This window comes from Falco rusticolus, chromosome 4 (genome assembly GCF_015220075.1).
Source record: "Falco rusticolus isolate bFalRus1 chromosome 4, bFalRus1.pri, whole genome shotgun sequence".
NCBI classification, from domain to species: Eukaryota; Metazoa; Chordata; class Aves; order Falconiformes; family Falconidae; genus Falco; species Falco rusticolus.
Genome location: NC_051190.1, coordinates 3,578,713 through 3,722,153, shown reverse-complemented (window position 1 = coordinate 3,722,153; position 143,441 = coordinate 3,578,713). Strand labels below are relative to the sequence as shown.

Here is a 143,441-nt window from a genome sequence, read left to right as displayed (position 1 = left end):
TTTGCCTAGCTGTTCTCTTGATGTGCTTTCCCACTCTACATTTCAATTTAATAAGCAATGGGAATAGCTCTGCCAAAGGGAACTCGGGATCACTTTGAATTCAGTGTCACTCTCCCCTCCTCTCAGGGCTGAAACCTACAATGAGTCACCACTGGGTGACCGGGCAGATACTGGTTCTGTGTAATGGAAGCCCAGTGTTTTCAGAAATCTGAGCAGATTGCAGCCAGACTGACTCCGTGCACATTTAACAAGCATAAAGTCTCTCTTTCCTGACCATGCCTCTCCAAAATGTGCTACAAAAGGTCTTGCCAAAACACTATCTTTCCAGCCTCCTTGGGGTCCCTGCCAGTTATCTTCCCCACATGGATCCATTAATTCTTCTCTGGGCATTTTTTTGAGGGTGTTGCCAGAAGCCACCTACACTGTTCACACGGGGTGCCTGTGTCCTGGGGACACTCACAGGCCTGTCTGGCCTCAACCAGCCTAGTTCCTCCACCCACAGCTCCTGCACATGGGCCCAGGAGCTCCACTGTAGCACAGTCCTGGCCCTCCAGCCCTGCCCCAAGCTGGGTTGCAGGAGTGCTGCTCCACCACAGGTGCGCCTGGCCACCGGCCCCACGGACCCTGACCTCCGGGCTGACCTCCCAGCCTGACCTTGGGTCTGTCTCTTCACTATGGACCTGCCCAGCAATCACTGGACTGTACCCTTAGGAGACCTGACCCTGGCCCTGACTTGTGGATTGACCTGTTGGCCCTGTCTCTTGTCACTGTCAATGCGTGGGATGATCTGGACTCATGGCGGAACTTAGCTGCTACCTTTGGGTCTGGCTTTGGGTCTGGTAGGTCGCCATGGGACTGGACCCTGGCTGTGCTACCGCGCTGGGCATCGGGCTCCCTGCCCCGAGGGAGCAGCTGGCACTCGCTGCTCCCTGGCAATGGCGCAGCCTTGTCAGACTTGAAGTCCTTCTCAGATCCCCCAAAGTCCAAAAAATCCAAAATTTGGTGACAACAGAACTGAAAATAGATGTGGAAGAAATCTTCAGTAATGATTTGAGAACTCTGATTATTCCAGCAACCGCGCTGCAAACCAGAAACACTGTCCTGTGTTTATTTTGCATTAACCCATGCAATGCCCAGCTTGATGGGTGCCGTGAATGCTGCTGCCTGCTGGGCTGCTGGGACTGCTCTGCTCCTGACCTGTGCTGCACGCTGCTCAGCCTGAGCTGGTGATGGTTCTAAACAGCAACGCTGACCTTGGAAGTCCTTAATACTGCATTTTGAGAGCCAAGCAACTGAGGAAAATCTAGGCTACTCTTTCACTGAGTGTTCACTTCTCATTTACATCAGATTTTAGCAGCATAGGAAATAAACTACAGCTAAATGCGTGCCGCTGGTGTATAGAAGTGGCGAATTTCATACATTAGTCTCATCCTCTCCTTAAGAACTTCTTCCTGTGCCACCACCTTTGTCTTTTCCCAAAATACCTTTTTGTGGATGACCTGAGGTGCTAACCCCAGACTTGGGGTACAAGAGGACTTCCTCCCCGCTGCACAAATGTTATGTGGTGTTTCTCCTCTTCTCTTCCCATGTCTTGAACCTCCCTGCCTCTAGATAAACTTTATAACATTCCTCAGTCCTGGTGCTTTCACAGAAGAGGTGGCTCCTAACCAGATAAGATTGTTGCATCTCTAATGAGAAGAAATTGAGGGATGCCAGCTTTCAGCTTGCACCTTGAAATGTGTACAACATGCAACAGGCAAATGCTGTGCCTGAATGTAAGAGACAGCTTTACCCTGCCAGGGTGAAGCAAGAGAATAGAGGACTCATCTGGCACCAAGCCTTTTTAGGCAAAATTTCAGATGAGAAAACCTTGTAATAGTGTCAGTAAAGTAATCACAACAATTACATTAATCCGGTTGTGCAGGACTGAGAAACTTACGGCAACTTCAAGCCTCCCTGCAGCACGTTGAAGATCACCATATGGTTGCTCAGTTAGGTCAGGTAATCACAGAATCATCAGATGGTTTGGGTTGGAAGGGGTTGTAAAGATCACCTAGTTCCAACCCCTGCTGTGGGCAGGGACACCTTCTGCTAGACCAGGTTGCTCAAAGCCCCATCCAGCCTGGCCTTGAGCACTGCCAGAGATGAAGCATCAGTCAGGCAAGGACGAAATAAAGGCAGGAATCGATTTTATGAAATTTAGCTATGCTTCTATTGAAGCCCTAGGCAGCTATTTCTTATTTGTGAGCGGCACAGCTTACCTCACACACCAGTCACACTGGTTTATATTTCTGTCTTCAGTGTCTGAGCAGGTAGAGCAGGTTAGGAAGGCCAGCCTGGCCCACCATGACGAGCAAATGCCACACCACTGTGGTGGGGCAAAGACGCAGGTGCTCGTATCTCCTTTGCATCCAGATTTTCAGCCACTTGTCTACCACCAGAGGATGCAAAGGGACACTCAGTTTAGAAATGTAGTTTCCAGACCATCTCTCAAATCTGCAAGCGTTATTCCTCTGGAGTTTCTCTCATTGTCCCTACCTTGAAGAAGCCACCCGCAACTCCTGGTTATCCATCCTTGCCGACTTCCCTTTTCTAATACCCTCCCAGAACACAAGCTATACTACATTAGCAGTATACTAAATAGTAACATGCTATATTAGGATACTATACTAGTAGTATAGTACATTACTACTAGTATAGTATTTTTAACAGAAATGTTTACTGATCATTTAGTAGTTACTTTATTCCAAAAAAATGGTAAATTCTGCTTTTCCAATCAGAAACGTCAAGTATTTTGTTATTCTCTTTTTATAAAGCTGTGGTTCTGGATCTTTGGCTACGGCGGTCACCGCCAGTTCAATGTCCCTGTGGCCAGGCCGGGGCAGAGGGTGGCCTGATGCATTTTAGGGCTTTAACGTGCGCTCCCCAACACGGCGGATCTCCATGTCAGCCACAAGAGGGAGGACGTGACATGCAGAACGCTGAAGGTTCCAGTTCACCAAAGAAATTTCCAGTTTACAGGACAGTTAACGCTAGTTTACCTTAAGAGTCTATTTTAAAGCAGTTTAGTCAAAATCGGTGCAAGAAGTTGGCTGACATTTGTAGCCAAGTATAAGAATAACTTATTTTGGGTTGCCATAAACATATCCCAAATTGACATAATCTAAACTAAGAGTCTTTGCAGAAGTGTTTATACCAGTTTAACTGAGTTGGTTGAAACCTCTGTGGAAGATTAACTAGTGGGACTTCTGTGTTTGGATAAACACTAAGCCTGAAATACACTAATTTAGCTTAGAATAGGAATGAAAAAGTCTGGTTTATCTTCAAAAGTAAACTGTGTACTATATTCATCATCAGCTTCACAGAAAGTCCTGCCTGAAGAAGAGACGACTCATCTGTATTTGTTTCTATTTTGCATTAGTTTTTGTTCTTGATTCTGCCTCATACAAACTATCTCTCGACGCTGGGGCATTCTGTGAGTGCAGCAACACAACTGAAAACAAGGGAGAAAACATGTTCTAGCACTTGGCCATTTGAGAACTTTGCATTTAAAGCACAATTTGTAGCACCTTTCTGGTAGCTCTCCAGAAAAAAATGACTCAATTTGTTTTAATGACGGTGCTGAGATGTTGCTGGTTCGTTTGTTTGCTAGGATAGAGGGGGAAATCAAGTCTGGCATGATTCAGTTTTGAAAGGTCTAGATCTGTAGAGTATCTTCTGAATTTTTTTTCCCATCACATGCTTCTCTCAGTTAAGATTGCCTTGTTCCTCCCTTTCATACACTTCCTCCTAGGCTTTGTAATCTACATCGCCTCAAGGAAATGCAGCTGTCATGATGGTTCACAGATCAAAATTCAGCCTTTAATGTAGCTAAGGCTTGGTCCATTAACTACCTTGAAGATTATGACCAAAGCCTTAAACTGGCATCTGAAATACGAAACTTCAGCATGAGTTAATGAGGCCCAGGGAAGCTGCACAGGAGGCAGCTATTGTGTCCAATACGATGTGACTATAAAGAGACAAAAGCAACTAGGGCTGCAGTGGGAGTAAGTAGCAGGGCAAAGTAAAGCCTGAGACAGTCTGAAGCAAGATTAAAGAGTAATTTCACGGGAAGTTCTGGCTATGATATGAAAGAGACATAGAAGCTAGCAAAGTCTGAAGACAAGAGTGACGTGACCTTGCTCAGATTCACAAGAAGTCAGGCAGCAGCATTCATCGTGTTTAGGAGTTACTCTGAGCCACGCAAAGGACAGAGGGAGGTTGCCCTGGAAGCGAAAGGATGGATAGTGGTATTCCCAGAAAGCAGAGGAGCCACTTGACAGTGGGAGACTCTAGTGACATAGGTGGCAAAAATCCGATTTATCTATGGGTCACATCAGCTAACAGTAAATGGAGGAAAATAATCTAGACTGAGAAAGGATGGAGCAGTGAAGCCATGTGTTCATATCTGTAAGTTTGAGTGAAAAAAGAATTTCAGTACTTGAACTTATTGTTAAAAAAGTTGTACCTAAGTGTCTGCCAGCACTAGAGTGGATGGACCTACAGTTTTACCAGGTCTGAGCTGCAAGAGAAAATGAGCAAGAAGGAATCAGAGTATCAATTAAGCAGGATACATTCCAACATCAGCATAAAGAGAGAGATGCTAAAATTAAGGATTGATCAGAAATAGCCCAATAAGTTTCCACTGAATCAACATTTTCTGATGGAAAACTGTCCTGGCTGGAACACTTTCAGCAAGCTTGAATTGTTACATTGAAAGTACTAGTTATCACTTCTCCGTGCTAAAAATACCAAGTGCTCACGATTGCTGGCTTTTCAAGTTTATTATAATTCTAAATATGATTATGCTGTGTGACTCATTGGAACAGATCAAATGACAGAAAATGTAAATTGACAAAACTTAGAGATTTAGGTATTAGGACTATTCCATACAGCATATGCTTCATGGAGGCTCCCATGACAAAAATATGTTAAAATTTAATTTTCAAATATTTAGCACTACCTGTGCGATTGAAAGTAAAGTCAGTACAACTTAGCTGGACTCTGCATATTCACTGTCTTCTATTTTACACATCACCAGCTGAATGAACATATATCCATCTGACTATCACAGAGGACAATTGCTGCAATAAAAGCAAAAAAATGAATTAATCAAATTTTGTATTTTCTGCTGGGCGATATTCATAAACAAAAAAATCTTTTATCAGCTGAGACAGTGAAAATGGTGATAGCTTTGTTCATGCAGGTCGTCCTACGTTATCCTTCAGCCTTCCCCACTGAGTCAGACAGGATTCAAAAAAGAATGGGTTTGAGATGGCAGGCCATCACTCCATTGATAATGAGCTATTTTTTTGTGATAGGAAGAGGACGGGACCTGAAGTCCAAGGAATTTCTTTCTAATTCTATGCCCTAATTTGAACAAGACTATAGATTAACTCAGTTACTGTGAGTGAAGTAATCCCAGCAGAGTTGGTGCACGGCAGGTTGTTAGTGCCAGAACAATTACATCATATACAGGCACACTGTAACCTTCTGTTGAGGGGACAGTTCACCGATGACTTCCAAGAAGTGAAGCTCTAATTTAGAAGCAGATGTTAACCACTTACTGGTAGTGCTTTTGTTTTGACCAGGTATTTATTTTGCTTAGTTGTTTGGTAGCCAGCTGCCCTGTCAGGCTTGACTCCCTGCAGCTGAGAAGCAAAATATGAAATGCAGCTCAATTTTTCATTGTGACTTTTTTTTTTTTTTTTAACTTCTTTACACTGATTGAAGTATAGGTATAAAGTTGTAAATCTTTGTGCTTGTTTCCTAGGCCTCATCTCACAGTTCATTACAAATACATGTATGGATTCTACAGCTCGATAAGCACAACTATGACAATGTCTTCGCACAGCATCTGTGCCCCTCAGAACAGCTCAGCCGGTTGTGCCATGGCAATGGTACAGTTACGCAGGCTCCAAAAACATCTTAAAATATAGAGCCCTCTATCTGCATGCTCAGTAATGAATTGTAGGGCTTCTCATCTACGCAAGCCCGGATACAGTTTGTGGTTTATGGATCGCAAGCACTTGGCTGCAGAAGCTTCCACATGTTCGTTATATCCTTGTAGTTGGAATTTTTGAGTCTAGAGCCATGACATGCCAGCTCCAGCACTCCCATACTACCAGTGAACACAGCACCGAGCCTCTAGTATAGCTTGGGGTTTTGTTTTAAATGTTTTGAGGAAGACTTAAGCGTTAACAAACCTTTGTGATCCAGGATTTGACTAAAGTAATCCGAAAGAGTGGTTTCAGATGTTCAGTGCCTTAACCCTTCTCGTCCACCCGCCCCTGCTGCAGCCATAATTTACTTGACATACAGCCGTCAGAAGAGATATTTGTCACTGCTTGTCTGCTAGCTGCAGAAGAGGTTTTCAGATGCTCCCATGCTGCTACACCTCGGTAGGTATTTGTTTCTAGCCACCTGCAGATATTTTGCAGGAGACATTGCTGTAGGGCAGCAGGGAAATTATTGTTAACCCTTTCCAGGCCAGTGTGCAATCAAAAAGTGAGCCAGAAATCTTGCATTAATGGAAGAATAACAGTGTTTCATTTAGGAGCTCCTGACATCTGAAATGCCACCATTGGCATATAGCATCAAACAAGGCTCTTGGCATTCTGAACGTTCAAAGTCAGAATACATGGGAAGTTGCCACTTGCCTTGACTCACAAGGGGAAAGAGCAGGAATTACCCCTGCTTGTCCTCTTGTTGAGCTCAAGTATGAAACTATGTCACTGGAGAAAATGTAAGTCCATGCAGAATGCATGTTTTAAGTCAGACAATTAATGCAATCTCCAAAATTATACAGCATATGCTCAGGATAGCATGTAGCCTCCATTCATTTGATCATCAGCCTCTTCCACGTCCCAGATCCAGACCCGATGCGCTGGGACCGGGTTTGTCAGATCACACCATCACTACAGCAGACTGCCTCAAGGGACCAAAGTCGGGTTGAACTCTTATGACTCTGGCTGTGCAATGCTGCTTTCCCCACACAGGCTGTGGACACTCTTAACTAACATTTTCAAATTGCTACTGGTGTGCGTAGGAAAGGAAATATGGCAATAATAAGAATATGATGCAAGATCCCAGCCTGACTTGTTCTGTCTTTGACAGAATTGAAGCCTTGTTCAGACTTCCCAGGGGAGAAAAACTTTAAGAGTCCATTAACCAGGGCGTCAGAGAAACAGCTATAAAAATTTTCTTGGAAGAAATTTGAGTGTACTGGGTGGTACTGACATATCAGTACAGCATCTTATATCTTTCATTGGACAAGAAAATAAGAACATTTGTATTTTAATTTTATTATAGCTTTGCAATTAGTAAAAGGCAATCTATTATTAGCGGTACAGCCTCATTAAAGTCATCTGTGCTTACACAGATGTATGTTTCTCTGTCTCAGCAATGACTCTCTAAAAAAAATCTCATTTATTCATATTGGATCCTTGTGATTGGAAGGTATTTTCAGTTACTATTTCTGATTTCTAATGCTTATTCTGAGAATTAGAAGTACCCATTCACCGCCAAGTACTTTACCATATATAGGCTTAAAACCTTTCTTAAACAACAAAGAACAATACAAAGCTGTTACCCCCAATTCCATGTAAATGCAAGTAGGCCAGTGTCCCCAAATGCATAATTCATCTGTTAAAGACATCTGATTGTTTTATGACAGCTAACATGCAAAGTAAGAATGAAGCTGAAGAGTGTGGGTGGCTACCCATTTTACGGTCATTGAGTACATGCCCCACAGCCGATTTCAGAGAGGCACCTTCCCTTTTCTTGGGATATCCCACGAGTCACATCTGCCTGTGCAGTGCTCTCATGCCCCTTAACACTGTATTTGTAGGCTCACGTCATTCATCTTGTTTCGTCAGGGAAAGTACCTTCAACAGCACTGCCACCATGTGCCCCGAGTCGCTCAGCGGTGTTAGGAAATGCGCCGACAATTGCCCAGCGGTGGGAGATTTGCAAGGGGGGAACTGGGGGGAAGCATGACGGGCTCAGCGGGCTTGTTTCGTTAATGGTCTGGCCTCGCCACAAGCAATCATCTCCTCCATAATCTTTCTTGCAAAACTTTGGAAAAGGAGTGTTTTCAATGGTTTTCATTATGATGCTTTGTCACAGTGATGCATACATAGAATGATTCTTTGACTTCAAACCTAAAAAGTTGGATATTTCAGGCTCTGAGCATGTTCAGACTTCACAGTCAGGGAACTGGAAGCTCTTTCAAGGCCAGATGTAAAGTCCTTAGCCAAAAAATATTTCCACTGAAATTCTAATGCTAAACTAGTACAGCTTTAAAAGTCAGAAAAGTTATTTTTTTTCATTCTGTGCAGCACTTTCCAACATTTGGTGACTGTTTATGACTTTCTACATAACCATTAGGAATAAGGGGGACAGCAGACTTGATTTGGAGAATGGAGACTACAGCTTCAGGGAATCTGTTATTTCAGGGAGTCTGTTACTGATATTTTCTGGCACTCTGTACGTTCAGACAGCATGTGTGAAGGGCATAAATCCCATTAGACCAGCCAATCAGTAAAAAATGGATTAATACCAAGACATTAGTTTCACATGGGAGTGTAAAACTGAACAACATGAAACCTCTCTGAACCTCATTCCTGCTGCGTACAGCACTGTGTATCGTGCTGCTCCGCATCCTTGGCAGGAAGATGGGAATGGCTGTGATGGTAGCACAGAAACTCCAACACATTTTGCCAGGCTGCTCCCAGCTGGTGGAGACGCTGCCTTTATGTACCATACCAGGAAAAGGATCCAAGTTCCTTCACCAGCTGGTGCAGGCTGGCTCAAGTCTGCACTGCATAGCTCGGGGCCCCGTGTGGTTGTCCCGAGATTTCTGTGATTGTTGTTTCATTTCTTGCCTCAGCTGGAAATGCATGAAATAATAGTTGGATTAGTTGTAGCCTACCACAGTTGTGTCTTTATAGGATGATGCCAAAGGTATAGATCTCCTGCCTTCAGGCATCTGAAGACATAAGGACTACTAGAGAAGTATTAGAACAAATTTGGTACAGTTCGTGTCCATCTCTCCTGGTTGAAAATGTCCCCTGGTTTCCTTTCGGTTCTAGAAGGAAACCCAGCAGTAAATTAACCTGACTGGGGGCCTAAGATGAAGCAGTGGCTGAGCCCCACTGAATCTGTACCTTCACATCATTGAATCTTCAGTGGAGTTTAATGATGTAGGAATGATGATCCGCGTATTTGTATCTCCAACTGTTCCCTTGGAGCTTTTATCTCCCTCTGTACAGGAACCCCTGTCTTTTTGGAAAGAGTTCAAAGGCAACTAACACCACGCAGGGCCTGGAGGTATCCTCAGTCCGAGTCCTTGGCTGCCGATGGCCTAGGATGCTTATTAGCCAGCTACAGAACTCCCACTGGCAAGGGGAGGAAGGGGGCTCAAAAGGTGTTAGTAAATGAAAATGGTAGAATAACTGACTCTTGATTTTGGGAAGAACTGCACAGAAGAAATAGCTCCAATAAATACAGTATTTTATACTTTATCGGTAAGTTGAAGTTTTATACACGACCTTGGCAAACTCAGGCAGTAGCCCTTAAAAATGCAGTGCTGGTAGGCAGTTTAACACCCTTGCTTCTATTGTTTCTAGCTTTAATAAATACATTCCTCTTGGGTCAAAGCTCTCCATGCTTAGTTCTAGATCAAAGGCCAACTTTCGTGTTTGAAAAGACAAGTGAAATGTGTTTTCAGCTGTGAATTATTCAAAAGGGGGAGTAGGAAGGAAAGAGACTTTAATGCTGCGATGAAAAATGTTGCCCTCTGGTTACTAAAAATTTCTAATCACTTCAGCCATCTTTTCCAAAGTCTGTTTGGACTGAGGAGGATCAGCTCTCGGTGACTCTCGATTCGCCCTGACTAGTGAAGGTTGCTTTGGGAGACATTCTCTTCAGAGATTCTCATAGCTTTATTGGGGTCGGTGCACATGTGCTACAAAGAACTGGGGATCCGATTTCACGCAGTCAGCACTCCTGCGCTAAGCTTATCTGCTCAAAAGAAGATCGGGATATATAAACCAAATAGCTCCTTCCTCAAGATGGTGCAAAAGCTCTCCCATCCGAGTATCTCTACAGTTATGTGAGGAAGGTATGGCAGAAATATGAATGGCCCCTAAACCAAACCAAACAGACTGAGCATGCAAAAACTGGTGAACTTCTAAAGGTCACGCTGCTCTCATGCTAACTCGGCTCTGGCTATGCATTTCCCGTTGCAAGGTAAACCTCGACTGTTACTGTTATTTGCTCTTTGCATATATGTAATGAAACACGGAGGATTCAGAGATGCAGGAACACCCCTAAGTTAAAGAGTTTTCCGATTTAATACTGAGCTAAAGTTAAAATTTCACTCCTGGCTTGGCAGTTGCCCTCAGTCCTTTGCGGTGCCTCCTTCACCAATGACTTGCCCTGTGTCTGTTCTGGATGCTTGGCTGAAGACACAGAACTGCACGTTGTAAGAGATGCTGAGCCTGAGTCAGCAGCGTGCCTTTGGCCTTGTTAGACACACTGGCTGAAGAGCAGAAAAATATGCAAAGCAGATCAGCTTGTTTCACCATATATGCGAGAGCCCAGTTACCTTTATATAAAAAAGCCTTAGGGGTAGGTGTCATTTGGAATTTAGACCCAGTCTGAAATAGCCAAAACCATTTCGGCAATATAATGAGTCATGGATAATGACTTAGAAGAAGACCTCACGTAACCACATGTGAAGGGCAGGCTCAATCTTCAGTGCTGCAGGTACCTGTGCCTTTAAAGGAGCTGACATTCACTTCACCTCCCTGGTATGCAGTGTCAGATAACCAGTGCTCTGCTGAACAATAGATAGAAAGCTGACAGACTTTCAGAGGAGCAAGCTAGGTTTACATTAGGCATTTTCCATAAGGTCTCTTGAAAAGGTACACCCAGCTCTGGAAAAGAGAGCAAGCAATAATTGCACTTAGTAGTGTGTGCGGTAAACAGACTTGAGAGCAGGTGACAGGCTCAGCTAAATAGAAATTCTAATCTTAAAAGTGACTCTAAAAGTGACATTGCGGAGGACTGCTTCAATCTGTCTGTCTTTTGTTCATTTTATAAACACATTTTTCCTTGAACTGCCAAGTCTGCCTGTTCCCCAGAGAGGCTGAAGTCAAGCAGGGTTCCTCCTGACTCATGCTTCATAGACAGCAATTGAAGATGTGTAAGTGAAACTCATTTAACCCTACCCATGACGGAAACTATTAGCATAGTGGTACTTTTCTTACTAGAAAGTAACTAGCACAGCTGAACACATGTGCAGCTTTCTCCTAGGCATCCTTCATCTATCTGACGAACTTCAGGAATGGTTTGGGGTGGCTTAACTGAAATCCTCAGAGAGATTCAAAGCATCACAGTTAGACCAGAAGACATGCTTTACAGTTACAGTTACAGACAGAAATATCAAGCATGAAATAATTTAAACATTAAAAATGATCAGAGGCTTCTAATATCACAAGTTGGTTTTCTGCTCTGTTCTTCTTTGAGCTTAGTGAAAGCTCACTCTAATTAGTATTTCTTCCACTATTTGCCAGGGTCTTCTATGTTTTGTATGGTAAATAGCGAGGAATGACCAAAAAAAGTTCATGCTGTTGCTTGTCTGAACTCAAAGGCTGAAGAAGATTCCTTTTCTCACCTGTACACTACTCTTGCAGTGGCTGTACGACCTACCCATGCCACAATTTCTCATCACTGAAAGGCTTCACTTCCCACCTTCTCATGTCTTTAAGGAAACTACTGGGCGAGACATAGGACCTTGTTAAAGTCACGCTGAAAAATAAAGTATCTCTGGCTTTGTATCAAATTCTCTGACTATGAATCTGTGCAAGAACTGTGCCGAGATGTCATGGTGGCCCTGATTGTCTCATTATGCAAATGAGGGTCTGTCTGGGTTGTACAGTTAGAATACACGACTCCAAAAAATACAACTTCTTATTGTTACTAAATAGTTAAATGATTAGGTCTGAAATTTAGCTGCTATTTTAATTTGGACTAGAGTTTCCATCATCTCACTTTTGTTCCAGAGAGAGAAACTAGATCGATTACCAGAATTAATATCTACCCAGTTTCATTTATTAATACATTTGCACAGTTCTGTTTGGTTTGTAAATACTGTAGGATGGAGATAGATAGATAGATAGATAGATAGATAGATATATGGTAAGTGTGTGTGTGTGTGTGTGTGTGTGTATATACAAAAAGAACCAAAAAGCTGTTTTCATAAACTTGATTTTTATTGTTGCTTTTTTACCCCTCTGTACAAATTAGAGAGAGCCCCATCAGGAGTCGGTCTCCACTAGGAGAGAAACTCAAGCACTTGCTCCCAGCTGATAACAGGAGAACATGGAGCCCAGGGACCCCTCCCACCCTACCACATAAAACAAGGCACTGAACATGCAGGATCCAGTTTCAACCACAAAGCAGTCTTATCAGCACCAAGGAGTGTCTTTGTTCTCATCCTGGCTCTTGACCTGTATCGTGAAGGTAAATATGCTTCACGGTTTCTTTTCCTATGTCTGTTGCATGGGTAAAGCAAGAATGAACAGCCATGCAAGTCCAGAGACCTCGTTCCAACAATTTCAGTTGAAACCCTGGCCTGATGTAAGTATGTATGCCACTCTTTATGCAACATTGACTTTAATGAAACTTCTGCTTACTTAAAAGGACCTAAAATGCTAATATTTTACATCTACCATACACACCCAGCAAGTACACTTTTTTCAAAATCCCAGTTATCTGTGTATCTTCACTGCTGCTGCATGCAGTTTGGATGGGATGTTGACCATGTTGTTAGTATAACATCCAATACTGTATTATTGGATTATCTTTTAATGGCATCATGGAAAATTCATCTGTGGTTACATGATGGTGGAGGTCTGAGACTAAAATCCAGAATTCTCTCCCAAAAGTCCTTGTTGTAACTGTTGACTCAGAGGACTCTGACATCCTTTCCCTGGTTTTCCCTCTGCTGAGATGCTGAATTGCTATTAGGGCAGTTTGTGAAGCCCAACAATTTAGTGCTTCCTGTTGAACTCATGACACGCTAGTTCACCCAGAATTACCAAAAATCCTCAGAATTATTAGAATCATCAGAATTATCGTGGTCATCAGTTTTAGGACGTAAACAAAATGAAAGAGTTCTTTTTCTCCAAAATGATATTACTTCTGCATTGTCTTAAGCTATCATTTTTTTAGACTCAGCTCTGTCCCAGATATACAAAAAAACCTAGTTTGCTATTCAGTATTATGGTGTGACTATTCTCTTCTAAGAAAGAGGGAGGCTGGTGATACTTCTAAATGATGTAATAGTCATATGGGAGTTCACTCCCCGGCTCAGATTCGGTTCCTCGTGTTCAGTGTCTCCATCTACAAAGCAATATATATTACATGGAGATTTTAAGGGCATTGAGAGCCTGTGTAAGAAAGGCAAACAAAATATTACATGTAAAATTACATCATTTTAGAATATCAAAGTGCCTGGGTACAGTAACTTCTCTAAGAAATCTGGGATTTTGTTAATGTTGTTTTAATTTTGTTGAGCATTAACCCACAAGAATGAGGGCATAAGGCATATTTCAATCAACAGGGAGAATTCAGTGAAGTCTATCAGAAGATAAGAGTTTTCAGAAGATCAGAAGATGACAGAAGGAGATCAGATAGGGTAGCCTACATTGATTCTAGGAAAAAAATCTTTAAGCACCATTATAAATGTTATCATCTAAAAATCTATTTATTTGGAATAACATATTTGCTCATTTTAGTGGTGAAGTATTTAACTGTAGCCAGGATTCTTACTTGCTACAGACATCCAGGCATCTGCTTGTCTGCCCTTCCCAAGTCTGTATATCTGCAACTTTGAAAACACTTGCCTCCTTTGGCCTTGGGCTTCTGATCTGGATGAACAACCATAAATCATACCCCAAAACAGTGAGAAAGAAACCAATTAAAAATACTGTAACAACACTCAAGAAGCAAGTCCAAGTCAATAACAGAATGGTATGGCTAGGAAACTGAGCCCCTTGAAAGTATTCTTTACATATATAATGTTTTTTCATCACCGAATCTGTTACAGCTAGTTCAGATAATTTCCCTGCACACCAACAATTAGGACAAAGGAAGTACAAAATACATGTTCTAAATGAACGTTCAGTCTATTGATAAGTCTGCTTATGATACATTAAGAAATGAGGAGTATACTTATTTCCCCATATGGAGGAAATTCTTAGGGAAGTGGATATTTAGTGTTTTTGGCGGATGGCATAAATGACAAGCACATTGTCAGCTATGATTTGGAACTGCATTTAAAAAATGTGCCCATGAAAACCATGTATTAAGCAAAACAGCACTCTAGCTCAGAGATCTGAATCTGGTTAACATTTGACAGATGCACAATTTTTCACTCCCAGCAAAACAAGAGAGGAGATCACATCCTTCCCAGTCTAAAGCAAAATCCTCACATTGAAGGAATTAAAGTAAAAAGGTTTGGCTCTGCTGATCCTGGTGCACTCTGTACTCGAAAGAGAGATACAAGACCTTCCAGAACGTAACTCAAATAGAAAATGAGAGTCCACTTTTCCCCATAGAGACCCCAAATTGAGACACTGCAAGTTAGACTGCATGGGTACTCTTAATTCCCTCTCAAAAGCATAATTAAGGTTGCTCTCTTTGAAGTTACAGGACTAAATAAAAACCTTTGGATTTGAAATTCAGTTATCTGTGCCTTCCACAATTATCTCCACATCATTGGTTTTAAAATATGCCTTCTCCACAATACAGATTGCTAGGTTAACGGTTTTTTACCGTGTCCAAACCCAGAAAGAATAAGCCAATGCAGTAAAGAGCAACGAGCCTACAAGAAACGTGTCGGGGTAGGTAGGAAGCAATTTTTCTTTAGAGATTAGTTGAAAAGAAACTGTTTATTAGTGGCAGCTACACAGCACACAGATTAGGGTTTCAATAAAATACACTTGCATTTGAGAATAAAACAGAAGAATTTATGTTTACCCTAACGCATAGGACTCACTGTCTGCTTTACAAATATTTACATGCTGAGAGCTTAAGGCTTCTTGTGTGTCCTGCTCTCACGGACCCACTCCTCTATATTTCTTGGTGACAGAAATGCAAAAAGTCGATGAATCATGACCAGTAGTGGTAACTCAGGCCTCACAGTTAAGTCATCTGAGCAGCACCCCATTTTCTTTTTATAACTGCCTTGGGCTACCACGTAGGCTTCCTAGAATGTCTGGCTGCATCTCCTGCCCAGCACAAACATTTCTGCACCATCCACCATAGATAAAGCACTGCCATGTAGATTCAAAGCTGTAAACAAACACATACCACACTTAAAATCACTTTTAGTGAGGTAACTTATTAAATATGATGTAATATATACCCCAGAATTATACTTTGGATCTTGACATTATAAGGATTTCTATTCTGGCCATCCATGCTTTCTCCTGGAGGATTCTTCCCAAGCTGGGAAAAGCCCGGCTCAGAGAGCCCACGGTGGTGTCACACATTTTCTGACCTGGTGGTCACACCTGCTTTTCAGTGCTAATTGCATCCGGGGTCGTGCTAACCTCAAGAGGCTCCTTGGTGGTAGATAGTCCATAGGTGCTTCCAGCTCCCCAGAGACCAGCCCACTCTCAGCATTCACTGGACTTTCTGCCCTGAGCACCTTCTCCAAGCCCTGTGGACTAAGCAGGGAGCAGTCTTAATACTTCTGAGCTCTCTGACAACGGCTGTGTCAGCTCACGCTCTCTGGCATAACCTGTGTACATCTTGAATGTTAGAAAACAGGAAACAAAAAAAAAGACAGATCAGAAACTTCCTTAACAAATCAACATCACTGTCTTGCCAATTTTAATTAAAAAAAAAAAAACACCCAAAAAAACCAACAAAAAAAACCCAGAAGAGTAAGTGAATGGGCAAATTGCCAACGAGCAAACTGCAAGAATCAACTCATCGTTAAGCCACGATGTGAAGCATTTTCAAGTAGGTGTATCAGGCTGCTAGCCAGCAGCAGGAAAGCAAGCTAAGGCTTTGGGTCATTTAAGGAAAAATTTTGATGAGAAGAGCAACTCTATGGAAAAGTTGCATCAATGTGGGAGACTAGCAAGTTTTCCACTTCAGCTATGCTTGACACAGTGAGACACTGAAGCACCACAGTGGCAACAGAAGTTTCTAAACTGTGATATTCAGTGTTGGGGGTAAATAATATCACTTTTCTTGTGTTTCCTTTTAAGAGTTTGCTAATTGGTACAATGAGAGTGAAGGGTTATCCATGAACAAGGAGCATCAAGGAGAATCAAAAGGAACCGTGATGCAAAAAATAACTGAAAAATTAGAGGATGAGAATACAGCAGGAGATTACACAGGGCACATTTTTGCAATTTCTTCCCAGTTCATCCCACAGCTGGCAGAACTACTTCAGACTGACTGTCCAAGTTTCAAATTAGTTGAACAAGCATGAATACTGAACACCGGCTATGCCAAGGAAACATGCTCGTGTTATGTAATTTGCCCAAACCAGCTTTAAACATGCCAGGAATAAAATTTAAAAAAATGATTGAACCTTCTTTGTGCTGTGGAGAAAACTTACAGATAATGTTAATCGCTCTGTTCGAGACCTCTGCTTTTCAGTTCTTTTACTCTGAATTTGTTACTGGTGAAGAGTCAGAGAAAGTGCCTTGTAAGAAACTCATTTTCAAGCCATTTCACTGTTACACTAATCTATATACTCAATGTATTAGCAGACTAGCGTTCTTGTTCTCTCCAAGTGGGGTTTTGCTGTTGCGGTGTGCTGTGTTCCATTGCAAGACCAATGCTTTCTGGTTTTCTTCATTTGCACTCTTTCTTGGCAACAAACAATTAAGCCTGCCAAAACTCAGATAAATAACAAGGTGAAGTGTGAGGGCAGGAGCCGAGCATTTACCACCTAGCTAAATGAACTTTATTCCCTGGAGGCTGCAGGAGGAGCAGTGGTTTAGTGAGCTGCGAATGGGATGGGCAGTCTGAACACTGTATTCTAATCTGGGCTCTGCTGCTGACTCATCATGTCACCTTTGGGAAATAACTGCCTCAACACACTTGTTTTTTCCTTCCGTGAAGTGCTCACGCTCCATTGTAGACACTAGTTACCATAGTTACAGATCCTAGAATAGTTCGGGTGAACAATTTCTCCATCAGGTAGACTGGCAATCCTTTATTTTGCTCTGTGCTGCCGAAGAAAGGATCAGGGGTGATGGAAAATTAAAAAGCCACTTCAAGCAAGGTAATTCAGCTCCTTAGTATCAGAGACCAGATTTATTCCAGTTGCGTACCGTGAAAGAGTAAGGTAAAAACCTGACACCTACTCACCAAAGGCTGGGTGGAAGACGGTGGCCCTTAACCCGAAGCAGAACTGGTAGTTGCAGTTATGTGTGTATCAAACGAGCCATCATAACTTGGAAAATCTGACCTGTGAGATTACTGTCAGCGGTGACCTGCTGCCAAGCAGCCTATTCTTATTTATTCCACCAAAGTCAACCTTGCTGACACAAGCCGTTTTTAAAGGCACTCTGCTTTGTGCATGCCTGTCCTGTTACTAGGTTACTAGAGAATGAAATATCTCTCTTTTTTTGTAAATCCCTGTTCTTGCTTTTGGAAGTCTGCTCACACAAATCTGTTGTAGAACAGACTTATTTGCATCTTTGATTTCTATTTACTTACCCCTAACTTTTCCCAGCTATTCTTTACATTTTGATGAACTCTTCTTGCCTCCTTTCCCAAGCCCTGCCATAAGATAAATAGAGGATTCAGACTATTTGGTTTTGACCAGTGCCAAGGTTTGCGCTCTCGGCAGCATGCTGATCATGGCTGCAATTCCTGGCTTGCAGGGACTTGGGATCCAGTTACATTTGCTGGCGTCAAGCAGACTCTACAGACCACTGTGCAATACTGAATCTAAAAATAAAAGGGTGAAAAAGTACAAAACCAAAGAGAGCGGGATATTAAAATTCCAGGAAAACTGTAGAAAAGTTTGGAAGAGGCACACAAGCAGCCTCAGGGGAAAATGCTAACATATTGGGGGAGTTTAAATTAAGCCTGTGGGTTTGCCTTTTTTAGCTGTGTCACCCATGTGACACTCAAGAGTTCAGCCTGTGGGTCCAGGTATTTCTGCGAACACAAAGAATGCATTCGAGCCTTTTGGAAAGGCGCATCACTCTGTCTGTCTCAGCTTCTTGCCTTTGCTCTCCGTAAGATCTGTTAACCCCAGGTGCACTCGGTTTCTGTTCGCACACATCCTCCCAGCCGGGTCCCCTGGCAGCCTTTGGATTTCTCCTTCGGATCAAAACCGCTACCGATGGTGCCAGCGGGCTAGCTGGGTGTGGGAAGGAGTTCAGGCTCTGGTGAGTCCCGGGGGGGGTGGGGGGAGTATGATTTTCACAACTTCTGCAGCACTTCTAATTGTACAGTGACATACGGAAGATTAGTGAGTCTGCAAATCCAGGCTAAAGGGGCAGGATTAAATACTTGCTGGACCTGCTTCACAAGGTTAAATTAATTAGTCTGAGATCAGATAGAAAAGCCCGAGCGCTATTTCTAAGGAGCACTTTATGAATCTCATATAAAGACTTTGGTGGGAGTTTCCTCATTTGCTGAGGAAAAATCTAATAATCTTTCTCTACTTAGCTATTAAACCAGAACAAGAATTAAATTTCACCAAGTACAAAGTTGCATTTATAAGTGCAGCACTTGTGACTGTCCTTTCCAGACCAGCACAGTTCCATTTTAGGGTTTCAGACTGCCTGCGTTTGAATTGTTTGTAAAAATTCTTTCTAGATTTAATCAAGGCCTATTTGCAGGAGACTTTATTTCTGCCCCCTTTTTGATGCTTTGAAATTAAACCCACGATGACTGTGGAACTGAGGTTTAAAAGTAGAAGTATGTTTGCATAACAATGTGTTATATATACACAATACGAGCTCCATGGCTACCCGTAATTGCAGTGATAGTGTATCTGCAGCGGTAGCTCCTTGGAAGTTTGCATATAGGTCAGAAGTTTCCAAATGATGATTGAGATTATTATGGATTGTATTTTCCAAGTATGCCACAGTTTAGTCATGGGACTCACAAGCATCTGGGAGAGCTGTGAAGTTCTGCTCCTTCACGCTAAACTGAAAGTTCAGCTCCGTGGACCGGAACCAGCCCTGGTTCATGTTGCTGAGATATTGCAATGTCTCGCCTTACCTCTTACTTCAGCTTCTTAATGCATTGCTGCAACCCAGTATTGCAGTGGATGAAGCAATAGGACTCAACACCTTACTTGCTCGGCCTTGTGTGTTATGCAATTTTAGATTTGCTGTGGTTCTTGATCTTAAATACAGTAGCTCACACTGCACTTGCTAAAGAAACCTAGAAGTGATCTCCTGCTGGTATGAAGTGGATGTTTAAAACTTCATGGGTATTTTTGTTGGGGTTCTCTCTGATACCCTAAGACAAAACCTCTGTTGTCCCAACAGTGTGACCTTGAAAGTACTTCACATGCAGCATTTTATGCAAGTTGTTTTTTAATAGTATAGCTAAAAAGAAACGTTGTAATAACATATAACAATTTAAAAGACACAATCCAAATATTTAAAAACCTGTGCTGCTAATTTACATGCCTTCATTTCCCTCATTAATTTTCTAGGAGAAATTTGGACCTATGTATTTTAATAAACAGCAGAGGAAAAGCTAATGGAACCATCAGGCAGGCATTTGAAGCTGTTTCACAATGTCTCAGGCTGTGTGTGTTCTAAACAAAAACCACCTAAAAATAAATATGCGAAATGCCTGTTACTTATGTATATGAACCCGGCAGATTCCTTCATAGTTTTACAGCACATCAGGTTTGCAACTTAACAGCTGATTAAGCGCACCTTACAGTGAGAGACTCAGAGAGTACAAAGGAACCAAACACGTTGCTCTACTACCTTACGCAACTCACCAAGTCGGTGAGTCTGATTTAGCGTAACTCAAGGCAGAGTTGTGTGAGGACTCGTGGCCGTTATGAAATAGCCAGAGGGCCAAGGCAGGGTCCAAACCCCGCTGAGCCAGGCACTGCACCCGTATAGCAGAGGTTTGTTTACCTTCTTGCTGTCCAGCCCTGCTGGCTCCTGTGTTACCTCATCTAACTATTGTTTCAGCTATAGACCAAATCCTTTGAAGCCTCTGTTTAATAAAGGTGAGTGAACAGGCTGAATTTCTCATTAGAACAGAAAAGTCAAACTCACCCCCTGAAGATTTAGGGTTTGCATTTTTTTCCTAGATAGTCTGAGGTTTAATAAATTTCAGCTATGTATTTGGAATTCATTTTAAGGAAATAACAGTCATTCATATCCTCTGATAGAAAAAAAAAAATCCCAAGCTTTTTGATGACTGTCCACACTTGGACAATATCTGGCAGCAGGTCAGAAGTTACAAGAAAAGCAATAATATCCTCCTTTATCAAAGCCTATGTCAGCCAGGACACTCAGCACACAGGAAGGTCTGGAGTTTCTGCCCGACTCTTAAATTCTTCAGCTGCCTCAGAATCGTAACTCTCTTAACTCCCTCAGTCTTGTGTGTGTCCAGGTTCTCTCCCTCTGTTTGTCCGTGTCCTTGTGAAATCCTTCTTCTCACTGCTCGGTAAAAATAAGTTATTACATGCGTTGTATGAAACCCTACCTTACCTTTTCTTATAACCAAAACACAGGTCAAGACAAAAAGTAGGGGACATGAAATACCAATTCCTCTTTTCCAAAACCAAGAACTGAGGCAGAGGCTAAGTAAGTTGCTCAAGGACATACAGTCCACTAGCAGTGAGGGAATCTAAAGAGGCTCACTGAAGCTCACAGGAAGCTATGAGTAGCACAGAGGAAGAGACAAGCAGGCTGTTGTACCAGAAAGATGCAGCGCAACAGTAGGACAGAAAGATGTCAAAATACACTGACATTTAGGAGCGGCAGAAAGATAAATTTCTGAAGGAAGGTCAAGATCAGCAAAAAAGATTTGTAGAAACCTGAAAGATGCTTAGCACAGTCCCAGATCTATTTCAGTGCAGTGAGGAAACCAAGTGATAGGAATATAATGTATCATCTTTCTTCATCTTATCTTCTTTCTGATGTACATTCTAAGTAAAGAGTGAATGTGTTAACAGCCTCATGCAAAGTCTGGGCATTGTGCTCTGCCTTTATTGCATGTCTCTGACAGCACAAACAGTGGTCATGGAGTGTGCTCTGGGGAACACACAAAAGTTTCTCGACAGGTCTGGCACAGATGTTTTAAGTTTTGGGGCTTCAACATTTAAACTCTCTCTCCACCATAAGAAAGCATAACTGGCGCAGTCTTGACCCCTTGCAGCCAATGTAGAAGCCCATGCTGTTAATTATTTCAGTTTGCTAGGGACTGTAAACGAACAAGTGATTCGGCCTGTAAATAAAACGGGTGGATATCCAGCAAGGGGAACTTCATCAGTCTACAAGATGTCAATAGACACATCCTTAACCAAAGCAACTAACTCACCAAACCTGAAGCACTTGCTTGAAAGGCTGGGCACACTGTAGGTTCAAAGAAATACTTGGAAAATGCTTAACAGAATAAAGTTTACTATTTCTCCTTCTTGACCAAGTGATGGTTGATATTTTATCCATATGGACGCACCCCTCTCCCCATATCACTTTAGGGCAGAGAGACTCAGTATGGAAATCTGCAGTCCAAATAATCTGTTGGCAAACTAATATGCAACAGAAATCAGGATTTTATGTTTGGGAATGTCAAGCGGGCATGGTGATCTGTACCACTTCGATGTATAGTATATATTATGTGTCACGTTATCAGACAGCTTTAAAATCTAGCTTACTGTCTTTACATGCTTCGTGTAACTCCATCTATTATTCTGTACTTTCTCCTTGGTTGTATGTAGCCATAAATGTTTCACGGAAGTCGGCTAACTTTTTGTTAACAGACTTGTCTAATATAACCCAGGTGTCTCCACATGCGTTTTCACTATTGTCAGTGGCAGGTGCTAGCCAGACTGGCACTGAGAACAATTCAAATGTGTGCACAGACTGCAGTGTGCGACCAAAATTCTTTGGTTATTAGATTGTCATAGAAACATTAATAATTCAAGATCTGCAGCACTGAGCAGTGTTTAATGACCTCTACACTAGCCCCCCCGCTTTTACCTGTTGCTATATTTTGGGCTTGCATAACCAGTATAGCAGAGCTAGATCTAGCCCTCCAAAGATCTGGGTCACAATTAACCAGAAGCTGCTGGTTTCTGGAGTCACTAACTAAGGTAGCAGCAGGGTCAATTTTGTATGATGTCCTTTATTTTTTGCCTTATTTTAAAGAATGATTGCTGGAGCAAGTTGAATATGTTGTGTCTTGAGTATTATTGAGGCTGGAATGCAGCCAGAACAATCAGGGAGCAAAGCTTCTAGGCAGTTTTCCATATCTACAATAAAACTCAAGTCTCTAGCAAAGTTATCTAAGGAATCCAGGCTGAGAACAACTAATGAAAAAGGAATGACACAGATAGCGCTGTGCTATAAGGAAAAAAAGTTAAGCATTTTATGATTTTGGACAAAGTTTCCTGCACAGTTATATCACTGCATTGCTTTTATTTCTCAGGAAAAACTGAATCAACATACTGCCACTTCAGCAGCTACATTCAGGTTCTCATTCTCTGGAACCCTGGGTAAATCAAAATGATCTTAGAGAGACAGATCCAAAAGTTACAACCCAGCCTTGCCCATTCATACGTGAAATAAACCATGGCCCTCTACCGAGGACCAAAATGTGTGTACTTTGATCCAGTATTTTAATTATTTGATGCCTCAGCTATGGTGCAGTTTGTTGAGTATTGTTCCATGCTTCTTTAAGAGCCAGAAGACCGTGCTTGTTGTGTTTTGAACATTAGAGTACCTTTCAAGAAAAAAACCCATTGCTGTATGAGCAGCAAAACTAAAGCAGCTTCACTACAGATTTATGTGGTCTCGTCCATAAGGCACCTTTGCTCCCCACTGTGATAAATAAGGACCATGTTTCTCATTTCAGTGTCACCCCCACAGGGGAAAACCTTCAAACGCTGTGGCTAGTTCAGCTTTAGGTAACTGCCCACTGTAGAAGGCAGTACAGTGTACCATGGTTGGTTTCTGAGTTCTTTCCTTCAGCTGGGGAATGAATATGGTTCCTCTCTCTGCCTTCAGTTGCTGACTTCCAAGAAACTTTAGAAATTTAATTTCTTTTGAGACCTTGGCTCATGTGTCAAATATGTTCGAAATTTGGAGCAAGAGATAGACTGAACCATTACATAAGCTTCCTTTCCTTAGGAAAGCAAGCTAATCAAGATTGTTTCGTAGAAAGCCCCACACCCAAATGACTGGAAGCGCATATTTATTACAAACATAGACCTATGCCAAACAACCACCATCAGAACCCCTTTGTCCAGTGTCCTTTCTCTTCCCGGTGACATATGCTTGTGTCTGACAATGAAGCACATACTTTGTCATCTGCTTCTTCAAAGCAGATGTAAATTAACTATTAACAAGTACATTAATTATTTACAAGTTATTGTCAATTAACTATTTGCAAGTTAATAGTAATGTCAAGTTATATTCCCAACTTCAGTTCAGTTGGATCCAAATCAGTAATAGATTATCATTAATCAGGCTGTAGGGGAAAGAATAACGAAGTGGAAATGTATTAACATTTTTTTTCCAGAATGTTAGGTTAGTGTATTTTTTCCTCTAAGCTCCAAAGATATACTGTATTTCATTTCATTGTCAGATATCCCAAACTTCTTAAAAATCTGAAGCAAAAAGATTGGGATGAGTATTCTGGACATTCATAGTATGTTAGATTAATATTGTTGGCTATCTACGCTGCATACCACAATTAAGTCAGCACTCCCGCATCTGCTAGCTAGTCTGGAGTCTGTTGTAGTTTATGTGGTTGCTACTGACTTCATATTTGAAGCCCAAATGCTATCTTTGGTCTGCTTTTTGTGTGTTCCTATGTACTACGGATCGTGCTGCATGCTGGGGTGCTCTGTGCTCCTTCCAGTGCCTCTCTTTAGGTGGGGGAACACGAGGATGTTGGCTGTACTTTTCCACCTAAGCACCAAGATACTGTATGGTTCCTACTGGGAAAGCCAAACGAGGGTGGTGGTGTCATGCCTATCACCAAGAGCAGTAGCTGCATGCAGAGCCAGAGGATGGACCAGCGTTTGCAAGAGAATGAACTGTGTTCCCTTTGCCATTGAACTGATCCTTGCACAAAACCCTACTGTATTTACACAGTTCTCCCACAGAAGATGTGGTTTGGTTGTATTTCATTTTTAATCATACTGCACTGCAAGTTTAATTTAATACCTGTTCATTTTGATACTCAGAATTTATATTAACTTTTACAATCAATTGAATACAAGCAGATTCAGTTTGATACTCAAATTTAATACTTGCTCATTTTGATTACAGAAGATGTACAGAAGTCCCTGCGTAAAGAACCTCATGTCTGAGGATCCTTAGCTTGTTCCCTGATTTAAATCTTGCCAGCCAGGGATCGCTCTTTTCCCTTGCCTCAGATCTGGTGAGAATCAGATTTTGTTTCCCTGGAACGTATCAGGTAGCAGTGTTGGGGGGTTAAAACAGAAACCTTCTTACTTTGGAGGCAGCAGAGAAAGATTCCAGAACCCCATTATAAGGTTTTATTCTACTCTATCTTGTACTCTTATTCATTTGGTGTACAAGAAGAAAGCATAAGTAGTTCCATAAAGAATGTGGACTTTTATTGAAATGGAAGAACACATCTCTCTGGTGCCCAAACACTCTGGTATGTGAAATGATTGTTTGGTTAGGAAAAGAAAAAAATCTCACACCAAAACCAAACACAAGCAAACAAACAAAAAAAATAAAATCAAAGTTTTGGAAAGCCCTGGTTTTGCATGCCCCAAACACCAGGTAGACACCTGCACAAATACTGTTTGCATACAAATAAAACTGTGTACACAGAAGTCTGGAGGAAAAATCTAAAAGCTGAAACACACTATAGAAGCCAAGCCTCAAATCTCCATCTTTTACAGGATGTCATTATTGAAATAGTGATTAGTTTAAGGTAATTGTATTAAAGGAAAAAGTAGAATAAATTAAATGGTAGCAGATTCACAGCCTCTGACACTGGGACTTTTACCTAGTTGACTGAATTTTATGCAGAGGTATTTTTAGCTGCACCTGTAGGTTGTTTTTGCTTTTGTGAAATGTCTACACGCATATCTACAATCTTTTAAACCACTGTATCCACATGCCGATCAAAGCAGCACCACACACGTAAAGTATCATCTCATTGAGATCCTTGCCAACAAGCTCTCTGAAAAAGATGATTCTGCTTTATAATGTCCACAAGATTTACAATGTCCTTTTCTCTTTCTAAAAACGGGGAACCTACAGGTGGACAATGCAGGATTTAAGCTGTCGCTAAGCAGCGACCCTAAACCTGTCAACTAGTGCTGAAAGCTCTTCCAAGCCTGGCATGTCATGTCAGAGACTGTTACTGAACCACAGCCTGCTTCCCACTGTTCGCACGTGGTGTATCATCTGTAATCCAAGTGTGAACTGAAATGGAGAAAAATTGCTTGAACTAACCCCATGAATTTATGCATACCAGGCCAATATTTTCTTAAGCTGAAATGAAATTAAGTCTTCCCAACCAGCAGCTTATTTTTTCTCACTTTTACTTGAGTTACTTAACTTCTTATCATATACGTGGGAATATTTTTACTATTTTTACTGGGAAACTAGCATTTAATCTGTTTGTCTACCAATTCACTGGTACCTGAAAAAGCTGGCTAAAACTGAGCATCATTCCGCAACTTCCACATCGAAAATTATTCAACCTTTTTTGTTTGAGCATCTGTAGTGGATTTGAAACAAACCTTGTAGTTGTGAGAACTAAACAACTTGAAACAGTTTTGGATTCAGAAGATTGAAACTTCAGGCAGAGAAAGAAGTGCTGCTATCTAGAGTAAAGGCTATCACAGACTTTCTATTATAAATCCTGTACTTCCTGTGCCTTCCAAAATCCAAATTTCAAGTACTTGGGATTTCTTATTTTCCTGGTGTCTAGTTCAGATTATTTTTTTTTTAAAAAAGTACTTAAAGCTATAAGTAAGAGTCCTTGATCTTTTGATGAGAATCATAGTGAGGAATGTGAATGTTCTACCAGAAATATAAAAGCCAAATTTCATTAAATGCATCTATGTGCTGAAATGGCTTTGTGCTTCAGAGATGGCAGTGATATTGCAGGCATTGTCTTAGCATGCTTTGCAACATTCATTCTGCATTGTCTAGACTGTGCTCGTATTTCTGAATCTAGTTTCTTTGTCAGAGGATTTTGCATTTGGCTTATATGCAATGTGTTATTTTTAATTTGAATCTGCATGGATATATACCTGCAATAGTAAGTGGAGACTTGCTAGTAGTACAAAAAAAGGATTGTCCAGAAGCGGAACAATGCTGTAACGTGGCATACACAGGGCCTATCTAATGACTGACTACAGGAAAAGGAAATGGTTTACTGCAGGAAGGCTCTGTATTTCTAGTGCAATATTATCATGCTCAGTAGACCAGATGGGTAACATTTTAGGGAAACATTTCATCTTCCCACAAGCGAATTTACTTGCTTTCTACACAAAACTCATGTATATTGAGTGAAAAGCCTGGTTTGTCTTTGTCCAATACTGTTCTCGGGATTCTTGTCTACTTTCCCACATGTAGAACAAGGCAGAGGCCAGAGTGAAAGAATGGGCATGATCACAATAAAAAAAAAATCTAACAGAAAGAAAGAGAGCAACGTCTTTGCCTCCCCTTTGCGCTCTTGCAGAAAGAAGTCCATGAAGCTGCTGCACTGCAGAACATAGATCTACAACAGAGGAAACAGACAAAGAAAAAATACTGTACTAGTCACAGTGGTTCCACTCTTAGAGAAGCTGTATATTTACCGTCTACATGAGAGCGCGGACTTCGGTCCACTGACAGACAAGGAGGCTGTCCAGCAACCACTATCTTAATCTGGAGAAAAGAGAGCTGGTAACGACAGTAAATCTCTTATTTGCCACTCAGGATGCCAGCAGGAAGAAGAGGCTATAGGAACAAATGCAGGGTTTCTCAAAGTGAGAAAAAGGGAAGAAGACTTGGTATTTTAGTTCAAGCCCCTTTTTATTTTTCTGCTGTAGACCATTGATAAATCAATATGATCAATATTCAAAATGATTTGAATGAATCAATCAATGAATGAATGAATCAAAATGATCAATAAATTGCTGCATTTATGCATTTGCATTTAATACTGCAGCCTCCTCCCCACTTCTACGTATGCACTGACTTTTAACAGCTAGACATATGAATAGAAGAATCTTTTCAAATTGTGGCAGAGGAAGAGACTTTATTGTAATGCATTTGCCTAAGTGCAAAGTGCCAAATGCAAAATAACAAGAATCACCCTGGTTCTGCAAAATGGGGAAGAAAAAGTGGGTCAGGCTTAAGCATACTCATTGCTGATCTGCTGAATTGCTAAGCACCTGAAGCTAGTGGGTAGCAGCAGCAACTGCAATTGCTTGTTGAAGTTGTTCTTGCCTTATTAAATCAAGTCAATACTTGCTCAATGATCAGAATCTCTCTCAGCTTCCATCTTGCACTGGAGCTCAGGGGAGGAGCCTTGCATGCAGGCTTTACTGTTCTTCTTGTAAGAACTAATAAACAGTATAAAAGTGGAAGCATGAACGATCTGTCATGCCTGGGGATATTATTGAAACCTGGTTACATGTAGATTCATTCTTATTTGGTGATGGCAACTCCCAATCTGAAGTCACCTGTAGCAGATGAGGAATTCCTTGGGTGTATCAGATACTTCATTTACCTTTGGGCAGATACCGAGAAAAATTACAGGTTAGTTAGCTAGTTCAAAAGGGAAAAAAATGCATTGCAATTAGAGAGCCCATTATAAGCAGGAGACTAATACCTGCCAAGCTGCATTCTGGGATGCTGGGATCTGTTCCCAATGCCATCAGATGACATGCAGAAAGAAGATGCAATAAGTACAAGGCTTTGATTTTGAAATTATATACATAAATATATATACACATATATATTATTATTTTTTATCTGAGGGAAGATTTTAATCAGTATTTAATCAAAGATAATGTTTTCAAGGTGCAGAAGCAGTTCTGGTCTTCTTCAGATTACATGTTGAAGTTGGCTATGTATTTATAAATCTTGTTTTGTCATGAGCAAGGGTTTCAAATTGTGGATATGGTTTTACTTTGAACAGTATATCGTATATTTCCCACTAAGTACAAAAATGTATGGTTTCTATCCTAAGAGAACTAAGCATTTAATGTATGATAAATTGGTACTATGTCAGTTGTGAAAAGCATTTAAATACCATAACCGATTTTACATGTGGGCTGGAGACAGCTCTAATTCTTTGTTTTTCCAAGGTACATAAGAGACCCTTGTGACAGTCTGGTGTCCCATTTGAATGTATTCAACTCATACATTAAATAAATACTGTTCAGAAATACTTTATAAGTATGCAGATCTTGAAGCCTACATGGCAACACTGACTTGAGCAACCAGAACTCAGGAATTTACACAGTCCCTGCAGTTAGTTTACAGACTAGTGGATGTGCAGTTTAAGTGGCTATGTTATCTTCCTCTGCTCAGATTAGCTCTTCCCCATCAAAGTTTCCACCCCTATACTGTGAATGGTAAGTGATGCTTTGGGAGTGTACAGGCATGTAGAAGAGGGGATTCTTGTAGCAGTTTTATTTTTGAGAAAATATTGTTAGATTTCATTACAGAAGTCATGATCCTACGTACTGAGAATAAAAAAAAATAATTTGATAATAATTCTCTTTTCCTAATGTAATTGAATAAACCTGTATCTGAAAGACTAGTAAAAATGCTCAAATTAATGATATGCTACTTTATTATTACTGAATTATTATTTTTAGATTTACACAAGACTCAAATCCTTAAGAGGAGTTCAAATCTGTCTAGAACCAGATTAGTGTGGTTTTGTGTATGTGAGTGAATGCAAGGGAAATCACTTCTCTATTCTATCGATAAAAATCTCAGAGCACATTCTAATACACAGATCTCCAAGATAACATTAGGATACTTAAAAGCATCCTGCTCCTATGTTGTTTTTCACATTGCTGCTACTTTCTACTGTGCAGAGGGAAACAGTAGCCAAGGGATGCAGGAGTGTAACCGAACCACATGTGACTTGAGCGTCTATTGTAGAAAGTGGCTGCAATGTAAAGGAACTGTTTCCTCTGGCTACAAAAGTGAGGGATGATAATAGCTACCTTTTTGCAGATAGGCAGCCCTCAATTTCAAAATCAAGTTTACAGTATCCTGTCTTGCTGATGAATGACATACCCATTCGCCAGAATGAAGCTGTAAGAACTAGCTTAGTGTAGCGCTGTGAAAAACAAACCAAAACCTGATTTCATTCCACCTCAGTTTCCCTGCCAGCTTCCTGGATTTAACTGTTCTCTGCCACCTTGCGAGTGGGTGCCTCGCACAAGGTGTTTGCCAGCACTATTCTGGTTTCTTTCACAGGCTTGGCATTTGGAATCCTTCACATATTGCAAAAAAAGACCCGGTGTCCTTTCCTCAGAGTCTCAAAATTCAAAATAAATGCTTTGCCTACCTTTTTCTGGTTATTTCTTTGACCCAATTCTTCTTCCAGACACCGAGCTGAAAGAATGCCATGACAGCCTGATTTCCTTCAGGAGTATGCAAGCAATTAGTATTGTTTAAGGAGCTGATAAATCTGCAAATTTCTAATTTGCATGAGCATATGCTAATTCTATTCAAAGTTTATTTGCTAACAAGGGCTTGTGGGAAATTTATTATTTCACCAAAGAATTTCTCAAATTCTTGTGTGCAGGCTAATGAAGGAGAAATATTGCATAAACCAGAGCCAAATTTTACATTTTACCTAAATGTAAACATTTAGGTCTTAATCAGACACTTGTGCAATACTGTTTATGTAACTTTCAGATTCAAATTTGGTTGTTACACCACTTAAGTCTAAATAGATGCCATGGTACAAAATAAGCACTCATATTCTGATCAGGATCACAGTAAATGAAAGAGATTACTGACTAAAGTGTTTATTTATGGACAAAGGTACTAGAGATGAGCCACGGAGTCAGTAGGACCATGATTCTTCGATACAGAGTTTGATGAAATGAATGCTTAGTGCTTGATTTACCGGTGTAGCCTTCACACTAATCCTTCTTATCCAGTGTTTGCCTCTCTTCCTATTTTCCACACCCACCACGCCTTTATGTTATTAACTGTCAATTTATATGAAAAATGTCACATGTTATTGCACCCTGCCCCTTTGGTTATGATGAACTGCACCAAGTCCCACCTTTCTGTATCCTGTATCTCTGAATGTGAGTCAATGCACACTCAAGAGACATTTTGTCTTCAAAAGACAGTTTTTTATTCTCCTGGTTTCAATTACACACTAAACTCTGAGATTAAAAAAAGATACGATGTTATTGCTTATGTGTCTCCAACTACCAGTGGATTAAAATAATTTTTTCTTATTTAACAAGCAAAATGCAGTATTTCACAGCTCTTTTCAACACTTTTTCAACACTTCAACATGTAGAAAACTTAATGCAATATTGGAGGCTTTTACTTCCAGGTTGTGCTACTTTTTTAAAAAGGCCATATGAGAAACAAAACCATCCTGGTCATGTTAACAGAGCTTTGGTGGTCCCTCTCCTATACTGCAGTAGTAAGACACAGAAAATTCAAGTCAGTCTTCCGTTAGGGGAGTGGGAAAATTATTGAGAATCTGGATATTTACAGTGATGCTTGTGTTGTTTACAGTAGCTTTTGTGCACATGGTGAGCAAAGAGTATTTAAGAAAAATGTATTTCAGAAATCCTAGTGCCAGTAACTATGCTCAGAGATTGAAATATCCAATAAATTCTGTCAGTGGTAACTTCTTGAAACGTTCCTAGATCATAAACATTGAAGCTCTTCAAAAGTTGTACTTGAGTTACCTACAGAGGGTGGACTAACACTCCCAGTGAAGGCTGTGTTAGGGGATTGGTAAGCACATCCTTCTTCTCATATTGTTATATGTCTAAAGGGCAATAAAACCAGCTGGATTCATCTTAAGCATAAATAATTATAGTAGCCCCTAGGGAAAATGTATATATTAAAGTTGCTTTCAAGGTTGACAGCCATTGTAACTTAACTGTTATTTTTACTTGTTCTACCTATACTAAAACTGGCATGAATATATTGTGATCACATCTTCTCTTGCAATATAGCATATATTGTAAGTACTTGAATGAAAAAAAGACTCATTATGTATCTGGTTTGAAGTATGCACAAAAATAATTAAAAACATTCAGATTCTTTTGTGTTCCTATAACTTAACTGCTTTGAGTCCCATAAATTATCACTTGATGGGCCTTAAGATTCTGCTTCAGTGGAATTTGTTGAGTAATATCAAAAGCAACTGAACAAGTTAAGAATGAAATATAGCTTCCAATCTAAACTGCAGTGTTCAATACTGAATTGTCTACAAAAATTGTAATTGCTTTCTAACAGGAAGCAAAAGATGTTTAATTTTTCAGAAGTAGAAATTAGTAATTCACAGATCAAAATCTATTCATATGCAGAGATTACTCATCTATAAATTGCAGCTGCTTTCAGAGGCAGTGTTAGATTACTCACTATACCCTGAAAATAACTACAAAGCAATAGAGAATGCTTATGTATCTTTCTTTCAAGCTAATTACTTATGCAAAAATGCATCTGTTGGATGACACTGATGAAGCTCATGACTTTCAAATATTTCCTTGTCCTATACAGTGATTACTCAAAATGTATCTGTTCATAAAGAGAACTCATCAAGAATCTTTCAACAAAATGCTTTTCCATTGGAAAATGAGATTCAAAGCCAAAAGCTTTGCATGGAAATTAATTTATTTTGGTGAAGCTTTTGTCAGGAAAGGTTTCCTTCTTCCAAGATAAAGTTTCTGGTTTAGATGAGACATCCCTTCATTCCAAATTATCAAATAATGTAGGCCAATTGCTTGGGACAAAATAAGTTCCACGATTTTACTCCTCTCCATGTGTATTCACACAAAGGAAACCAGTTCCATCAGGAGAGACTGAAAGAACTACTAAAACCAGCCACCAGAGCTGAGTTTGGGTATCCAACTTGGTTATGGCAGAAGCTGAAGACCTAGCGTGTAGGTAAGAGACTTTACCCCTAATGCTTGGGGGTTTTTATTGACAAGCTTCAAAAATGGTCTTGGCTTTATCCTCTAAAGCTTCTTAGGGAGCTCTTCCCAGAACACTTCCACCCCATGGTTAAGTAACTTCTAATCCAGAAAGATCTGTTTTGCAGATTCCAAGTACAGTTGCACTGTTACAGGCCTCAGCTAGGAAATAGATGTGCAGTCATTACAGCTTAAATAAGCCTGGATTCCTCCCTTCAGGGAAAAGTAGTAAAACTAACTTTCTTGAAAGCAGAGGCATCCTACTTGGAGCCTTTTGTATGCAGCATCACAGCAATCCTCATTTTTCAAGGGTAGGCTATTCAGCTAGGTTTTTCTCCCCTGGTACCGTCCTCTGTCATACTAAGTAGAATCTGGAAGACCAGATTCCTCCCTCTCTAGTATGCTTTGTGACGGGAAAACAAATGGATCATAACTCATTTTCCCATTTCCCCTCATGGTCTAGTCTTGCAGACACCACTACAAAGGAGACATTAAACCTTTCATTTTCCGTGAGGGGAAAGAATGAAGAAAACCCAAACACAACATGTGTAGTGTTTCCTGAATTCTTTGCCTGTATCTTAATGAGTTGTATGTCTATGACTTCATGCAGTTCCATTACTTGATCTTCAGCTAGCACTCTCTGTACTAGCTATGCACAGACTCTGTGTTGAATAGCTGAAGAACATCTTTAACTCTAAACTGGGTGCTGATATTGCATAATTAACCTCAAAAAGCAAAGGCTGGATCCCGCAATATCCCGAGGAAGAAAACTTCCACAACAGCAACAAGAAAAGCATATGGAGTGTGTGTATGTGTGTATCTATTTATTTTATTATCCTGAGCACTCTGAACTGGAATCTGTTCCTGTTGCCAGTTCTCCTAAAAGTACAGAAGGTAATTTGCCTTTGGGGTATGGGAACTTTTGAAACTGCCTGATAATAAAGGCTTCCAGTAATGCCTCACATTCTGTTCCACCATCCTATCTGTTAGTGATCAACCTGATGACAACATCCCTCATCAATACTTACGGTACCCAGCTTTCATCTAATCATGGCTTTGATGCCCTTATTTACTTTCTGTTCCTTGTGGGTTGCAGCATGCACCTGCTTTTACCACAGGTTTGAGACAGCTTCTAGAGTGCTCCGGCCAAATGGAGGGGACCCCACGTGCTCTTCAGCCCTACTCCACACCAAGAGGGAAGAGCAAAGCCCAACTGACCTGTTTTTCGCAGGAAGGGTAGGGGGAAGTGCTGGGGGCTGGCCTGGACTTCTGGCCGCTTTCTGCTTCTTTTCTTCCTGTGAGGGCTGCACTAATGATTCTGCTTCCCATTTAACCTCAGCTGACTAAAATCATACTGGGTGCTGAAGGAGAGAAAGAAAGGTCCATCTGCCTTGTCAAGTAATGAACTAGATGCTCCACCCCAGGAGATGGGAATAGCAGATAGTCAAAGGAGATTTCCACAGACAGGGTTGAAGATGATGTGAGAGCTGGAGCCGCTGGATTTCCAAAAGACTAGCTGGATCACAGGACAGAATCACTTTACTCTTCATAGAATCATGAGAATTAACAACACTGTACTGTCAAAGTTCAAAGGAATTGATCAGGAACTAGAGTCTGTTCCTCAAGCCAGACCAAGAGTATACCATGGATGAGCCGTACCACTGACAACATGTGCAAGAATTTCCCTTTGTGGGATTAAACACTGAGCTGTTATACGACTGGCTTCAGGAGATCAGAGCTTAATGCAAATAAAAATTTGTGAGAATTCAAGATAAGTTGTTGACACGTAACTTTTGATTTTAAACTTTCCACTGGAAGTCTCCATACATTTTCAAAAAAGGATTTGGAAACAATACTACTTGCTATTCTCCGGAACTCCTGGAATGTTTTATCTCAAGTGTTAATTGTCCTCCCCATTAAAGATTAGATGAGCAAAGAAAGAGAAAACTGCATGTCACAGGACAGTTTGGAAACACACTGGTCATCACCTTATTTTTTAGGGAACTTGCTGATTTGTGACAGCATTTGCATTTGATACTTCTCAGACACGATTCTGGACCAAATAGCCTCTGTAAAATAGTGCCAGAGGGGCAACTGAGGATCTCTGCAACTACTACAACATAAGCTGAGTGTTAAGTTTCTTTCTTCTCTTATAGGCCATGGGGAAAACAGGGCTGCTAGCCAGAAAAGTGCAATGTTCATAATATTATAACGTCATCTCAGTATGGTAGGAAGTGAGTAACTTAATTTTGATTCTGTTTACATTTTGGACAGTGAAAGCAGACTGTTTATGCTGCAAGCATGCTAGTTAAACTCTTCCTAGGTAGAGGAAGATTTTACACATGAGATTTTACAGATGTCTGGAACAAATGTACAAATGCTATGAGTGGTAAGAATTCAAAAAAAAACAAAAAACCACCAAAAAACCCCCAAAAAACCACCAGAACCAGATTTTCCTAGTGGAAAAGGATATGCATAGATGTGCTTTCAGAGAGCATGCCCTTCTATGATGAATTTCTCTACTGGATAGTGAAAGTCTTTTTCCTTCTTTGCTCCCCATGCGACATAGCAATGAAGGGAGGAAGATGCCTCAGATGAGGAAGGAGCATGTTATTTGCAGATGGGACTTCTTCTTAGAGGTGTGACATTTACTGCATGGACACCTACATCTGCTTGGCCCAGGAGCATCAGTGAGGTTTACTCCTGTCTGACTTCCATGGTACACTTTGTCTCTCACCCACCAGAAGTGGAATGATACTTACATAGATGATTCATGGCTGAAGTCGGAACTTTATGTAATAAATGCTTCTGTTATGTAGTAAATAGTTCTGTTTTCTATTCCAGTATGCTCTTTCATCCTTCTTCCCGTTGAAAGTGTTAAAGGGGCTTTTTGTTGTTTTCCGGTGTCTCATTCTTCATTAATACAGTTTGGGGTTTTTTGTTGGCTTTTTTGCAGGTTGTTTTTTTGTAGCTTTCCAGTGTTAGTAAGCAGTAGAGAGATCTTTCTTGTCAGTATTACAGTTACATCTAATGCTAGGAGGAATTCTGGCTTATGAGTGAGTGTGTCCCTCATAACCAATGTTGATGCCTCATAAACAGTTTAAAGACCAAGGGAAGCATCCTTGTTTCTATTTCAAAGGCAGAAAATTGAGGCGTCGGGAGGCTATGGATCCTTACTGAACAAAATGGTTTTGAAATATGTTCTAAAATCTCAGAACTGAGTCCTTGTTATAGTAATACCCAGGAGTCTCATGACATTTAGCTTATCTTTGCCTCATCCTTTCTGAGAGGTATGAAAGTATAAAGTAAGAACAAAGAGCAAGACTGAAAATTGGAGACTAAAACTGTCTCTAATGTCTCACAGAAACAACCTCTGAGACTGCCTTTGCAGCACGACCTACCTTCCAGAGGCTTTGAACCTCTTCATACTGCGTTGGGCATAGCTGGAGCATATTCGGTGGGTTAGCAGCCTGCAGAAGGGCAGGAGGCGTGCCCCGGTGCGTTGTGCTTATAGGTGCCCTGGAGATGGCTCTTTCCAAGCCCATTAGACACAGCCTAATACATGCACATGTGCAAAACTCACAGCAGAGCTGACTATTTCACCTCAGTCTTTCTAGTTCTGTGTCACCAAGTCCTGTGACTTCTTGGTATTGTGGGAGCCTGCTGAGAACTGGTATCAGTCTTGTGAGGATATGAGAAGTTCCAGCCCCACTGTGGATTTCAGCCCTCCGCAGGACAGAACTCTTCTGAAATGCTGCTTTCCTCCTTTCTGTACCACTAGAAGGAGCGGCAACAGTAAGGCTAGGATAGGAAGCAGAACTAACCCCCTGTTAGAGGGAAGAGTGAAATGTGGGATTGTGAAAGCAGCTCTTGTATTTGAGGTCAAGCAAACTTGAGAATGGCGGTAATAATATGACATATGCTATCCCCTCATCTTTTGGGGATAGCTGAGGGAGTAGAAACCACCAACCTTCCCCACAGGGCAGATCTAATCCTTAAACAGGATTTATTTTTTTTTTTTAATTTTGTTGTAATGTCACAGTTTTGATTCAACACTTTTGAAGCTACAGGTGTGTCTAACAATGGACATTCCCTGTTACTGCCTTGCTGCTTCAAAATTTTTCCCAACTGATGCATTTCCACTAATGAAGTAATTTTGGTGTTCTTGAAAATCTCTCTCACGTTTAACTCAGCCTCAGAGCTGGTAAAGCATTTCAAATCTGCTTAAGTACATTTCAATTACTCACCTAAGTCACTTGGTCACATTTCTGGTAAAGCCACCATTTGAGCCCTTCACTGCTTTAAACCCAATGCCTTTGTAGTTGTTGCTCATTATAATCTAAAAATTGCTATAATATAGTTTTAAATCTTTTTATTGTGCATTTTATCTTAAAACAACATTATTTCCTTATTAACACCTAGCTCTATGGAGAGAATTAAATGGCATAAAGCTTGAATACTCAAATACTCCAGAATAAAAGAAAACTGGAATTAATGGAGCTGGATAATAAGAGTGACTTCAACAACCAGGAGCTATGACAGTCTCCAAAGCCAAATGAGTCTGCTGCTGAATTTCACAATGGTGTTACGATGTGGTAGAAAGAAAGATAAAGCACAGTTTATTTATGGGCTAATTTAAATTCAAGACTAGTTCTAGAAGATGGACCTGGCAAGTTATGTGCAGTTCATAACAGGGCTGCTTTTTTGTTTTGTTTTTTCTTAAGGGAGATACTAAAACTTGTTTTTTCTTTTCCAGCCATATTCCATGCTGGAAGGAGCAATGCTCCTCTCATGTGGTTTGAAATATCCAGCCACTTGGCCAATGATCTCATGCACCAGGGCATATGGAATGACGCTCTTTGCTTGCGTTAGTGTACTAGCACACTGCATACAGCTATCAATTTTCTTTCACCATTCACAACTCAGGACTGTGGTGTGTGTTTTCCAATATATTCTAATAGAAATCTTGCAAGCTATTTTATTTTCTTTCTGGCTTCCTTAGAAATGTTTTACGATTATATTTTCAATAAGGTCTTTACAAAATACTTCAGACTTGGGAAAACTTCACATATAGCATGTTACTATAGGAGTGCAGGTTGGCAAACCTGAAATGTAATCAGCTGCCTTCTGCTGCATCTCAAATTTCCTGGGTACCTTTATTTACAAGAACATATGGTAGAAAAGCAAGAGACTAAAACCCATTCATATTTGGGAAGTGATGAACCTCCTTCATGAGGATAGAACCTCATAATGGGGTTGCTTAACACTCCCATATCTATTTCTGTCCTTGAGCAGAAGAAATTAGGTGGTTACATGATGATGCATTTAATGCAGAGTAACTTTGCCAAAACTAAGGTCTCACCTGTCACTTCTGTGCAGTGCTTTGTATTGCTGTGCCAAGGTTAGCAGAGGATTTTTCTACCATGGGACGCTGATGTAAGCATCCCATGCATACAGACGAATGCTGCCCTTGACCTGATTCAGTGCACTAGGGCTAACCTTTTTGCTGGTGATTTTCCTAGATTTTCTCCAAATATTAATTTTTCATTTTGAAAAGAGCAAGGATTTATTCCATGTTCACATTACATCACTCCATGTGACTCCTTCTGTGGCTATTTTTGTAGCCTGTGGTCATATCACTTAGTTCCTAGAATCAGGATGATAAATTTTAACACTGAACATTTATTTAGTTAGTGAACTTCTGTATTTTTTGACTGCAGAGTTCCTCATTTTACTTTTTTACTTCTCTTTTGAGCCTGGCTTTTCTGTAAACTGTTTTGTTTACTATATTGGGTGGAGTCTGCTATACTTTCCAGAATACCTGCATGGGAAAATGTTATTTCTCTTTCTTCCCTTTTTTTTTGGTTTTTTTTTTTTTTTGTGAGTAGTCTGGGATGACAATCCTGTGTGCTTTAAATTTGCTTTTTGAAAACACTGCATGCTTTTCTTGGCAACACAAAGCAATGTTAAAGTGCTATGCATACACACAAACTCTAAGACCACCATCTTTTTGTACATTCTGTGTATCTTAATACCAGAAGTTAATACCTCAGATGTTTCTTTAAGATATACCTGTCAAGGATTTCCAGGTTATTTGCAAATTTTTTTGTAAATACAGGAGAGGTATTTTTTAGCCTTCAAACAAACCAGATGGTATTTCTGCTTCACTGCAAAAACTTTTCTAAGTATTTTTATGTCATATTGCTACATTTTTTTTCCTCCAGTTTCTGGGTGTCAGAGAAACAACTGTGTGTTTATCCTACTTAATTAAACAAGGGTCAAGCAAGGCAAAACACGCACTCTCCAGAATTCTGTGAGGATTTTGTGAAGGAACAAGAGCATCACTAAATCTGAGCCATAATTTTTCTAAAAAGCCTAGGCAGTCCTGGATCAAGACTCTGACAGCTATAGAGCATTTGGAGAATAGATCTAGATCCAAATCTTGTGTCCTAAATGCTTTTCAAATTAGGAGATGCACATGCTTTACACTATAAGTAATATATATCAACAGATAGATTACTTATTCTTCTTGGTCAAACTGGAATTAGTCAAACCCTGTACTTCCAGCACATTTTGGGGACAGAAAATCTGCTTATTTGTTATTTCAGTAACTGGACTAAGAGGAAAGTAATCAACTGGCCATTTAGAATGTAAGTCAAACAAAATCAGATCAGCACAGATTGGAAATATGAAAGGGATGAAAATGTCTTGAAGCTACTTAACTGAGATGCTGTCACTTCAGAGTGACAAACATAATATTTTTATAAAATTGGCTGCATTTTGTAAAAGTAGAAATTAATTTCAAAACAACTGTATACATACCTTTTTGGTGGGAATTTTCTATGTAATTCTATTGTACTTCATGTACTTGCTACAGATAATAAAATATTAAGATCTATATTTTAATATGTCAGAGAGACAAGTCAGTTGAAATCTGGTAACGAAGTTCACAGATGTCTCTGTGTGGCAGTCAAATTGTAAGAAGTCTCATTACACAAATGGAAAGCACCTGCTTTGTAAATTAGTTCTAAAATTCTCCAGTTGTACCCTGTCAATAGGGTACATGTTCTGTTTTAACTGTGTTCTGTACAATACAAAACTGAAATCTGCATGTGCAGGAACATTTCAATATCGTTCAACTCTAGCGAATCTCCTGTAGCTGTTTGTGTTTGGCAGTATAGTGAAACTGCAGGATAATTATTGCCAAGAAGTAAAGATATTGTTGTTATACAGTAAGAATTATGAGGGGAAGTTGTATAGTTGGATATTGAAACAACAGACTGCCGGCCTTTGGTCCTCAAGTTTGTTCCCTGCCTCCCTCATTAATTCACCATGTGCCCTTAGGGAAATCAATCTCTGCTTTCATTCTGAAGTAACAGCTAAAGGATAAAATGCTTGCAGGTGATTTAGAGGTTAAAGATGCTATTCCAGAGTCTCAACATAATCTACTGACTCTTAATTAAAAAAAAAAAAACAACCAAAAACAAACGTAAGGGATTTTTCCCTACAAACCTAAGAAGGATAAACTGCAGAACAGAGAACACTATTAGCTGCAAGAAGTCATTTGTCAAAAAGTGTAAGTTGCTTCTAAATGAGCATGTAAAAGCCCTTGGCTCTGGTATTTTAAATATAAAATCATAGTAAAAGTGAATACAAAACCCAAAAGGCAACTTACAGAAAGTATGAAACTATAAAAGACTTTCAGATGCACAGAAATAGAAAATCAGCCTCTAATTCAGGAAAACCTTACATTGATTGCTATAATATGGGAGGCCATAGTAGGGGGAGACCCTTTTTTGTTTGTTTATGGCATTCTACCTAATCATCTGTCACTGGATTCATTGTGGTTTGTGAAGTGCTGTGAGAACCTATGATAGGAAATGCCTACGAATTCACACCAGAATACCTACTTCCTGCGTTTGCCTAATACTTATTCAAATCTATCTTCAGTCCCTAAAAGATGACAATATAGGCATGGGAGAGATACTTGTCTTATGAAAATAACTTCATAGTTCTCTGTCATCCTTTTATTTTCCCAGCTGAGGAGTCCTAATCTAGTTAATGCTTATCATGTAGAATCTGCTTTATATCTCGAAAAATCCATGCTGCACTTTTCTGTTCCTCTTGATTTTATTAAACATATATTCTGGCACAGGATCAGATCTGCATGCTGTATTCAGAATGTGGGTACATCCTTAATTTATACGATGCAATAATTACTCTCTTCTGTTTTGTGTTCAGCTCTCATCCTAAATTCCTAACACTGCTTCTTGTCTTAACCATTGCTGAGCTGAGCTGGCATTTCTGGGGAGCTATTCACAGTAAATCCCACATCTCCTTATCTGGTTGACAAGAGCTAAACCAGAACCCCTTACTGTTTACATACCCATGTAGGCTGCCTTTTCCTAGACTGTTGCTTTGCATTCACTTGCATAAGATTTAATCTACTATTTCATAATAGAACATTGCACTCTTTCAATGTATGTGTTTTAGTCTCAAGCATCTTAAAAAATTGTGTTTATCAGCCAACTTTCTTGCCTTTCTATTTTTTTTAATAACCTTGTGAAGAAGTCATATGAGCTTTTTTTCAAAGCAGACAATATATGTAATCAAGAGGTAAATTAATTATAACACGTGGAATTTATGAACAGACAAAAAACTAATTTAGCAACTTCATCTCTGATCGTATATAATAATATTGCTGGTTGTGTCTGTGTGATAAACGAGTAAGAAGGAATAGCCTCTGAGATGTGCTTTGCATATACAAAAAGATACTTTTTCTGGGATCAGAGTTTCTAACTACTCAGGCTGCAGCTTCACAAGCTAAAGAACTGGATCTGTAGGCTGTTGCCAAATGGGGAGATTCCAGTCTCTGTATGCCTGCCTCACCCACCAGTTGGGCCTTCCTGCTCCTTCCCTTGCATTGATCAGGAAGTGCTGGGATTGTTAGATTACTCATGAAAACATAAAAATCTGACTCACCATGCGGTGTCATGACTGCTAGATCCAGTGTGAGAGAAGGGGCAGAAACGTGCAGCTGGGGTGGAAAGGGGGAAAAGGGACTGCCCCTTTGGCAGCACTATGTAATTAGACTGTTACCTGTATTGTGAAATGGCACCTAAGCCCTAAAGCATAGTGATGCTCCTAGTTTCTCTTCAGAGGAAAAACCTGAAATACAGAGAACTTAACCAAATCCACAGTCTTTCTCCACGTGACAAATGTTCTGATGCAATGTGACGCTTCAACCCTAGACCAAAAACATGAATGGCTTCTCTGCATTATCATACCTGTGACTTGCTTTGAGCACACCATCTCTGATTGTTATGCAGGTTAGTACTCGTGCTGCTTCTGCTGGAAGTGGAAGCTTGTGTCAAGAAATTATATTTCATTAGAGAAATGTTCATTTTTTGGCTTAAAGACTGACTCAGTTAAATCTGATAGCGTTTAATTCTAGTAAGAATAACCTTCAAAAAATTTTTAGCCTCATTCTCTAACTTCTATGAATTGAAAATCCCCCAGTAACCTCTTAATTATAAATAGATAAATGCAGTTGGCATTCTCAGTGGGAAAACATACTGGGTGGCATATGTTTAATGCAGTGCAGGTGATGCAACAACTTTGGAACTGATGGCAGTAGTGAAGGCGGGGGAGGAGAGGACTGTATGAAGGTAGATAGCGATTAAGGCTGCCTGATAACAGTAGCCTTTTTGCTGTTTGTTTACTTTTGTAATATCAATGGGAAATCAGAATAACAAGTTCAGGTTAAGCAGTTTAGACTGAAGATAAATGCTAATGTAACTGAAAGCAACTGTATAGCATATCAACAGCTGCTTCAGTATGACATCCTGACATTCACAACGACATTCATTTATAATACTGTTGAAGCCCAAGGGTGTTATGCCTTGTAGTAAATAGTTATGGTAAGAATAGTATTTATTCAGCTTGGTGCTTTGCAAGTTTTCTACTGCATTAAGTTATCGTGGAAGAATGATTCTATGATAAAAGTTTTCTAGAAACTGCTATTCTTTCTTTTCATTTAATGAGGAATGTAGTATTCAGTGTGAAAACTACCTATTTTCATAAGATAATAATTTTTATTTTTAATAATTTACATATAAGATTATTTAGAATACTGCTCAGCTTTGGCTACCTAGCATTGTATATCCTTGTCAAGTCTTCTTTTATAAAAAATTATTTTCAGTATTTTTTTTTAAAAGACTTTTTAGGTCTCTGGCCCAGAAAAACGATGGAATTTACTTACGATTATCAAATTATCAAATTCTACAGTACTAGCTACTTCCAAATAGTGCTTTCTTACCAAGAGCTGGAACTGCAAAGTAAAGGTAATTAGAACACGTTGGCTTTTTGCCAAATTCCAAGGTAGACCTCCTTGGCAAGCATCATCTCAAATGTTTCATGTAAGTTGTTCTACAGCAGTTCCATTTCCCTCTAGGAAAAGCTATTTTATGGAAAGGGAGTCTTAGCCATCCTTACTTCTTGACTATTATATTCTTTACTGTTCTATATCACTACGCAGCAGTAGGATATTTTGTTGTTAATTCTTTCCATTACTCACAAAGCCGCACAAATATCTTGGAGCTTTCCTCAGAGAATTCTTAACTTCCTACAAAAACAAGCAACAAAAAACTACCAGGAAAAGTAACCAGAAGATTTTTAACCACTTGGGTCTATTTCCTATCCTTAAAAGAAACTAGGATTTTCCACATTTAAGTTAAATACTGAAGTGAATTACATGGCCTGTGCTAAACTAAATAAATCTATGATCTATGACTTTACATGAACTGTATTGTGTCAAATATGATAACAGTTCCTATTTCTTACCCATACTCAAAGACTCCCTAGGATTGCTACACAAATTTAAATTCTTGAATATGCCTGCTTTTACCTTTTGGTCACATAGATGTGAGCTTTCATTGTGTTTTTCAAATATATGACCTATCTGCCATCACTCCTTTTGATAAATGGAAGCTTCTTTAATCCCATATTTTAAATACGAAATACTGGCTAACACATGTATACAATAACTCTAACTTTGCATTTACTGTGCTAACACTCACTACTCCCCTCCAACCACCGGAGGAATTGGGATATATTGTAGTTTCAGATTTCAATACTTTGAATATTGCAAGGACAAACTGTTACACTTATGGTAGTGCATGATGCTAAAGCTTTGCACTGATAATGTTTAAATACTCCAGGCTGCTCTAAGGTGTGGTCAAATGGAAACACAATTGTACTAAGGCTTGGCACATATTGTTATATGTTTGTGCGTTTCAAAGTAATGGCCCACCTTGCAGAGAATCTGGAAGAAAAGTGGAATGCCAGGTGCATCTGGAAGAGAGAATTTTTCTTTCTTATAGTCAATGTACTAATGGGGAGTTTACTAAATTTAGTAAATCCTGTCCTCTGATACTGACAGGTAATGATTTATTTTTTTTTTTAATCCTTAGGTGTTCTAAGGTTATGTTTGGTTTGCATTTGTTTTGTTGTTGTGTAGTTTGGGGTTATTTTAATCCCATATCTCAAAATTCTATGCTAAATATTGCCTTCCTACATATCTTGGAACTATATGAAGATGGGTAGGAAAGCACAATTGCAGAAGTTAAAGGGCGAAGTGTAGTGATTATACATAAAATTATAAAAATAAACAATCTCAGTAATATGCTTTACTGTGATAACAGTAAAAATCTGAGGTTAGATCTTTGGTTTCAATGAAAATACCCTGAACTCCTCTAGATATAAACAAAGCAGGTGTGAAAAATTACAATATATTTAATTTATAATAATAGATAAGGTATTCTATATTACAAATATTCTGGAAACTTGCTTATAAAAATATGCAATATTTATTTTGAACAAAACTGTGTCTATAATCACCAATACTTAGTTAAGATTAAGTGTAACTGACTGTAAACAAAGCCGAGAGGGGTGGGGGGGAAAGACAAATAATTTTGCTTGCATTCTTGTCAGCGAAGAGCATGACCCTACTTGAAAACTTGATAAATCAAAACCCATTACTTGGAAATAACTTTGTTGCTTTGTACTGAATGTTTCACCCAAATATTTAGTTAAAATAGCTAATTTTGAAATCTGTGATCCTGAAAGCTACAAAAAGTCAGATAACTTGCCCAAGAGTGCTGGGTCAAAGCATCTGAAGACTGCATACACAAACATAAGGTGTCTTTGTCATACTGTTTCTTATTCGCAATATGGACTTCACAAGAGGAGAGAGATATCCACCTTAGTTTATTTTCAAAATACAGTCTTAAAAGAGGTGTATCTGTCAAGTATGTCCTGGGGAGATGTCTCAGCAACTGATCAGATAGCAATAATGCTTTTGAGTTTCACCCTCCTTGCCTCAGGAAAGATTTAACTTTACTTCAGCTACAGAACCATCATAAAGCACCACTGACCCTATACTACTACAAGCAGTACTCTGTTCAGTATTAAGGTAATAGCATGACATATATAGAAGAATTAAAATAATGGTATATTGAAGTCATCAGACACCAAGTTGGAATTGTAGGTAAATATATATTATACACTGGCAACTAGTATTTGCTATTCCTTTCCCTCCATTTAACTTCATATGTGTTAGGGGAAAACAAAACCAACTTTTTTTTTCCATTTCCTGTCTGAAAGTTAGCGAACATAGAATCAGGTTACTCTAACTCACAAAGATGTTAGCAACGCTTACTTTATGAAAAACAGGGCTTTAGTGCCCCTCGGCCCTGCCAAATATGTCGCTTTTTTTTTCCTTCAGCCTTACTATCAAATAAAAATGATGTCTCAACAATAATGTTTTACCAGTTACTTGAGTTCTTATGTCACTGTTCTGTTTAGATGAAGTGCAGAAAAAAGGCTTACATAATTTGTTGCTAATAGAAACTTCTGTCTCCACCAGAAATAAGTTTGAAGTCAAGGAATGTCAGAACAAATTAATCTGAATACATCTGAGTATTAGATATACATCTTGAAGGTATTAAAAATACTCAGGTAGAACCAGACATGTTGATACTCATTTCTCTGCAATTGCTGAAAGATTTAACAAATCTACTAACGCATACTAGAGTTTTGCAGTGAGGCATAGCAATAGACTTGTATGTTTGCATTCCTTTGACCTGATGTCTTTGCTAATTACTGTTCAAGTAATTTAGTTGTTTTGCTCACAGCATTGTTTTGGGTTTTATTATCTTGCAAAAAGAAATGAAAAAAAAAAAGTTCTTACAAAAATAAGACCAAAAGGAACATCATTTTGTTTTAGAAGCTTTAAACATAATTAAACTGACTTTTCTGTTGGAGAAAAAGCATATCCTGATGCATATAATCAATCCGATTACAATTTCATTTCTTAGATGGGACAGCGGTAACAGCAACAAAAAGCCTTTAACAAATGACATGAAACATCTGACAAACATCCCCTGTCTTTGTAATCAGAGACTAAATTAGCCATCTACATAAGCATTTTTTTTTAAAATAGCATTACACTGGTGTATCATCTTGCAGAGCTTCATGTGGTGAAATCTACTGATGCATCCTGCTGCCGACAAGAATAATGCTGATAACCTGTAACAGAGATAGGCTGCATTAGCATATACTGAAATTTTCACCGATGCACCTTAGTTTAGTTCTGAAATACTACGAAGCAGCATGCTTTAGACAGATCTGTTATGAACTTGTACAGCTACGGAGCTTAATCAGCTTAATAACAAAATCTTCAACTGTTGTTATATTTTCATTAGTACACTGTTTCTGAAGTTATGAGCTTACAACATAATTCTTAATTGTCATACCCTTCTAAGCACAATTTGCTATATATGACATTTGAGGTACAAAGTATCAAAGGCTAGCTAAAACACGGGCATATTGCCAAAGGTAATGTATGCCTTTGATCACTTATCTTTGTTTATCTGAATCTTTCAGATGAACTTAAAAGACAATGGATAAATAGGCTTATGTTGAAAGCCAAATAGGTTTTTTTCTTACTTTGCATAGCGCTTTATAACAAATCCAGTAAACGAGAGTTCTATTTCTCTTAGTACATGAAGGTATGCACATGGCTAAAATGGACTTTTAGTTTGTCATCTTGCTTGGTAACTTGAACCTCTCAGTGATGCCAGGTGTTTATAACCTTATACCTATATTCTAATTAGTGCAGTTTTCTCTGGGAATAACAGTGCTGGAGAGCAGCTTGGATAGATATGCTGGCTAGACTGCTTTTGATTCCCCTGTCTCTTAGAATCTACCTTTGATAAAAGCAGAGTGTGATGTCAAAAAGAGCGTGTTTCCATACACAATACAAATACATGGCTCCTGATCGAAACTATTGAAAAAAAAAAAGTTTGGCTTTTTTTACAAAGAATCACAACAAATAAGAATTAGAAAAAGATAAAAAGAAAACTTATAATTTTTTCTTTTGTTGCCTATCATCCCTTCATATGTTTTGAACATATATACACGCACGCTCAGGTATAGTCAGGTACATATGTGCATGTACACACATCTTCCTATTTTACTCTGTTGCTACTAATTCAGTACTCGGGATTCTTCACAGAAAACTGAAATTTTGCTGTCACCCTAATGTACATTATGACAATAAATAACTTCTAGAGAAACTAAGTACTGAATGCAGTTCAGTTACCACACACTAAAAATTCTCCATGCACAGGAAAAATAATGCATAATTGAGGTCATGCCAAATCAGATGATCAGTCTTTTTATGTAACTCTGTATCAGGTATAATAAAAATCATCTCTAGCTGAGCAATTATGTATTCAGGCTAGGTTCTAAAAATGTTTTGTCGGGAAAGAGCCATTTATGCTTTCTTATTTTTAAACTGTAGTACCTAGCTCTGAATAGATTTTATTGTGGTTAGACTTTTTCAGAAAGTCAAAATAAACCCAATAAACCAGTTTGGTTAGGTTTCAAAAATAGAATACATGTATAAATCAAAGTGCTGTATTTATTGTCTGTGAAGTAGGAATGACTGTTCAAATAGCCGCAAACGAAAGCCTAGATTTCTTTCCCTCACCCCCACCCCCCGTGTTGGAGCTCCAGTAATGCTTATTCAGACAGAGTATTAATTCACTGTGCAGGTGGCACCCACCAGTTCAGCATCTCCACATTAAATTTATAAAACATTATTCTAAAATGATTTCCATGCTTCGATATTCTCAGTATATGGTGGTATACTAGTTGACTCAGTACATTTGTCTTCCTAAGTTCTGTCTGTGACGAAAGGAATGTTACCCAGATTCTCAGCCTTCCTATTGGGAACATAACTGCTATCCCTCCAACACATTTCCAGCTACAGGGGAAAACCACAGCTATGGTTACATAGTAAAACACAACTATACTTGTCACACACAATTTAACAGAGATCACTTTGAAACCACATGGCTGTAGTGATATTTTTATGATTTTACTTTTTCAGTCAGCTTGTCCTGCATGTGCAAACAAATGGGTTGCCAAGGTCTATAACAGTAAATGAGTCAAGCGCCGTGGCCTGAGTCCTGAAACAGGGACAATTGTCTGTAAGCAAGACCTGTGCTTTACAGCTCAAGTTTCAAAGTTATGACCAGCATTCTCACATGTCACAACTTTGTTTCACACTAGAAGAAAATTAAATGTTGGTAATATGTGCTGCAAATGCGTAACTAAAATTCAGGACAGCAACTTAACTCACCCTGTCTGGGGAAGAGTGTGAGAGAACTGGATGGGGTAGTGCAGTGCCTCTGAATTTTCCTAGAAGCAAATTGCATTGCACTGAAATTGGAGAACCCGAAATTCTCTGCTACACTGCATGTAACAAGCCCAGAGACACTGGATATCTATAATACCATAAATTACAGCAGGAACATATGGAGGACTGAAAAATGGTAGAGAGTTTGTTGGAAATTTTAAGAATGTTTCATGTAAGATTATCAGTGATCAAAGGCTAATGTAACTTTTTTTTTCAGTAAGAGATTATTGTTTACTGTTTGCAGAGCTGTTCTCTCAGAATAATTTATCTATTACTGCAAAGCTTAATGAAATCTTTCAACTCTATTCTGAAGTGTTCCCACACAAACTTGTATTGAAAACCTATTGCAATTGATGTTTTATTGTTAAGTTTATATAAGGTCAACCCAAGAACCATGTAAGTATGAATACCTAATAGATGGATTATAGTATTAGAGATGCAATCGATTCTAGAAGAATATACAAATCGGTAGAGGATAAAAGCCCTTGACATTACAAAGAATTATATATGGTTTTAGATAAACATGTTTCTTAAATGAAAGTGCTACAGCAGTAAAAAAAAAAAAAAAAAGTAAAGGAAAAAGTAAAGATACTAAATTAAATTTATATACAGAATGAAGTGGTCAACAAATCAGGGAAAACATGTCTGGACTTTTGCGGAGGCAACTATGGCACAATGTATTCACCTCAGGTAGTGTGTTTCACAAGGTGTGTGCATGTGTAAAACACAACAAAAGAAACTGCATGATAGCTCTTGGTAACTGCCTTAAAGCACTTGGCTTGACCTTGGAAGTAAATAAACTGAAGTGAATTTAAAAATATATGCTGTTATTATTTCATGATTCAGTATCTGTGAGGTTTGTATCAGACAGCCCATTCTGTATCATGAAGTACATGATTTAACTTTACACTGAGACAAAGGTTTCCTGAAGGAAATCCTCGGGGGTTGGAACCTGAGGATACACAAGCCTGTGCATCCCTGTCTCATGACTGACTGACCTCCCTTGAGTTTTCTGAGTGCAGGAGCTGCTTAAACTTTGGATTTGCTTCCAGAATCCAGCCTTTCCAGGGAAGTAATGAAGTCACTACATCTATAATCTATGACTGATGACAAAGACTGAAGCTTTTGAAAGGCAGTGTCTTTTGTGTTGTGCCTATGAGAAGTCAGGTGTTATTTTCAGAAGGAAGAGAAAGACTCCCAAGATTTAGTTTCACTATTCGGCTGAAGAGATGCCGAACAGAGTGGAGGAAGGTATGCACCGTAGCCAGCCCAACAGTAACCACATTTAGTTCAATATGGATAACAGAAATAGTTGAAGAGTTTGTGCAGGATAAACCAACAAAAATAATTAATGTGCACAGACTGTGCTACATTTTCCGTTCCAGCAAAACAAGTTTACTGCTTTGTTAACAGCTTCATATATAAGATGTCCTATTGTTGCAATACATGCAATTTAAGTTCTACAATATATGAAAACCCCCATATAAACTACAAAGTTAATTCCCATCTCTCTTTGATCACTGCAGTGACACGGGGAAATAAAAGTCTTTCAGCTGAACTACAAAATATAAACAGCTTATGCATCTTCATACTAATAAGATATTCCTTATTTGGAGTACTTCTCTTGTCGGTTGCTGTTGCTTGATTTGTTCAAGGCCAGTTTCTCCATGGCCTCTGTACATGGGACTTCTTTTGTATCTAACTTGAACTAACTTTCTGCTAAGCAATGATCTCTTACTCAAAAAGAAAAAAAATTCTTAAGGGGAAAAAGATAATAATTTATAGCATATATCAAAATAACATGCAGAAGTACAATTCTTTGAATGTGGCTCAGACTGAATAACCCTGGAGAAAATGGCAAAGTTTGTCTCTAGCAACCTTTGGCTTGAGAAGTAACGGAGTAGTATTTCATACCCAAGCTCCCATAACAAAGTGTGTATATACATTTCTTATTTTTCCTAGCCAGCATTACACTCCTAATTATTGCTACTCATTCCTGTGCAGCTTACAGGTCTTTTAGGTACTAAAGATACAATTAAGGTTAAATGATGCCACTTAAAACATTTTATATTTTTTGAGACTCCCCAAGTAACCATCATTAAGTAGATAAGGAATAATAAATATTGCACAAAGCAAACTGAGCCGTAACAAATAAGTAACAGGTTTAAGGTTTTACATGCTTCTTTTCAGCAGGCAGAAAAGATGGTCACTCAGAATCATCCATCCCATTTTTAACTATGAGGAAACCGAAGTCTGTGAGGCTGGGATGGCTTTGCCTGTGTGACACTCCCACTGGATGGAAGGGATTTCCCAAGTCTACAGCCACTAGACAGATTTGCCTAGTATCTCAAGATAATAGTTACTGTCACTAAGTTAGCCTGCTCTAAAGCCCTACTGGCACTGGTTCTCATTCTCTTTCTAACCATTCCTCAGGCTACTGTTTATGCGGGGGGAAAAACCACTTCAGATGGTAAATAAGTACGATTTGATTATATGCCTGGAGAAATGGAGGTCTATTACCTGGACATTCACATGTTAAACATATTGTAAACCCAACCACTAAACACAAACAGAAAACAGATCAACTTCAGGAAGAATGCTAATAATTTTCAGTTTATTTTGCAAAGTTTGTTCAATTTTTGTTTCCCTTCTACTTTAATGCTGTAATGTTTGAGTTTCTTTGCTTGGTTTCCTTGTTTTCTTTTCATTTCTTGTAATTATTGTATTTCTTTGCATGCACTACATTGTTTAACTATCTGAGACTTGGCTTGCTTTCCTCTGTATCTGTGTTCATTTGTTCCATAACTACAATCCTTGCTCCTTCTACTCTTTTAAAAAAAGTTTAAAACTTCTATGACAGGCTTTCTGTCAAAACAACCTCTTCCTGAGGTGGTTATCTCGTTTTCTTTCCTTTTTTAAGCTTTTCATAGCATGTTCTCACTCAGATTTTATATTACAAAATTTTAAGCTACTTTTGCATATTTTATGAAAATCTGTACCTCTGTCTGCCATTATTACATGGATATGCTTAGTCTTAAGACATGTGAATATTTATTGTACACACTGCTTTGAAGTATTTTGTTTCTCCCAGACCAACTCTCACAGATACATGGATAATACTCCTGTTAAAGTAATGGAAAATGTGTCTGTGCATCAGAGGACTCCTTCAGTTTAAATGTGACATTTAAGAGAAAAGCTACTCTCTAAGAATTTGAAAAGAATGATTCATGTTTTACGACTTAATCTTGGTAGATAACGCCTTGGTCTGGGTTTGTTTTTCTGGGTTTTTTTGGAAGGTCTGAGCCTGTGGCTATGGGGAAAAGAAAAAGAGAACAATTGATTTTCCTAACAGAAAGGTTGAAATCTCTGTGTGTTTGGCTTGTAAGAGTGCTACAAAAGGTCAGTTAAATCTTTCTTATAGCAATATCCTCTAAACTGAAGGCATTACTACACTGATTCGAATAAGTGGATCACTTCTAGAATGCATGGGAATGAAGTACCCAATCAGAGTATTATTGTAGAGACATGGAAATTACTGTTTCAGCCTTCTAGAACTCCAGGTTGCCATCCCTATTTCAATCTCCTATTACTTGGCAACCACACCTCTTCCTGGAGGGCACCAGTAGCTAAAGAATTTGTATGCTTTTTTGATTTGGTGCTTAGAAGAGGCAAGCCCAACAGTGCTGCTTTTTTTCTTGCCCTTGCTATGCCTCCATGAGGTTAATGTGACTTGAGTTGAACTCAAGCATTGGTTTATATCAGAATAAACCTTCTTCTGTAGAGAAATCCCAAATAAGGCTGAGAGAATTTTGCTGGAGGCTCTTTTTAGAGAAGTGCTTATTTAATTAACAATTAATGTAACTTATATGACTGTAAATGCAGTGTACGCCCTCTAAAAACAGTTCTAGGAAAAATGTTTTACTTTGCAATGGCTATCCTTACAAGTTTTGGTTTGGGATGATAAACTGTTTACCATTTAACATGCAGTGCTGTACATCTTCAAAGCCTGACCTAAAATAAGGTTAGTTTGAGATGCACCGGCAGTAAACCACACCACAGTCCTTCAGTATCTTCACTCTCTCACGGAGGCTGTGCTGAGCTACATCCAGGAGAGTCTGTCTGACAGCTGCTCCCCATCTCCTGCAGGAAAACAGGCTGCACGCTACTTTATTTTATTGTTTCTCCCTAGATACCTTTCCCAGCAGTTCACACCCCACCCCTCTCAGCACGTACCGCCTCTGGGGAATTTCTGCTTGTTCCCCTCAGAAACAGGGTTTGCTTTCCAACAGGTAAGACTGACGGGCTCTACTCTAGACGTGTGGCCGAGGCAGGTCACTTAATTAAGCCGATGCCCCCACTTAACTAATTGTCAAACAACCAAGAGATTTAGCCCAGGCAAGGCGGCGCGGGCTTGAGGAGAGACGACTGTAATACCCGGCTAGCGGCAGCGCTGAGGGAAGGCGGTGGGCGGCCCCGGCAGGGCCCACTCCAGCCCCCCCGGTGCAGCGGCAGAGCTCAGCCTCCGCCTGCAGGTCGGTGCCCGAGAAGGGACGGAGGAAGAGGAGAAGAAGAAGGAACGGAGCGGCGAGAAACACCTCACCTCCCGCCGCGCCCGGGCCGAACACCCCACAGCGCCTCAGCCGCTCCCGCCGCTCCCAAATGGCGGCCCGCGCTGGGGGCGGGGGCGCGGGGCGGGCGCTATCGACTGCTCGGCGCTCCACGGCCAGGCCGAGAGGCGTGGAAGGGGAGGACGGGGAAAGAACGGGAGACAGGCGAAAGGGAAGGAGCGGAGTGCCGAGAGGTTGATGGGCGGAGGATAAATGTCTCGCTGAGTGTGAGGCCGCCATTTTAGATGAGGAACGAAACGAACGGCGCCGAGCGGGACAGGAGCCTGGAGTGAGCCGTCGGGAGAGCGTGACATAGGTAGGAGCGGCGTTAGGCCGGTGAGCGCCAGAGGACACGGCGGGGAGCGAGGGAGGGAAGGGCTGCCCCTTCGCCCCTTTCTCTTCGGCTCTCCCTCCCTCGGTGCTGGCGCCTGGAGCGGCGCCGGCTGCTCCCAGCGGCGGCTCAGCCGCGGGCGCGCTGGCTTGGCCGTGAGGGAAACCAGCGCCGGGGAGGGCGGCCGCCCGCCTCCTGGCAGGGAGCGCGGCCGGAGGAGGGGGGATCGGCCGGCTCCGTGCCTGCGGGTCGCGGCTCGCCGTGGAGCCCTTTGCGGTCGGATCGCCTGTGCGCGCCGCCTCCCCTCCGCCGCCGGGGCCGCCCTGTCCTCCGCGGGCTGCCGCCTCCCGAGGGCGGCCCGGTGCCGAGCAGCCCGGGATGGGGGGGCCGAGGCCCGTCGCGGTGCGCCGGGTCAGGTGGGAGGGGGGTGTGCCGCGGCCGCCGCCTGTCAGCGCCAGCGCGGAGCCCCGGGGCCGTCCCCCGGGGCTGGGGGTGCTGCGCGGCCGGGGCGGGTGTGCCCTGGGGCTGCGGCCCGGCCCGGTGCGCCGGCGGGCGGCATGAGCAGCGGGCATCCAGCGGCACCTGGCACGGCGCCCTGATGGCGGGGGGGGGGATGCCCGGCCGGGGCTCCGCTTGCTCGGCCTCCCGGGTCTGCAGGTCGCTGCTGGCGACTTTGTCCCCCCTGCGCTTCCAGCGGGGACTCCCGAACCTTTCTGCTACTTTGATCCACCGTCTTCTGAACCGAGAACGGAAAATGCGTTTAAGTTATATTAGCATAACTGAATGCTTTCTGCTTAGGCGTTCTTCAGTTCAAACTGCTTCCTTGATTTTACTTTTTTTTTTTTCCGACTTGGATTCAGTTTAAAAAAAGACATCTGAAAACGAGAATAAGATTCTTTAGTTTCTTGATTTCTTCTAAATTCTTACCACTTTGCCATGCGGAGTCGGTGTTACTCCAGAGCCAGGGCTTGAGGATTGCACTGTTTCTGGACTCTTTTTATCTGCAGTCTAAATGTACACACAAATAACCTGCCTGTGCTAACAGCAGCAGTCTCTCGTCCGTTGTTCGTCTTGCCTATGTCAGGCTAAATAACTTCTGTGGATTTTTTTTTTCCCCCTCCTTAGCCTTTAAGTGACATCCATAAATACAGAGACCTTACCTGGGACAATGAGACCTCAAAACCAGTTGTAGTGGAATTGCTACAGTACAGTGTGTGTTCCAGATGCAATTGTAGGTTGTTGTAGGTATGCAAAACGTAGAAGGGTCTGTAATAGAGTAAAGCTAAGATTCTTCCAAAACTGAAGCCAACTTAAAATACCTGAAAATAGTTTTGCACAAAAGACTTCACAAATATTTTTTATTTTAATGCTTCTGAAAAACTCAGCTCCAGATATTGCCTAAAGGATCACTGCATTGTGTAAAACTAGGATATAATTTGAATGGGCATTCTTATCCTTTAGGACATGTCTGCAGCGTTGGTGCAGAAGAAAAGATTGAATTGGTGAATGTGAGAGTTAATTTCACAGTTCAGCCAGTTCGGTTAAATCTGTTCTGTGGACACCCGTTCAGAATGGAAGTGGCTTTAATTTAGTTTTTCCTAATGAAAATTTTCCATAGGTAAACCCTAAGGCTATAATTAATCATAAAAAAGGTATGGATCTGAATATATGTTCGTGAAATGGGTGAGTGATTAATATGGTAGGCAATTTAGTCTTAGATTATTAAATAAGAACTGAACTGGTTTACTTGGGTTGGAGCAGTGGTGCTTTCAGTAATCTGGAATGTGTTTTTCTTATGGTTTGTTGCCATACTTAATATCTTCAGGACTGGCTGACTTATTGTGCAACACTGCTGACTAACCTGCTTTGAAAGAAAATTTGGAAGCAGCAGAGAAGATACCTTTTTTTTTTTTTTCCACAGAAGATGTAAAACTTTTTTTTTTTTTTTTCAGTTGAATGCCTTTGGTGTTTACCTATAATTTTCCATTTTTTATTCTTTAGCAACAAAGTCTATTTAAATTAAATTACTTACGAAGTTACTGCTGTCTCAGGGCCTGAACTTACTACAACTTATTAAAATAACTCATATTTTATAAAACCACAAACATGACACACGGAAATCATTGGTCAGCATTTCTTGGTATGCTAAATCAGCACTAGTTTCTTCTGGGACATATATTTCCCTCCTCCCCCCAGTTTATTTACTTGGCTCCTTCATTGTTGGGAAATCAGGAGTTGGGGAAAAAACCAAGTTTTCCTTGTTTTCTGTCTTTGAAAACAAATTAAATTGAGATGATGGGAGCTTTTGGTTTGAAAACTTCTGTAGGAGATGGGAACTAAAAGCTGTTGTTTGAATTATTGTGTATAAATAAGTCTTCAATCAGTTTCAAATGCAGAAGTTGTGCTAATTCAGTTTTGTGTTATAGATACAGGAAGTTTAAATTATTTTTATATTCCTAGTAAAGTTAGGAGAGCAAATGAACTAATAAAGTCTAATTCAATGCAGCAATGCAGATTTCTATTTGAGTCTTTGATTTCTGCTGTCTTTCTCTTCCACGACACCTTCAGTCAGTCCCTTTGTCACACTCTTGGAATATCTCTAGCACCCCTCACTTCCCCATCTTTGCTCTTGCCTTACTTCAACACCCTCCAGAGTTCGTTCCCCGCCCCCCCCCCCCCCCCCCCTCCTTTCTCTCTGTTCTTGTGTTGCTTGTCTACCTTCTTGGCCTGCGAGGTGGGCTAGAGGGAGGGTTTTCTCTTGGTTTGGTTTTGTGAGGTGGGGATGCGCCCCATGCAGCGGGCACACCACAGGTTTGTGCTGTGGTGCCCCGGCTGATGAAGAGGCTGGGAGAGCACAGGATTGATTCTTTAGTACTTTGGCTCCCTATTTCCATAGCCTGTGGGAATTTCATATTTCTGACATCTCTACCAAACTGTTTAGTTGAAATAAGCTAGTACGTCCAGGAGTTGCTGGAGGAGAGGCAGGACAGCTGGGTGGCATGGTCATGTAAGACCAGTTGCCTAGGAAACAAGGGTAACATGTTTTACTGCAGTTCAATTTCCAAAACTTCAATACAGATTCAGTTTGAAACAAATGAATAATTGAAAATTATGATTGTTTTGTAAGAAATATGTTCCTGGACTGTCTTCTAACGTAAAAATGCAGGAGTATAAGGACTCTGTAATTGTGTGAAGAGAAATAAAGTCAGCATTTTATTTCTTGTAAAAATACTGAATTGCATAAATCAAAATTGTCTTTGGAGAAGTAACAAAAATTGCCAAAGCAATATTAAAACTTGTGGTTTAACTAAAATTTCAAGCATGGTACTTAAGCATGATTTCAGTAAGTTTTACATAAGTTTAATTTGTAAATGAGCAGACATTTACATCTGCATTGTACCAGTTTTGATTGATTTTTGTGTAAATGCTTATGCAAAACCCTTCAGTATTTTCTGGTATGAAGTACATCCATTGTGTATTGAATAAGGTTGTGCAAACATTTTGTCAGCCCTAGAAGTTAATGGAAAGCGGAACTGATATAACACTAGGAAATCGGGTAAAAATGCCAGTTTTATGACAAATTTAGGAGGTATTTTAGCAATGAGCATGCATTATTAGCACATAAGTTTTGAGACAGCATGAAGTAGATACACTTACTCTGCAGGGGTAATACAGATAGGTATTTAGGGTTAGTTTTTCTGAAAAGAAGGTCTGTTTGGGCAAAGTTCTGTGAATAATTCTCAGTGCTCTGTTGGCTTTGCTGTGTACGCTATTTTTTTGTAAACAACAATTTTGCTTTGAAAAGCAGCTGGCGCACGTTTATCCCTTTAGTGACTTGAATATTGTGTTTGTACTATAAATGTCATCTGTTTCACACAAAGTTGATTTTATTGCAGCAGTGTGTACTGACCTTTTACAGTTTAATAGAATATGGTCATCTTGTGTACCGACATGCTGCAATGCATACAGTAGATGAGGATAAACAAAGCACTGTTCTTGAGTCATTTGGAAATGCGTAAAGCATTTTCTTGGTAGGCTTCAGAGCTAAGAATTATAACTGATAATTAATAAACAGCATGTTTACATAAGTGAGTATAATTTTTTCAGGGTTTTAAGTGACATAGTAAATGGAATTGAATTACCTATTTTCCAGGGGTTTTTTTTTGCTTGCTTATGGGGGATGACAAGCTTTTTAGAGCTAAGGTTGTAATGTAGAAAACCTCTGCAGTTGTGTAGAACAATACAGTGGCTAATGCGGGTCACTGGGTTTGTTTGCAGTTGCAGGTGTGTCTGTGTTCTGCCATTTCTCCTATACATGTTCCAAATGTATCCTGCACACTTGCGTAAATGAAGCAGAGCAGTTGCACAGTTAAATCAAAGCTGATTGGTTTTAACTTCAGGCAAAAGAATTTTAGAATTGCTTTGCAAATAATCTGTGCATGTGTTAGAGTCTGTAAGTAACTGCCTTGTTTTCTTTGCACTATCTGAAAATCTGCAGATAGGACCTGTATCTCCAGCTCTTCTGATATAAGCCCCTTTTTATGTTGTTGTTGTTCTCAGTTTCATTGCTGTGTGGAATCACTTCACTTGCTGTGTTGTGGCTCTGCAGATGTTGGGTTGATTACTGTAGTGGTGCCTGTTTTGTCTTACTGCTGCATTACATTGCTTCATTTCAGATTTCGGCTTATGTTGCATACTTGCTGTTCGTTTGACCCTAAAATATTTCATTTCTGACAAACAGCTGACAAAAGGGTGTTAATTAATATTGCATTCCAATTGAAATACGTAGTATCGGTTAAGAGCGGTTGAGACATCTTGTATATTTTTAGTTCAGGAGCTAGAGGGAGGTTGCTTCACTAACTTGCAGCTGGGTGTGGCATGGGGTTAACCATATTAATTAAAGCTGGCTCAGAGGTTTAGACTTTAAAAAATGGCTCAGAGCCCCCATTATAGTCCTCTCTTACATAATTTTTTTCACTAGAGAACAAGCTAGAGTTTTGAAAATGAGTATTTTAGGAACACAGAGATGGACAAACTATCAAGAGGGAGATGCAAGGTAGCATGCAACTGGAAGGAAAATGTCTTCAGTGCCTTTGTAGGGCTAACGTTTAGGTGTCTATTGAGAAACTTTACTATATGACTAATCTTCCTTTTTCTTTTTCTGTAATGCCTTTTATTTTGCTAGTCATTTGCTTCCAGTATATGTCCCTGTCAACTCTATTGCTAATTTGTGCTAGTTTTTGCCTATTCTACTTTCTTGTGCCATTTTCAGTTATTTAAAAGTGTTTGATCAAAGTCTGGTCATGCTTTGAATTTTTTCTAGTCATCCTTTCAATCTATGAGCATACCACAAAAGGCACTGTGCTCTTTACTCTCCTGCTACCTGTGGAAGAGATCAACTGTGTCTCCCCCCACTGTGACTGCTTGTTGGACAAACAAGTAAATTATCATTCTGTTTCCTTTATTCTGTAATTTTCCCTGTGTAGAAGAAACCGTGTGAGTTTTTTTACATAAGAGTTTTTTGGTGAAACTGAAGGAAGTATAGTGAAACAGGTAAAGATACATGTACCCCCTTCTGTTTGCCTGGAATTGTTACAGAAATGTGGGAACACAGAGCGGTGGTCCTGCAAAGTAATGTCACAAATGCAGGGAGGGCCATTAGACTGGAAGCTTCAATGGTGGCAGTGTTGTGTGGAAGAAAAAACACTAATTAATCATATCTTAATTTTTTTTTTAAAAAAATCCTAATTTATTCCCACCCAAAAAATGCTAGTTACATTATTCCCAAGTGATTATTATAGAAAGTGCAATGTTTTTATACATTACTTGTAAAATAAAGAGCAAGGTGGATTTTAATTCCACTTAATGTGGAGATGAAAGAACCTGTAGTTAGCTCTCTAGCTTCCAGTTGAAATGGTGTATTTTGATATACAGTAACAACTTGGTGGTTTTTTTTTTTTAAACTTTGTTTTAGAAACTTTGTTCTGAGTCTCACTGAAAGGTGATCAATATTTATCACATAAGATGTGACTCCAGCTTCAGATTCGGTAAAACCTTTTAGAATTCCAGAAGTTCAGAATTTACCTAGCAATTGTTCATTCCAAGATTACTGTCATGTTAATATTTTCATTAGTTTGATAACTTGTGATAGAATTTGAATTCCTTCAGGTCTGATCTGTTTCATAAGCCCATTTAAAATTTTTATCAACTCTTTATTGGTGCACTTATTGTTCTATGGGTGGTTTTTTTGTAAAACCTGTACTGTAAAAATTAATGCATTAAGTATGGCAAATGTGTCTGAATTCTCTCTACATTGGAATTTACATGAGACCTATATATATTTTTCTTCATATAGACACACAGTACTGGGGCCACTGTGTCAAATAAACATTAAGGAGAGTTAAATATGTTAATGATCATTCAGTATTTCTTAGACTGAGGGGGAAAAAAATACAGTAGTAACTGTGCAAGTGAAGTGTGCTGCTTTTTTATAGCTTTCTTTTCCCTCCCTGTCTCCCTCTCCAGTAACATTGGAAAGCCATGTCCAATCAATACCCATCTGTAGGCATGAGCAGGCAGAAACCTGTTTGTGGTGTTGAAGATGGGAGGATACTGGTTTCCCTTGTACCTAATTAGAAAGCTAAGCAATTTCAGCCATCTGTAAGTCAAACTGCTGGCAAAGGAGCATGAATTTCTTCTAGCAAAACACTTCTGTCTTAATTTTGATCGCTGGTCTAACAGTTTTAAATGGTTGTACTGTGAGAGGTTATCTTTATGTGGAAACGTGGAGGAAAAAGTCATCTAGAGTTCAGGTGCTAGGGAGTGGTTGGTCCAGGCTGGTTGGAGTTGACGGGGTACGTTTGCAGAAATGGGCCAAAATGGGTTCGTCAGAGGATGGCACATGCATAGCTGTGAGAGAATGTAGTAGGTTAAGTAGCTTCCAGAGCATGTTGCCGCCAAAAGAAACAACAAAGTGTGCAAGCCTCTAATTTTATGCTGACATTTAACAAAAAATAAACCGTATTCAGAATTACATCATTCATCTGCGTTAAATGCTTTAGAAGCAAGTATAAAGCTTACACAGGCAATAACAGCATGCTGAAACAAAGTGTTCATGTCGGTGATACAGTGGATTGATTTCAGCTGAAAGTGAGTTCCAGAGCTCACTCTTAGATTTCTCAAACCTTTTAAGTTGACTGTGACTTGTTCCCTGGCAATCAAGAGGTTATAAAAAGAGAGCCAGCTGATGTTGCAATCTAAGCGCTGGCCATACAGTGGAAAGACTCTCCTTTGGCATGTTCACTAGTGCTATTTTTACCTATTCCAGTAAGATCTGCCCTTGTGATGTTAGCTTACAGGACAGTACCTGGAATTATTTTGTTTTACAGAAGTGCTGTGTGCTCTGAAGAAAATTTTCAATAGAATTATCGGGCAGATTGAGACTAAAATTGTCTTACATTTGAAACTGTATTTTCTTTTGTCACCACAAATAATACTGCTGCTGTAATTGTGAGAGATTCACTTTTGTTTGCATGTTTTATGTCTGGCAGAGGATTTTTTTTTAAACTTGTTTCCTTGGTATACTGAGTGTTTTGTCTTTCTTACTTTCTCATGTGGAGACATTAAAAATCACATTGCCTATTTAAAGACGGAATTAACAGGAATAAGTGTAGTAGTAGGTTTTTAACATAACTTCTAAAAAAACCTAGCTGATCTTGGTTAAATTTAAAGTTGATGGTTCCTTTACACAATAGAAAATTAATTTAATACTGTTTTCTGCCAGTGACAAAGTACTGTAACAAACTGATAGTAGTAAAAATTGGAGGAAACAGCAAGAATGCTGTAACAGTGTAACACTAGCGTTCACTGTAGAAGTATCACACATAGGATATCACATATGCAGATGTATGGCCATCTGAATCACAGTGCTGAAATGTCTAATGTTTGTGACTACCTAGTCTTGAATACAATATTGTCCAGGGGTATTTTCTAAAACCATCAGCATCTAGTTCAAAACTGAGTTGGCAACACTGAAGCACAAACGACAAACCTGTAATTTTAAAACTCTTGTTTCAAACTCTTGTTCTGACTATTTGTGCAATTAGGTGAATGTTTGTAGCAGAACTTCTAATTTTTTCAAAAGCAATGCTGAAGTGTGATCAGCGATCAACTTCTGTGAGTTCAGTGTTCCCCGTACAGAACACCTGCTTCCCTTTCTCCTTCTCTTGCACTGTGGAGTATCTCAGGTGGAAATCCTGCAAGTAGGCAAACTTCCTCCAGTACAGAGTCGTTTTCTTCTCCCTTGGCTTTGCCATTGTCTTAGGTGAACAAATTGCTTCTCAGGTTTAATTGAATCTCACATCTGCAATAACAGCTGGTATTTTTGTCAACTCTTTTGCTTCTTAAACCCCCCTTGTACCCAGTCCTGTTAGTAAATACTCTTGCTGATTTTTTTTCATTTATTTCTTATCTGTCAAGAAAAATAATGTGATTTTTACTCCCTTAACAGCTGTTGCTTTGGCTGCAGGTAGAAATACTGTACCTGCTGCTTCTTTAACTCAGCATACTTGTTCTATGCTATGCTTTCTTGATTTTTATATGAGATTCCTTTTTCTTCTGCCTGATTCTACAATAAAAATGCTTTGTTTTCAGTCTGTAAAACCTCTACCCCTCCCCATCATTTTTCTCACCTCTTTTTCATCTAAAATTTTCCATCATACTGACTGGATTAAATTTCTCAAAGTTTGTCCCAGACTCTTTTCAGCTCAGTGTTTAGCTCTTTGTTTTCCTCAGAAACTGGTCTTTACAAATCTCTTGACTTCTTAGCTAAATGTGAGGATCGTAACTGTAGCTTTGTTTTTATCAGTTTGCTAGTAGTCAACCTAGCTACTTTGAAACCCCACACCCACTATGCCTATATTGGTTCCTATGAGGATGTCTTTCTCTGGTCCTCTGCTTATTCTTATGGTTCTTACTGGGGTTTTTTTGATCTTCCCTATTTTTCTGTGCTCCGTCCCCCACATACTTTCTGGTCACATCACTTTCCACACCTTATTTTCCTCAGTAATGTAGTCTGTTAAAAATAAACAAACACCACCTACTCTCCCTTGATTGAGCCTGGATTATTTCCTAAACATGTCATTATTGCTGATATATGGTTGTCTTCTGTTAAAACCAAAGATCTTGGCTTTTCCTCTGGTCTGCAAAAGACAGAATTCCTTACTGCCTTCTCCCCAGTCTCTCTGCCTATCATTTTGCATGATGGAAAACATAGTCACAATATTTTGTATATCACATTCATAAATGTTTGCTGTAGAGGGGTATGCAAGTTAGTAAGTAGGGTAAATGTACAGTTCAGGCTCTAAGTAGGTTTTAATTTTAAAATTACTAAGTGGCTCAAGGTGGAGATCCCAAAGTATTCTTCCGATTTCTGATTAGTCTTTGAGAGTTTGCTTGGGTAAAATCATTACAGCGTTTTCTTTTTTTTTCTTTTCTTTTTTTTTTTTTTTTCCTCTGCCTGCTCATTCTAGGAATGAGGATATTTCTAACCAAAAGTGAGCTAGCAATGCAAGATCTCCTCTTGAATTTTTGTATATATACTTTCTTGTGTTTTATATAAAGACGTGAGGAAGCTGGAGCTGTTCAACCTGGAGAAGAGAAAGCTTTGTGAGGAATCTATCAATGTGTGTAAATACTCTGGTGGGAGGAAACGAAGAGGACCCTAGACTAGACTTTTCTCACTAGTGCCCAGTGACAGCACAAGGGACAATGAGCACAAATTAAAAGACGGGAATCTCCATCTGAACATAAGAAAACACTTTTGTTGTTGTTGTTACTGTGAGGGTGGTCAAACACTGGAATAGGTTGCACACAGAAGCTGTGGAGTGTGTGTTCACAGAGATGCTCAAAACACAACTGATGTGGCCCTGGGCAGCCTGCTGTAGCTGACCCTGCTTGAGCAGGGAGGTTGAACTAATTCATCTCAAGAGGTCCCTTCAAGCCTCACTGACTCTGGGACTGTGTTGCATCTTTGCCTTCTGTAATCATCTCTGCATGGGGTTGTTTTAGGAATTGCTAATTAGGATGGGAACTTTGGGTGAGAAAGCATTTTACTGTTTAATATCTAGTGAATATTTCTGTATATTTGAATTACACTTCTTTCTTTGACTGATCTGAGCTTCCAGTCCTTTAATCAAGACTTCTTCATCTTCCCTAGGAATTCTTCCTCTTATTGTTAATGCTTATACGCAAGATCCAGATAGCCTTCAGAGGCGTAGCTTCTTATTACTTTCTTTTTGTTTGTTTTGGATCCAAGATTTGTGAGTCAGCAAGGTGTTTCTGTGTATAAGTGAGGAACTGATGTCCAAGGAGAAAGTATTCAACTTGAACTTAATTTTTATGTTAGTGAGCTTTTAGCTGTAAAAGATTTTTATGATGTTCTTGAATAAGAATGAGGTGATACTGAGCTGGGGTAGTATCTGGCTGTCGTGCAGTCTGGCCTTACGCAGTGCATCTCGTTACACTGAAATATTGCATAAAGTAAGGAAAGCCTAGAAGGCGCTGAAAACACAACAGTAGAAGGATGATAAGTTAACTGTACTATTGAAGTAATTCACAAAATAATTTTTTGGTTATTACTTTGGTATGTTGTGCATCTGTATAACTTTGTCTATTAAAATAGTAAGTACCTTCTGTTTTTGTGTTACCTTCCACAGATGATGCACTTCATCCTTTTGTCATAGGACTTCATTTGCTTAAAGGAAAACTAAAGGTATAAATAACTTGCTCTGCTTATCTTTGCCTTCTTCCTTACCCTGACCCATTCTTTCTTCTGAGGTCTGTGGGCCCTTCCTGGGGGAAGGGAAGCTTACCACAGATGAGCTCTGTGCTTGTATTTCTTTACTGCTACTAAAATCTGCTTTTTATTTTTTTTGAAAAATTCCACAAAATTGACACAATACCTACAGTGTTTGCTTTATCAGAAGTGTATGTTTAACTTCAGCTCTTATTTTAGTCAGTCTCCATGGATATTTACTTTGTAGGGGGAAAGCCCTTCCTCCGTTTAGAACTTCAGATCTTGGTATTTGCCTCTCTTCTCCAAATGGCGTTTGCCTTTCCACACAACTACAGATCTGTTGTGAATAATCCAGACCTAATGTAAATCATGTCTGTGACATCTTACAACTGGTGGTCGGGTTTGTGTTTTTTTTTTTCTTTTCTTTTCTGAGATTTTGTCTCTGAAACAGAAGTCTATTATGGTGATGTTAAATAAATAAAAACCCACCCAAACCAGAACTGTAATTTCATGGATGTATTTAGTAAGATAATGTAAGATAGAGTTAAAATGGAGCATGGTTTCTCTTTGGAGATGCTCGGGACAGTAAATGTTTGACATAGTTTAAGTAATTTTGCTTGTATACGTTCTGTATTTTCTAATTATATTCAGCTTTTATTTGCCATTGTATGCCGGTTTCTTTGCAAATAACTTTACTTTTATTGTTTCCTATGTGCTGGTAATGGAGCTATCTAGGCAGTTTGTAACTAAAATACTCAAGTAGTATCATGTTAGATTTAGTTCATATTGCAGAAACATATGTTCAACTATTCCCAGGTGCACTTTGTTATAAAATATATGGGAGAATCATTTGTTCTATCTTCTCACAGAAAAATATCTCAAGGCCCCTTCCAAACCTTTCTTGGTGCTATTGCCCATATTCCCTGCCCCCCTGCCCCCCATCTGTACATTGTTTCCACGCCCAGGCTCTTAGAATTGCAGTATTGACCTCCCGGTGGCACTGCTGGTTCTGGCACAGAGCCCACATTCAATAAAATACATTCATTACTTTAAAGCTGCCCTGAGTGAATGCAGAGAACACCTAACTGTTGAATTAGCTGGATTGCTGCATCCTATTCTAAAGGTACACATAATCTGGCATTGTCTGGTACTTTGCAATGATATTTTAACAGTAACTGTGGTGTGTCTGAACTGTACAGTTAGCTTGTGTACCTAGCAGCTCCCAGCAGTTCCTTGAATAATCCAGTGCCAGGCTGTGTTCCTTTGCAGCAAAACTGAGGTTGGCTTAAACACTGGTATGTTCTTGGTGGTGGTGTCCTCAGTGTTACTTCACTGACCATGTGCAGCTGAGGGAGGACAGAGCCAGTAATTCTTTGTGCTGAGATTCTCAGTCACTTTTGTTTAATCCTTGAGAACTTGTGTGGGAAGGGCATTTGGTGGATTGCTGACATTTGAGTAACTTTTTCATTCTTGCTGTAAAGTGGATGAGTTCCAGGCAACTGTAAACACAGTTTGGGGCTTTCATCCATACTTGAAACAATTCAAGCATGAGCAAGTTCAGAATGCAAATAGGCATGTGTCTGAGAATGTATGTACAGTTGATTGAAAGACTTCGGGGGTTGGGGGGGTGGGTGGGGGGGAGGAAATGCTTGTCCAAGGTTTCTTGTCTGTGAGAGAAATGGGTGACCGATACTGGAATGATCTGTGTGGAAAGGACAAACCAAACTGATCTTCCTAAAAATTGATTAGGAAAAGTAGCCTGGAGCCATTCTGATCAACAGAGGAGAACAGGCACAGAGCAACCAAAGGTACAGATGGTTTTGGTGACAAATACCTACTGTCGGAGCCCAAAGTACAGCCTATTGCAGCCAAGTAGCGTGACTTGGTGGATGCTTACTAAGCAAAGTTGTGCTCTGAAAGTTACTGTTAAATACAAAAAGGTGTTCATCTTGCAAAGGATTAATCAATCTGAAAGCCTGTCAGACTGAGTTGTATTGCTTGTGTCCTCCTTACTGTAGAACCCAGTTGCTGGAAAACCAATGTTACTTTTTTCCTTAAATACTTCAAAGTATTAGCAGCATAATGGCTGAAGTAGTGACTAGGAAATGAATGGTTCAGAGAAAAAGATTAGAAAAGATACTTCCAAGATCTGAGGCAGAAATTAGATGTGTAACCTTTCAGTATTGGTTGTTTTTTGGGTTTTGTGTTGTTTGGTGGTGTGGTATTTTTACCTGAACAATAACATTTCCTTCTGTTAGTTTGTAAACTTTTTTGGTCAGTTCTGTTAGGGGGGAGCTTGCTTTTTGGTGTCGATTTCTTAAAATGAAGGACATTTCAAGGAAAATGCTGACCTTGTAAATGTATGAGTTCTGGTTGGGTTGTTAGATGATCCTAGTTCATGCCCAGCATTTATGTTTACATGGATCACAGCTTTATTTATTAATATAGGAATGGGTCCATATTTGTCTTTTACTGCTATGAAAAGCTACCTTTAAAAATTACTGCTATTTATCATGATAGGTGCATGTTTGGTGTAGGTTTCTTTTTTTCCCCCCCCCCCCCCCCCCCCCCCAGACAACTGGTCACCCATGCAATACTAAATCAATTGAGAATTGCTGTATGGGAGGGGAACAGAAAAGACCACAGGTGAATGTATTATTGATCTTTTTGTGTCAGAGGTGAAAACTTCCCTTACAAGCAACTCTTAAAGCTTACATTTTCTAACAAAAGTGTTAATTTTGAAATGGATTCTGGGTTTTGTTCCGTGGCGTTTTGCCTTTGTATATGTATTTCATTAAACAGTGTGACTATTAATTGTGTGGCAAAAATGGCAGCGTGTGTGTGTTGGGAAGGGGCACTGTATTTACATTTTCATTAAAAGTTTTGGTGTTTGTTTCAGAAACAAAGGGAAAGGGCAAGGAACCTGAACTCAAGAGGAGAGGAGTTTAGCTTTGTATCCTGTGAACATTCAGACTCCTTCATTGCCAGTTTCAGCATTCCTTAGGGAGACAGACAGGAGTTTTTAGCAGTTCAAACTAAACACTTTTTGCTAGTCTTGGAAATAGTTAAAGTAACTTGAAGTATCTTTTGGATACGAGTGAATGATATGTGTATGATTTGAGTGGATATGAGTGAATCATCTGTAGGAATTTGTTACTGTCAGATTGCATGTTGCATAGCTGTTTTGTGCATTTGGTTTTAATGTGTGTTCAAATGACTATCAAAACCAGTAATTATGCAAAAAGTACTGATGGGAAGTGCAGTCTTGATCACAGTGTGCAGTATACCTATGGGAGGTGGAGGAGTAGTATGAGGTTATTCTTTTTTTTCTGCTCAGATTGAATGTTTAATATGAAACAAATCATTGGTTTCATAGCAGTACTTGGGTCTACAAGGGGACTGATACACTTTAATATCTCCAAATGTTCCTTGAATGCTGCTTTTGCAGTTTTTCAGTTGTAGGCATGCTATTTGAAGTAGTTTTCATGAAAGTGAAGAGTTGCAGGAAGAAAAATTTTAAAAAAATTAGATACTTGAAAACATTCAGCTGGCAATGGATTGTTTGAGCATGGCATAAACATAATTCTGGTATCTGGTAATGGTTATATTTCAGAAACATGCTTGTAACTCATTTGGAGGAAGAAAAGCTAGTTTTTCTGGAATAGACAAACTGAAATTATGTATTTATAAAGGCATCACTGTAAAATCTCATTTATTTTAAATTGAATTTCCCTTTGAAACATATCTGACATCTTTTCACTAGAGCGAATTGGTGTAAATCTTGGAAGAGCTGGAGAAAATAAATGTAGTTTCTGTAAAAATAGCTTTCATCAATTGCTGGTTGGAGCAAAAGACACAAAATGAATAAACAAATCAATGCTAGGGCAGCGTACATGTCTTACCTGTTAACATGGCCAGAAGGTGGACACACTAACCTGTGTCCTATGACATAGTATGTCCCTTCTGCTGTTGTTTGGTTCTGTGGTTGGTGTAGAAATCATGTGCATGTGAATATTATGTTGTGTGATTATATTTAAATCTTTTTTGTCAGTTCGAAGCTGGTCAAGTGGTTGCCATGCTAATTCTCTTACCTTGTATCTATGTATGCAGTGAGCTGTTTGAGTTCAAAGTGGATGTTTTAGTATATACTTATGAAATTTTTTAAGCTATCTTTCTTTACATTAGAAGGCAGGGGAAAGGTCTAATTCATTTGTAAATTGCTTCCTATGAAGCAGCTTTTATGAATGTCTCTGTTCTTCCAGGATAATAATTTGGAGTAAGAACAGTGACTAGGTTTGGGAAGTGAACATGTCCAGTGGCTGCCCATGTGGTATCAGTCAGGCATTCTTGACTGGACTCTTCTTGGCCTGAGTGGAGAGGTACTTCTGAGGACCTGGAGCCTCCTGCCATCCCACATGAGGGTTGCCTCTGAATAGTTGCAAAAGTTCACAGCAGGACAATTGATTTCTGTTTCTTTACAAGCTCCACCTTACCAAGTGCATGTGCTTGCACCATAGAAGCCAAGAGCAGGTTTAGCAACTTTTCATCATGGATCCTCGGTCTCTCCTTAGGAGACTTCAAATATCTTTTTAAACTTCCCTTTCTTCTCCTCTACCTTTCTACCCATAGGCCACTTGCAGATTGTTGTCCACTCCAGGCCAGATCTGAGCCAAGTTCTCATCTTCTCTCTTCAGTGGTGGTTCCTTCTTGAGGTGTGTGAGTAGAACGCAGAGCCTTCAGCTCAGGCAGGAAGGAGGCCTAAGGGTGGCATGTTCTAAATTTGCCTGCTGAGGTCAGGAGGTGCTGTCATTTTGTAGAAAAAGAACTCTCAACATTTGTGAGCAAACCCAAGCTGCCACGGAGACAATAATCAGCTGCAGCCAAAAAGGTGGCGAAAATGTGCTGGTGAAGCATGGTGGCAAGAGAGAGCAGGGCATTGCTGGAAGAGTGGATTATGCCAAACGTACACAGTCCTAGAATAGCCACCATTTACTTGAGGCAAAGATCGTAAGAGTGAGAAGCATGCAAATGCCTGATCAAAGATACAACTGACGTTGTATTGTACAGAAGGCTGATAGCAGTTGCTGCCTTTCTGACAACCTCAGAATGTGTTTCTGGCATCTTCTGTGTTCTACAGTGTGCAGTAGGCCTTTCGTATTTGGACAAGAGAACACCGTAAGCGCAGGGAAGTACCTTTTTTGGTACAAAGCTTAGCTTTTGTCAAGGTGTGGGTCTGAACTTTTTGTCATTTCCTGTTTTCTCTTGAAGTTTTCAGGAAATGTTGACAGCATGTCAAAATATTAAACATAAAGGCTGTAACATTAGGGTGTTGTCAACTTACAGAAGCAGCGACAGCAGTGAGATTTTGATGGTTGCCCCTCTATTCCTTAACTTACTCAGTCGAGAAATCCAGTTGAACTCCTCTTGTTTTGCCTCATGTGTTACCCAGAAGGGTGAAATGAAGTAGGGTTCCCCAGAGTGGGTAAGTTAAGAGGAGGAAAGAGAACAAGCTGTCTGGGTTTTATCTTGCTTGCCCCTCTTATCAAACAGTTTATCTCCACTCTGTTTTTATTGTTACCATTTAACCTGTTGCTCTTTGAGCTGTCCATATGCACAGTTGTTGCAACTGAATGTAACTTTTTTCACCTTTCTGATTCTTGGCAGTAGGGTAATGCATATGAACTGCAAGATGGTTGTAGTTGCTTGTGCATGCTGAACTCGGTTGTATTCCTGAATTTTATCTCCCCTCCTTTCTTACTTGTTCAGAATGTCTCTGTGTCTTCCTATTCCTTGCTCCCTTTTTTCACAGCGCAAGACTGTTGTCATTTATGTGCCATAAATTAAAACAAAATAAAAATAATATCTAAGTATCTAAATCCTATTAGATTTCAACTGTATATTGAGTTTGAAGTCGTTACTGACATTTAAATATTTTGAACCTTTGAACAACTGGAGCTGCACAACTGATGGATTGGTGCAGGAATAACGACGACTGATAGGAGAGGAAGAGAGGGTATGCACCCTGTCAGGGAAAGAAATGTTCGTGAAATATCCAAAAGATCCCGTTGTAGCAGAGAGCCTTAAGAGGCCCCAAGTTCTGCAGAGTTTGCGTGGGAGGGTAGGTGCTTCCTATAAACCAAACCTTTTTCTTTTAAGTTTGTTGTTACACGTTTCCTTTCTAGCTACTAGTCGGATCTGGGTTTAGGGCTGTAGCAGTGTGAAGTACTTGGAACACTAGCTAAGGCTTTTCAGAGCTGTGCTGTGAGAGAAAACACTGTGAAATTCAAATTTATCCTTCTGGGCATCCCAAAATGGACACTTAACACTAGTGGAGATTTTTTTTTTTTTCTTTTTTTTTTTTTTTTTCCTCCACACGAATTCCATTACATTGGCTCTTTAACAAACATTGTTGTCTTGTCTCTGACATAAGCACGTGAATGTTTGGGATAGGAGGAGTGTGGTTGTTTTTTTTTTTTAATTTATTCTTCTTATTTGCATGGGTGCTACACAGAAGGGCATAAGGAAGTGAGTTGGAGGGTTCAAGTAATTTGCAACAGAGGAGGACAGGACCATGAAATTAGACTTTAATAGATGCTGATAGGAGTGTTTGTTAGTGTATATTGAATTGAGTTGTTAGTGATTTCAGGGGAACATTATGGGTCTTTCAGGGCAAGTCTTTCCTGTACCGTAAGGGGATGGAACTAGGGTTGCTTGGCAGACCTGTACTCTGGCATTTCTTGACTGATTTGCTCTTCGACTTTGCAGCTTTAATACGACTTTCTTTACCTTTCATACAGGTGAACAGGGATATAGGTGGTGTGCACAACCACTGAAGACTGATTTGGAAACAGTCTGCTAACATGACAGAAGATGTGCACTTGCACTATGTAGTTCTGAACATCAGTTTCTTGGATGTTTATAGAGGGATGCAGTTTTATGGAGGAAATGAATTACCATGCCTATTTTCACTGTTCCTTTTTTCTTTTTTTTTTTTTTTTATTTTTGAAGGCTTCGTAGTGAATCTAACTACTTGGAAATTTAGTGGGGAGTACGTTTCTTTGTTCAAAACTGTCTCAGACTTTGATTTCACTTAGTTTTGAATAAGATGGATTTGGAGTATAATTTGGAGTTCAAGCTGCATTGAAGTTGTGATAGCTGGGGAAGAAAAATACTGGTACTTTTATCTTTGCACCTGAGTGTGCAAAAATATATTATGTGCTGATTTGGAAGTGTGCAGAGGGGGCTGTTCATGTCCCTTCACTGGCAGAGGTTTGTGCTGAAATGTAATAGAGCATAGTGTGTGTGGGTTTTGACTTTTTTTTTTTTTTCCTGTCTCATACTGTGTAAACTGTCATACTAATAAAATGCTGTGTATTTTGTTGTATACTAAAAATACAAAACTTGCTACCTTTTTTAAAAAAAAAAAATCAACATTGCCCCCTCCCCCCCAAACCAAAGCTCCAAGATCACTGATAAAAATACAATTTTCTCAATGAATTTTTTTAATTATAAGTCTTGATGGGCCTCTTAACAGTACAGTCTATGCTAATTGTTTGCATGCCATATCTGCCTTACATGACTATTTTGGCCTGCATCTAGCCACTTTTCTGAAGGCCCCTCAGGCACTGATTATTTAAATTAACACGATGGTAAAGTGCTTCTGTGATATCAGCGGTGCAGTGAGAAGAACTATGCATATATTTCTGATGATATGTTCATGTGCAGAAAGTCAAATGCTTTCAAGACTCAGGCTAATTTTGCAGATGTGGGTGAACTGTACCATGTATCTGTAGGTTGATAGTGTCACAAGGGAGAAGGCAGAGCAGTTTTCAGATGCTTTCAAAAGAGGCTGTGAAGTCCATTGTCTCGGGAAGAGAGAATACCACTGTATAGCGAAGTATGTTGTAATTTTCCCTGACTTTCTCAATTTTTGTTTCTCAGACTGCATCAATGGAGCACATTCAGGGAGCTTGGAAGACGATCAGTAATGGTTTTGGACTCAAGGATTCTGTCTTTGATGGCCCAAACTGTATTTCGCCTACTATTGTCCAGCAGTTCGGTTATCAACGCCGAGCATCTGATGATGGCAAAATATCAGATACTTCCAAAACTAGTAATACCATTCGTGTTTTCTTGCCCAACAAGCAGCGCACGGTGGTAAGTCTACATTACCTTTGTGTAAGAGACATTGTACTGTTCCCTTTGCTAACACTATGGCAGGTATGTCAAGCTCACACAAAGTCTTATTGTAACTAAGTGCGTTGTCCTCGGTTTGTTAATTCCAGAGGACATATTTTGAAAACAGTGTGTCTGTATTTTGAGAACCTGTATTTCCCTACCTCAGTGCTGTATTTTTCCAATACACATGAGCACGATACTTTACTCACTGTCTTTGAATGTTAAATACGTAGTTGGCTGACCTAAACACTGATGCCTGCGTGAAGTAAAATACTTAGTCATTGCTGTCACCATTTTCTTCACTTGGATGGTCATAGTGAAGTATGGTAGTTAAAGCTGAAGTGAAACTTCTTGAGGGAACGCTTCTATTGGATTTCTTGGAGTTCAGTGGACTAATAATAGTCTTATGCCAAGTTCTCTGAAATCTAAATTAAGCCTTTTTCTACACTTAAGGTAACTCCATTTGCCTGCATTTCTGTTACTTTTTATAGGCTACCAACTTGTATGCATGCTGTATAAAATCCAGTTTCACAGAAATTTAGTAATTGTAAGAAATGGAAACATTATAAAATGGATTCAAAACTTCCTTTACATAAGCATGCAATAGTTACGTTTGTGGCAGAAAACATGCCTGCCTGGCAGGTTGGCCTAATGTGTGGCAAGTGAAATCGGAAGGTGCAGCAGTCTCTTGTTACATCATACAAGCATTTTTATTTATCTATTCATTAACTTCAAAAGTGAACAGCTGTGCAGTTTAACTTCTAAATAAAAAAAAATAATACTTTTTGGGTCCCAAAGCTTAACCAAATTCTGTAATCACTGACTAAAACTTTTTTCCTTTGGCCACAGGTAAATGTGCGAAATGGGATGACCTTACATGACTGTCTTATGAAGGCACTTAAAGTAAGAGGTCTGCAGCCAGAATGCTGTGCAGTTTTTCGACTTCTTACTGAACCAAAAGGGTAAGAGTCTGGAATGTTTTATGTGAAACTTTCAACTAGAGAATGTAATAATCTTGGGTTTAGAATAGCAGCGTTAATGCTTTCTTCCTCTCTCACTAGTTTCTTTTTAAAAACACAAGTTGTTTGTGAACACTTCCATTTTGCTTTCTTTACCCTCCTCTAGGGCAACTCCTTCAGCTTCCTGGGTATTAAAAAAAATATTTTTGTTTTAAATCTAAGTATTAAAAATGTTCGAAATTGAGGGGTACGCTCAAGTGCTTGTAGTGTTCTTGCAGAGGCTTTTGTCATGCTCTAGTTGAAATGATGATACGCCTTTGTATTCGAGATGTGTTTTTCCTCTGCATTTGTAGTTGATTAAACTTCAGTGCTAGTGATTCTTAGCCATCACTTAAATGAACATCTCCTTTGTGTGCTCAGTTTTAAGGCTCTGCATTCCTCTACAACTTTTCAATGTTTGGATTTAAATCTCACTTCAGATATTCCTTATTTTTTGTAGGACCGGGGATGCTGCTATTAAATACCAAATGATTCTTTTACAAGCTGAGGGAGTGAAGGTATCTCATGGAGTTAATACATTTAACTTCACACCTCTTAAGGCTTGGGCTTAATGCTCTTTTAAGCCTCAGTCATGAGGCAGTCATTTGTGGGTTTACTTCTCTATGTAACTGAGTCCATTCTGGGGTCACCAGTAACTTCAGTGCTGAAGCACGTAATATGGCTTTCATGTCACTAAGTCTGCCATTCATAATTTCTTGTTTTGTTTATAAGGGTATTTCTGTGACTCGATTACAGCTTCTAGGTGTCTTATTTCGAATAATCTTTATATCTAATGACTTTTACGTTAAAAAATAGGAAAAGAGGTGAATTGCTACATTTTCAAAGTTGCTTCTAATTTTTTAAGTGAATATAGCTCACTATAAGAGGGTAGCCATGCTTTTTTGTATTTGTTTCCAGTTCACTCAAGAAAACTCACAAAACATAAATCATTGATTAGGCCAGCTTTCTTACCTCCTAACTAATTTTGTTGTCCCCATTTTCTTTCTTTCAGAAAAAAGGTGCGTTTGGATTGGAATACAGATGCTGCCTCTTTGATTGGAGAGGAACTGCAAGTGGACTTTCTTGATCATGTTCCACTCACTACACACAACTTTGTAAGCTTTTTATTTTCTGTATTTTGATGTAAATTGTGTAAATTGAACAATGTATTCAACCAAAGGATGGTTTAGGCATTGGGTACCTTTTGGCTCTAAACACAAGGTAGGGATTTCAGCAGTGATGACTTGATTCCTTCATCCCTACTTCCCACAGATTAGATTGGCTAAGTATCCATTTGCAGTGAAATGCCAGGATTCTATTTATGTTTAGTGATTCTTAGGTGTCAGAGACTTTAAAAGCTCACATTACACGTATTCTTCAAAGATCTGATGATTGCCACTTTTATTTTATATAAATACCTACTTCTGTAATTGTCATACTAAGATACCATGTCCTTAAAGTCCAGAACCAGGAGATAATTTGCATTTTCAGCCTCTGGCTCATCAGTCAAGAAAGAGTGGATAAGTCTGGCAGCTTTATTGGACTGTTGGTAATTGTGAATGTACAGGGGTGCTGTTAATTCTGCAAGGTCATAATGTTTTGTGAGCTAATGCTGCCTCGTAATTTGAGAGAGTAGGTTTTTTTGGGGGTGGGGGCAGCATTGAAGACTTTAGATTTGTAGTTTCTTCTCAAAAACAGATTATTTGCCCAGTGTAGAGCAAATAGAGAGCTGCTGTTTGGATTTGGTTTTTTTTTTTTTTTTCTTTTGTGAAGAGATAATGCCTAACAGTTTTACCTGGCATTATTTTGTTCTCCCTGAGAAGGAACTCTGTTCCTATATTCTAGCCTTTTTGTTGTTTTGTCCAGAAATGTATTGTGCCAAGTGGCAAAACTAAATGATAATCATTTAGATCCATTAGAAAGGTTAGCATTAATTTACAAAAACTGGAAGTAGCTTTACTTTTACATTTTTAGAAATCTGGAAGATGTCCAGATCTGGAAGAAGCTCAGGCTTTGAGGCTTCCTCCAACAGTACACTCCGGAGGAAGAAACCCTTTGGTCCATTTTAGTGTTTTTTGGTTTTTTTTTTCATATTTCAGAAGCCTTAAAATAAATGTTAGATGTCATTTAACAAAGTAGAATTTCCTGAACCTGTTGTATTTACTAAGGAATTTATTTCATATGCAGGAGGTATTGGTTAGTCATAAACAGACAACAGGCATTTTGATGAACAAACAATAATTAGGCAGTTCTTACAGTCTAATCCTCCTTCACTTTGTGATACTAAAAACTTAATTCTTGGCCCACGCAACTCTTACCACCTTACTGAGTGCACAATATTGACAAACACTTTTCCTTTTTTTTTTTTTTTTTTTTTTTAATTTAAATAATTAGATAAACAAAGCCCTAAATGTTTGTAAGCTTTCCAGGTTTCTAACCAGACTGGAAATATATGCAAGAATACTCAGTTGTGGTTTTAAGTTCAGTAGCACTTTGGGGGTACTGAAACATTTTAACATGGTATTTATTTATGTCAAGCTCTGAAGTTGTTAATGTCGGCTAATGAAGAGAAGCTAGTAGCTTGAATTAATCGTTTAATGTTTTCTAGGCTCGGAAGACATTTCTAAAGCTTGCTTTCTGTGACATCTGCCAGAAGTTCCTGCTAAATGGGTTTCGGTGTCAGACATGTGGTTATAAATTCCACGAACACTGCAGCACTAAAGTTCCAACCATGTGTGTCGACTGGAGCAATATCAGGCAACTCTTGTAAGGACTGTTCCTTTTTAATAGCAACACTAACTCTCTGTGACAGACAAGCATTGTTTTTTTTTTAATCTCATTATAGAGATAAAGTTGGATTATTGGGGTGTAGTCATTTTCATTGGTATACAGAACTTGTGTATTGATTTCATGAAACAGTCAGCAATGGTTGTCTACTGCCAGGTGAAGAAGGCCATTTACATTAAATGCATTTTGTTCTTGCTGTAAACTTTAATATTCTGGGACAAGCAAACAGTTTCTGAATGACCAGGCAGTTGCTATAATGCCTGCTGTTTCAGCAGAGTAATAGTAATTCCTCTAGCATAACGCTTCTTTTGGAAGGAAAAAAGGTCATGATTCAGTTGGTTTTTAGCTGTTGGGAGCGTGAGTGTTCAGAACTAACACAACTTTTGACACCCTGTTGAAAATGCTTGGAATGATGAGAAAACTGAGGAAGGATAATACTTTCCTAATGTTGATTAGAAATATGTTAGAAGAAGTTGTTTTATGCAAAAGTGTTAAAATCTAGAACTGATTTTATGTGTCTTGGTGAATGTTTTTTTTTTTTGTAACGGAACTTGGTCATATAGTTATGTATTTTCTTATACTGACCGGTCATTAGAGTGTAAGATGACTTGTGCCACTCGATGCTACCTGGTTTTAATAGAAATTTAAAAAAATTGGTGTTGAATACCCTTCCAGGAAAATCTGAGGTTTGATGAAAAAAGATTTGTATCATAAGTTTAGAAAGAACACGTAGAAATTTTCTTTGGGAGTCTGAAGTCATAGTTTTCAGTCATACCATACGCAGAGGGAAAATACTATGTATAAGAATGCGTTCATGAAGTTAATTATGCTGGAAAGAAACAGCCCTTTAAATTTTCAGCTTTCAAGAGCATTGTACAGGAGGTAGTGTAGCAGTTGAAATTGTAATTGTTTTTGTTGATATTTCAGATTGTTCCCAAATTCAAATATCAGTGACAGTGGTGTCCCTGCACTACCTCCCTTGACAATGAGACGGATGCGGGAGTCTGTCTCCCGGATACCTGTTAGGTAAGCTAGTATTTCCTGTCATTTCTGTTTTGGGAAATACAGTCGTTTAAAAAAAAACGCCAAAACCAAAAAACCCCAACTCCTCAAAAATAAAACAGTCGTATAGAAGGTTGGGACAAATGTCCAAGAAGGCAACACCACTTCATTGTAGGTAATATATAGTGACCTTCCTTGTTCTGAGATTCAAGCAAAAAGTGATTTGGGTTTATTTTTAATTTTTAGTCTTAAGACTTTAAGAGAGTGTATTAAAGGTTTTCTGGGGACCTTTGTTTTCCTGCTTAAGAAAATTCAAGGCTCCCTTTGTTATTTTTGTGGATTAATTTTATTTGATCAGGTGGTATACATGTAAGGGTTTGTAACTCGTTTTGCATGACTTGCATACATAAACTAAAATAACATTCTAATGTTACGATGACAGATCAGAGTTTAAAGAGAGAACAGTGGAAACTGAAAATATGTTCCTCAAAGAAAATTCTGACACCTACAGAGAACATTCCTGTAGTTTTAAATGCTAGAATAAAAATTGCTTTCCTTTCAAAGGGGCCTGTCTTCTGATCCTAATTTATGCCTGTATTCTTTTCCTTGAAATTCTAGAGGCTGGAGAGGGCAGGCCATCTTTTGTTTTTTCTACATCCCTTTGAAAAATCGTGGCCTTTTCAGGAATGAGGCACAGAGCACGTAGCTGACTTGCAAATGGTTCTATGCATTTATTTATTTATTTTAGTGGGAACTGCATCAGGAATTGATCTTATGTTCTCTTTGCCATCTTACTCTATCTCCAGTATCGTTGAACAATGACTCATTAACTTGATAGTTTTTTAAGCTTTTTGTGAAGGCTGGATGGTTTCAGTTAAGATACTTGTGTGATTTGGGATGAATAAGGTTTGAGTGACCTTAAGTTGTGATTTATAACTCTTTGTTGAACTGGATTCTAGTGTTGGCCTCCTTTTAACTGGTATTGGGTTTCACGACTTCCTTGCTGGCTGTTCTATGCGAACCATTGAACAGCCTTGCAAACCTTTACAAATTCAGGGCTTAGCAGTAAAAGTAGCTCTTAAGCTGTGCATTTAACAGCGAGCAGTTTGTTTAAATTTCACTGATCTGAATTAATCCAGCAAAGCCAGTATTTTATCAGCATATTAAATGTGATTTGGTGGGGATTGAGGTGAACTGTGGCAAAATTTATAATGGCAGAAACAGACATGTGAGCTGACAAGATCTTCCAAGATTTTTAATTTGTTTCCTAAGTTAAGCTGAGAATGATTCAGCTGACCAAATAGTTTAGTTAGTGTGCAAGTCCCAACTTTTTCTCTGTTTGGAATTCTGCATGTATTGCTTTTGGACAGGTTACATTGAACGGTATTTTTCAATTGCTAGAGGGGAAAAAATAACCACAACTTTCATTTTCTCTCTTCTTTCCTTCTCAGTTCCCAGCACAGGTATTCTACACCTCATGCCTTCACATTCAACACATCAAATCCTTCCTCTGAGGGCTCTCTTTCCCAAAGACAGCGATCTACATCCACACCAAATGTCCATATGGTTAGCACTACAATGCCTGTAGACAGCCGGATAATTGAGGTAATACTGGTAGGGAGGGAATAGCATAAAGTTAAACTAAAATTGTGACTGGCCATCTGAAAGTCACTGGTTGCTTTTTCTTCTTTGCTTTCTGTCATTTGCTTACTGTTTGCCTTAGTTGGCTGAGTGATGAAGAATATAGGTGTCGTGTTTGCATAGAAAGTTACTAGTTTGTTCTTGCTGTCTTTATCAACTCTGCTGAAGTTCTAGGTAGATTTTTGGTAATTAGATCTGTAAAGATGTGGGGGGAGTTTTAACAATCAAGTTTCACAGACCTGAAAAGAAAATAAGTTTAGTTTTGCTGAAGAAATGCTTATTACACATGTCTAAAAATGTTCTTTCAAACTTAAAATACGGGTTTTTTGGGGGGTTGGTGTTTATTTTAAATCATACCACAGGTACTGCAAGGCTGCGTATAGTTCTCAGAGTTGGAACACTCGAGTCAAAACTTATTGGCAATATGTTTTGTGTTATACCTGTATGGAATTAACAGCAGTTCCAGGCTTGTGTGCTAAAGCCGTCTGTATCTGAGAATATTTCTGCTGTTACTTGCTTTCAAGCACTTTCTCTCTTTTTTTTTTTTTTTTTTTTTTTTTGCTTTTTTTCCCCCCTACCTTTGACAGTAGTGAGAGACAGCTCTTTGAAGTCAGGCCTGAAGTGGTTGGTTGTTTTGTTTTGTGATAACCTTAGCAAACTAAGGGAGTGGTGTTCAGGAAAGGCTTGCAGAAAGCAAGTGCTGAACTGCAGGACTTCAGAGAGTGCTGCTGTTTGGGGTTTTTTTAGCTCTGGAATAGTTTTTTAAACTCTTGAAGCCAGGCAAAAGCCTTCGACTGCTGAGTTCACTTGTGTCTTCAGCTGGTAGTTTATAGGCTTGTGGGAAATGTGAAGATTATCTGAAACGTTCTAGAGAAGTCCTCTGGACCTTTGGAACTGAAGACAAGTGCACTGCAGCCCTGGGAAGGTTTTTTTGGTTAGAAGCTTTTTGTCAGCTGGGTTTTATGGGGGAAGATACCTTCCCTTTCCCTTCAGTTTTTTTAGGCTTACAGCTGTTTTTTACTGCTTCAGAAGCCTGGCTGACGTTTTTTTACGGCATGAAAAAATAACGAATCACTCAAAAGAGAATATGAACTAACTTTTTGTATTAATAGTGTGATGAGCCTTTACAAGGAGACATTGCTTTGTTTATGCATAGCAGTAAAGACAGAAATACTTTCTGTTCTGGCTCTCCAGAATATGATGAGGACTAAATAAAAATGGCTGTCATGTCTTAAAGGCAATAGCTCCTTTTCCAAAAGGCTTAAAAATAAATGTTTAAAAAAAACAAACGCCACAAAAAAGATAGTAGAGACCTCCTAGTATGACACGAGAAAGACCACCTTAATAAAGTGGTTTACCAAAGGATGGGTACTAGTGAATGTTTGGGTCTGAACAGGAATAGTTACTTAATTTTATTGCACTTAATTATTATATATCAAACAAATTAGGTTACTTTTTCTTTCATTTATGCTAACATTTAATGAAAAAAAAATATTTTTTTATACTTCCTCTCTTCTTTTCTTTTATCTCTTACTGTCTTGGCCTAGAATAACAGCCTGAATGCTTCTCCCAGTTCCTGGTGCAGACGATTTTGTTTGAGGGGAAGAGTAGGTATTTTCTCGGTGCCTGTTGTTTTCTTGTGATTAACAGGATTGCTATAACTTGTAAGCCGTGGCAGTGTCCACATGAAAGTTTAATCTTGAGTTGATGAAAATCTTTATAGCATGTTTATACTTAAATATTGAGGACGCTAATTGGAAGGGGCGAATTGGTAGAAGAGATTAATTTTGAGTTTAGCTGGATGAATCCATACTGGTCTGAAATTTGGTGTGAATTTGAATAGGTTTGGATTTAGAGATGCATTTGGTCACACAGTTTTTAAAGGAAAACCTTCTCAAACACATCTGTTGTGTGGCTTTTTTCTTCTGGAAACTATTTTGTTAAATATAACCGTACAAACCCCTTAGATTAAGAACGTGATGTACTATTTTTATTTCACGTCAAAGTTGACAGACTACAGCACTGTGAATAGGATTATTTGTGTTGTAAGAACAACTCTAAAGAACACTGGTTTTGGTTCATTTGCTGTGGAATTTGTAAGCAAAAAAAGGTATTTACATCGGTATTGAAGTTCAAAAATATCTTTTTCTTAAATAAGAATTATGTATGTACAAGTATGAGAACAGTATTAAATTTAGTTATCCTTTGCCAGCTTGCTTGAAAGCAGTTAATGTTCTCAGGCTGATGTACAAAACCCATCAACTGTAATTAATTCAAGTTCTTAAAGATTTTTATTGTCCTCAAAATGGACAAAAGTAGTAACTTGCAGGAGTTCTTTTTTGGTAGTTTATGCAGATTTTAATTCATTTGGGTGAAGAGTAGAGATACTATGGAAGAATACTATGGAAGAATATAGAGTCAAGTTTGGGAGAATGCAACTAACTAGCTAAAATTATATATTTCATAAATGATTCTTTACTAAGGATAGTCTGAGTTAATTTGAAAACCGTATGGTGGAATGTAGGCTTGTTTTGTCTTCCTATGAAATCTTGCATTTATTACTCTACTAATCAGTTAGAAAGTTTGAATTGACTTCTATTAACTTTGACGGTATTTAACATTTCTGTAGTGCATGTTCTTGCTTTGTACTTACACAGTACCTGGATATTTTACCTTTCCTGTATGTACTTTGGGATAATACATAGCAGGTGAGAAAAGTTGTAAAGTCATGTTTGTCAGAGCTTAGTTTATCTTGTGCATGGCTGTAGAATTGTGTTGTAAAGTGCCTGTGGCATGAGGTGAGAGTTGTCGCACTGTACCAACTAGTGACCTGTGTAAGAATATGGTTTGCAAATGTCGTCAAACCTTAATCTGTGGGAAAATGTTTTGAAAATTAGATGTTTTTGTATTAGGGCACTAGATGTAGTCTTTTTTTGGGGGTTGAAATAGTATGGTAGAGGTATTTCAAAATGTTTATTGACTTGGAATATTTTAGGGGCTTTTAAAAGTTTTCCTACTTGTAACCCAAAACCTTTTTGAGAACTTGTCCCTTAGAGATAGAGGACCATCACAGGAGCTATGTTCAGGTCTGAAATAAAAGCATGTATAAAAATCCAGTGGTGGGAATGCAGATAGTATTTCTGGTGTTTCTTCTTGTTCTGTGTCCTTTTTTTTTTTTTCTTTTTTTTTTTTTCTCCTCCTCCTCTCCTTTTTTTGGTAGTCGTACCTTTCAATATACTATGAATATTTTTGATGTTTTGTAAGAAATCATGGATTGCATGGGTTTTAGCATATAGGATTCTTGTAACTAGAAAATAGCCAAGCTGCAATCTTTTGGAGAGTGTTGGTCAATACTGTATCGCACTTGACCAAAACCATCAGGAATTATTTCAGTACTATTTCTGCTTGTTCCTTTGTATGCTTTCATATATTTATTAACTTTATTATCTGTCTTCTGTGTTTTAGGATGCAATTCGAAGCCATAGTGAATCAGGTATGGTTTTTACAAAAATAATTTATAATATTATTCTGTGTGTATTTTCTGGTTCGTAAATTGTTTTTCTTCTGGTTTTTTTTATTTAAGCCTCACCCTCTGCTCTGTCTGGCAGTCCTAACAATATGAGCCCAACCGGCTGGTCTCAGCCTAAAACCCCAGTCCCAGCCCAAAGAGAGAGAGCCCCTGGATCTAATACACAAGAAAAGAACAAAATTGTAAGTATGGTAATATTTTTTTTAAAAAAAGATGTTAAACTGTGCTGGGGGTAGTGGTGTGTTGAGATACGTTTCTGTACTTAAAAGGCAGTAAAAGCTGATGGTCATCTTGGATTGCTCTATACCATGCGTATTTAATAGCAGTATAATGTTAACTACCTTGGAAAAGATAGCACTATTGCATTGCATTATAAATACCCAGAACAGTGTGTTCTGGATTGAAAATTAATTTCAGACAGTATTGTGAAATTGTTTTTCAGTACAGATTCAAGGACTACTTTTCTAAATCTTCAGGGGCTGTATCTTTTTTACTTTTTTAGTCTGTTTAAAGTTAGCCTTATTATCACTATTTGAACCATGTTGCCATAGCTTCTATAGAAAGCAGATATTGATAATACCATTGTTTCCCAATAAAATTAGTCAAAATATCCCAGAGAAAAAAAGATCTAACAGAATGAGAGTTTTCACTCAAAGGCTTGATTTAAACTAATGGGCAGGGGTAAGGAAAGAAAAGATAGTATAATAATGAATAATATATGTAATTTTTTGAAGGCTTACAAGATTTAAAAATGAAACTACAGTTGCTTAGTGGGACTCAAAGTTGTTAATCACTTAGATGTTTGAGAATTCTGCTCTCATCATTTGTGTTTCTTTTTAAATATGTAAATGAGTTTTAGTATCGTGATTTTGAAACAGTAAGTTTCTTAAGTATTTCAGATGTTTTTAGGTAGTTGCTTATAAAATATTTGTTCCTCTTAAGATCTAAGACCAAGGGGTTTTTTTGTAAACAAACCCACCACCCCTCACAAATTGAGGCAAGAACAAAAGCCCAAACTGCAGGACAAAACTCTCAAGGTTTCAGTGCATCTTAAACTTGTATGATGGAAGTTATTTCATTCTTGGTGTGTGTATATATAAAATATTTGTTTAAATACTTAGAGTAAAAGCCCTGTCGATTTTTGTTCCAGAGGCCTCGTGGACAGAGAGATTCCAGTTATTACTGGGAAATAGAAGCAAGTGAAGTCATGCTTTCTACCAGAATAGGGTCAGGTTCTTTTGGAACAGTTTACAAAGGCAAATGGCATGGTAAGTTCTTGACAAGTGTTACCATATTCTCAAAATGTTGATAGGGTAGGACAGCAACCTAGAAAAAGGTAAAATTGTTTTAATGGTGCTATGTGCGTATCAACCACCAAAGGTACTAGGGGAGAGATACAAATTTCCTGATACCAGTAGTGGTGAAATGAAGGCAAAGAACAGACATCAGAATCTGAATCTGACAAAATGCCATCAACATGCTCACTATATTGCAACCAATGTTTTCTTTATTACCGTGTTCTACAACAGCTTGTTTTCTGAAAAGATTTCACGTTCCATTAAGAGGATTGAATTAGCAGAGTTAGCTTGGAATTTTCACAGACTGATGTTAAATTATATTTACCTTTTGTTTTAATACCTCTATGGTTTAATTAGCATACTTACATTCAAGGTGGCAGGGAAGGGAAATAAGCATAAATAGTTTTTTTTGTAGAGATTTTCTAAGGGAAAAACAGTTGATGTGAGACCTTATGATATAAAGGTAGCTAGAATACTTTGAAAAGAGGCACACTGCAGAACTGCAGAATTAGTTTTGAAATTCAGGGCTTGTGATTTAAAAAGAAACACACACAAACCCCTCCAGGGCCTAATTGTCATAAAATAAGCTGACCAAAAAAAATCTGGAAACTTATCTTCCACTCTCTATTTTAAAGGAATAAATACTTGCATGTCTTAAAGCCCAAATATTGTTAGCATCAATGGAAGGACTATTCTTATGCTAAAAGTGACATTCATGAACAGTTAAACTGATTTTCATTATGTAAGTAAAATGGAACGCAGAAATCAAGAGGAAAAATAGGTTAAGTAGGATTTTGCTAAACAGAATAATAAATGAGAATTTCTTGTCAGTGTTTATTTTAATAAAACAGTTGCAGCTCCTTGTCTTGTTAGGATGTTTTGGAGTGTTAAACAGGAGATGCATGGAGCTACACGTTTAGAAAGAACCCTCAGCTGTGTGCAGAAGATGGCTGTAGAGCTGTCTCCTAACTCAATATTGATAAGATTGAATATCTTATTGTAGTAACTGTTGGTAGTTTTCCTGATTTCTCAAGAAAGTCAAAGTTAAATTACTAACTTATTTTTTTAAGTCATTTGCGGTGTGGTCTTAAAAGATTTAAAGGTTTATATTTCTTGCAAATCTTTTCTGTTTAAAATAAAACTGGGAGTTCACTGCACAAATTAGTGAAACTGCAGACTTTTTTGTAGTAACCTATTCTAATAATACAAATGCAGCAATAAAAACGTCTTGGTGAAGCTAAATGAAATTAATTTGAAGCGGGCAGGTTGCTGCAAACTTAAGTAGAAAGTCTAGATTAAGTTAGAGATGTTGGGTTGGGTTTCCTAACGTGCCCAGCTATGAAGGGCTGTTTGCAATGAACCTTTGGAGAGCACCTGTAGAAGACTGTGTACAACTATATGCAAACCGTTTTAGGTTTCCAATAAGTTTCCCTGACTTCAGTCTTCCAAAATAAAAATGAAGTGTCAAAGACAGTCTTGCTCTGAGGAGCGCGTGTCTCTTGAACAGGTATCTTGCACTTCCATATTTTTCCAGATTGTTCTGATGGTTAAGTACTAATTTTCATATTTGCACCGCTTCTGTTACAGACCCCATTTGGATCCTGTAGTGTCCTGTAGCATGCTTCTAAATTTAAAAGGCGGAAAGAGAACCAAGGCAGTTTAAATGGGTTGGAAGACTACCTATCATAAACACTCACATTTCCCCTTTGACCCTGGTAATCAGTTCTAGGGTTTTGGTGGTTGGGGGGTGGCGGAAGCTGATTTGTCTTCAGATTGCTGCTAAACAAAACAAGTGCTATTGTGTATTTGTTTCTGTAGAGAAAACTGCTTGGGAAATGCCATCAAGCCTAAAAAACGTGGCACCTGATTTAGTTAAGAACAGTATACGTCGTCTGTGGAGCAAGGATCATGATAGAGAATATATTGAAAAATAATCTGAAAACATGTGGCCTGTAATCAGTGGATGCTGCATCCTTGCCTTGTGTGGGCATAGCTCGTAGCAGTAGACTTCAAGCATTGGTAGACCATTTATTGGTCTTGCATTGCGTGTCAAGAGGAGTTGCGGTAGAAACTGGCTGGTTTTGAAGCCTGTGATTTTGGTAGTCACGTGAAAGAGTGTAGTCTTTCTATCAGTTCTTCTCCTGTTCCAGCCTGTAAGCAGAGACATCTGTAAATGACAAAACATAATGCATACTGCAAATGTGTGAGATGGTTCTCTTTATGAACATGCTAGAGGATGAAGTAGGAAGTGTATTGCATTTACTGATGTTAAAGGAGGAAGATATAAATATATAATAATGTGTTCAATATTTGCTCATCTTTGACTTCAAATTATACAGCAAATTAAGCAACTGGTAACTACAGTGGAAGATACTGCAGTTAACTCAGGGTGCCCTGGAACTTTCAAGTACCAGTTCACATACCCTTCTTCATTGGCAACTTTTTTGTTTTTTTAATTAGGCAGTTAGTATTCCTAATGTATTCAGTTGATCATTATATTCTAGAGACATGCTTAACATATTTTTCACGTATATCTTTGAAGAGGCCATATTTAGAAGAAGAAAATTAGTGATTGTGTGGTAGCAGAGAAATCTGCCACTCAGGATTTTTTAAATGTAGGTGATGATTCTGTAATCTTAAGTGGCAGCAGCCTTTAAAACTATGGGATAAGCCTATGTCAGGAGTATAGCACCTCTCAAATCTTTTTACTGCATGTGGACTAAAATCTGAAATTTCAGTTTTCCTAAGCTGCTTTTATCTTTCTGTGACAGTGTCAAGGCAAGTTTAATCCCCCTCTTGAATTCTAAAATGTGGTCCCTCGATAGTTAAAATGAATATGATACTTGCTTCTTTCACTGAGGAATCAGTCGGTCTTGCTTTCAGTGCTCTTACTTTTGTTAGAACAGTTGGCTTCACTCCACTATTGTACCTTTTTTGAATCAAATCAGTTCCACTGTTTTCTGGATGTATGCTGTAAAGGCTTTTACAACTTCATTCTGTAGAGACAGTCTCCAAACAGATAGCACTGGGTCATCATATATTCCTCTCTGTTACCCTTTAACAGATACTGAAATTTAAAGCAAGCACTGACAGTGGAAGTGAATCAAATGAAGATTTTAAGTAAAACTTTGAAATGTATTAGCTTAATAGTAAGGTAGTCGGCTTCCCATAGTCCCCAAATTTGTTATTGAAATACTATAATCAGTTATATTGTTCATGATTTCTCTGCTATTCCTGGATAATTTATCCCTCTCATTCCTGAAATTTAGCAGTATTGAAATCTAGAAAGTTTGGTTTTTAAATGAAGCTTATATTTTAAAAGGATGTGTGTATGTACCTATATGTTTTTTTTATAGGTAAACATATTAAAACTTTAAGATCTAAACTTATATATACACCTTTGTATTTTTATATAATTATGCTGGCTAAAGCTGGATAGAAAAAAGGGAAAGTGATGAAACTTTGGATACTGTTTGGAAGCAGAGAGACACTGATGTGACTGCTTGAAATAATGTGCTGAGAATGCACCTACACTAGAATACCTTCCGTGTCTATTTGAGATTTTAGTAGCTTCATATCTTGCAAAAAGAACGTGTAGCTCTAGCCAGGTGTAGCTGTTAAAAAAAATAAAGGGAACAATTGATGACTTCTTCCATTAGCCTGAAATTCAGGTAAATGAATTGCTTGATACTACAGGCGTTTGTATGTCTGCAGGAAAGTCATGACTTGTGTACAAATTAGTAGAGGTATCTTGTGCACAGATTAGGAATTTGAAGTGTACTGTGTGTTAATGTCATTTTTTTTTTGGGGGGGGGGGGAAAGCACTGCATTTAAAGTAATTTTTATGGTAAATGTATTTTCAGGGGATGTAGCAGTGAAGATACTAAAGGTTGTAGACCCAACCCCAGAACAGTTCCAGGCTTTCAGAAATGAAGTGGCTGTATTAAGGTGAGTTGGTAGTTTCGTTGCTAAATTCTGTTACTTCAAGTTACTGTATTTGACTGCTACCCCTCCTGTAAGCAGTCGTGCCCAATATTCTATGTTTGATAAGACACAAAAAGCAGAGATAAAGAATAAAAAAGAGAGAATATAGTGATACTTCTGAATATTGTTGTGGAGCTCTGAGACAGCAGTCATAATTCAGAGTATTTCAGTGGTTCTTCACTGTTTCTGAAAGTTGACCTTGGAGATAAAGCATACTAATACCCATAACTGTTCAGGTCACATTTGGTATGCAGTAAAAGGTGACAATTAATAAAGTCTGTCATAATTCTCATCACTGGACAGAATACTTGAACTGTACCTTTTAAAATTGCAGCATAATTCCTTTTTTTAATGTATACTCTGATCTACATAACTATTTTCTGCTTTCAAGTACTGTTTTTGTGGTGTCCAGTTAACTACCTGTAATGTTAATCCTGAAACTGAACCAGAGTACGTAAGAATTCTCTTCTCATCTGTTAATTTCTTCGCAGTTTATGACCCTTTTGTTTCCTATTGAGGTTCAGTCTTCTATCTACGTTTTTCACTTTTTCACAGCTTTCAGGGTCATTTCTGTTATTCCAGTAACTTTTTCTAATACCACTTGCAAGCACGAGCCTTGGTTACTGATTTCAAAACCTTTGAATTTTCATGACACCTTTTTTCTAAAGGCTGATTTTAAATAATTTCCTTGGAAGTGAAAGTATTTTAACTAAAAAGCAGAAATTCAGCTGACGTTGTTTAAAAAATATAAATTGGCAATTCTGGTGTATTTTTATTATTTTTAAAAACAAACCTTACACACACCTCCACCTAGCAAAAAAAAATGCAGGGAACTTATGTTTTTGGACACAAAGACTGAAATAGGTTCCTTCAGCCAGGAATGCATTTTTAAAAGAATTTGATAACGTTTTTTGTAAAGATACTAATTTCTCTTTCTCTGCTTCTTTCTATTAGGAAAACTCGGCATGTTAATATTTTGCTCTTCATGGGCTACATGACTAAAGATAATCTGGCCATTGTTACGCAGTGGTGTGAAGGAAGCAGTCTGTATAAACACCTGCATGTTCAAGAGACCAAGTTCCAAATGTTCCAGCTCATTGATATTGCTCGGCAGACGGCACAGGGAATGGAGTGAGTAGGATAAACAATGCTGGCTATTTTTGTTCTTGGAATGGTGTTTCCCTTCTCTTCCCCAAACCCTAATATGCAAAGTTACTGCACTAAAATAGTAACAAGGCACAATGGTATATCAAGGAAAGATTTTGTGCAGCCTTAGTTCAGCACTGTTGTGTGCATTCTTGCTTTTGTTAAGTATCTTTTTTCTTACCTTAGTTCACGTTAGACCACTAGTCATTTTAGCAGTCACTTGTCTCTATTTTATCATCTTTTGTAGCTTGAGTTCTTACTGCAGTGCACTGGATCAGATCCTATTTTAAACATAGAATTATTTTTTTTCTTCCCTGTATTGCTTACTGTAACATTGCAGTGTTTGGCAAACACTAATTAATACTTGTGGTGCTTCTGTGAGATGAGAGGATGGCTGTTCCTGCTGTATGCTTACAGGGTTCACAGTTACAGGATTATTTTGGAAGCATTCTCCAGATACCTGAGCTGATACAGTAACCACATCACTGGTCTTTCAGAACATGTTGTAATGTTTGTAGCATAGAAGATGCTGTCATTGTCTGATGCTGTCAGTGCTCATCCGAGTTTGTGGGAACAGCCTTCGTAATGGCACTTTTCTGCTTTGTCTTTCACAGCTATTTACATGCAAAGAATATCATCCACAGAGACATGAAATCCAATAGTATCCTTTCCTAACTTCATCGTATTTCCTTTAACGCGAGAGTGATTTGTTGTTAATACAGAGCTTCCTGGGGGGTTGAACTAGCTGTTTCAAATGTATGTAACTCCTAACGAGTAATTCTTGTTGATTGGTAAGAAATTACTTTTTAGCAAGGACTTTGATAGAACATACGTGCTTGCTTACCAAACTGTTGTGATAAAGATGGAAAACGATGTGCAACAGTTGCGCTCCAAAATTGTCTTTTTTTACTTGAGTGGTGTTGATCCAATTCTGTTACCCAAACCCTGTACTGGAGAGGAGCTGCACTCTACCTGACGGGAGGTATGTGTGCACATGTGGGTTTTGATACTATTTCCCATATATTTTTAATAAATTTAAAACACTTTCACATGACTAGCAGAAATGAGGCAAAAAATCTTACTTTAAACTCAACAAAAGACAACCTTTTACCACTGTATTTCTTGCAAAAATATTAATTTAGTAACACATATGGAATAAAAATGTTGGAAACCGATGTCTTTTGCCTTTGAAAATGACTGCTTTTGAAATTGCCAAGAAGAGCATCCTTTGAGCTAGCAGCATGAATTGTAACTTCCTTTCGTAAAGTGTGAGCAGAATGTTTTGCAAATGTCATCATCAAAAAAATAAGCCAAATTTAGTAGTTCCATAATGTAAGAGGATTCCCATTTTCAGTTAAGCTAGAAAAATAATCATTTTAGTATATAGGAGGTCAGGAGTTTGGATTCCTGATAATGATGACCATTTTTGTGACATAAGTGAACTCTTCTCCTGACATGGAAATGAGAACTAGGGAGTCAGTCATGTTTCTATTTCTGAATCTGTGAAGCAGATACACACATCTGTATTATTTGTATTTATTTCCAGTTCAGATAGTTAAACTGTAGCTAAATAGATCTGCCAGACAGCTTTATGTAAATAGATTTTGTTTCTGCTCTTAATTTTTATTTAGTTTTCTTTTTTGAGTCGTGATGACTTCTATGTTGTTTCCTTATATGTTTGACACCAGTTATTTAAGCACCTGCAGTCACTGCTGTTAATTAACATAGTTGATTTCTGTCCTAACTCACCATAAAGATAAATGTGCAAAATAATGCTGAAACATCTGGTCTTACTTAGTCTTAAATGTTAACTCTGTAAATACAGAGGCCATAGAATTACTTTTCCTGTGTTTAAGATACAGCTTGTAGCAGGTTTTAATAAAACAATCAGCAGTTTGGATGGTTGGCTTGCATTTGTGATAACCTAGCCAGACATTTCATAATCATGTCAGAAAACTCGGAGTTGTTTAGTCAAGTTTTCTACAGAATTTCTTTAACAAATGTTTAGATATATTTCTTCATGAAGGCCTCACAGTGAAAATAGGAGACTTTGGTCTGGCAACTGTAAAATCCAGATGGAGTGGATCTCAACAGGTGGAACAGCCCACAGGTTCAATCTTGTGGATGGTGAGCAAAACATTTCACTGCTTATAAATAGCTGGGTTTCATTCTGTTAATACATGTTTTGTTAGTTGAACGCTATCTTAAAGCTTTAGATCTGAATGAATCGACATACGCTGTTAGTACAGTGTAGACATACTATTCCAGTTGTAGGACAAGTTAAAACTGAGGAATGAAGGGCTGGAGTGCTTACTTGTCCAAAGTAGACACCATTCACCTAAGGATTTCTCCTTTTGATTTTTTGGAGTAATTTTAAATATTTAGGGCAGAGACAGGGCTGTCAGTGGAACTGGAAGGAGCTGTTCCAAGGGAAGAGGAGAGCCTTTTTCCTGCTGTAATTGTGCCTTTCCCCAGATGGGCTTGTCTAACAGGCTTTAAAATGCTTAATGGTGGCTTTGTGGGATTCTTCAGACCTGCCTTTCTTCATCGTGGCCTCTTCTTCCCCTGCTCCCTGCTCGGGACCTGGCAGCATCCCTTCGCGCAGATGCTGCTGATCGCCATCGGGCAGCTTCGGCAGGGGGCTAGGGACAGGGTGGGGAGTGCTTCCAGAAGCGTGGGAGTGAGCTCAGGTCATCTTCGGGGCTGTGGCAAGATGTTTCATACATACCCTGATGCTGCTCCTCACCCGGCACTGGATGGCTGCGGGAGGTTCTGAGGCAGCTCAGGACCGTAGGTGAAGGTCAGTTGAGGTACAGAAGTTTTCAAGTTCTGCTGGAAAGTTTCTGGAGTTTCTTCTGGAAGTAGTACTGCCCAGTCGTCGTCTGAGAGGACATTCCCAACAATTACCATTGTTTAACTTCTGCCGGAACAATGCAGTTCCACAATTTTCCTTCCAAAATTCACCTGGAGAAAATCTATTGAGTAACTTGTCAAATGTGGGACTTCGTTAAAGTAAATGGAAAAAGTGGTATAATGCCTGTTACAAGGTTAAAAAGCATCATTGAAATTATGCAAGAAAGTCTTACTTGGCACTCTCAGTATTTTCTTGAAGTTTCACTTGACCCATGTTTGTTAATACTTTTGCAGTTTATTTAAAATTCAGCATGTACACCAACCAGCAGTATTTTCCAGCTCCCAGGACAGGGCACTCAGCAACACTTGTGGCAGGTACTTCAGGGAAGTGTAACCAAATAAAACTGAGTTGCTGAATGCTATGTATTAATACATTTTAATTCTTTCAGTATTTACCACTGAATGAGCTGCAGGTGTTACTTGAAACAGGTTTTCCTTTTAAAAAATTGTTCTTTATTACTAGGCTTGCAGCCTTCATTGTTCCTCATGTATTTGCATTTTGAGAAAAGTCAGGAAGTGTTCATTTAGAATATCAGGATGCTGATATTTTTAATGAACAGACCCAGATTTGTTTATGACCTATAAAATATGCAAATCACCTGAAACAAAGTTACAAAAGCAGAAACCAGTTTTTCTTTAAAAAAGATACATAAAAAGCCAAAGCTTTTTACAGCTTTCTGTAAAAGGATTTAAAACTAACTTACCTAATGGTATGCTTATACACATGAAACAGATCTTGGAAAAAATCCAAACCCTTGCATTTTTTAATCATTTATAGACTGTCTTTGCTGAGTTGTCATTGTGTAGAAGGAGAGGTTGATTCTGTTCCTTGAAAGTTGATTTAATCTGTTACTGGGGTTTTGTTCTTGTACTTTAAGTAGTACTTAGCTCAGTAATTCTGAGGGACTTCTTTAGTGGGAGAAAAAATTCTTAGTCAACAGGAAAGATATCTTGATAGTTTATATCTTGTTTTATTAAATTATTCAATGTCGTTTAAGTTCTTTAGCTTCATAATTTTGCTTTGTTTTGCAAAGATGTGAGAATGCTCTTGCATTTCTTCCCTGATCTTTAATACATTCTATTTTGTATTTGGCTTTCACATTTTATGTAGGTGTTTTGCTATCAATTTTACAAGAGATTAAGTCTGTATTAGAATTTTATATTTTTTCCCCTTTAACATCGATACCTGTTTAAGAACTGATGGTGAGAGGGACTCAGACATATGTATAACAGAAGGCAATAAATAGTGCAACATGGAATAATAGTTATTTTTCTAATGGTAAAACACTTGTTAAATTCAAGTGTTGTTTTTTTGTTTATGCTCAGCTGTATTGATTTTTTGGGGGGTTTTTTTTGGTTTTTTTACTAAGATGTAGAGTAGCACTGCCTGAACTTTTTCAGAGCCTTAGGTAGAACTTACCAAAGGTTTTGAAGGTATCCTTTGTTCACTAATTTTTAGTTGAGCTTGTTCTCTGCTTTCCACATATTTTCACCTTCTCTTATCCTTTGCATTTCTGTTCATATTGCTCATAACTTTAATCGTTTTTTCCTCCTTCCACAGGCACCAGAAGTGATACGGATGCAGGATAGTAACCCGTTTAGTTTTCAGTCAGATGTCTACTCCTATGGAATAGTATTATATGAACTAATGACAGGAGAGTTGCCATACTCCCACATAAACAACCGAGATCAGGTAAGAAACATCCTTTGAATACTGCATTTTATTCCTGAGCACAGTACGTTTTGTTGTCCTTGACAAATGCAAGATAAAGAGGAAAGCAAAATAAGAATTGAGATGTTTACAACATGATTTGCTTCAGCAGTAAATCTCTGTAATTTAGTATTTGCTTAAAAGTTGACAGTGACAGTTACTCAAAGAAAATGTTTATTAAAAAATATTTTTTTTCAAGTGCCCTGTCAATTTATTCATGGGTTGTAGCAAAAGCTTTATCAATAAAATCTTGGTTTATGTATTTGTGGCTATATGAAGTTTCCCTTCTGATCGTAAATACGCTGTTCTTGCATCAGCAAGATTGGATTCTGTGCTTTTTACTAAGTGAAGACAAAATAGCAGCTGTTGTCAAACCTTCTAGTGTTGAATGTTAGTTTGTGTGACTTGGTCTTTACTAAGATGTATTCTTGCCAGTCAGTTAACCAGTAATTACAAAGAAGCACATTAAGGACAGAAACCTCAACTGTTCTCTTTACATGAATGCTTTTTCTGGCTTAGCTTAAAGCTAACTCATTCTGTAGGGCATGAACTTAAAACCGTTAAATCTTTTTGATCTCTGTTTTGCTGATCCTCAGTTGTGGTTTGTGTTTGGTTTTGTTGTTTGTGCTTTGGTTTTTTTTTTTTTTTTTAATAAGAGCTTATAATGAGATGTGTGTGTGTATGTGGGACAAATTACTAGATTTTAGCCCCTGTTTAGTTATGTTACATAGTCTGTTTTCCAGGTAGAAGAGGCCAGTTCTGTTTAAGGAAGTTTGTTTTTCTTATTTTTAAGGTCATCTACAAATTGGGATATTAGAATGTTTTAATTCATAATGTTTAAATCATATGCAAGCTTTAATAATCGTTACTGTTGCAAAACATGCAACACATGACTCTCAAGTAAGTTTTCTGGGGAGGGATAGAGTATTTCCTGGAGAACACCACTGAGATCTCCATTTAGCACCGTTATATTGACCCTTTTTTTTTTTCTTTCTTTTTTTTTTTTTTTTTTTTTCTGAGATGGCATTAGTTGAAAGAGAAGCAATGGTTGCACCATTACCTGTTCACCCTTCCTTCCCCCTGGTAAAACCCTCAAAGTCCCCTCAGCCACCCAAACCTACCACTGTTTTAGCAGATAATAGTCTTAGCAATACTATATAGGCAACTATTAAGGGTCCTGGAAGTCTGATGAAAAACCTAAAAGGTGACCATATTAACTTGGACTAAACCAGACAATGTATTTTCCAACACTAACAGCATCTTTTATTGTCTCAAAACAAAACCAACCCTGTTTTCTTTTCTGCTGCATCAGTTACGATGATCTCTTTCAACTTGCTAGCTGTACATCTCCATTTGCAACGCTGTTTTACAGCGATACCTGCAAATACAGTTTCCTGACTGTATTTGAAGCTTTTTTTTTTTGGTATTTGAAGTATAGAGAAGCTGTGCCAACCTGGCTGGCTGGTTATCAGGGCTCAGACTGAGGATCAGTTGTCACTGTAGCCTTCACCTGAAGGAAACTGCTGTGTCCTGTTCATGTCACGTAGCATCTGCTGTTTCACTCTGAACGCAGTAGCTCCTTTGCTTATTGAGCATTACAGACCACCGCATCGCTCTGACCGAATCATGTCCTGCGTGACACACGTGCAGGACCGTTGTTTAGGTTCATTAATTTGGATTCTTCTGGTGTGTGTGCCTTTGGTACTCATGTTTCATCACTTTGGGACACTAAAGCGATCAAGCAGTGAAACAACTTTTACAACTTTGGTTTTTCTGCTACTTGCTTGTTCTTTTTCAGATTATTTTCATGGTTGGCCGAGGGTATGCTTCTCCAGACCTCAGTAAATTGTACAAGAACTGCCCCAAAGCAATGAAGAGGCTTGTAGCAGATTGTTTGAAGAAAGTTAGGGAAGAACGACCTCTGTTTCCACAAGTATGTTTTCTGCATATAAGTATCACAGTATTTTATATATAACCATTGGCACACAAAACATTCTACACAGATTTAAGTTTTGGTTTATATAAAGGGCAGCCTGCTTCCTTATTTTTGTTTCTGTATGTGCATTTTTCATAACCCAGCTCTTAGGCTGTTTGTAATTCTGATTGTACGTAGCTCCTGTGAAGATCATAAAAAAATATTATGCACAGACTGAAGCAGTTAGACTAACACGAGAGCAATTTGCTTTCAACGGCTGGCCCATTTTAGAGATAAGCAACTCCCCCACCCCCATAAAAATAAAATCTCTTCATATTTACACTTTATTTTAGTATAGGTTTGAGGTGAAATGAGAGACTATTCCCCCTTCCCCACAGCTATGAACAAGCGAACAAAATCCGCCGGGGGATGTAAATTCATGTAGCAATCTTTGGTATTTTTACCAGGGATACTTTACCTTTTCCTGTCACTGTGAGGATGACAAAGGTACTTTCTTATACTCTTTAAATAGGTGGAATTAAATATCAGCAGATTATGCAAAAATAACTTCTTCCTGTTACAATCAAGCGTAACTTGTTGTTTAAAAAGTTCTTAAACGTCATTTTGTGAACAGACTGTTAGGCAGAAGATGCAATTAATTCCCTGTTACCCTGCTGGAGATTCGCATAGATGCTTGTTAATTGATCATAATGTCTTTTAATTACTGACAAGTACCCTCCCATCCTCTGAAACTCAGCGAGACCCCTCACAGCGATGAGACTGCATGGCAGAGCTGGATTATTGAAACAGGAGTGTTCCTAGAGTGTGTTTTCAGGGCCTCCACACAGTATACTGTTGCTGTTAAAGATATTCTTAAAGCCATAACAAATGAAGGTTTAAGACTTAAAAGAGCTGCTGGTCTAACAAGCCTTCTTTTAACTTTACCTGTCTTCCTCAGATACTGTCGTCCATTGAGTTGTTGCAACATTCTTTACCCAAAATCAACCGGAGCGCTTCTGAACCATCTCTGCATCGTGCCGCCCACACAGAGGACATAAATTCATGCACGTTAACATCCACGAGACTACCCGTGTTTTAGGACCGTGCTCCCCTTCCCGTGATCTCTCCAGTGATGGGGAAGGAACAGAAGTAACAGAAGTTGTGCTTTTAATTGCCTCAGTGTACAGGATCAGTGCCAGCAGGATTATCTGCATCCCAGTTTTAAGAACAAGCTGCTAAGGATTTCTGCAGTTCTGTCCTGCAGGGACACAGCTCCACATCGCCTTTTTCTACAGTTTCTTTTACTGGGACAGTTACCAGACTACAAATCAAGAGATCTATTACTATTTTTTTAATAGATGCACTTGAGCCTTATTTTTCCCATACACAGAAGCGATGGATGTTTCTTTGGCCGTGTTTCTGGATTGATTTGAATCTGTTGATAAATTGGTATTTTTTACAGCGAGGATGGCTTGCCTCGGCGTTTGAGGAAAGGTGATGCATCATGGTGCTCGGTGATTGCCCCACGCCATACGCCACTTCGGGGTGGGGTGGGGAGTTTTGCCTGAAATGGGTATCCGCAAACAAGGCTGAGGGAAGAGGAAAAAACTTTCTGGAAATCAGCTCCTGCCGAAGAGCTTTCATCAAGCCAATGAAATAAGTTAAAATGCTAATTCAACACAAAATAGTTTTGCAATAGTTTTGCACATAGAAGAAAAACTCTTGCAAAAGAATGGAATCTGTTCTGAATTGTACTGCTCAGAGAAGGAAGCTAGCCAGGCTCGCTATGGTCATCCTCAGTAACTTCAGCAGCTTACTTTGGTACTATTGACTTGTTTCTTGCAGCCCAATGAGGTGGTAAGTGCAGAAAGACAGGCTTTTGTGGCTGAGAAAAGGCTAATTAACATTACCCGTATACTTCTGCAAATGAGCGTAGTCTCCATCCCATCTGAAGCTGTCGTCCAAGAGATGCACTATCAAGAGGAAACTGAGCATATACAGTTTTTCTTGCTGATTTGGGTTTTAATTTTGTTTTTATTGCTCCTGAGAAAATGCATTTATTGTAAGCCAAGGTTCCTCTGATTATCTTATTTTAATAAAATAAATTAAATTTTAGGTTTAAGATTCAATGTCGTCATTTAATGTAGTAATCCATAGTTCTGACATGTACATCTAGATTTGAAAACCTCAGAAAATGACATTCTGAATAATGTTTTAAAAGTTACTAGGATAAGTAATAGCAGTTCAAGTAAAAACACACTTGATACGACAGCCGATAGGTTTCCAATCATTTCCATTACAAGATCATTTTTATTCTACTGCGATAACCTTTCAGCAGCGTCTGCTTGCTAAGCCGACTGGATGGTACATCAGTGTAGGTATTTGAATACACCATTTTTGAGCAGCATTACATTTTCTGTGAACCTGTTGTTTACTTGGCTAGAATTGAGTATTTTGCCTTGGCTGAACTTAACAGATGACAAAAACCAGGTGGTTTAATCTAAGAATTTATTTTTTGGAATAGCATTCTGTTTAAGGATCTTTATTAGGGAAAGAATGGAAGCCAGGTTTCCGTTGCTGGAATGGAAGCTTGGGCTTTTGTGTCTGTCCTTGGGCATACAGGTCATTATGGGGCTCCTCTCTGAATACACCGCTGAGGTCCAATGAGTGAAGAGACAAGACAGCTGTAGTCACTCTTGTCTCAATCTAAACAGTTGCTGAAAATTTATTAGGCAAAATACTTGTGCTGTGAATTCTGACAGCGTACATGGGCAGCTCCTAACTGCCTGTGACGCCCGAATGGCTGTTCGGGCTGCTTATTTCCAGCAGGCAAAACACCCATGGAAGGGAAGAGAGGAACTTGTAGTACATAAGCCAGCCACATACTTAAAGAATAATAGCTACACCGTCCTCAGAATATCTCATAACATGGGTGAAATATCAATCCTTAAGTGATAATTGAGCGTGACCATAAAACTTGCTTGCTAAAAAGTAAGTTGAGGGTTGAAGGAAACTGTTCTATATAGTTCTGTGTGATTTGTAATAATATTCCTGGTATTTTAACTGCAACCCTCTCTAAACGTAATTTATCTGTCATTTTACTTCTATTTTAATAAGTTTGGGGGGAGAGAGGGGAAAGGAGAAACGGTAAAAAAAGCGTTTACTTTAGCTGTAATTTCCAAAAAGAAACCGTTAACTCCTGATTTTAAAATGGGTTACGTGTCTCTTGGAAAATAAAAATATTTTTGATGATTAGGCTTATTTTGACCAGCACTTAATGTCAAATTAGATGAAAGCTGCTAAGTGAAGAATTTAAAAGGTCTGAGTTTCAAAGTCTGATTGCTCTTAAGTTATAAAAAAAATAGTCTCTAGGTAGCTATGAAAAACAAGCTATCCTTTTAATTTCAGACTACTGTTAATGTCGTCTTGGGGCAAAGCAAATCAGGAATGTCTTGTTTAAGGTAAAAACGTCCTCTTCATTGACACTTTTTGGTGTATTTTGTTACTGAAAATATTTCTTTCTGCAAAAAGAAATCTGTGCAAGACCTGCTAGAAACAAGCTGCCGTGGGGAGGCTCAGGGCAGCCTCAGGTATGCCGGGGCACCTCCTCTTGAGCATTCATCTTGGAGAGTACGCTCTTGGTGATACTTTCATTTTGCTTCACCTCTGTAATTAGTGATGAAGAATTGCACTAAAATGACTTAACAGAGTAAGACCTTCACTGGGGCCTTCATAGGCCAGTTTTAAAAAGAAGCAGACAAGCAAGTGGTTGTAGATACTGCCAGCCTAAGGCCTGACGCTGCAGTAAGCATCGTTAAACATTAACTTCAGGGGGACTTGATTGTGGAGAAGTTACATTTCCTAGGTCAGAAGAGAGAGCAAAACCCGCACGCTCAGTTTGAGGGAACCTGGCCAGCAGAGATGGGAGGAGTTTCTCCCTCTTCTGCTGGCACCCTTACAGAAATGAAATGTTTCCCTCCAGAAGGTTTCTCAGCCTCAGTTTTGACCCAGAAATGCAAACCAACCACTGAAGCAGAACGATAAGCCCCCCCACTAACTGGTGCCATTTATGAATCCAGGTTACGGTTTCTGCTGTTTTGCTTTATGGCAGTGACCCAGACCCCAGTTCTGCCCCTCAGAGCGGCGCCCCGTGTGCCACGCTGCCCTAAGGGTTTCACACACTCTGCTTCACAACGCCATTTGTCCCCTCAACAATCAAGCCCTCTGAAATGCTCGAGTCGTTAAGATAAGCAACCTTTCAAGGGCAAGCCCTCTTACCTTTAGCCCTCGGCTGCATTGGCCCTCTTCTTACTTTGGGGCCGTATGCTGAATGTGCTGGAGAAAACTGCCTGTACTCGGGTGTTTCCGTGCTCTATTACGCAGCAGCCGCTTCAGCTGCGTCCTTGCTGAATTTTCAGTTTCACTTGCAAAGTTCATACAAAGGACAAATGGCAGAATTAACTCCTTGAACCGTTTTTCACCATCAAATTGAAACCTGCTTTTGCAATATAAACATGAACTGAATTTTTAACAAAAATAAAATTCAGTAATAATTCCATTAACGCAGAAGAGGTGTGCCTTAAGACCCGGCGCCTGCTGGGCCTTTCACATTGCTGTCCTTCATCTGGAAAAGGCAAAGGGGTGGTGGGGGGCAGCGCCGGGGCAGGACCCCCCCCGTCGGGCAGCCCCCCTACCTGTCACTTCATGGGAAACGTTTGAACTTCTGCTGCGGCTGGGGGTGAGGCTGTTCCAAGACCCCATTACGGCCTCAGAAGGTGCAGATGGCTGAGCCCAGGTACCCGTCAGCCACACCATGAACTTCAGGAAAGCGGCTGTTAAACTAACGGGTTATTTTGTAACTGAAATTACCGAGGTTGCACAGTTGCAAACTGTAAGATCACTGCCATAAGGAGATCAGAAAACTTTTAGTTACTGCATTTAATCTTGGCTACTTCTTTTAACCTGCATCAAGGGTTTCCTCGATTTAAATTGAACAAAAACGTAACTACAACTGTTGCAGTGACTAAAAGTAGCTACTTACTGTCATGACACAGTTTCCAAAATCCAATTCATGCTCTAAGTTTAATTTCGCTGTAAGTTGTGACTCCAGTGTTGCTCTGCCTGAACGTATTAGAGTTCTATTTGCTTTACAACAGGTGTGCTAAGAGACACTTCCTGCCACTACACACACTTAGTATTTTAAAACAAGGGTAGGAGCGTAACGGGCAGAGTCCTTGAGAGCCAGGCAGTGTCCCGGCCCCACTACTGAAACAAACTCACTGTAAGAATACAGTAAACTCTATCCTGAACTCTAGGTACTGCTTTGAGGTGTGACGTATTAGTTTGTAAATCTCCTTTTTAAGGAAGAAAAAGCTACACTGACCACACTTCCCAGTGGGGTTTTGTAGATATACATTGAGTTGATTTGGGAGGGAGGGGGGAGCACCCAAAATAGATTTAGCGACAGTTTTTAACAGCTTCAGCTTTAAATGTTAAGAGAGGAGCTGTATTTACACTACCACTCAGCTCACAAGACAGCTTACGTCAGGCCAAAGAGGGAGGAAACCCTCTCGGGAGTAAGGGATTTTTCCATGCAATCGATTTCATTCTTTAAATATATTTTAGTTGGGGTTTTTTTTTTTTTTTTTTGCCATACAAAAAACTATCTGAAAACTTTACCAGGACTGCACAAGTAAACCACAGGGCACATTCATTCGAACGGTGCTGTAGAAAGTGTAAAGCATCGCTAAATAAATAGCTCTAGATTGCTATAGACGAAAGCACCTTCCGTTCTCTTTACTGAGAAGTAGCAGAATCCTCCTCGGCCCCAGAAAGGTGCATGAAAAGTTCTCCGAGTTCTGTCACTTCGTCGTCTGTGCTGCTCACAGTCCTACTTTCTCTGTCTTCAATAAAGTCCCACAGGCGCACGGAATTGAAGAACTGGAATAGAAGGAAAGCTGGCTGAGCACGAACCAGTACTCGTCACCGTGCAGTCGCAATGCCTGCCCTTACCGAGCCTCGCTGCCTCGTTAAGAAGTAAGTCGGTGAGAAGCCGAGATTCGGAAGCTGGGTTCGCGCTAGGGTGTGCTGCCGCTCAGCAGCACGTGCTGTTCAATTCGAAGCGGTGGCCGCTCGGTCACCATTACGGTGCGGGCAACCTAGCCGGCAGGAACGCGCTGCGGGCACGCGATGAAGGCGCCGCCACAGCCAGTTTTCAAGAAAGCTTTAAACTTGGTAGCTGGTCTTACTGCCAGCGACGTGCAGGCAAGAGAGATCAGTTTTTAATACTGTAGGTGAAAGCTGGATCAGCAAAATTCCTTTGAAGAAAGGTTTGCCATGAGAAAGACTGGCTGAAAAACTAAAACTATTATAATAAATTTTTGCTTTTCAGTAAAAGGTGCCTTCTCCTTCCCTAATAACAAACCTTTCCCTCAAGGAAAGTTGCGGGGGTGCTTCCTTCACTTCTCCGAGACCCTGCATGGCATGAAACGTATTTAAGCAGTGTAAGGTACATTCAAAACATGGTTTTAATTACACTTGACTGGAGTATTCCCTTACCCGCACGGTCCCCTCAGAGCTGAGCTGTTTCCTTGGTTTTTCGGGTTCAGCTCGTGTCCCATCCGGATACGCATGAAGGTAAAGACACTTCCCTCCGAACGGGCAAGTTCCTTTCCCTTGTTCAAAATACTTGCAGGGCTTTTTCCTGATTTAATTAGAAGAGAGAGTTATTGCCTTCAGCCAGGAAAGGAAGTAGATAGAGTTCACTCTCCACAGCTTAACTCGTCCTCGGTCAGTGATGCAAAGTACCGGTGCTGCCAGTACGCCCCGGGTTGGGTCTCCCGTTCCCTACCTGACAGCCCTCAAAATAGATGGAAAGATTACTAGCAGTGAAAAAAGAAGTACATAAAGGAACAGCATTATAAGAAGAAAAAAAATTCAACTACCTTAAGACATGGAAAGTGAAGGATGCTCAAAGAATGTCATCGATCCTACACGTGCATCTTCACCACCATGAAAAAATTTGTTGCTATTTTTCTAGCGGCACAACTCTCCTGTACTTTCCACCACTACCTTTTTACGGAACAGTTCCTCCATCATCTCCTCTGGAAGCCCTATGAGCACACTTTGTTAATGTACGTTCCCATCTGCTCTGTTGTTCAACCAAGCTGCGCAAGCTACGCAGCAAGTTTTGGAAAGGTGTTCCTTACAGGGGCAGCGCAGCGGCACGCGGGGCCTGGGGGACTGTTCTCCAGTGAGAAACTGCTGAAGAGGCTGCACAATGCAACTGGACTCGTAAACTCAATATGCAAATAGTGATGAAACTGGTTCCCAAGACATTGCTACAGTCCATCTAATAGCAATTAAATGGAGAAGGAAACGTCAACGTAACAAAAACACCCCAAACACCTGAAATCCCCGAAGGAGGCGGTGCATTAAAAGCAGGATGAATTTGTCTTGGTTTGGAGCTCAAGTAGTCTGTGACCTCCAGGTTGTAGGTCTGAAATTTATTTTCGTCCTGCGCTGGCATGTAAATTGAATGGATTTGTGGTGGCGTGACCCCCTGCTCTTCGCTTAGACTCCACTTTAGTAGCATTTTTTCATTCCACGGAATACTAAATCCTCAAGTTAAAGTGACTGCCAAGAGATCTATCCATAGAATTTCTGTACAAAAGATGTTTTCATCTACAACACAAAGCATTAGTCTTAGCTGAGCGCTTACGCAAACCCCCTTTTTCTATTTTCTTCTACAGGACAGGTTGGCAGGGGCCAAACCCGACTTCCAACGCCACCTGGCACCGCGGCTGCAGTCACACAGACGCTCACCTTGCTGACAGCACGGCCAGCTAAAAACTGCAGAGCTGGGGCTTCCCAACGCAACTTACCACCCTCAATTCAAAGCCCTTACGGATTAAAATAAACCAGCCGCAGGGCATTGAAAACAAACTGTGTCTGATGAGCCTCAGTTAAAAACGACTGATTTTCCTCCAGTATTTTGCCTGACTATAAGGTAAAACAAGCCCAGATGCTGGATTAAACGTTTAATGGCGCAGGGCCGCTTTCAGCCATTCTGCTGCGTTGTAGCAGGACTTCAGAGACTTACAACCTTCCTGAGCAGCAACAGCTCTGTACGGATTTCGGCAAGGCCTGGGTTTTTTTCCGTACTCCGAAGGCCGTGCGTCAAGGGTGGTGCACACCACGGGATGAAGCTGCACAGCCTTCAGGAAAATCGCGACCACCGGCTCGGGGCAGGCACAGCTCCGCGGATGCCTTCAGAAGGGCGAGCGAGGAGGTAAGTACCGCTGCCTTCCTGACGTGCCAGCTGCGCAGCCCCGACACATTCCAGGCAAGCGCAGCTCGGCAAAGCTGCTGGAACCCTGCCCCTCAGCAGCCCTCTCCCAGCGCCCCCAGCACCAGGCACGTCCTCGCTGCGTCAACAAAAGGCACGCGCTCAGGCAGTGGGTTCCATTTCCAGCAGACATTACAAAAACCCGGTGGAATTTTTATCCCGTATTTCAAGAGCACGACATCTCCCTTCCCTACTTGTTTTCCTCAGTAAGCGACAACCTTCCAGGGAACTACGTCCAAGGGATCGACAAGCCAATTTTGGCAAGTGAACTGAAACAGCTTCGGCGTTTCAGAGCACAGTGAGCACGAAGAGTTTCTGATCTAGAGTTACATGACAGACCCTTTCGTGGCAGTCACAAAGTTAAATAAATGCGTTAACGGAGATTAAAAGTTTTCTGTAGATTGGTTTGTAATTAAGAAAGCTTCAAAATACAGGCACTTAGACTAAGTCTTAGCACATCTATCTTAAGGACGACGTAAACAGTGTTTGTAGTTTGTTACCAAACTTACCCCACTCCCTGCTTAAATGCTTCGATCAGCTCGTTCTTCTTCTCCTGGTCTTCCACCCAGTAAGCACTGGGAATGACAAACTCGGATATCACACGGCATTCCGGGCAGGACCTTAACGGAGCAAAACCAAACAGCAACGCTCCGTTACTTTCCAAGAGTGACACTCCTCAGTAAATCTGCAGTCTCCCAAGGGAAAGGGAGATGGTTTGTCACACGGAAGCAGCAGACGCCTTTTCACACGTCAGCACGGCACACACGTGCGTGCTTGTTATTAGTTTTGATCGAAATAACCCACTCAGTGCAGCCAGGGCCCACGCTACCTTGTGTTTGCTTCTAGACTTGACCAAAAGGAATGGGTGTCTCCTCTGTATGCAGAACTAAACTGCATTTGCTAATCCAAATACAGAGAAATAAACCGTAATGATTATGGGACACCGCGGCTCCCACGCAGCAGAAAGCCAGACCAGCTGAGAAGGGACAGAGGAAGGTCCCCGAGCCTTTGAGATGTGATCTGACTGCTACCAGCAGCGACGAGCTGTGCGCTTCATGGTTTTACACGATGGATTTCTACGCAAGGAACTACAAGAACCAAATACGCAACTTCAGTCCCTCAGCAAGCCCAGGAAAGGCTGTTACCACGGTCCCACAAGTCCCACAGAACACCCCGTCTCCCAGCAGGCAGCGCTTCCATGACTAAGCCAAGTCCCTCCTTTAGGTTAACTTTGCAAGGACCAGTATGTTCACCATTATGGAGAAGTGTAAAAAACCATGTTTGAAGAACTTGTAGCAGTACTTAACCCAAACCCAAAGCAGAGTCCAGGGCACTGTTTCTTAAAAAAAACCCAACAAACAAAAAACCACCCCAAAAACCAAACTCCCCAAACCCCCACAAAAAACCACAACACAAAAACCCCAACAACTCCTTCCCAGTCCCTACTGCGGGCAACAGCACCTGGCCAACAAAAGCTTGACTCCAGCACAGGTTATGTCCTAATGAGCTAACGTTCACTTCAGTGACATCTATGATCAAAGTTGTCCAGAACAACCTATTTTGGCAGAATACTGAAAATATTTCCCACCTTTTCCTCGGTGTGCTTGTAACTTGAGAGAGTTTTCAAAGAGATGCTCAAAAAAAGGAAATTGCCCTAATTGGACGTTTTTCATTCTCTCATCTGAGAATGTTTGGGATACATTATTTATAGAGCTCGACGATGAAGGTGTTTACTCAGATACAGATAAATGTGTGATTAGTGGGACATCTAGCTTAAGTAAGCTGTAATTTAGAGAAACATCCAGTAACTGAGCACATACATGGCAAGAATAAGGAGGGAGGGGTTTTGCACGCAGGGTACGGCGAAGGGCGCTGGTTAACCAGGTCTCAGCAGTTCCAGAGCCCACGTGTGCACACGCTGCCCCACCGTCAACGCAGCGAGAGAGGGCTAAGCCACCAAGGGCCCGTACAGGACCACAGCACGTAAGTAAACGGTTACCAAAGGTTACCCGATGCATCCTAGTGGTCTTGAAGGTAGTTCTCGTGGCCACATAACAAGATCCTGGAATCTGCCAGCACCTGGGACCAGGATTTTCTGAGCTCAGGTCTTACTAATTGCTATGTTAATATTTACAGCTACAGAATCCCTTACCACCGGGTTTATTTCTGTATCGAGTCAAAGCACCCCAGCGAGGCTATCTCACTGACACAGGCCCCAGAGAAGAGGCTCTGGCTAACATCAACTTACTTTATGATTTGATTCTCGAACTGCTTGGCACACCTCCACTGCCGGATGCAAGACAAGCAGTACGTGTGATTGCAGTTGGAAAGGATCCCAAACCTCCGCTCAGAGGCTGACGGTTTCTCGTACACCACTTCCATGCAGATACTGCACACTTTGTTCTGACTTGCCTGAAAGGCAAAGGCCTTCTCCATGTCATGCTCAAAGGTCGCCATGCACATCTGTCACAGGAGAGACATCACCGGTTACTGCAGCCCACGTAGCAGCCCGCTCCTTGTAAAACAACCGTCTATGGAAAGAATCTCTTACAGGAAAACCCAAGTACACTCATTAAGAGCATCACTCCTACCTTCATCATCATAATTTAAGAACACTACGTTCAATCACGTATTCAAGCCCTTCCGGTGTTCTCTGCAGCTTCAGGGTATCAGGAGTAAGGGCGCGCAAGCACTTCCCTGTACCTCTTTCTGTATCTCTGTCACGGAACAGGTATTGCGCAAGGAGATGTGTCAAAGACCCCCACAAACCATCTAATTCAGGACCCGGAATGGGGGCCACACTCAAAATGTTACTCTGCTTATCATTAAGGCCACACTCACTCACCAGATACCCCAGCTAAGGGATAAGCCTCTTATCCAGGCTTCCCTACATCACTTCTGCTCACAGTATCCCAGCAGCGACAGTCAATAACCAATTTACACTCTCACAGCCCTACAAGGTGAGCTGGTGGTTACACCTGCATAGTTTTACTTGTCAAAGGTCCCCGGACTTGACAATTAAAATAAATTTCAGAATAACAATAATAATAATAATAATAACAACAATAATAATTAAAAAATAAAAAGGACACACAGTAATTCCACATCAGAAGCAGCATTTCGACTAGCACACCTTCTCACCCAGCACACACCTCTGCTGCCGGAGCTGAGCACCCAGCGGCCGCGGTGACAGACACCCTGCCAGGTACCAACGAGCTCTCAGCAGAGGGGAGAGCTCCTACAGCAGCACCTGTTGCAAGTATACACTGACTGCCCAGAACCTGAGGTTTTTAACCCCTTGGATTTTACTTCAGACTCTGAAGGGACTTGTGATTCAGTAACTGCTAATGCTGCTGGTCTTTCTCCTCCTCAGCCCTGAGGACTGGTAGCCGGGCAGGGAAAAGAGCAGCCCCTTAAGCCCATCTTCACCCAACCAATTCCTCATCGAGTCCCTCCAGCCACCCCACTTCAAGTCCAGCTCCAAACCCTCTGTACTCCGCTCCGTCTGTCCCTACGTGACACTGCCCTCAAATCAGCCACCACCACGAAGAACATCTGAAGAGGTGACTCAGCAGACTGACAAGGCTCTCACAAGCCTGCAGCAGCCCACAGTTTCTCTCCTCCACTGTACATAACGTACCACCGAGATGTCGTGTAAGTTACAAAAGACATTTTCCCAGCACTTTAGGGTGGTCTGGGAGAAGGCTGCAGGCAAGTTTCTGATAAGGATGAAATGGGAAAAAAAGAAGTTGCTGTAAAAGGCGCTCTGCATCACTGTTACCAATTAAGCCCCAGATGCTTGAACAGACCTCTTAGGATAATTTTATAGCTAGAAAACCAGCAAAACAAAAGCTCTTTGGAACAACAGGCTCTTCTACAAAACACATCCTTAGATTTTAGCGCAAACAAACCAAATCTTGCACCGAGCCAAGCGAATCTCACACCATTTTCATGTTAATATTACCATCTCGTGAGCCTTCCTCTGTTCTTGGTCGAAAGGGTGAAGTACTTGCAATCCACAGATCTCGCACACATCTCCGTGGAGGTAAAGGCAGCGATCTCCGAAGTGGCACGCTCCCGCTGCAGCATAAGGACACAGCTGCTCTCCATCCGCACAGGAGCTTCCAGCTACCGGGTCTTCCAATCCGCTGCAAATAGCTTCCAAATACGAATGGGGCTTCATTTCCGGATTATCGTTTTGGTCACTGCAACACACCACATCGCCTGCGGTGCTGGGTTTCTGCTTTTCTTCATTCAGGCCACACAGATCTTAGAAAACAAGGACACGGTATGAACCACACAAGACACTGCACAAAACCCACTCAAGAAGCTCCACAGACCTTCTTTCCAATGATTGCCAGTTATTGGTTTGGGACTTTTTTAAAGTTTCCTCTAAGCCTCTTTTGCTCGCAAACCACAAGGCTTGTCACAAATTACCAAGCAAAAAGTTCCATTTAAAAATTTCGTGAGCTGTTTTCCATTTACAAATAGGCTAAAAAGTCCTCTGGTACACAGGAGGGCAACTGGCCCGTTCAATGTGACTGCGAGAACAGGTGGGGACAGCTTGCAGGTGGCAGCGGGGCTCGGCTCCTCTGCCCTGCCCATCAGGTGTGGACGGATGTCTCCATCCTGTGTTCCTAAGGGCTGGCACAATCCGTGCCAGGCAGCCCGGCAGAAAGCAACCAGGTTTCTTAGCATTTTAAACGCCCTCAGGTTGAGAGCGACACGTACCAAAAAAGATCTGAGGGGCAGAGATATTTTAACCAAAAAACCCTAAATCAAAATAATAAAAAAAAACCCCACCCCCAAAAATCCCCCAAACCAAACCCCATCTTTTGGGGAACACCAGGCTAAAAGTCGGTCGGCTGGACACGGCCATTACCAGGTACTGACAGGCCCAAGCCTCTCGAGGAACGAGGCCTCATCGGGAGAAAGTCTGACCACACCTCTCCAGCTGTCCAGGAAACTCAAGCAATAAAAGGAGAAAAACTACCTAACTCCTGTCAAGCATCAAGGAGGACGAGCACAGCACCGCTCCCACTCACTTCTGTCCCTGAGCACCAGCGTTTTCTTCTCCCGCCTGCCAGCCTCATGCGGTTTGCTCCTGACGCCCGGCGCGCTGTGCTCGGCAGGATGGCGAGGGTTGTGCAGTGCTGCCGACGGGAGCGGAGGCGGCGCCGGGGCCGCTGCACCCCCCGACGCAGGAAGTCGGGTGTGATCATACCTGCGAAAGGAAAAAAAGATGGAACAAGTGTTACAGAGGCTAAACTTGGCACAGTGGCAGGACACCGCCCTGATGAATACTTAAACCAAAACTGAATAGCTACTTTTTTTTTAAAGGATTGTTCTGACAAGTTGACTGAACTTGCTCAGTCTCTTTCAAAGCCAGACCTAAAGGCTTCTCAGTCTCAAAAAATGGATGCCTCTGAAAGCACACCTGTGTTTTCTTCTCCAGAGACACACAGCATAGCTGAAAGAACATTAGTCATGCACACATAAATTAGATCCTCGTCACCCCCTCACACAAACAGGTTCGCTGGCATTTCTCAAAGAAGCAACATCAAAACGCTGTGCAGGAAGGAGTGACATTTTGTGAGCTTCGCTTCCCCCTGCAAGCAGCAACACTTAGACTTTATGCTCCCACACCCCAGAAGATGCAGTATTTGCAAACAGGATAGGAAAGGACTCGAAACATCCAGCAAAGCCATGGAACATATTCCAGCAGCAGAGGAGAAGCGATCAGTGCGGCAAAGAGGCTGCTCCAGTAAAGCCATGGACATACCCAAAGGTAGAGCATTTCTGATGGGAACGAAAACATTCTCTGTCTCGGTTTCTGGTCCTGTACTCAGGACCTGCACGTGCCCAGGGACCTGCCATACACATAAACCGCTTGCGTGCATCGAGTGCCTCCAGCTCCAGCAAAACTGCTGGAGTGAAACAGCAACAGGCGCTGCAGCCACCTTTAGGGTCCAGTCAGGATATGACGTGGGCCCCGTGAGTGACATGGCTGCCAACATCACCCACTACTGATCCAGTGCGAGCAGCTAATGGAAGCTACGGAAAACACTAACGTTCCATCGCCTGAGCCGAGCTTGGTAGCACGAGCTAAGGGAAGGAAAGGAAATACAACCAAGCCATTGCAATCACTGCCACGCTGCTGTCAGGCGAAGGCACAAACAGGTCTCCCAGCTGTGACCAGAATTCCTGCACAAAGGAGCTGCCCCTGTGGCACATCCCCGATGGAACGGAACATTAAGTAACACACGGTATTTACTGCAGCCTTTCTCCAGCAGTTTTACCCATCAGTCTTCAGGGCAAGGCATGATACTGTTCAGCTTTCCCACCAAACCCAGGGGAGCGACTGAGACAGAACTGAAAGTCCTTGAAACTGTGCAGCAGGTTCTGCACGAAGGAGGCTACAAGGTCCCTCGGGAGGGCCGGTAATAGGGAACGCAAACCATGCTGCCCAACGCTATTTCCCACGAAGTTGCAGGCTCCGTTTTTGCATTTAATAGGTCTTACTACAGTAAGAATGGGATAAAAAACATACATGATACCTATGGTTTAATCACTACAGAGTAAAATAACTGCTGAAGCCAACCAAAATTGAGCAGAACTATAACACCGGACCCATAAGCTGGTTTCGGTGCTGGGAGAAAAAGCCCATATTTAATATCTTATTTCGTTCCCTTTACCATCTTATCTTGAGCTCAGATTCCCTGGGGTTTAAAGCAGTCTGCATGTGATTGCGATGCCCGGCTCTTCCACAAAGCACCCGGCGTTTACCTGCACCGCGCCCCGTAGGCACACTGTCCCTTCTGGTAGTACTTGCAGATGGTGGACGATCTGCTCGTCGATAAATCGTGCGAGAACAGGCACTTGCTGCCCTCCCGACACACGCCCTGGAGGTAGTACCTGGGGGAAGCAGCAACGGTCAGAGGTCCGTGCGGAGCCGGGGGGGGGGGAATGGGCCCTGCCCGCTCCGCCACCGGGGCCCCCGCCGCCGCCCGGCCCGGGCTGCCCCAGCGCAGGAGAGGGCGCTGCCGCCGCCGGGGCCTACACCGGGGCCCAGCCTGGGAGGCCTCCGCCGCCTTGTCCTCGCAGGCCGCAGGCAGGCCCCGGCCAGGCGCCGAGCAGGCCGCGGGCAGGCCCCAGGCAGGCCGCGGGCAGGCCCCAGGCAGGCCGCGGGCAGCTCGGCGGGGCCGGGCGGCGGCAGCGCTCACCTGCAGGTCACCTGCTTCGTGCTCATCCTGGCCCGGCTCCGGGCCGCGCCGCCCCGCCTGCCCGGTTCCGCTCCGCCGCGGGCCGGGGGCGGGGCCCGCCCGGGCACTATTCAGCGCCGCGCCACAGAGCGCGCCGGGGCGGGCTAGAGCGCTGCGCAGGCGGACCACGGGGAGGCGGGCGGCGGCGCGGCGCCATGGCGGAGGCCGCCATCCTGCGGGTGCGGCACTGCGGGGCCGACATCTTCTGCCGCCGGGCGCCGCCGCGCTGCCCCGCCTGCGGCCGCCCCCTGCGCGGCGCCGGGCTGCCCGCCGCCCCCGTCCGCCTGCCCAGCCCCTTCCGCCAGGGCCACCGCCAGCGCTGCGCCTTCCTCCTGCGGCCCGCCGCCGGCACCTTCCTCGGGTAGGGCCCGCGGGCCGCCCCCGGGCTGCGCGCTGCTGGGCCGGCACCCGGCGCCCGCCGTGCCTGCAGCGGGGGTGCCCGCCGGGCCCGCCGCCGACGCCGCTGCCTTTCTTCCAGGGGGTACGACGGGCGGGCGGACCTGCACGTGGGGGTGACCAGCACTCACGGTACGGAGCGCCTGCAGACCCCGCGGCTCGGCCCGGTCCCGCTGCCCGGCCCGGGAACCCGCGGGAGCGGCGGGACCGGCCCCGCCGCCGCCAGCTGAGGCCGGAGCGGAGCCGCCGGGTGCCTTGTGCTCCCCGCGCAGGGAAGTAAAAAGCTTTACAGATACGCAGGAAATCTCCACTTACGTTTTTTGCTAATTCTAAAACTCCCCCTAATTAAACAAAATTTTAAAAAGCCTCCTAAAAAAACCTCCAAAAACATACCAGGCTCTCCTAGAGTAAGCCCACCCTGCAAAAATCACACTTTCTGTGTTCGTTTACTGTGAAGCTGGTCTAACTGGGGTGTGTGTGTGTGTTAGAAAAGCTGCCTGGTTGTCCTTGCTTTCATTATCAAAAGCCACCCGAGCTTGCCCTGCAGAAGCAGAGCAGGTGTTTGATGAAAGGACCGCATTTTTCTACCTGTAGCCACTGAAAGGAAGCGACTACAGCCAGCCTAAGAAATGCCAGTATGGAAAACTAGTAGCAGCTTTCATTACTTAAAACACACGCCCCCCCCTCCGCCATGGATCTGATTCTCCAGCGGCACCTGACAATCTGCTGCTCTATTTTCAGGCGTGGTGTATAATTACGACGATGAGGGCATTCACAGAGCTGAAACTGGATGGGAACAGTGCATCAGCATCCCACTGGTACAGCCAGACATGTTTGGGCTTCTTCAGCAGTGGGATAAGCTCCTAGAGGAATTTTCTGAGGGAGAGACCTGGCTTCCTCACAGGTAGGTGGTTTGAAAGCTGGATGCAATAGAGTTTTTAGTCTGGGATGATAAATCAAGCTGTTCTGTTTTGGACCCTGAGAGGCTGCGGTTCATTCAGAGCCTTGCTCCTTCAGAACACACAGGCCTAACAATCCAGCGCGAGCAACGCCGTCAGGCTGTCAGGAAACCTACTGGCCCTGTTAAACGGAGAGAGTGTTTTTAAGCTGTCAGTAATGAACTCATCTGCTAGAATGTAAAAGCTCTAAAATAAAGAGATCGTTCTAGGGAAGTTTTCTTCAGCAACAAAAGAATTTAGTGTGAAAAGACAACAGTTCAGTGAAACACGGAGTGCTGCTGTGTAGAAAAGTCCAGGCATGATTCCGTCATTATTTCTTCAAGGTTTCAGCAGTTTTAGGTGTATTTGCATTTAAAAGCTGACTACATTGATGGGATTCTTGCCCAGACCTTGCATCCAGTTGTCAGTGATCAGAAATGGGAAACATGGTCAGGCTCATTTCCAGCTGATCCGTAACATTGCTTTGGACAGTTCACTACAGAAAGGCTTCCACATATTTTGCATTAAACCAGTATGTTCCAGCAAGAATGTTCAGTTGTTTGTAGCTTTCCTTGAAGTTCGTGCCCGACGACAGTGTTACAAGTTACGAAGCCCAGCTAAACCGTGCACTGCCACATCACCAAGCGGGCTGGTGACAAAGCAGCCTGCTCCCCCCAAAACAGCCAGTGCCCGAGCTGTCCCTCTGTAACTGCCCAGCGACAGCCCGTCTGAGCGCAGGTCCATGAAGGATTTAAGGTAATGAATGCAGATGTCATATAAGAGGAAAAAAACAACCATCAAACCAAAAGCATTTTTCAGCAGTTCTTTATGTGCTGCTTGATAAAATTTCAGAAATAATTTATTATCACCCTAGCACCAGGAGATGAAAGAATTTGACCTAGGATAAGAGTTTTTAAATGTTTATGGAACTCATAAAGCTAACAGGATTTGTGTCTGTGGACTGAGCCCTGAGCTGGTGAACCCAACACTGTTTTGTTTCCAGATGTTTTGTAGTGCACAACAATGGTGGCCACTCCTGAAGTTACTCAATTATTTTTCTTTAACAGTTATTTTGGTAAAGCAAGTACACTGTGGCAAATTGCTTGCTTACTAAGTGGGAGCTCATAGTCACTCCGTTACCCTTAACAAACACCAGAAGAGCTTTGAAGAAAACAGCTGTCCTGACCTGGGCTCAGGGTTGCTTTTCATACCCACAGTCCTCAGACCTTGCACAGACACCTTGTAAATTCCCAGGGGTGACAGGCAAGCCTCACAGAAGATTCCCTGTGGCAACAGAGACCACTGAGGCACCAACAGTACAAGGCAAGGAATGAGTCACAGGGCTAGGAAGAACAAGGGAAAAATGACACAGGCTGAGGCAATTAGGGAAGAAGCTTGAGGATTAGGCAGCTCTGTATTAAAGACAGTTATACAGTGTCACGACGGAGGGAAGACACAGTCACTCAATATGAGTGAGCAGCAGACTTCATTTATTGTACCTTACAAGTCACCTTTTATGCCTTGTTATAATTAGCTCATACATATTACAAAAGTTAAGCTCATTATTGGTTAGTTGCCTAAATACCAAGCCCGCCCCTAGTTTCTCTTCTGTAGTTTTCTGTTCCCACCTGCAACATGCTTTTCCCACCGAAATCTTCCTGTTATTGTGTAACAAGAACAGCCAAAGACAGTGTATTTTGCTTTACTTCAGATAAGCTGAGAGCGATGTGCATTTTTGTCCAGCCAGCTGGACTATGTCTATGTGACCCTTTCCAGCTAACCAGTTATCCACAATACAGGACCAGTGGAATAAACTGCACTATGTGAGTGAGGGAATGGAATAAATTACTGAAGTGGTTAGTGGCCAACATGAAACATTTGGGAGAACCCAAGAAACAGTCTGACCGTGAACAGGTAAAGGCCACATGCTCATAGGGTAGGGTAGCAGGGGAAAAAAAGATAAAAAGGGCACAAACATTTTAAATGGCTGCTACTCCTACTGGGTATTTCTGTCCTTGCACAATGGCACAAATTGTTGCCAATGGGAGTTTGACTAGCACACTCTATAGCAGCTGTATCAACATACTAGGGACAGAAATCACTTGATTTGAAGTAACCTTCCAAGTTCATGCCACACTGGGGGAAGCCCACATAGTGGCACAATTAACACTACTGCTGCAGGAAGAAGTTTTCAAGATAACAGAGTAACAATACATCAAGAGCACAGGTTAACAAGGTAAAAGCCAAGTAAGTATGAAAAAATAAGAACTCATTATTGTAAGATCTGTAGCCCTCTTGCTTTTTTCTTTTCCTTTTTTTTTTTTCTTTGTTTTATGCTCACAGTTTCTAGTACTCCTGGCTGGAAAGTGCAACTTGCAATACATAGAACGTGTTTAAACACCAGCATTAAAGGAAAGCGGCAGTAGTTCTTGGAGAGCACATGCTTCATTTCACTCAGTAAAATACTCCTCCATGCACAGTACTTAATGGATTAGTGCTAGCTCTTACTACCAGTGTATTTTTCCTAGGTATGAAGAACACAACCACAACTGCTACACATACGCACTGGCATTCATTAACAGCATACTGACTGCACAAGGAAAACGGCAAATGAGTAAAAGTGAATTTACAGAGAAATTTGTGATCCCACAGACAAAGAAAGCTGCTAAATACATAACTCTGCATCAGGAGCTAACAGCTAATGATTTCTACATTGTACCCCTTCCTGATCAAGAAAAGCAGTGCTGAAAATAACAAGCTGCTATATTAAACATCTACAACAGGCAATAGGAAGTCTTAAGACTCCAGATCTCAGGGTTTAAGATGCACAATCTACTTAATGTATTCAAAAAACACAATTAACTTTACATGTTAAGCTGCACATCATGGAGGAATCGGGAAACTGAATTTGTGCATTAGAATGAAATTACATACAGTGTACACACCACAGAAAATTTGTTTCTCAGTACTATTTGTATGGAAAAACGTTTTCCTATTTACATTCACTCTATGTTCTGTTCTGCCAAGACCAGGAATCGTAACTGCAATGTAATTAAGGGTTTTAACAAGTGAACTGTGGTAACTTAAGCTGTAATGCACCAAAATGTTTTTTTTTCCTGTCACATTTGTTTACTGATGAGTGAAAAAAAAAGGGGGGGGGGGGAAATTTGTGCTTGCATGCTGCTGAAATCCAAAGTCTGACTTAACGCACATTCACTACATGTAAAGTTATTTTCTTTTACTTTAATTACTAATAAATATAACAATAAATCAATCCAGCCTCTGTCAGATGTATTTATTTTCCAGTTCTTCTTTACATTTTGCACATTTGTTCCTCAATCCAAGACAGGTGCTTAACGTTAAAAGATAATAATTTAGTGTCTCTGTTAGTATCCGTAATAAGAAATGGACTCCTCAGGATTCCTCTCAGAGTTAAAACTTTACAACTTAACAAAAAGAAATTTAAGTTAAAAAAAATTAAAGATATCCTCCAACAGCACTTTTACCTGTTGTACATTACATGGAAGTGTATGCTGAAGTCAGAATTGTGCAGTCCATAATTTTGTGCAATTTCACTTTACTTTTGGTTCTGGTTTAAGAAAATAATTTCAGCTTTTTTTTTTTTCCCTTCTGCTAATTTCTGCAAAGAAAGCTGGTTTTAGTCTAGATTCAGGTCCTGTTTTCTCAAAGATGGAGATGTAGTCATGAACGATTGGGGTTTTGTCCACATCCAGTTTATACTTTTGTAGACACAAACCGCACTGACCCTGCCCACCCAATACTCTTTTTAAGTGCCAACACACTTCACATACTTCCCCCTTCATGTTCTTCCACTTCTTGCTAAATTCTAAGTTATAGATCCTTTAAAAGCATATTAAAAAAACACAACACAATAGAGATCAGCTTGAAACGCGCAATTCTGCTGCTAAGAGACCTCCCATCCACCTGCTCCTAGTGCAAGTCAGAATTCTTTGACTAGGATTTAGCTTACAAAGTAACTGTGCTATGCTACTTCTGAGCAAATCAGAGCCCATACCTCATTTAAATATTGTATTTAAAATGGTAAAATATAAACACAATGGCAAGTATCAGTGCCATGGTACAACTATCTAATGCAAGTTATTTGCTACAACAGTGCTGATCTGCAGGTAGAAATAAAAACACCTTGCCACGTACAGTCAATGCATACATACCTGTCCAGCTTAAAGAAGCTGTTACGCAATTAACTTTTTCATTTTACATCTTTCCAGCACAAGTTCTATTAAATGAAAGCAAAGACAAGAAGATCTTCCACTTTGCCTACAGTTTCCTGCATTCAGGACATGGCTTTACAATCTAAACTGCCTAAGTAAACAAGAGTGTGGTTTTGCGTTTGGTGGGAACAGTCCAAGTTGACAGAATTTTTACCAGCTCTGGAAAATCTGTGACCAGGAGGCAAACCCCCTTTTGTAGTGAATGAAAACAGCAGAAAGAAAATCCAAAACTCTGTCGTTGTCACCAGCTATAACGTCTCCTTACTGTTGTAGCAAAGGGAGGGGGGGAATAAACATCTTAACAGCGTAGTGAAACAAGGAAGCCTATTGTTCAAACACCAAGATGGAATTCAAATGCCTGAATCTAAAGCAGCAACACTTAAAATGCAGGGTAGTTGATACTTAAACCTCCTGGCTCTACTTGAAAGACAGCTGAATACCTGCTGGGTTGGTTGGTTGGTTTTCCGAATGTGTCTTAGCAATAGTAAACATCATGTTTGGGAGCCTGCAGTCTAGGTGATTAAACCTTACGGAGAAGTTAGAAAATAGCAGGCACCTAGTGTGGCAGGGCAGAACGGCTCAGCACTGCCCTGTACCTCACTATACAAACGCCGTGGTGCCTCCCAGTCTGTTCTACCACATAACGACAGGCCAGGGCACAGAGAGCTACGAAAGCACTATGAAAAAAACCAACCACCAAACATACAGACTGTTGTAGTTGCTGGATAAAAGAAAAGCAGTGATGAAACTGAGACTTACACTGGCCAAGCCAGAGAAGCTGACTTCCCCTCACTAGCTCAGCAAATCATCGTTATTTTCTGCACAGTAACCCATTCTCAACAAAAGTAAAGGGCATCAACTTGTGGTCAGGGTATTTTACTCTCAGGGAGGAATCTTGTGCTGCAAATCCCAAAGGAAGAAAGACATTTTACCCAAATGGAGAAAGATGCCTAACACCTAACTTTGCCGTTAGGTGCTTTGACTCCAGAATTAATTTAAATCCTTGCACGTTCTGAGGGAAGTTCCTCAATTCTCATCAGTGGTTGTGAAAATAAGCCACTAAATTCCAGGGTCTAGGCACCTAACAGCAGCGTGTTACAATGCTCAACAATGCAAAAACCAGATCTCTCCCCAAATCTAAGCTTGTGCAACTTCAGCAAGGCTATGAAGTCAGGTTTTGTTTGAAGAAGAATGGTACCACAGGCATCCCAAAAGGCTACTTGACTGGCTGGAATTGCTGCTGTTTTTTAACAAGTTAAAACCCAGTTAAAAACCAGTTAAAGGACTATCAAGTTTAAATTCTCATTTCTGAAGAAATGTAGGACCTTGGGCTGAGCCAGGAAATTAAGATAGCCTTACAGCTCCCAAGTTCAACACTGAAGAACCTGTGAGGTATTCCCAGAAAATGTTCAATCCCCCATTGCTTAGGCTTTCAGGCAGACGGGTTTTGCACTTCAGTGGCTCTGCAGGCCACAGTGCCTATTCAGCACTAATGCCTGGATCTGTCATAATAGTAGAAGTACCATTACTAATCACTGCAGAGTAGCCACCACGCAAACATACACATTTATCAGTTTTAAGGGAACAAACAAGTATTTTGAGTCAGAACACAGGTTTAATTTTTTCCCCTTCAAATGCATTATTATAGTTCACTTGTGTTTTTCAGTACAACATTCTCTCCAGTAAACAGGATTTACCTCGTTTTAAATAGAATTTATACATACCAGCTGAGTATGTCGATAGAAACCATTCTGAGGCAATGGTTCATCGTGAGAAGATCAGGTAAAAAACCAACAAGAAGTGGTTTCAAAAATACTAAGTTTTTCCTATACAGTCAGTTAAAATTCATCTTGCTCACTGCGCTCACGAGAAGAAACCCAACGAGATACAATCAGTTCCTGAAATAAAAAACAGCGATTATTGGGGGTGGGGAAGCTACAGAGAGCCAGTGAGGGATGGAGATTAAACCTTTAGCAAATTGACATATATCATGCGACCACTGAGAAATTTTAGTAGAGGACTACATTTGTTCCTGAAGTGAGCTGGTGTCTCACATTTTTTCTCCCTTAATTTTTAAACAAGCATTAACCTTACAGTCTCTGTGGGTATCCCTGCTTCCCCATGCAAATGCTCACAATTCACAGTAGCAACAACATTAAAATTTCGATTAGATCTTAAGTCTTTAAAAAGCCTGCAATGCACTCCTTTGTGCACGGACGGGGCACAAAGGAAATCTAGTTATTTTATCACAGTTACGCGTGCAAAAACCAAAGCATGCTAAAGAGCAAGCAACAGTTCCAAGGAGGCCCTTACAGTCAGCTGTCCAGCTGCCCCAAGGCAAAGCCACACTGCCAAAGGAGAGAAATAATTACTCACCTGAACCTTAATTCTTTTCATACATTCTGGTGTCGACATCTCTTCTTCAGTCATGTCAGAAGGTCTAATCAAATAGCATAACATAAGTTCCTGTTAACAGAAAACATGAGTACATTCATTTCAACCCATTTCTTTCTAGACAAGTTTTAGATTCGTTAGAAATGCAGCTACCAAGTCTCCTACGAGGTGTGTTCTGCCAGCCAGGTTGGGGAGAGCTGATACACATATCTCGTTTTACTTATCAAAGCATACAACTGCCATAAGATAAACTAGAATGGTAACACAACACCTGAGCACCCCAGCTGGGAGTGTGGAAGCACTATGTTTGAGGCTCTATCACAGTGAAAATTTTTTGGAAACTTTCAGTTTCACCCTTCAAAAGAAAATCCTGGTAGATGGAGAAGACTTTAAAAACAGAAGTGGCAAGTGGGAAAGAAGTGTCCCTCGGGTCTTCCTTCTGTTCCTCACACAACTTTTAACAGGTGACAAGACTTTAATAAGCTTCTTCCAGAATTCATCTGGATATTGACAAAGGAAACTTGCTTGCCTACTGGCAACTCAACACGTTCTTCAGCAGACCAGAAACAGGAGGATTCTCTTTCCAGCCTCACTCCCACTCCCTGTTCTTTGGAACTAAACTGTACATTTATCGTTTTAAAGCTATTTTAGAACTAGCATCTTACACTTACCTTAGAAGCATTAGCAGTTGTTCGGTTCAACCCAGACAAAGACTTCCAGCTGAGTGGTCTACGAAGAGAACCTTCAAAATTATCATCAACTAATTCAGCAATAACAGAGTAACTGGAAAACAAAGCAGATAGGCCGAGTCACAGAAAGAAAACTACTCTTTCAGGAAGATCATGAAACTTAAGAATCAGAACCTAAAAACTGGCGTTAAACAGTATGCCAGCATGCAGTAAGCAAGTTGTGAAACAAGTCTCTTTCTACTAGGAAAAGAGGAGAAAAGGTGAAGTTGTGAATATGCTCACTGGCACTTTCCCTCCCCACCCTTCTGCTAATGTTTGTAGCATTCTCTTACAGATGCCCATCTGACATTTATAACCAATTTATTATCTAGGAGTTCAACCTGCCTCGCTAACAAATAAAGACAATTATCATCCCTTAGAAGTTTTTTCTCCCAAATTACACAAATTATTCATACTATATATTTTTAAAAGTCAGTATTACTAAATCAAATCACTTTCCTGAGTGCATTCATCATGTGAGTGCTAAATATGCTCATTGAAACTTTTTAGTTTTTAATGTCTTACTACTATTATATGAATTCAATGAAATTGTGTTATTTAGTACCTCTGCTAAAAGGACTTTTGCATTCCCAGGATGAATGCCTCTGGCAAAGTATTTTGCATGAAGAATATGTGCTTAACCAATGAAGATACTAAATTTGTGTGAGAAAAATTTACTGATTTGAACTAGGAAATTAGACAGAAACATGAGCTTCAAACCTTGCATGATAGAAAGGGGGGCCTTTTCGATACAGCACTGAAATGAGAGAGAAACACCTCAGTTAGATAATCACGGAGTTTCCATCCGAGTTTAATACCAGGCCCACAAATATTTCCAAATGTTTTGTCAGTTTTAATTACACAAGAGAAAACTTCAACGCTTTTGAATTCTGCTCAGAATTAAGTTGCCCCAGCAAGTGGAGAGAGAAGGAAGAGAAAAAAAGCCGTGGGAACAGCAGGGTGACTGAAGGCAGGGGGTGGCAGGTAAAAGATAAAATAGAAGAGCCAAAGGACAGTTAGCAATTGCAGTGGGATAAAGAATTCTTCAACAGACTCATGCTTTTAACCCTGTATTTGTAAAGAAGTTGAGCCACTGGAGTAGAAGTAAAAGATCACAATAAGCCATCAAATTTCTGTTCCAATCAAGCATTTTCCACAAGTTTTAGGAGAGGCACGGGTCAAGTTCTTACATACTGCCCACCAGAGCCACCAAAAGTTCCTTCTTTATATAAGGGTACACAAGACTCGTTGAAGCTGGACTGCTGCCTTGAGAGCTAAATGGTTGCATTTCCCGTCTTCCCTTTGCCACGAGCTTGAAGAGGGGCCTTTAACTAGCACAGCTTTTCTTACACAGCTGGCTAGCATAGCCCCTGTCAGGAAAAGGTCGAGTAGCACTTCATTCCAGCGACAACCACGATTTGCACACTATTCATTATAAGCAATTGTAGTAATATCAGCTGTAAGAAGGTACTGCCAAAGAACAAGAAGGAGCTCAGGAGTAAGGCAGAACTCTTGCCAGCCTTAAACTAATCCAATTCCTTTGCCTGGCACAAATCCAAAGGCAGCGATATGCTGAACAACAAATTCAGACCCAAACGTGAACAGTGAACAAACTAGTATAAATTTCATGTGCACATCAGGCGACCAGTAGCAAAACCCCACCTACAGCCCAGGGTACCAGGAGCAGTAATGATTAATTCAGCCAAACCTACACCCCGAGCTAAGGGACTAGCTCAGCACAACCTCGACATACTCAAATACACACCACCCCCCCAAATTATATAACTATATTAAAATACCTGCTGGTCTGCATGCATACATTAAAAAACATCTCCCGTTATGCACATTTTCCTGTAATGACAGGCACTACTGTACTGTTCATGTTGATGTGAGCTGAATGTAGTTCTTGAATTACTTAGCAAGGGATTATGGACCCTACTAATTTTTTTCTGTGAGATTAAAACCCCTACCATTAACAAACAAGCACGTCCCTTCCCCCTCCTCCCCTCACCCCCCCAAAAAATAGTAACTCGTACAGAGAAAGTTTTAGCAGTAAGTTCAGCCAGCAGAAGCCCAACTTCCATTAAACGAGACTAACAATGAGATGCGTGGAGAATTGGGATCTAGATGCAAACTTGCTATTCCCGAGACTATCATGTTAACACTGCAGAATCCCAGCGTGGCTGGGGTTGGAAATGACCGCTGGAAAGCATCTAGTCCAACCCCCTGCTAAAGCCTGTTCACCTACAGCAGGCTGCTGAGTTGCATCCAGGCAGGTTTTGAACTCCTCCAGAGAAGAGACTCCACAACCTCTCTAGGCCGTAACACAGCAGAAAATGGGTTTAGATGGGGACAGAGAAACTTGGGAAGGGAATTGCAGTGCAATCCTGTATTAATTATTAACCTCACGAAGCAAAACAACAGGCCGTTTGAGCTGTCTCTTCAGCTACTAGATATGTGATGCTATTTTCCACTCATATCCTAATTTTATTGCTAAGTTATAGTCTGGCCAAAAATGTCTCTTGCCAACTACAAGCAGCAAAACCTGTTCCAGGCATGTGGCTCCTCATCACCGAATTCATCTTTGGCACCGGAGTTTTGCACTGCCTGAAGAGAAGTCAGTTGCACATGATTCAATTTTTTTTTTTAAAGCCACTCACAGAGATCAGTCCCATACTTCAGTCCGACTTTGGGGACCCAACCCTTACTGCGGAAGTAGTGGTACGCCATGTAGGTAGTTTTAAAATCAGGCTTCACTTCGCTGAAAACTTCCCATAGCTTCAAAATGGTTAGGGGCTCCTAAAAATCACAAAGGCATTAACGTGACTATATTAATATTAAGCAGATATAGAATACTGTGTGTAGTAGCGCATAACAGCCAAATATCAAATATCTGCAAAGAGCAAGAACTTCAGGCAATAAATTATGGAATCCCTAAATATAAGACAGAAACCTGCTGCTCTATTTAGTGGTTTTTTTAGCATTTCACCATCAGTCCCATAATGCCCTTGATTAAAGGAAAATTTGATATATCTTAAACTAGAAGCACAGGTTTCAATTATTTTGTCATTAGATTAACAATAGCTTGATATACTTACAGATTAATGCTTAAAACTCCAAGGAATTTTCCTGTTTCAGGAAAGAGACTGTTTACCATGTTATTCCTCCCATACTTGCTTTCCCCATACTTCCTGCCTGAGTTACAACAAAAACCTTTCCCTACAGAAAGACTGTGCTTAACAATATTTGCCTTGGTAAACTTAACACTTTCAAAGCCATATTTCATAAACATATCAAAATACCATTACTTATAAGAAAAACTTCCTAATTACTTTGTTTGGTATTTCCTGCTTCAGAATTAACAGCATAAAATACTGCCACAGTAGTAAAAATTTCAGATCAAAACATATCCAAACTGATGTTATCCCCAGTAATCCAAAAACTAATCCAAATCTCTTACCTCACCATAATAAATACTTAAACATCCCAGAGCATACACCAAGAAAAAAGCCTGAAAAAATAAACAGAGTAAGTTTAACTGATAATTACTCTTGTAGTTCATAATCCATGTAAGAACAAAGGCCCAAAATAATCTTATACAACCATCCTGTCATCACAACAAACAAGTTGCCTGAAGATTTTCTTTGAGATTTGTCTTCATGACCTTTACATTTCAACAGACACAGCACTACAAAAAAAAAATTATGAAAAATAATCTAGTCTGTAGACTACCGAAGGCACGGTGTTAAAACTAACATATGTGAATATATTTAGAAGCAGCACAACCAAAGCAGGACTTAAATAAATGTTATATTCCTGGCACTTCTATACTTAAGTGCTATCACTGGTCTCTTTTTCAGTGGGAATATTCATCTAAAGCAAATGGGATTGGAGCCTATATATTTTTTAACCATATCATGTAACTATTGCAGATTATTAAAAATAAATTTAATGACTAAGACAATCCAAGTAATTAGGAGACACTGGAGAACTCTGTACCTTAGAAACAGGTATTAAATTATATTGTAACACAGATTAATGTTTACTTTTCAGATTAAAAGCAAAACAACTTGTACTGTACTTGAAACATACCTCTTCCAAGCTGAGTTGTAAATATTCAAAAATCCTGAATGGATTTTTTCTGCATACTAGTTTTTCCTTCTTGATAAGCTACAAGAAAAATTTACTATATTACTAAAATGTTAAACTGGAAAATATAGTGAATTCTGAAAATAGCACTGACGCTATCATTTTTCTAAGATTAGGATACTCTATCCTTACATTTCCTTGCGCATGAGCTGAGTCACCTTCAGGACATAAGCTACCTTCTTCTTCCTCTTGCACCAATACATATTCTGGAGCACATTCTTTTGATCTGATCACCTCACAAGATCTTTGCTCAGTGCTCTCTTTAGCCTTGCAGCTGCAATGCACAAAACCATGCTTCTGGCAAGATGCTTCCGCTATCTCTTTCAAGTCACTTTGTTCCTGTTCTTTAGAGGCACATATGGCCGCTGGATCTCCTTCCAAACCCGCTTTCTTGTGGTCTTCGTTCTGATTCTGAGGACTTAGGGCTACTACATTCCCAGCACCTGTAGAACACTGTCTGGAAAGTTCTGTATTTTCTGTATTTGGGCCCATTGTGTTGCAACTATTACTGGTTTGCTCAGCTCCATCCTTTTCCAAAAGTGGTAGCTCAAGAGGTTTAGTGTAATTTTCGAGAATCTTGGTAACCGAGCAGTCATCAAATCCTTGCTGTCGCAAAATACTTTTAGCCCACTGAACATGACACTGGTACCTAGTAAACAAGTAGAATAAATGAGAAGTTCTAGGGCATTACATCCTTTAATTAACAAATAAAAACCAGCACCTTAAAAAGATTTGGTATAGTTCACAAACAAAATTTGAACACCCCCCACTACCTGCTACCCAAAAGACAAGCATGCACAATGTAACAGGACTCCAGTCTTCAAGAAGCTGCAGATCTTTGGTTTGCCTTTCAAATTTTTGCGGTAACAAACGCCACTAGTGAACGCTGCACAAGAACCATGCATTGAGGACTACTGCTATATAGTTTCAAGCAGCAAGAACTTCATCAGACAAAAATTCCCTTCTCCCATAGAAGCTTTAAGCCTGAATTCCCTGCAAAACCATCTTGGTATCAGAGCTTGCATGATTAAAATACGCAACAAGACTTTGTATATAGAGCTCTCACACTCTTCATCTATTATATACAGCTAACTACTGAGAACACTACCTTCAACACTGTTTTAACAATCTTTGAAACAGCAACAGCATACCAAAAACACCAGTGTAAAAATCGTAAGTAGAAACCACCTTCAGTTTTAACCAAAACCCTCACATCTCTGAGAAATAACAATAATCCCATCAGTGAGATAGTAGCTGAAAGCTGTAAATATTTCTAATATTTTTCAATTCTCATGGAGTTTTTAGTACCCCTTCAATTATTTCTCCTTGGACGAGAACATTAATATTCAGTGGAAGACATTAATCATCATTCCGTGACAGTTACAGGCAGCTCAGTGTAGCTGTCCTTATTCAAACCTGGGCAACTCTGCTACAGTATTCTTTATTTCCCCCAATAAAATCCTAACACAGCAATCGCAAACCAGGTAACGCAGAACTACAAAGGCAATTAAATGCAAATGTCATGTGTCAACATAAAATACAAGTCCCTCTGAAGTCTCATAATAAAGCTATACAATTCAGTGCTGAACTTTTTGTTGGAAAAAATAGACTCCTCTTTGTCCTATGATTAATCACCATATAATTTGCGCTTACAGAGCTCTACTGATACAGACCATGATGCACTTTCTGCACCAATGTAATTACACTCGCATCGATGCTCAGCTGTATTTGCTGGCACATAAAGTAATCACTAAGTAGACAAGTAAGAATGACAAGTGTTTCTGCAAGCAGCAGCAACTGTAGCAGCAGCAGCAGCTATATTGCTACTGTTTGTCTTACCCAAAGTTGAGGACTGAAAGAGCATAATTTTTAAATTTAGATAAAGTAAAAGTTCGAGAGTTATAAGATTAAAGCAGAGTAACTTGCACACTTTTTGCAGCTAGTTCATAAACTATTTAAGGTGAACAAACTACCTATGGGGTCCAACACCGTTTTGCTAAATGTGCAAATTAGCAATGTTAATAGAGACTTTAAAAAGAAAGGTAAACCATTTATCTGTTATAGGAGTTCAAGAGCTGCTTCAGCCCACACTGTAATTCTTCAATAAGGAAATGGGAGAGATATTTTAAATAGCCTGCCCCAGAAACTTCCTTCTCCTCCTCAGCTAAGAAACAAGTTTATTATGCTTGATATTATTACAAATGAATTACCTATGAGCTTAGATGAAAAACCATGCTCAATATCACCTACTCTATTTCTGGTTTTTCTAATGTGATTTATAAATGAAATAAAAAGAAAATAAATAGAAGTCATCATTATTATTTATACTGCCAACAATCTGAAAACCAGTAAGCAAACAGAATCTGTTTCCTAAAAAAATCTAAGAATTAATGTAAATTAACTTACTTTTTAGATGTAATTATAGGCAAGTTTAGGTTAGCACCTGTATAGAGAAAAAAAAAAAATCATACATTGTTTCATCAATATAAAAATGCTTTCTTGTGATTTCAATCACTGAAGTAACCTGCAGCCCTGTAATTACCCCCATTTTCAACAATGTATGCCATTTTGGTCCCACTTGTATGCAGGAAGGACACAGCAGAACTAGAAAAGGTACAGAGGTTACAGTTTGAACATGAGGAACAACCAAATACAGTGTTTTTCTCTGGCCTGTAAAAAGCCAACTACAGAGGGATATGATAAAATCCAGTGATGTCTACGGAGAGTTAACTGTCACAGAAAAATAAAGAATGACAGTCTTTCTATAAACAACCAAGAGTAGACTAGATGTAATTGGCTATAAACACATTACAAATGTCACATATTCTTGCCTCATGATTTCACAGACACTATAAATCTACTGATTAAACCCAAGAAAAACTGGACAGTTATATGAAGAAAAGTCCAAGGATGATACCTTTACTTACAGACTTCCTAAGCAACAAATCAGTGAAGGCTAGAAGAATGCACTAAGGAGCTATCGACATATGTTTCCTGTTGTATTTTTCCTAGGCATCTTGTACTGGCCATCATCAGGTATGGGGAGAGAGAGATCCTTGAGCTGACCCAGTAGAGATTATTTTTCTGTATGCAATTTATAAACATATATCTTCAATGAGCAAAGAAAAGTGAAAGGTACTATTAGAATAGTGATGAAGGTACAAATGGGCACAATTTACCTTGCCACTTAGCAACCAGTGAGGGGTCTGAAATGCTGTACATCGGCCGACTTTTTGAAAGGATACCTTTTCCAAAATAGCCCTTCAGAGAAAAGGAAAAGTCCTCATTATGACACAAAAATTAACTTCTTTCCAAATTACAAAGAGATTTAACTCAAAGATTTAACCAGTGGAGAGTGTTGAGTCTTTTTTCTCAGTTCTAAATACTTGTCAGGTGACACCCCAAGTAAATTTCAAAAGCAGATACAGAAGAAAACACCTGTATATCAAAGCTGTGACAATGCATAATAGAAAACAAAGAGATGGATAAAGCTACTGCATAAGAATGGTGGTGAAATGGTACTTGGACATAAAAGGCTTAAGCGTAGCTTATATTACTCAGGCAGAAATCACTCTGAAGTGAAAAGTATACGAACACTTATAAAACATTAATTCTCCAACCTCCTGAGCTTTAAAAACAAGAAAATGCTTTTACAAGGTTGCACAAAATGTTGAAAGGTGAAATAAACATGACAAATGTGAAGTCTTCATAGCTGTATTTTAGCTCACAATGTCACTTCATTCCAAAATTTATTTGCTGGGATAAAATACTTTTCAGATATGACACAGAATGTATGTCTTGTAATGATTCCAGGAGAGGAGGGAGACACAAGAGAATTACTGGAGGCCGAAAAGGAAGGAAAGCATAAAGGCAGACAGATTTTAACATAAGTAGTATGCCTTGCCTACATTTTAAACACTAAAAATACTGTGCAAACAGGGTACAGCACCTTGTTATAAAGCTGTTCAATATCATCAGGGTTCCGCACAATAACATTACTGTTAATGATTTCAGCCCGGCACATTCTGAAATCCTTCCCACCTACATCCACAGGAAAGGGAGAGTCGTATGACTCAAAAACTCTTCTTTTCCTTCTTGGGGGATGAAAAACCGCTTCAGCCATTTCTTAAATGTTTCCTCCTACAAAGTGGAAACAAAGCATTTAACATTCAGGAGTTAAAGTGCACCTATTTTTATATGTTTCAGCGGTATTCCCTTCCCAATAGCAAATCAGCAATGAATCCTACAGCTCTGTCCAGGTGTAATTCCGCAGCTGCTGTGCCAGACACCGCAGTGATGATGTGCGGGTGCAGCTGGAAATGTTTTTAGATAAAAGTAGAAGTTTTAGAGTTATAAGGTTAAAGGAAACAGAGTAACTAACTTGCACACTCTTTGCAGTTAGTTCATATACAACTTAAGGTGAACAAACTACATATGTGGTCCAACACTGTTTTGCTAAATGTGGCAATTAGCAATGTTAATAGAGACTTTCAAAAATAAAAAAGGTAAACCATTTATCTATTATAGGAGTTCAAGAGCTGCTTCAGCCCACACTACAATTCTTCAATAAGGAAATGGGAGAGATATTTTAAATAGCCTGCCCCAGAAACTTCTCTTTCTCCTCCTCAGCTCAGAAACCTCGGCTGCTGGAAACGTTTCCAGACTCAAGCAGACGACCGAGCAGAAAAGCACAGACTGCAGCACACCGGTGCCTAAATATAAACTGTTTTCAATAATTACGGGAAGAAATTTTGACGAGCGAGGCACCGCTTGGCGGGTTTCTCTTCGTTAACCCGGGCAGCCCTCCCGCAGGGCGGCGCAGGGAGTCCGGGGCTCCAGCACGGCGCAGGCCGGGCCGCCAGGGCCCTGCCGCGGCCCGGGGGGGTGGGCCCCGGGGGGTGCCCGGGAGCGGCCTTCGCGCAGGGCCGGGTCCGGCCCCGGCGGGAGAACCAGCGCCCACCGCCCCGCCCGCTAGGGCCTAGGCCCGGGCCAGCAGCGCGGCGCCTCGGCCCAGCCCCCACACAGCGCCCACCCCGCCCCGCCGCCGGCAGCCCCGCCAGGGTCGCGGCGCTGGGGAGCCGGGCGGGGAGCGGGGGGTCCCGGCCAGGCCCCGCGGCCACAGCCCGGCCGCCGCCGCCCGCCCGTCGCCACAGCAGCCGCGCGCCCCCACGCACCCGTCCGCGCCGCACGAGCAGGCCGCGCGCCGGCGGGCAGCGCCACCCCAGCCCGCCCCGCCGGAGCCGCGCGTGCGCACGCAGCGCCCCGGCCCCGCCCCGCCCGGTGCCCCTCCCCCAGCCCGCCCAGGGGCCGCGCCCGCCCGCGGAGCCCCAGCCCCGGGGTGCGGGTGCGAGTGGGGCGGCGGGCCGGGCCGGCCCTGGGCTGCGCGGCGTGAGGGGTGGCGGGGGTGGCGACCGGGCGAAGGAGCGCGGAGGCTTCCGCACCGCCGCGCTGCCGGCCTCGCCGCTGCTGCAGAGCGGCCGCTGCTGGCGGAAATCACAGTGAGGGGAACGGGCGGTTTTGTGCGGAACGCCCGCCCTGAGGGGAACGGGGGCGGCTGCGGCACACGGGCGGGGGAGGCCCGGTGGCTGTGGGCGGGGAGGCGGGGGGCAGTGCTCGGCTCCGGGCGGCTGTTCCTGGCGGTGTAACAGGCCCCTGACACGGCGCGACCCGTTAGCGCCCGGGTAACGCGGTGCCCTTGCACGACGGGCAGCAGCGGGCCGGGGAGGGCGCAGCTGGTCGCCGCAGCTGAGTGCGCTGGTGCGACTCGACAAGGGGAAGTCCCTGAATAAAACCGAAAGCATTTTCTCTAGCTGGTGGGGAGCAGACGTCTCCTTTTGTTTTGATGAGACGCTGAACTTGTTACCCGTGTGAGCCTCGCTCATCAAATTCATCATCGCACACACACTCGCGATGCGGCGACTCTTTTATTCTGAGGATTTTTATTTAGTTGTGAGGTACCGCTATCAAAGGAATGGATCCAGAGCATTTTGGCTCCAGGGAGGCTGACCCTCAGTAGAGTGCTCTGATTGACGTCAGTGAATTCACTAATGAAAAGTTGTAAAAATACATCATTCTTACGAGGCATTTAATGTTTTATTCCCATTTTACAGAGAGACTTGTGAGCCGTGGGGCGGGCAGTGATGGCTATAAGGCCACACTAAGGGAAATGTAGTGCAAAACACGAAAATACTAAGCTGGTGTTGTTACATTTTTTCCTACAAGGTCCACTTTATATACTGGCTATGAATGTTAATTTATTTGGAATGTTGATTCATATACAAAGTGTTGAAGCTAAACCACAGAGAATTCTCCTGTATTTGTGCCACCAAGTACACAGCAACACTCTGATAACTTCAGGTTCATTTGTAGAGCTCTACCATTCAAATACCCGTACATTAAAGTATGCTAGGTAACAACATGAAAGCAAAGATGTCACTGTTTCAAAATTCCTTCTAAATTCATCAAACCAAGTCTCATTTTAGTGGAAGCAGTGTTTATCTGTGCTAGATATATGTATATTTTCTCATTGTGCAAACACATTAGGTTGAGAGGTACCTTTCAGTGAGGAGCAGACAAAACATGAAAAAACTTTAGGTCAGTTGCTTTCCTTCACATCTCCTTATCTTCCTACAGCCTTGAGAGGGAAACCACAGCATACGCCATCCAGTCAATTAACTGAATCGCGCACACATTCCTTTGACCAAATATCTGCTCCCATTTCTGATTATAAGCCCAGATTTGTGCTTCAGCCAGAAATTTTGCTGTCTGAAGGACAAGCTTGCTTTAAGATGAGTCATGTCAAATTTTTTTTTAGCATATCAATAACTGTACAGACACTTCCGCAAATATCTGGATCTCCCTTTTTGTGATGAGACAGCAGATGACAAGGTGGCAGCTAAATGATTAGGCCGTAGCTCTGAAAGGCAAACCCTCAAGATTATAGTGATTCACAAACTGGAAGTGAGTCAGAAATGTCATACTGCAGTCAAGAGTGAAGAAGAGTGAGAAGAGTGACCTCTGAGAAAAGACTAAGATAACTCAGTCTAGAAAAGGTAAAAAGGGCAAAATAGAGCACTGCAAAGAGGGAGATATATGTTGTTCTGCGAAAATAACAGCAGGAACAAGGAGATTATATGGCAAAATAATATTGTACCTGTGAGGTGAGGACAACACTGTCATTACCTGGGAGGATTGTACAATGCCCATCACTGGAAATTTTGAGAGCAGGTTAGACAAACATCTTTCAGGAACAGTTCAAATAAAATTAATCCTGCCTTGAGACAAGGGACTGCACTAAAAGCACTGAAGATCCCTTTCCTGGGAGTTTTCAGGATTTATCCTGCCAGGAGCTTTTCTGATCTCTCTGCAGTGCGGCAGAAAATGCAATACTCTGCACTGCCCTACAGAGGCTGAAAGCCCGCAGCTTTTGCTAAATCACCTTTCAGCCGCACATTTCTGTTTTACAGTCTTACGCTTCAGCAATGTCATTATAAGAACAGACTATTTTTGTTGTCTCTCACTGATTCATTGTTTCTAACACAGAGTAATTGAATGCTTGCTGTTTCTTGACACTCAGATGAATTATTCCATTGCTCTTTATTAAATTAAGGTCCAAACCAACGTCAGCTTTCTGAAAAGACTAACATGACCCTCTTTTCTAAATCGTGATGAGAAGAACTTGGTTGTAACCCTTCAGTTCTAGAAATCCATTGCCTTAAACTTTGACACAGTCGCCTTTGCTCATAATTTTCAGTTGTCTGCTGCCTGACTTTCAGTGCCCTGTTTTTTATATTGCCATCCCCAGAATTTCCTATAGCGTGGTCTGATTCGGGGACACTGGTGCATGCGTAGTAGTTCCTCTCAACTAGCAATGTGTTTTGCCAGGGGGAAGTTGCTAGCTTCTGCTCTGTGCTGTTACAGGATTTCTCAGTAGGTGGTAGAGGAGAAGAACTGAAAAACGTTGAGGTGGAAAGAGATGCTCCTACCATCAGGCGTATTAAACCCTTTCTGTGACCACAGACGTGGTAATATCCTTTAAAATCTGCATAAGCATTTGCAGTCATGTACTCTCAGCCTTTCTGCAGTTGTGCCTTCCACAATGACTGTTCATCTGGAATAATTCCTATTAAACTTTCCATTTATAAAATAAAAGCTAATTTAATATTATATTAGCTAATATTTAAGAGCTAATATTAACTAATTTGCGTGTTATGAAGATTCTACTGCCAGTAAAGTTACATTGCCACATGCAGAAAAGTGCTAGGGAGTTTTGCTATCCGAGGTGGTTGCTTTCTGGATGTTTGGGGACTTTTATAGGCAGTCAGGAAGTTAATTCCCAGTCCTATCTCAGCCAAAACATACAGGCCAGGTACTCTTTAAATACATATTTTACATTCTTAGGCTTATTAAAAGAAACAGAAATGTCAGCCTGTAAAACTATTTGTCTATGTAGCAAGTTAGTAATAAAATCATAAAAGAATGACCTATTATTCTAGCCTCTTTAGGTAATTTTGGATTGTGTACCAAAAAGAAAAAAAAAAAAGTTTTGCATAGAATTCCATGAAATTCAAGTCATGATTCATCATCGGATTAATTTCTGTCTCTGGTTTCCACAGAATGTTCCTGTAAAGTTTTCTTACCCCATACTAGTTGGGGTCCACAAAAGAAACATTATGACACTTTGTTTTAAATAAAGACTGTTCCTTTCTCACAAGGTGATTTGAACAGTAGTTGGAGGATGGGCTGCAGTTATTTACATTAGCCAGTTCCAGTTTCCCCAGACTGACAGAAATTCCCATGGAAATTCTGGTTACATTAACTTTGACAGAGATACAGGACTGTTTTTGGAAACTTTAAAAACAACAACTAGGGAATACTTTTCATTTTTATTAATATGCAGTATCTTAATTTTGTTTATTAAAGAAATAAATCAAGGTTAGTTTCTGCTTAGTTTCAGATGCTTTTCACAGGAGACAAAAAAAGATAAGTCAGACAAATATTGGCCAAGCATCAACCCAGTAAGAAATCCCATAACAGCAGAAATCCCGAGGTGGATGGCAATAAAGTGAATAGCATGAGAAAAGAGAAGATTGAACATGAGTATGTAGCTAGCATACTTACTTCAGACATGGAAAATGATTTTGTTTTCTTGGAGATGAAACACACTTTGAGCAGGTATTGTTACAGATCCGTTTGATCTGGCTGACATCCCGTCACATCAGTGGATGACGCGAGGGCTCTCTGCCGACATCGCGGTGCGCAGTGTCGCCTTTCTGTCCTCATAGCTGGCTCTCAATTTGTGTTACAAACTGTATGCATTTGAAAACTATGTGAACATTCATTTTTTCTGCGTCAAGTCTTTCAACACCCCCAAAGTTATTGCTTTCCTGCTCCTCACAAAAGATCTGAGCTTGTAATTTTGGGGGAAATTAAGGGCACTTACAACCTCTGAGTTCTGCCCATCCCTTGAGCTCCATTATCAGATTTATTTACCTTTTGTTGAAGGAACATTTGTTCCTTCATGGGTCATTACTTTTTCTGCTTCATCAGTCACCTAGGTAAGTTGTTAAATGACGCACAGCTTCTGTTTTGCCAAATTCAGACTCTGTCACCTTCACCTCACGCAACTAAGCAATGGGCCAGGCAGTGAAAAGCAAAGACAAAACTCCAGGCTTCAGCAAGGTAATCAGTAAAAGTCCGTTTCATTTTTATTATTTTTAATTTCAATTGGAAAGAAAACTGTAATAATTCGGTGTCTCCACTAGATGTCCATGTTTCAGCAATTTTCAGTTACAACGTCAGTGAACCTAGCAGCCCTGTGCGAAATGCATGAAAAATGCTATGCTCCATTGAAAGATGTAAATACAAGATAGATTTTCATATTAGTGAAGTTGCGCACCTGGCTTTTTGTCTAAAAAGGCACTGAATTTAGCGCAGAACGCTCAAAATCCACCTTTTGCTTTGTACATCAATCATCTGCTCTCAGTAAAAGGTCCTTTACGGCTGGCAGACTCTTCAGATACCGAGTATTGCCTCTCTGGTTGTTTACAACCTTGTTTTTCATATTCTTTCCCAACTCATGTGCTTTGTATTAACTTGTAGGAATAAATAGGTGGAAAAAGAAAGCTTTCAAGATTTTTAGTCATGGGGTTTTGGTTGGTTTGTGTTTTTGTTTTTGTTTTTTTTTTCTGTTTGGCTTCTAGTTTTCCTATGCACAGTTCTTTTTTGCATTCAGATATGTGCAGAATCCTAAATCAGTGGCTCCAATTTTTAGATATGCCTGCGTGATTGTTAAATACTTGCTTTGCTCATTATATTTTTCTTCAAATATTGATGTCTAATATTTACCTACTTTCTCTGGGTATCTAATGGGTGTTGGAAGGCACAGTTATGTTCATGAGCACGTCAGTATGGTAGCTGAGCACACGTTCTTTTCTATGCTCACAATTTTAAACAAACCGTGTGCAGACAGCCTTTTGGCCTTGGTATTCATTTACTGGAGATGCTTTTCACTGCTTTGCCTGGGCAAGGGAACCTTATGGCAACTGCAAAGAGCGAGGCTTGCGCTCCATTTTAAGCGTGTGCTCATCTTCTGCCGAAGCGGTGAGTGCTGGGGCATGGGAAGTGCCAGGCTCCATCTCCAGACATCTCTGCATACGTGGGCAGGAGAGGATCTCTGTCATCATCTGCTCGTTTGCCTCAGCAAATCTGGAGGGTTATCTTTACCTTGCCAAATTGGTGACGTTCTTTCTCACTTCCTTGAGTACCTGCAATAGTGCAGAGATGCCAGTTTATGTCTCCATGATGTTTTTGTGATTTGCACACCCATTCGGTAACGAGAGACCAGCGGGGTGCTTCAAATACTAGGGAATTCCAAGGAGCTGACATGAAGGCCTTATATAAGATTACCAAATTCCATTCTAGGAACAACCCAGAAGAGAGATTTTTTCACTGTTTTTCTTCTGGTTTCCCAGGCATTTCCAGTTTTGCTAAATGTAAGGATAGAATAGATTTTAGAGAATGCTGTGTACCAGGCCATTTTAAGGCAGCTTCCAGGACCAGAGGCAAACTAGTCACTAGTGATTTATAATTCCCATAGATCTGAGTATAACATCTAAAGCTGAATTTGTCTCCAACGCTTTTACCTCATTTATAATATTAAGGAAACAGAGTAGTTTATTTTTGTTATATAACAAAATGAAAGTTTGGTGTCACTCCGTTTAATCTAGACCATGCCTGATCCAGGAATGTGCTTTAACATGGCTGTCTGCCTTTAAGCACATAAACAATCCTACTGGATTCAGATATTATCTGAAATGTGTCTCAAAGCTCATCCTAAATGCTGTCTAGGTTCATGTGTCACAACTGACAAAAGGACAAAATAACAAGCAAATCAAGATAAATCCCCAAATCATCACATTGTAAGAACTGAAATAAAACAAATAAATCAGTTTCTTGCCAAAAGTATATACATTTTTAAACACAGCACCTCCCCCCCTCCCCCCCCAAGAACATCCTCTTATGGAATATATCCCAATCTTCAGTATTTATTTTCCGTTTGTTTAATAACAGGAAAAGGTTTGTAGCTCTTTTGTTGAGTTTTACATGTCAGCATCTTAATATTCCTATGGCATTCTTAAAACTTTTACCAGGAAAAAAACCAGTGCCGTGGCCTGTACTAGGAAATGTTCTGTTTATTTTAAATGCATTTATGAGCACACAAAGGCAAACAATTACCTACCATAAACCAAGGGGACGACTTATAATGGCTTGGTGGCTCATTTGTACTTCTTTATATAGTTCCTTGGCTCATTTGTCCCTGCCCTTCCTGTGTTCTGTTTGTTACCTCTCCCTACCTTTTGAACTCAAATGTAGATCAAATCCTTCTTTTCATTTCCCCATTACCTGCTGGGCTCTGCTTCTTTTGGTGTCTCAGCCATTATGCACGTTGGGCTAAAGGTTTATCCAACATCTGTTACTGGATCCATAGGAAAAGAATTGTGACTAGTATGAAGAAGTGAACCCTAAAACTGAAGGGCTGCTTTTTATGTACATAGCCCTTAGGCCAGACTCTGAAAGCAAGTATGACAAATAGCTTTCAGATTTTGTTAGACTTCTTACAGAAGTACTTTAACTTATTTTGGCCTTGCCTCTTTTATTGTGGCAATGCAGTAACTACAGAAAATTTTGGCCTAATTGTGTTAAAAAATAGGATACTTCTGGCACTGTAGGATAGACCAAACTATATCAAATCGGCTAGCTCTCTTCACATGGCTATGACACGATGTTGGCTTGTTTAAACAATGAGTAAGGTACAAACAGCTAGCAACTGGATTTGCTGGGATTGTAACTGTGGGCACAGTAGCATTTGAAATCCAGGCTTCAGATTAAAAAAAAAGTAAATAAGTCATAAAATGAAGCGCAAACATCTTGTTTCCATCTGTCAAACTGTGTAAAGGACAGTCATACTGGAAAGAATGGTTAGCTTTATGGGGGCTGCTGGGGCTTGGGCTTTGAGGACATCTCATATACTTGAAGTAGTTGGGGGAGGATGTGTAATCTTCACCCAGTTATTCCGCATCATCACTAACTTAGCTACACAACAGGTCTCTGGCACAGACACCAAAGTTTCAGAGGTAAACACCAGGCTCCAAGACCCAGGCTTCGTTGGTCATGTCTATCTCCTGATTATTGTCATTAAAATGAGATTCAGCAGAAAACCAGGATCATTACCATGCCTTTAAAAATGACCAGTCTCACAGCCACGGAATAAACATGCAATGCTGCTGATCTGAGATGGTTTGCCCATAGTTAGTTTATCTAGGAAGCACCTTTCATAACTCAGATGACTGACCAGGTATCACTAGAACAGGTAGGTCAAGCATGGCCTTTTAAAACTGCACGTTGCTTCAGCTGAAGTCGTCTCTATAGGAAGATACTAAGCCTGTCAAATGGAATTTAAATACTGTTTAGTAGCGAGGGCTCTGTAAGCATGACATGATAAAGAAAACTGGGGGCAAAAAAGGAGGAGATGGTCCAGAAAGATTTCCTACATTATGCTAAGAATTGAAAAATGTAATTGTATTAACCCTGATCGTGAGCATGGCCGCTGCAAGTCGTGACTGTGTTAGTATGAAGATATTAATAAGATCACATTAACAACATGAGCAAATTAAAGAGGTTGGCACAGGACAGAACGGGTTGGTCAGGACTTTTCTGAGCAGTACAACCAGTCAAGAGTGCTGCAGATCTTGGAGGATGCGTTGCAGGTTGAAAATTAGCCCTGCTAACCTGCTGAAAGGGTGGCATTTTAAGTTGCACTCCACTTGGAAATGGATGAACTAACACAGAAGCTGCCATATTACAGAAGGCTTTGCTCTCATTGCTCAAAATGCAGGCTTTTACACCTTGGAATAAGTAAGTGTTGGAACTATTCTGCAGCAAAAAGAGAAGACTAAGCGCTTTATTTTTACCATGATGTAACTGTGCTATTATCCAAGCCCACACTTGAAGCTGATCTGGTGTGTTTAACTCAAGGCTAAACTGAAGTGTTTGGTCTTCACTGTGCTTTTATCTCAGGATTGCTTCTGTGCTTTGGTTGCCACAAAGTAATAGCTTTTTCAGCAGCCAAGTCAAGCCCTTACTGTATATTTCTGCAAGGTTATTTTCACACATGATAAAATTTACAACAGGCTACTATTCTTTTGCTTCTTATATAAATCCTGAACAGAAGCATGTGGCCAAGCAATATGGGTGGCTGTATTTGAATATGAACAATTCTGTCATCGCATTGCAGCATGTTATGAAACCTACTGTGCAATTTATGACACGATTGGATTTCATATCACAAGGGAAGAAGCTGATTAACAGTCAAATGACTACTAGGTATTGGCATGCAGATTTATGAAACAATAGATACAAACAAGTAAGTCATACACATATAATGGAATGTCCCAGCAAAACTATACATTAACACTCCATTTCTCATATCCTTTCCCTGACAGCAGCAGATAGAAATCACACACATAATTTACTGATCTCAAACACTGATCTTTCAACATTTGTCAAATTTTGTATAAGTGATTTCCATTCTGTTGTGTCCTGAAACATTAGAGAAAGATGAGGGATATTTGAATGGTTTAACACCTACAACATGTCACAGATGGATAACTCCATCTGCAGATGAATTTGTTCCATTCATTGTATTATACCCTCAACGTCCCGTAGGAGAATCACAGTTCTGTGAAATGCCTTTGGGACCCTGGATTAGGTATTTGGATCTTGGATTAGGAAGATCACTTGTAACCAGAGAGTGCCCTGATGAATACACCTTCTGAGAAGGCTCACACGTATGCTTTTTAAAGTGTTTAAGGTCTGAACAACTTACACCTACTCAACTTGTTCCAGGTATAGTTGCATGAGTTTCATATACAGACTGCCTAGAACAACAGGATAAAACTTCCTGGTTTGTGACAGCGTTGTCCACCCGGGGACAACAGGAATCACTGTGTGCTGATACACAGAACTTAATCATTTGGGCAATGATAATAGAAAAATATTGTGAACACGCAGTCTCCAAGGCACATGTATTTCATATCTGCATTTTGCGTACGTTCATATTACACACGAGTTGCTGTCAGGGGGCAGCTGCAACTCTGCAGCCTAATTCTGAAGTCATTTAAAGAGACATTCATTATGTTTAACAGACCACAGTCACATAATGACATCTGAACTTCACTGCTTGTACTGCTGGTGGCTGAAAGCATACTTCTCTTTAGTCTTCAGATGCAAATTTCTGTGCTTACATCTAAAGAATGTTACAGTTTAAACCACGTATGCTTTCCTTACTCTTTTACCAGATTCTAGAGGTCTGTGATACTCTTTCCCTGAAAATGGCTTCTTTCTGTAAGCAATTGGAAAACTTATATCTCAAGGTGAAAAGAAAGTGATACAGGCATTTTGGATATATCTACCTTTGTAAGAAATGTTTTTTCATAACTTTAGAATTGTGGTATAAATACATTAATGAGACAGAAATATAGAGCTAAGTATTCTCATTCTTAATGTTCTTCATTCACAGCTTATAATAGATACTTGTGTCTTGCCTTAATCTTCTCTAGGGCAGGGACTGTTTTCAAATGCAGGCAGCAAAGTAAAATCTCATTCCTGCTTGAATCCTCAATACTGCTTTAATGCAAATATTGTGGCTGTGTGTATAATTTTTTAAAGCTAAACTTACTCAGTGGAAAGTCTCACAAATCCAAAATTAGCAAAACTTTTGTAAAGTTCGTATTACTAATCTATGGAAATTATAACAAAGGTGTTGAAATCACTTACGCTTTTGCTGACTCACTTCCCCCACGGGATAGCTGATGACCTCAGAAATACCCTCACAGAAGTTCAGGGCATGTAGCTGCCATCTGTACTATAAAGAACATACTGAACTCTCAACTCTTGTTCATCCTCAAATTTTTGCTTAATAAACCTTACTTCACTGCAAAGCCAAGTCTATTCCAAATGCCATTTTCTTTTATAATCTATTCTGACTCAGATGCTAAGTTAGTATGGTATTTACAAAATATCTGTATCACCATGAATTTATCTTGCCAAGAGAAGTTAAATGGTTACCTATTAAAAAGATTTTATAAGCACGATATGCCACAGTAAACATTAGTAAAAGCTGTTCTAAAACTATTTCTGTCTTTTGTTAGGAAACAAATTATTGAGGCTTGAAGGGGATGACTGCTTAGTAAAAGGAAGGAGAATTAAACATACTGAGGTTTTAAAGGAACTTTGGTTTGCTGATTAAGTGCTTTCTACAGAAATGCAACTAATGTTTCCTTCTTTTTTAATTCTTAAATCAGGCCCAACTGCCAGTAAATGACTTTACTGTGGGTGGAGGTTTATTTTTAGTCACAAGAACATTATAGATTAAGACAGCAGGCTGAAGATCAAGACGTCTGCATGCTACATAAACGACCACACGCTCCAACTCTTGGTGTCAGCTCATTCATCTCACTGTGGCTCAGATTAACTTTTAGAAAGAACTTTGCAGTAGCCATCTGCTGAGGCTGTAACGCTGCCTTACATCGAGTCCCTCCTCTTATCTTTCTGAAAGCATCTCGCAGTTTTTAAACTTCACGCCTTGGACTTTACTGGGATTGAATATTGCAGTTGACACTCAGAGTGGTGCTGGAATTTCATCTTCTTGTCTGTAAACTTGCCTGTCAATCTAACAGGAGAACTGCTTGGCAGCTAGTAGTATTCCCTTTGGAAGTCTGGTGAGTGGTGGACACTATAACCACGCTGCCCTTTTAAAACAAAAATACCACTCTCTATGTGTGATAGATAAAATACTTCAAACCAAAACTCTCACCAAATGTTTACTGTCACCAGATGACAACCTGGCATCCAGCTGGTAAAAGACAGAGTGAGGTTTTTTAGGTGCCTGCTGGGCTGTTTGTGCCATTTCTGAGCAGTTTCTCACCTTATTCTAAATTGAGAGATCCAAGAGATCCAGCTTTTAAATGAGCTATTTTCCTTTGCTTTTGAAGGTATTTGTGTCCACCAGTGCTGTTTACCAAACTAGTGTATGCTGAGCTACTCCTTCTCCCATCTTGTTGAATCAAAACATCAATAAGGAAAGTAATTCTGACATAGCCAGCATAAAGTGTTCATTACATTATTAATAGAACAGAACATTCTATATCATGTCATCTAGCTTTCAGAAGTGTTGAGAGACTAAATCTGTTAATGCTGGAGAAGCTCCCCGAGATCCATACATAATCTCTGGTAAATATGCTGATTTGTTTAAAATAAGTGCAACTCTACTCTGAAAACTGGACTGCACGCAGTGCTGCTGCTTCAATAGAATTGTACTTTGTTCTTACCAGCTGACCAGTTACTCTTTTTTTCGCTCCTCTTCATACTGTAGAGTTAACACAACTGCTGATTACAGTTCATCTCCTGAAACTCCAAACACAGTTGTTTACTGAGTTTCCATCAATTACATCTATACAAAGTCACTGTAAGTGACAGGTGGGCCACCCAGGGCATAGCTGGCCGATACGGGGCATAGCGTGGATTAAATCTGAGGTCCTAACCCGACCTCTAGATCTTTATACTTTTGGACACATGCAAGGAACCTGAAAGACTCTTATCTTGTGTTCCAGTACCCAAGCTAAATTGGCCAGGCTTGTGGTTGTCCAAAAAAATGTTTCTGCGATGTCTGTAATCAGTATAACTTCTTATACACATAAATCTGCGTGACTATTGTCCTCAAACAGACGATAAAGTCATATGCCTTTATCAGTCCTTGTCGCCTGCTACAAAAACCATACAAAGTAAGTATCCATGGATTCTTGCAAAAAATCTCAGGATTTGAGAGTGCTGTATACTATATGTATTAATGGCACAGTTATCCCATGACAGCCCGGTGTCAGTAAGGTATATTAATGGAAAGTCTTGGGACTACAAACTATTAACACAACTCTTTGCAAGACCGTAGCACGATTGCATCAATTCTTGCAATGGGTGTATGAATCCCTTGAGCGAACACTGTCTGATTAAAAAATGACTTGTGGCTGGATTTGAATACTTGGAATAAACAAAACAGCAATTGACTATTATGCAAGCTCTATATACTTGCCCCATAGACTTTCACAAAAACGCCACATTTCTGACACCTTTCCAGCGGGCTATTTAGAGGCACCACAGTCTAGGCAGGCAGGATGCTAGACTACAGATGTGAAAACTGGGTCCTGCTCCCCGTTCTGACACGCACTTGGCGAATAACACCTCAGTTGCTCAGCATCCCTATTTGCTAAATGGAATGAAGCCACTTACATACCACTTTGATATTAATAGGGAATGGTACTGTTATTTAAGACTTTTTATTTCTTATAATTATTTTTTAAAAATACTTTTAAAGTAATTCTTTTACAAAAATTCATTTAAAAATGATTAAGTATTCATAGGACTAGTAGCATCTATCTAAATGCAAATTTACTCCTTCATCCTATTAAGTATCTATAATGCATATTTAAAATCTCCATAAACCTTCTTGCTCCATCAGGAATATTCTGGTCTCATAGGTAAGCAGCAAGAATTTGAAAAGACTTTCTAATGCACACTGATGGCCTGTATGCAGACTGCAGCAAATTGGAAAGACCTAGAAAGTGTGGATTAAAGTAAAACTGCTTTTAAAGGACAGAATTTAACTGTTCATTCCCCTCTACAATGCTGAACCAGCAGAAATGGCAGTTCAGATTCTGAACCATAGAAGAGGCTACCCCATGACATCTGATAAAATGAGTCTTGTATTTTTTTCATGTAACATCAATTCTAGAGGGTCTGAGCACCATCATTTGTTTACATCACTGAGAAAATATCATATCAATTAAAACATGACAATTATTCACACAAAATTAATTCCTTGCCTCTGCCTTCTGTTGTGCCTGGTTTAACCTAGTCAAGTGACATTGAATCAGAACAGAGAGATGAAATAAACCATGCTCTGTTACTCAAAATCTTCCCATGTAAGTCCATACATATTTTTATGGATGGCAGATTTAAGTGTAAGTATCCCTTAACGTACTGGAAAAACAATTAGGCATTGCTAACCTGTATCAGACCCCAGGTCTTTCTAACCTGGTAACGTCTATTCCAGTGGGATTTTTCCTCCGGCTTCAACAGAAGGTGTGAAAAAAGAACATTGAATGTTGCACTGCTGCAAAAGCTACTGTCTTTGCAGGAATGCTAACCCCCATTGTGGAAAAAAATCCGTGCGGAAAGCCGAGTAAAGACCTAAGCTTCATGGGCTTCGACGCCTTCTCGAGGCAATCCCTTTCTCAGCACACAAGCGAAATGGCCAGGCTACCCTAGGTTCCCGAGGAGAGAAATCCCCCCGCCCCTGGTCCCCGCTCTGAAGCCATGAGTGCGGCGGTACAACAGCTCCCGTCCAGACCGTGCTGCACAAACCGGGATGGGTTTTGGAACTGTGATCTGGGACAGGGTGCCAGCCTGGCTTCTCTGCCATCTTTTCAGAGGTGTGCAGAATAACCGCACGTGTGGCAGCTGCCAAAAGGCTAAATGCTATTCAGGTTATTTCTACCTCTCCTTTTCTAAAGGAGGGGTTTAGGATGAGGAAAGATCTGAAACTTATCATTGTAATTTAGACTTTTGCACAGAATATCCATGTAGATAATCCCACCAGTGGTTCTTCCCCATATCAGAATTCCAAGGCAAACTCAACTGTTTAGTCTCTGTCACATTGCTGCAAAGCCAAATAATGTCAACGTACGTAAATAAATATATGTACTACCTATGATATAATAACTTCTATCTGCACTGCAGCATACTGCAACATACATTCAGGTTGCTACCTGCTAGTTGAAAACAACAGGTAAGAGGTGTGAGCTGTATTGCCTTTCTGTGAGGCACTAAGCATTCAGAATCAGCAGATTCTAATTATCAGTGAAGAGGCAGTGGATGTCAGCTTCTTTCGTAAGAAAAGCAGCAGTCTGCTGTATCTTATCGTAGTACAGCCAAAACAAAGAGGAGATGCCGAAGTACCAGCTCTCTTCAGAGATAGCTTGCTGCTATCTCAAGTGCCATTGAACGGAGAGATCCAATGTCATTGGGATCTGACTGTGGTGTACAGGATTTGGGCGACATTATCAGGGCACGTAACTCTAGGGAAGCCAAGGGAGGGTTCATTATCTACTACCTGTTTGCAGCCACTTTGGGGAGAAGAATTTCCAGTAGCAGTCGGTTCATATTGGCAATAAAACAGTCTTCCAGGAAAAAGGGAAGCGTCACTTCATCAACTGCAATGGAAAATAAAGACAGACAAGTAGAATGAATATTTTAAAACTGGTTAGGAACAATGTTAGTATAATTGATTCTAGGAGTTGTTGGTTTTGGTTTTGTTTTCCACGCAAGTGGCCAGAAACTTCATTTCATGAAA

General features: G+C 40.4%; 4 protein-coding genes and 1 long non-coding RNA gene across 13 annotated transcripts; 2 read left to right on the top strand and 3 right to left on the bottom strand.

The window, feature by feature from the left end:
* The first annotated feature begins 52,965 nt into the window (after positions 1–52,965).
* On the top strand, positions 52,966–97,123 carry RAF1 (Raf-1 proto-oncogene, serine/threonine kinase). 4 transcript variants are annotated; one of them, XM_037384665.1, is made up of 18 exons: positions 52,973–53,116; positions 63,827–63,882; positions 71,848–72,063; positions 72,934–73,046; positions 74,095–74,197; positions 75,691–75,848; positions 76,797–76,895; positions 78,323–78,476; positions 81,978–82,005; positions 82,096–82,223; positions 83,192–83,309; positions 87,203–87,287; positions 88,278–88,454; positions 89,084–89,130; positions 90,478–90,596; positions 92,944–93,075; positions 94,892–95,026; positions 95,967–96,228. In XM_037384665.1, exons 3-18 carry the CDS (start codon positions 71,857–71,859, stop codon positions 96,105–96,107), a joined length of 1,944 nt encoding a protein of 647 aa, XP_037240562.1. In that variant the 5' UTR covers positions 52,973–53,116; positions 63,827–63,882; positions 71,848–71,856; the 3' UTR covers positions 96,108–96,228. The 4 variants fall into 4 exon arrangements, with proteins under 4 accessions (XP_037240561.1, XP_037240563.1, XP_037240562.1 ...); XM_037384663.1 differs by having other exon boundaries at positions 53,039–53,096; positions 95,967–97,123; XM_037384664.1 differs by lacking the exon at positions 63,827–63,882 and having other exon boundaries at positions 52,966–53,096; positions 95,967–96,107.
* Positions 97,124–97,298: 175 nt separating this feature from the next.
* Positions 97,299–110,713, bottom strand: MKRN2 (makorin ring finger protein 2). Of its 2 annotated transcripts, XM_037384669.1 has the most exons (8): positions 110,579–110,713; positions 110,142–110,270; positions 108,401–108,579; positions 107,320–107,624; positions 105,604–105,818; positions 103,865–103,975; positions 101,567–101,711; positions 97,299–100,948 (listed from the first exon to the last, which is right to left on the bottom strand). In XM_037384669.1, exons 1-8 carry the CDS (start codon positions 110,602–110,604, stop codon positions 100,805–100,807), a joined length of 1,254 nt encoding a protein of 417 aa, XP_037240566.1. In that variant the 5' UTR covers positions 110,605–110,713; the 3' UTR covers positions 97,299–100,804. The 2 variants fall into 2 exon arrangements, with proteins under 2 accessions (XP_037240566.1, XP_037240567.1); XM_037384670.1 differs by lacking the exons at positions 110,142–110,270; positions 110,579–110,713 and adding an exon at positions 109,138–109,811.
* Positions 110,683–115,225, top strand: MKRN2OS (MKRN2 opposite strand). Of its 3 annotated transcripts, none has more exons than XM_037384671.1 (4): positions 110,683–110,978; positions 111,096–111,145; positions 111,755–111,917; positions 114,480–115,225. In XM_037384671.1, exons 1-4 carry the CDS (start codon positions 110,773–110,775, stop codon positions 114,697–114,699), a joined length of 639 nt encoding a protein of 212 aa, XP_037240568.1. In that variant the 5' UTR covers positions 110,683–110,772; the 3' UTR covers positions 114,700–115,225. The 3 variants fall into 3 exon arrangements, with proteins under 3 accessions (XP_037240568.1, XP_037240570.1, XP_037240569.1); XM_037384673.1 differs by having other exon boundaries at positions 110,715–110,978; positions 111,096–111,129; XM_037384672.1 differs by lacking the exons at positions 110,683–110,978; positions 111,096–111,145 and adding an exon at positions 111,182–111,648.
* LOC119146668 lies at positions 112,372–113,486 on the bottom strand. Its single transcript, XR_005103811.1, has 2 exons — positions 112,939–113,486; positions 112,372–112,905 (listed from the first exon to the last, which is right to left on the bottom strand). It is a non-coding gene; the product is annotated as an uncharacterized LOC119146668 (long non-coding RNA).
* Positions 115,226–117,799: 2,574 nt separating the features above from the next.
* On the bottom strand, positions 117,800–128,722 carry TSEN2 (tRNA splicing endonuclease subunit 2). Of its 3 annotated transcripts, none has more exons than XM_037384667.1 (12): positions 128,650–128,722; positions 127,425–127,615; positions 126,655–126,736; positions 125,882–125,918; positions 123,608–124,124; positions 123,419–123,496; positions 122,787–122,837; positions 121,987–122,125; positions 120,047–120,083; positions 119,270–119,381; positions 118,581–118,670; positions 117,800–118,102 (listed from the first exon to the last, which is right to left on the bottom strand). In XM_037384667.1, the coding sequence occupies exons 2-12, from the start codon at positions 127,596–127,598 to the stop codon at positions 118,043–118,045; spliced, it is 1,377 nt and encodes a 458-aa protein (XP_037240564.1). In that variant the 5' UTR covers positions 127,599–127,615; positions 128,650–128,722; the 3' UTR covers positions 117,800–118,042. The 3 variants fall into 3 exon arrangements, 2 of the variants coding, with proteins under 2 accessions (XP_037240564.1, XP_037240565.1); XM_037384668.1 differs by lacking the exon at positions 128,650–128,722 and adding an exon at positions 128,216–128,598; XR_005103810.1 differs by having other exon boundaries at positions 118,084–118,102; positions 118,581–118,644.
* Positions 128,723–143,441: the final 14,719 nt, after the last annotated feature.

What these genes read in the sequence shown, in the direction of transcription:
- RAF1 (XM_037384663.1), top strand. Translation starts at nt 71,857, where the DNA reads ATGGAGCACATTCAGGGAGCTTGGAAGACGATCAGTAATGGTTTTGGA. An exon ending in CCAACAAGCAGCGCACGGTG is followed by an intron (nt 72,064 to 72,933) that starts GTAAGTCTACAT and finishes CTTTGGCCACAG; the next exon opens with GTAAATGTGCGAAATGGGAT. An exon ending in TAGACAGCCGGATAATTGAG is followed by an intron (nt 78,477 to 81,977) that starts GTAATACTGGTA and finishes TCTGTGTTTTAG; the next exon opens with GATGCAATTCGAAGCCATAG.
- MKRN2 (XM_037384669.1), bottom strand. Translation starts at nt 110,604, where the DNA reads ATGAGCACGAAGCAGGTGACCTGCAG. An exon ending in ACGAAGCAGGTGACCTGCAG is followed by an intron (nt 110,271 to 110,578) that starts GTGAGCGCTGCC and finishes TGCTTCCCCCAG; the next exon opens with GTACTACCTCCAGGGCGTGT. An exon ending in GCTCTGAGGGGACCGTGCGG is followed by an intron (nt 100,949 to 101,566) that starts GTAAGGGAATAC and finishes CTTCTATTCCAG; the next exon opens with TTCTTCAATTCCGTGCGCCT.
- MKRN2OS (XM_037384671.1), top strand. Translation starts at nt 110,773, where the DNA reads ATGGCGGAGGCCGCCATCCTGCGGGTGCGGCACTGCGGGGCCGACATC. An exon ending in GCCGCCGGCACCTTCCTCGG is followed by an intron (nt 110,979 to 111,095) that starts GTAGGGCCCGCG and finishes CCTTTCTTCCAG; the next exon opens with GGGGTACGACGGGCGGGCGG. An exon ending in GAGACCTGGCTTCCTCACAG is followed by an intron (nt 111,918 to 114,479) that starts GTAGGTGGTTTG and finishes TATTTTTCCTAG; the next exon opens with GTATGAAGAACACAACCACA.
- TSEN2 (XM_037384667.1), bottom strand. Translation starts at nt 127,598, where the DNA reads ATGGCTGAAGCGGTTTTTCATCCCCCAAGAAGGAAAAGAAGAGTTTTT. An exon ending in CCTATAATTACATCTAAAAA is followed by an intron (nt 124,125 to 125,881) that starts GTAAGTTAATTT and finishes CTTGTTTACTAG; the next exon opens with GTACCAGTGTCATGTTCAGT. An exon ending in GAAGTATGGGACTGATCTCT is followed by an intron (nt 120,084 to 121,986) that starts GTGAGTGGCTTT and finishes CTCTCATTTCAG; the next exon opens with TGCTGTATCGAAAAGGCCCC.